General features: G+C 36.2%; 2 protein-coding genes across 3 annotated transcripts; one reads left to right on the top strand and one right to left on the bottom strand.

The window, feature by feature from the left end:
• The first annotated feature begins 40,633 nt into the window (after positions 1–40,633).
• Positions 40,634–62,205, top strand: LOC149846191 (sucrose nonfermenting 4-like protein). Of its 2 annotated transcripts, none has more exons than XM_089996233.1 (14): positions 40,634–40,861; positions 41,083–41,705; positions 43,367–43,454; positions 43,870–44,049; positions 44,283–44,417; positions 44,524–44,583; positions 46,614–46,703; positions 57,112–57,228; positions 59,443–59,587; positions 59,673–59,843; positions 60,033–60,096; positions 60,248–60,317; positions 61,590–61,707; positions 61,776–62,205. In XM_089996233.1, the coding sequence occupies exons 2-14, from the start codon at positions 41,551–41,553 to the stop codon at positions 61,865–61,867; spliced, it is 1,485 nt and encodes a 494-aa protein (XP_089852359.1). In that variant the 5' UTR covers positions 40,634–40,861; positions 41,083–41,550; the 3' UTR covers positions 61,868–62,205. The 2 variants fall into 2 exon arrangements, with proteins under 2 accessions (XP_089852359.1, XP_089852358.1); XM_089996232.1 differs by having other exon boundaries at positions 40,636–40,843.
• Positions 62,206–66,452: 4,247 nt separating this feature from the next.
• On the bottom strand, positions 66,453–106,386 carry LOC149846190 (Zinc finger C-x8-C-x5-C-x3-H type family protein). Its single transcript, XM_089996231.1, has 7 exons — positions 106,041–106,386; positions 105,746–105,897; positions 86,643–86,696; positions 73,509–73,622; positions 72,938–73,225; positions 72,513–72,833; positions 66,453–67,549 (listed from the first exon to the last, which is right to left on the bottom strand). Exons 1-7 carry the CDS (start codon positions 106,132–106,134, stop codon positions 67,169–67,171), a joined length of 1,404 nt encoding a protein of 467 aa, XP_089852357.1. The 5' UTR covers positions 106,135–106,386; the 3' UTR covers positions 66,453–67,168.
• Positions 106,387–119,801: the final 13,415 nt, after the last annotated feature.

The raw sequence follows: 119,801 nt of genomic DNA, 5'->3' as shown, positions 1-119,801 counted from the left end.
ACCTCGGATGGGGCCCTACGACCACCTTGCCTCACATGGCCCACCTCTGAAAGTTACGGACAGGCCCGTGTGCCAGTGGGGTTTGATCCGGGGTCTTCAAATCAACACCTTCACAACCACTCCACTGTTCACGTAGAATTTGTTGGGATTTGTCATTTGCTCCCTTTTATCTCTTTTAATGGCTGCCATTTATGCAAAAATTTGTTGGGTATTTTGATATGGGGAGGGCATTGTGAGGTAAAGAGGCACTTGGATTGAGTTGTGCTCACCATCTTAGTATGTTAGCATGGACCCATCACCACCGTTGATCAGGCCAAAATTAGGGGTAATTGGGAGATGGACGGTAGAGATGGATGAGGTATCAAATCATCTTTATTGACTGCCGTCCATCATCATATCTTTACGAGTCATAATTTGCTCCACTGAATAATTTTGATATTGTGTTGTTAATTGGAGGAATAAGTCAGTCAATTTAGACGTTTGCAGGGAGAGAACCAGGCAGATAAAAGGAGTGAATTTGACCTATATCTTGTGGGGAGGTGACGTGTGTTGGCTGTCGTTCATCTCTAGATGGATGGACAACAAGTATCGCGTTAGGTTTGTCTGTTGTACCTTTCCGTATGATTAGCTACGTCAGCTCTAGAGGGTGTTTGGGCATAAGGTGAAACTTGACCAAGTTCATGAACTCCGAGGGAGTACCATTTGACCCCTTCCTCATCAGACATCCATGCGCCTCGTGCGCCTCATGTTCTTTTCCCGCTTTGGGAGGTTTTACCGGCGCTACAGCGGTGCAGGACCGTCGCTAAAGCCTCCAGAAGCAAAAAAAGAATGTGCACAGTTGATTGCGCTATGATCAACGGCGCACTTTGTGGTCTGACGTGCACCGTTTCATTTTCTGCTATACCATTTTATCATATTTCTACTTAGTGCACCCAAATTAATCAACACCATCGATACAATTGACAAGTAGAAACATAATGATACGGCTTGACTAGACCCACGCATGACTAGGGTGTGCTCGGTTTGCCCATACATTGAGCCCCTAGCTCATTTGACTTTGTACACTTGTTTGACTTTGCATTCCATGCAATTTTTCATGAATTTTATTATAATAAGAACGTAATGGGTTGTTTGGGTCTTAGGATCATGCATACAATGGATCTTAGAACACGATCCAACTCATGGGTTTGAAAAAACTCTTTGGCGTCAAATTTGATTTATAATTGAATAATGAAATGAATCAAAATTTCTCTCTTGGTCACTCTTCTCTTTTAATCTCTTCTCTACTTCTTCTTAGTCTGTTTTTCAAATTCAAGTTAGAGTTGAGCTCTAGGGGGGTGTTTGTGTCATCAATGATATCTCAATTGTAACTTTTATCATACAGAAAATATAGATAAACATGCGGGCAATAGAGAAAAAACATTGCAAAAAATGAACATAATAGCCTATAAAAAAACTCTTAAATTACTAAAAAAATAACCAAAAGAAACAAAGAATGTTCTTTAATCATGTATATAATACAAGATACTCAACATATAATCACACGGACAATCACATGCAAATAATTTAATCAAACAAAAAAACAGAATAGGCTATTGAACATGCAAAAATAACTCAAAAAATATGTAATTATTTTATAAAATAACTAACTCATGCTAATATTTCAAACAAATAATTAATTTAAACTATTGATTCAAAAAAATAACAGGTTTCACCATTAAAGAAGTGCTTACCAAAAAAACACCCTATTTTTTTTATTTTTGTCGATGAATTAACATCGAAATAGTCACTATTCATTATTGTTAGGAGGAAGCACGTTGGAGACCATAAAAAACCCTAGTTTATGCAAAAATGACTATAGAGTGTGATAATCATTTTTATATAAATGAAAAAAAAGTTATATTTAATGCTCGTATAAAAATTTATAAACAAGCATATTCGCAATGACATAATTTGTGAAGTTAGTACCTAATTTGTAGACTTCTTGATCATCATAAGAAGTCCGCATTATATCCTGCGAATTGAATACAATATTTGTGAAGTTATGATGTATTAACATGAGGTTCTCACTATATCTTGTGAATTTTATGTTATTTATGCAAATTTAGTACGCTATTTACGATGTTTTGAGGTTTCAGTTTAACAGAAACACTACAAGAAATAAGACTTTTATTGGGGCTAACGTAGTGCCAATAAAAACCTTATCAATGATATTGTTACTAACGCTAATGCATAGCGCATGTAAATGTCTTTTCTACTAGTGCAAAATAGGGGTGTCAATGGGTCGTGTTTGGTTCGAACCCAAATGGAACCATATCTGGCCCCGATTTTCGGGTATGGTATCGGGTCTAGAGCGGAGTCTAATCGGACCCACCATAAGAGAAATTGTACCCAGACCCGATAAGAACTACATGAACCAGACCCAAGCCATACTCGATAAAATAATATTTGTTATCATTTTTAGATTGAAAATGTGCAAGTCTTAATTAGAACTCAGGTCAGGCATGAGTCTGGTATAAAATTTTACAAACTATACCCGAATTCATGTATTAATTAAACCTTCAGGTCTGGACTCGGGTCTTAATCAGGTCTTCTTATTTATCACCATACCCGGACCCTATAAGGTTTGGTATGGGTCAAATTCGGGTAAACCGACCCATTGACACCCCTACCGCTAAAATAGCACTAGTAAAGAGTTTTTATTGGTGGAATTTTAGTATCAGTTACAGTTTTTACTGACACAAAAATAGTGCTAATAAAAGTGTTTTTATTAGTGCTATTTTAGTATTAATAAAGATATTTTACTGGCATCATTTTTAGCACCAATTACATGTTTTTACGAACACCAAAGTAGAGCCAATAAAAGTGTTTTTATTGGCGCTATTTTAGAGTCATTAAAGGATGTTATTATATTTTTTCATTTATTATATTAATTATAAATATTTTTCTTATATAAACATACATCCATCCATATAGAAGTATACATTCATCCATGTATAAATGTATATTCATTCTTGTATAAGCATACATTCATCTTTGTATAAACATACATTCATGCATGTATAAAAATATATTCATAATTATATAATTATATATTCATACATATATAATCACACATTCATCCCTATAATAAACATGTATTTATACTTGTATAAGCATGCATTCATACTTATATAAACATACATTTATAAAAAGGATTCAACCCTACATAAGCTTACATTCATATACTTATATTTTTCATGTATAAGCATATTCCTGTATAAACATACATTCATATATAAGGTTCAACCATGCATAAGCATACATTCATATACTTATATTTTTTCAATCCTAGCATAAACTCATCCCTATATAAACATACATGCATTCATATATAAACATACATTCATATACATTATTCAACCTTACATAAGCATAGCATTCATATACATTAATCGTTGCCTACATTCAACGATGCATAAACACAATATTCACATACATACAACCCTCAAAACCTCCAACATTCGCATATTCAACCATGCATAAGCATAACTTTTGCATATACAACCATATATATGCACAACAATCACATACATTCAATGTTGCATGACATTAAACACTTCATAAACACAACATTCACATATATTCAACCCTCCATGACTTCAATATTCACATATTCAACCCTATAAAAGACACGTATATGCATACATTCATATACATTTATCTTCCTTCAACCCTCCATAACTCCAATCCTTCATAATTCAAAGTTAACATATTCAACCTTGTAAAAAGCACAATAGTCTTAAAGCATACATTCACATACATCCAACCCTCTATAACTCCATCATGCACATATTCAACCTGTTTTAACTCTAACCCTCCATAAACACAACATTTACATAGATTCATGTAGCCGTAGAGATTTGAACTTAAAAGCTTAGAAGTTTAAGAAAAAATCATGTATATAAACAATGTTAGCTAACAAAACAAAACTTTATTTCAAATATATACAAACTGTTTTAGAGTTTATGAATTATGAAAATAAGAAGCAATCCCAAAACAGGAGGTGCACCATAAGATTTGAATATTACGGTTATAACAACCTACCTTAAGAGCATATAAGGAAATTGATTGATTATTGGCCACCATTCCCAACAATAGCTCATTCACCATGCCGACCTCGGTTCCCAAACCTTTGACTCACACTTGCAGTACATCTATCTTTCCGCAATATGCATTATTTTGATGCAGGAGTTTTGTGCGACTTAGACTTGCACCAAATACTTCTCTATTGGATAACCCCAAGTCAAATATATGTACATGAAAACATTTTGTTTGATCCCAAAACCTGAGATATGAAATTCTTCTGCAATGGGCCATCCACATATTCATCTAACATTGAGACAACTAAGCTAGCTTGACCCCGATCTTAGTATGCAATACAATGTATTAATTCATTAACCGACATATTTTATTTTCATATATAATTCTTTTATGAATAACAATGAATCTTAATAAAGCAAATAAACATTATCATTTGATTTTTTTCCACATTGACAATCCCAAATTTGGCCAGGATCTCATGTGATAGTTCTTATAAAGTTATTTAGGTATTATGTCTCTCGTCCTATGAGTTGGTCATACCTATTAATGATAACTTTATGCTTTTGTCTCGAGTGAAAACCTACGGTAGTTAAAGTACATGTATAGACTATTGTCCTCCTAGCTATTGCATTGAAAACACATTCATTGATAATTTATTAGTTACCATCAACACTATATTGTCAATATGACATAGCAAATACCTGAAGAGTCATTGAGTTTTTCATATTCCTACGTCGATGCATGTGATAATATACGTTTAGGAAGCATCTTTTAAATATTAAACAATAAGTTAACAACATTTATAATACAATAAGCATTCAAACTAAGCATGAATCCATTCATTAAATTGCAAAACCTCTATAATCTAAATCATAGATGACAATAAAAATTCATCATTAGCATGCATTAAATTGCAACAAGTAGAGACTAAAATATAAAACCCCTAAAATCTAAAGCATACATGAAAAAAGAAATCAGATTTAGCATACATTCACTAAGAAAATTGTAAACATGTAAACACCCTAAATTTACACCCTCATCTAATATTTATATATTTTATGTGTCATTGCATGCATTCGGCAGACCATTTCATTGCATTGCATGGCATTGCATGTCATTACATCTCATTTTCGAGATCCAGCACTTCTGTTTTCAAAATATTTAATCCAGATTCGAGTTTTAAAACTTTTCTTTCAAAATCAATTTTAAAACCTGAGTTTTTAATCAACATTCTGTCATTTGCCAACCCCCAGGACCTTATATTTTGAAAAGTTTTCTTAGAAAACAATTTGGATTCATTTTAAACTCAATTTTCAAATGATTTCAATTCTCAGATAAGACGCATTTAGGTGGTGTCGCTTCTGGATTCCTTCATCTATCAAATTTCTCAAAAACTTCAGAGTCCTAGTTGGATCAGGACTCTATCTTTTTATCTTTTTAAAATATTTTTAAAACTCCATTTTGATTCTAAACCAGTTATGATCATATCCATTGTCTATTTCCTCCATTTTGGCCAAAATCTTAGAGTTCTAGTTGGATCATGACTCTTTTTCTAGAGTCACAGTTGGATCAAAACTCTATTTTTTACTACCCTTTTTACCTATTTTTTAGAAAACCTATCAAAATCCTTTATTTTTTGCCAAAATTCTAAAGTCCCAGTCGAATTAGGACTCTTTCTCAGAGTTCTAATCGAATTAGGACTCTATCTTTCATCATTATTCTTACCTGTTTTTAATCAAATCTTTCAAAATCTTGTAAAGAGAAGTTAAAAACTCAGAGTTTTGGTTGAACCAGGACTTTGTTTGAAGAGTCCTAGTTGGATCAGGACTCTGACATTAATTTCAAATTTGAGAGAATCTTTTAAAAATCATTTTATTTATCCTTTTAGGAATCAAAATTGTTATACCTTTATTATAAAATTTCAAAATTCTGAGGTTTTATCTCAGATTCCTGATCGAATCAGGACTCTATCCCAGATTCCTGATTGGATCAGGACTCTATCCAAAGTATGTTTTCGCACTTCATTTTCACTGATTTTCAAAAGTTTTGTTTAAATTTCATCATTTGCTTATCAGAAAACCAAAAAATTTTAGAGTCCTGATAGAATCAGGACTCTTTCTCAAAGTCCTAATCAGATCAGGACTCTGAACCAAAACTTCAATTTTATCATGTTTTTAATTATTTTTCAAAATTCTCTCATTTGTTTTCTCAGAAAATCCAAAAATCTAAGAGTCCTAGTTCAAATGAGACACTGTCCCCAGAGTCTCAGTTGAATCAGAACTTTGTTTTATTTCAATATTTGTCATTATTTTCACTATTTTCACAAGTTCTTTTGTTTGTTTTTCAGAAAATACCAAAAAAATCAAGAGTTTCAGTCTGATCAGGACTCTGTCCCAGAGTCCTAATCCTGTTAGGAGTCTGTTGTAAAGTTTGTTTTTACTTTCTTTTTCATTTATTTTCATTTGTTTTTCAAAAATTAGGTCATTTTCCAGAGTTCAGTTAATTCAGGACTCTATTTCAGAGTTTCGGTTGAGTTAGGACTATAACCCTGACTGTGTTTTCTGGCTCATTTTTTTAGCAGTTCTGATAAAATCTTTCAAAAACTCCTTCATTTGGTTTTTAAAATCTAAAATCTCGGAGTCCTAATTGGTTTAAGACTCTGGCCCAGAGTTCCAGTTCGCTTGGGACTCTATTTTAAAAAACTACGAATTTTAATTATTGATTTTAACCCCTTTTTAAAGTCATTTTCAGTCGATGTTTCAAACTTTCAAAACTTTGATGTGGGCCCCCTCAGTTGGCGCCATATCCAGAGGAGTTCTGACTCAGTCAAGACTTTGTACCATTTCAAAACTTTCAATCTCAAAGTCTACTTTTGAATCTCTTTTGAAAAACCTCTCAGTTTTAAGTTTTAAAATCGTTTTTTAAAAACTCAAGTGGGGCCCACTCGGGGTGGCACCACATTTGAAGAAGTCAAGGTTAAACTAGGGTTAGTCATTGTCCTAGTTAGGTTAGGGGTTTAGAGGAGTCAAAAGCAATTTTAAAAATTCATTTTATTTAAGTTTTAAACCATTGGTTTTTAAATGTTTTAAATTCAAGTTTTAAAAACCAAATGTGGGTCCATAGTAGGTGGTGCCACATTTAGACTTTCTAGGGTTTAATTAGGTGTTAATTAGGGTTTAATTAGAGTTCATTTAGGGTTAGGAAAACACAAAAAATTGTCCTCCCCTGGTGGTTTTAGATAGAGTTTAAAAAAGCCAAAGTTAGGTATTAATTAGTCCTAATTACATGAGTTTTGAAAAACTATAAAAAGGAGTCTTTAGAGGGGCAAAAAGAGGCTATTTTCTCTCTTAATTTTTCGTGGCTTCTCTCTCCTCTACAGCACCTCCACCTTCCTCCATTGCAGCTGCAGCCCCAAGGTGAGTTATTTAATATTATTTCATTATTTTTTATTAGTTTTTTATGATTTTACATTAGATTTCACCATGGAACCCCTTGTATTCATGGATTTAACTATGAATTCAACATCAAGAACCTCAAAGTTCAATTCAAGAAGATGATCTAACCCTATTCCATGTTGTTTTCCATGATTCTAATCCATTAAAATTGTTTATTGCATTATTTTTTATATTCTTAACCAATAAAACATGAGATTTATCCGATTAAATGGATTAAATCCATGGTTTCAAGGGTAAAAGCAATTTCAGTCATGAATTCTCTATGTTTTATTTATTTTTTTAGCATATTAATGTTTATTACACGTGTTTCATCATCAAAATCAATTTTGTTTTGCTGTTTAGATAATTTTTTTTGGTTTTTCATGGTTAAATCATATTTTTTTAGTGTTTCTTAGATTTTTGCATATTTTAATTTCAGATCAGTAGAAAGCATGTTAGTTCATATTGAAATACTCATTAGAAATTACTGATTTTTTTATATGTCATGCATAAATATTTATTAAGTTTCTGTAAAAAAACAGACGTTTTGGGATTTGAAAACCCTGTTAATAAAATACAAAGTCAAATCGGGATTCATGTTGATTAAAATCATTGTTTAAATTCAAGCATAACTTGCAGATGTGTTGTTTTTTTCAACCGATATCTGATTCGAGATCCGTAAAGTGCAGTGACTTAGTGTTGATATAGGCTATTTACTGTAAAATTTTCATAATTTTTTGCCTCGGATTGGTATTTTTCCTTAGTCAGAAACTCGAATCCATCTTTTAAAACTCGTTATGATTTATTAAAACCCTAATTTGACTTGTGTTGATCATAGATCTCAAAACGTAGATCTGATTCATGATTTGTAAAAAGAGAAGTTTATTATTTTTCTGTCTACTATTCAATGTTGAAATTTCAGAAATTTTTGATGAAGACTGTTATTTGTTTCTGTATTTTCAATCAGAAGTACTTGTTTTAACCAATGTTAGATTCGTTATATTTAAGTCCAGATTGCAGGAAGGGTATCTCCCTCATCGGAGATGATTTTTTCGATTTGTAAAGGGGAGATTCTCTATTTTTCTGTCTAGTTTATCTCTGTAAAATTTCAAGAAATTTATATGGTAGATTGACCTCTGATTCGGGTCTGACACTGAAACTGGTCTGTGACCATGGGTAAAAATAGTTTATTTTAGGGTTTTAATGTATTTTTTGAATTGGAATAATGTCAAAAATATATTTTTATGATTTCAATCTGATTTTAGGGTGATGACAAGTGCAGGTGCTAATTTTTATGAATTTTTTAATCCATTTGATGCTTGAATGAATTAAATTGCAAAACAGGGTACCCGTAGGATCCCGAAACACTGATAAAATCATGATTTTCATGATATTTCTTGATTTTCGTGTATAAGTTCATGTTTTTAGGGTTTGTTCATGTTTAAAATCGCATTAGGATGCTTCATGGTCGATTTTATATTTATTTCAATCCTAAATCCAAAGTTTTTATAAAAATTTATTTAAAAAAACCCTCATTTCATGGCCATAGTCTTGCTATCAGGGGCATTTTGGTCATTTGACCTCAATTTAGAAATTCTAAACCCTAATTTCTCGTTTTTAATCATATCATATCATATTCGGTTCAATTTATCCTTATTTGAATTTCAAAACTTGCATTTTACAAAATATCTTTCTGAAAACCCTCGTTTCAAGGACATAGTCTTGCTATCAGGAGTATTTTGGTCATTTGACCATAATTTCAAATTTTCAAATATCATTTTCATATTTATTCTATTTTATTTCTTATTTCATTATATTTATCTCCGAGAATTATGGAAAAAAACTTATATCTAGCAAAATCCAGTAATTTCTAGATATTACTAGATAAATCTAGAAAAGCCAACATATCTTCACTAACAAGTTTTCTAGTTTTGCAGGGATATTGAAGAATTTACTTTCCCTTAATTTTTTTGTATTTAAATTCAATTAGTGATGTAAATTGTAATTAAATTTGGAATAAGAATTTTAATTCTTGCATAGAATAGGATTTGCATTGCATATAGTTTAAACTTTGATATATAACTGCTATGTTTGTCATTCATGCACATATTACAAATCCACCATGGTCTACACGAATGGCACATGCACAAGCTCTTAGAAAGTTGACAAACTCGGTGGAGTTCGTATTTATGACCCTAGTCAGAATACGAATGAGACCCAGATTTGTGATCTTCGTATTAGCCACAATCAGCCTACACTCTTAGGCTAACTTTAAAAATGCACTGCATTTCTCAAAAAATACAAATAGATTTTCTCAATTCTTCAAAGAAATATCTTTCAAATTCATATCCATTCATTCAATTTGCATCATTTTCTTAATTCAAATTCCAATTTTAATTTAGAGAAATCGATTCTCTTAAAATTTTCTAAGTCTTACTCAGAAATTGATTTTCTCAAAACTCTGAGCTTTCAAATGGTATTTTAAGTATTTTTCAAAGTTCAAAATTCGATTTTCCAAGTTATACCTTCAATTTCAAAGTTTGAATTCAAGGAAATCAAATTTTCCAAAGTTGTTTGAAACTCCTCAAAAATCCATTTTCACAAAACACTTGGATTCTTCAGAAATCAATTTTCATTTTCCTCAGAAATATTCTTTCACCATGATTCATGATTTTCAAAGTGACATCTTTTCCAAGTATTTTAAATCTCAGAAGCAAACATCATGTTTTCAAATCTGCATTTTTAAGAAAATTCACAGCACATGCATGATTCTTTGTGCATTTAGGAAATAGAACACGATTTAGACAAGTTGAGCAAAGTTAAGCACACAATTGATCCTTCGTTCAATTACCCCTGGTAAAGGCATGAGGAACGGTTGAACCTAGTATCGACAGGCGAGTTCCATTCTTCGGAATTATCCCATATTTTAAAAACGGAGTTCAAAAAAACTTTTTCAAAGGTTAGTTTGACTTGCAAAAGTAAAATTTTGCGATGATAACAAAACATATGGATTAATATGTAAACTCCTAAAATTTAAAGCATACTTGAAAAAATATATATTCAATATGTATTTACTCAATAAATTATAAAAATATAGACTAAAAAATAAAACCCCTAAAATCTAAGGCATACAAAAAAAAATCAGATTTAGCATATATTCACTAAAAAATTTACAAAATACGAATTATATACCAAAACACTAAAATTTAAAGCATACTTGAATAATATTAGATTTAATATGCATTAATTCAATACAACAACAACTATGCCTTCATCCCAAAACAATTGGGGTCGGCGATATGAACCAAAAAAGAAAATCATTTTGGGTCTTCCACATGAATCCTTCTCCTCCAATCATTTCTATCCAATGTCAGGTCCTCGGTGAGGTTCAAAACATTTATATCCTTTATTATCATCTCCATCCAAGTCTTCCTAGGCCTACCCCAACCTCTTTTAACTAATATATTTTCCCATTTCTTCATCCTTCTAACTGAATCATCATTAGGCCATCGTTGAATACGTCCAAACCACCGTAAACGATTCTCTCTTATCTTATTTTCAATGGGTACAACACCTACCTTCTTACGTATCTCCTCGTTCTGAATCTTATCTTTTATTGTATTTCCACACATCCATTTAAGCATACGCATCTCAGTTACACTCATTTTTTGAATATAATGTCTCTTGGCAACCCAACATTCTATACCATATAGTAAAGTGGGCCTAATAGTCGTCCTATAAAACTTTTCCTTCAACCGCAATGGCATTCTACGATCGCACAACACTTCAGTTGCACTTTTCCATTTCATCCACCCAACCTTTATCCTATGATTTACATCTCCATCAATTCCTCCATACTTTTGAATGATATATCGCAAATATTTGAAACAATCATCCACCAGTATTTCTTGCTCATCAAGCTTCACTACACTCCCATCACTACTTCGTTGCTTACTAAACCGACATTCCATATATTATGTCTTACTCTTACTCAACTTAAAACCTCTTGCTTCCAATGTTTGTCTTCATAATTCTAACTTAGCATTAACCCCAGCTCTAGACTCGTGAATCAAAACAATATGCATTAATTTAATAAATTACAAAAATATGAATAAAATGTAAAACCCCTAAAATCTAATTCATACATGATAAAAAAAAAGGATCTAGCATGCATTCACTAAGAAAATTGTAAAAATATAGATTACAATCTAAACTCTTAAAATTTAAAGCATACATATGAAAAAAAATAGATTTAGCATGCTTTCACTCAATATATTACAAAAAACATTGATTAAAATACAAAACCCTTAAAACCTAAAGTATACTTGAAACCAAAAAATCCAATTTAACATGCATTGACTCAATAAATTATAAATTTGTGAATTATAATTCAAAACTATAATTCAAAACCCCTAAAACCTAAAGTATACTAAAAAAAATAAATTTAGTATGCATTCACTCAATAAATTATAAAATTGATAATTAAAATACAAAACCCTTAAAATATAAATCATATATGAGAAAAAAATTATATTTAACATGCATTTACTCAATAAATTACAATTTTATGAATTATAATCCTAAACCCCTAAAATCTAAAATATGCATAAAAAATCAGATTTAGCATGCATTCACTCAATAAATTATAAAAACAACAATTATAATATAAAACCCTTAAAATTTAAAGTATGCATAAAAAAACAGATTTAACATTCATTCACTCAATAAATTACAAAAATAGCATTTATAATGCAAACCCCCTAAAATCTAAAGTACTAGAAAAAAATAGATTTAGCATGTGTAACACTGGATTTTTTTTTTCAAATAACTTCAAATCTTGTAAATAGTAAATTTCTGTGATAAGTTATTTAGGTCCCAAAAACCTGATCAAAGACATACAAAAGTTGCACACACATGCAAAATATCATTTCATTTTAAATGTGATAAAATTTCACATATCACCACCAAGGGCAATTCATTTACAAAACAAAATTTTAAAAATATACGACAAAAGAGTCTCAGATCCGTCCATGCAGGTTCTCGAGTCTCGTGTGTCTGCCTCCACATGCTTGCCTACTAATGGGCACTTGAAAATCAATAAAAAATAGTAGGGTGAGATAACAATAATCTTCGTAGGTCTTTTCACTCAACATGCCATCAGGTTAGTACATCAATATAAGCAACTAAAACAAAAAAAATCCAGTCGAAAATGAATCAAATGCAAACTCTTGGCTCACCCCTCTAAGGTGGCAAACAACTCTACAGTTCCTGACTGTACAAGGAAAACTCACAAACATGTCAATGAAAATCAACACCCAATACACATGCAACACTCTTCTAAAGGAATGAGTGTATCTTATTTTTTTTGTATTTAATTTATGTTGCATTTACATGACACACACAATTAATGTTTTGGTCCTGTTACATTATCAATGGCACAATTCCTTGACATCACTATATGCTCTTAGGCTACAATGGGGTGTAAATTCAAACAAATACTTTAATGTATTTTAAACTCTAAGAGGATACAAAGTCACGAGCACCAGGACCCAAGCTTGGATGTGTTACATAACACTACAGACAACAAAGGCTCATAATCCATGTAGTGGGGGACGAGTCCTCTTAGACCATATGAGGGGCTTTTCTAGCACACCATCATCTTAGATCCACGTGGTTGTCTCCTGCGCTCCCATGGTGGAAGACATGGCCCTTTAGACCAAATGCAGACCCAAAGAGCTTACTGTCATTTCAAATCTATGGGAGAATATGCAAATTTTGTGTAGCTTCTTTATTAGATTTCATTGATCATGTGGTAAGCAAATTCATAGGGCACTCTCCCTAGTTCAAAATTCATAGCCCACAACCACTCGAATAAAGCCACACTAATAAAGATTTAAAATTTTAATAGTTATATGCATCAATTTCTACTGCTACTCTTGCAGTATAGACAATTGGGAAAACCTTGACATCCTAGGAACTAATGCAACAACAATTACACGGTATGACATGCAAACACTATTAAAAGTCATTTCAGGGTCACACAAATTTATTTCTAGCAAGTTATTTTCAAACCAACATAGATTTACTTAGTTAAATGCCAAACCTCAGGGCCACCAATTCATTATAGATATCCTCCTCAGCTTAGAATCAAACATGCATATATATATATATATGCATATATATATATATATATATATTCGCTTAGTTAAATGCCAAACCTTAAGGCCACCAATTCATTAAAACATCCTTCTCCTATAATTACAATTTCAAAATAAACGGATATGAAATCAAGATACTAATTGACTAAATCATAATAGTTCTAGGTTCGATAAAATGTATAAACAAAATGTCCATAGAAGCTCATATAACTTAAACAAAAATGAACTCAACTCCAAAATTCTCCACGCACCTACTAGAATTTCATTCAATGCAAACCACACATGCTAATACATAATAATTAAAAATTTAGAACTTAGACATGTTGAAATTCATTCAAATCAAACATGCTAAATCACATAAAATTTTCAGGACCTAGACATGTTGGAATTCATTCAACATTAAAACATATTTTTTGTTAAAAGACTAAAACAATTTTTACGTAGTGATTATATTCAAACACTAAAACAATTTTTTTGTTATGATTAAAAAAATCTAACACCAAAACAAATATTTTTGTTATAATTAAAAATCTATCACCAAGACATATTTTTTTGTTATGATTAAAAATCAACTACGAAAACAATTTTTTCCGTTATAACTTAGAAATTTGTTGGGATTTAAAATCAAACCCCAAAACCAATTTGACCTACAACAATATAAAATATGTTGGGGTTCAAAATCAAACCTCAAAACAAATTTTACCCATTGCAAAATAAATCATATTGAGGTTCAAAATCAAACCAACAACAACAACAACAACTACGCCTTCATCCCAAAACAATTGGGGTCAGCCATATGAACCAAAAAAGAAATTCATTTTGGGTCTTCCACATGAATCCTTTTCCTCCAATCATTTCTATCCAACGCCATGTCCTCGGTGAGGTTCAAAGCATTCATATCCTTTCCTATCATCTCCATCCAAGTCTTCCTAGGCCTACCCCGACCTCTTTTAACTAATATATTTTCCCATTTCTCCAACCTTCTAACTGGAGCATCATTAGGCCTTCGCCGAATATGTCCAAACCACCGTAAACGATTCTCTCGCATCTTATTTTCAATGGGTGCAACACCTACCTTCTTACGTATCTCTTCGTTCCGAATCTTATCTTTTATTGTATTTCCACACATCCATCTAAGCATCCGCATCTCAGCTACACTCATTTTTTGAATATGATGTCTCTTGGCAGCCCAACATTCCGTACCATAAAGTAAAGCGGGTCTAATAGTCGTCCTATAAAACTTTCCCTTCAACCGCAATGGCATTCTACGATCGCACAGCACTCCAGTAGCACTTTTCCATTTCATCCACCCAACCTTTATCCTATGATTTACATCTCCATCAATTTCTCCATACTTATGAATGATGGATCCCAAATATTTGAAATAATCATTCACCGGTATATCTTGCTCACCAAGCTTCACTACACTCCCATCACTACTTCGTTGCTTACTAAACCGACATTCCATATATTCAGTCTTACTCTTACTCAACTTAAAACCTCTAGCTTCCAATGTCTGTCTCCATAATTCTAACTTAGCATTAACCCCAGCTCTAGACTCACCAATCAAAACAATATCATCAGCAAACAACATACACCACGGTACATTTTCTTGAATTGATCTCGTAAGCTCATCCATCACTATCGCAAATAGGAAAGGGCTTAAAGCAGATCCTTGATGTAACCCAACCGTTATCGGAAAATTAGTTGTCACCCCTCCACAAGTGCGGACATTGGTTACTACTCCTTCATACATATCTTTAATTATACTAATGTACTTGAGAGAAACACCTTTCTTCATCATTGTCCACCAGAGAACGTCCCTAGGTACTCTATCGTATGCCTTCTCTAAATCAATAAAAACCATATGCAAATCTTTGTTCCTCTCTCTATATCTTTCAATAAGTTGTCTAAGAAGATGTATAGCTTCCATAGTTGATCTTCCAGGCATAAAACCAAATTGATTCTCCGATATCATGACAACCTTCCTCAACCTAGACTCAATCACCCTCTCCCAAAGTTTCATAGTATGACTCATGAGTTTTATACCACGATAGTTTGTGCAATCTTGTATATCACCCTTATTCTTATATAAAGGCACCAAAGTACTCTTCCTCCACTCATTAGACATCTTATTTGTTCGCCAAATCAAGTTAAAAAGATTTGTCAACCATTCTAAACCTCTCTCTCCCAAGCATTTCCAAGCCTCGATAGGTATACCATCTGGGCCAACTGCCCTTATTGATTTCATTTTCTTCAAAGCCTCTGCAATTTCTTTCTTTTGAATCTTGCGCATGAAGTCACGATTTATCTCATGAAAAGGAATGGAGAAGTCTCCAAGATCTGTTGTGATTTCTGTTGTGATTAGAATTCAACTATTGTGACTTTAAAACAAACCACAATGATTACGATTAAGAAAAAAAATGGTTTTCCCCTTGTTGTCCCGTGAAATCAACTACTATCATTAAATCAAGCTATTGAAATTTAAATCAACGGCTGAACTAAATAAAGTTGAAGTTCTAAAAATCAAATAGCTAGTGTAAAATTCATATGCTGGAATAGAAGTTCAATTGTTGTGATTCATCCAACTACAATCATAAAAATCAAATGGTTGGGTTTAAAATGCATTTATTACAGTTTATTCTCAACTGCTGTGAATATAAAAATTCAGTCATCTAAATCAGATAGTTGGGGTATAATTGAATTGCAGTTAAATAAAATCAGTTGCTGCAATAAAGAATATATATATATATAATCAAAACCTAGCATTTTTATATTTTTCTATAAAATCAGTTGCTGCAATAAAGAATATATATATATAATCAAAACCTAGCATTTTTATATTTTTCTAGGTTTTCGAATGTATTTTCTATTATACTAAGTTGTGATTGCAAAACATAAACCTCACATTAAAAAACTGAAATTGAAACTCCCAACTTGCTATTTGCAAGCACAATACAACCTATGCTAGAAAAACATGAATTTCAACTGTAACATAGGTTCTAACCTAGAAATAAAACACTCAACATTCTACCTGCTGAAACAACATCGTCAATGCATACGAAAACTATGAAGAGGCAAATCCCTATGGTAGTTGACTGTTTTCAAGAACCCACATTTTAGCAATAGTCTGAAATAAAAATCAAATTGTAGTTATAAAAATCAAACAGTTATGGTTAAAATCAAAGCCACAACCCAATTTTTTTCTCAAAGCCTTAAATCGTCTGAACATAGTCTTTCAAGATCTACGTAATAGAGGAGCCAAAAACACAGGTATTTGTACAAATATTAAATGTACACGGCCACAACAATTTTTTGCAATCCTTTTCTTGAGATGCATACAGAGAGAAACAGTAAATCCCACCAAGAACTACCCTACACATGCTTTTACTAACCATGGAGGTGGACTTCAAGAACCTACCTCTGCGTATACACCTAAAACACAAAGAGAATCCTGAATCTGAACAACCCTATGCACAATCCCAACTTCCTTCACGAAAATGTTGATCCGCGCGTTGATCACGACTTCGCGTAACCCACGCTCTCCACCTGTGTCCACCGGCTGAAGAGGAGGGAGGAAGAGGATCGTGGGGGAGGATGAGACCTCCCATGGCCAACAGGCAGGTAGAGGGAAAGAGGAACGTGAGGGGGGGGGGGGAATGAGAGAATGAGAGGAAGAAAAGGGGAGAGAGAGAGAGAAGCGTCGTTCGATAGTCGTCCAGCAACTTCTGGCAACTGACGTCCGACGGTGGCAGTTTACCGGTGATCATCATCCGAGAGAGAGAGAGGCTTAGGGTTCACTTAATAAAGTTTAAGTGGCCTTAAGCCACTAGTAAAAATGGTGTTTAGAATATGGGGGCTGGTTGTGTGTGTTTACGCCAGCTGCCCAACCAAAAGACGATAATGCCAAAAAAAAATCCCCCATATGCCCTTCTTTTGCCCATTTTTGCCCTTCTTTTCCAAAATTCTATGTAACTCCCTCTTTACCTAAATTGCCCATCACACAAGAAAAAATGATGCCTTTTCCAAACCCAAATTTTATTGGAACCTCAATCCCAAAACCCAAAATTTCTACAATGACCACCTCAATACTCTATAAAACATTTGATATATATAATTAAAATATTACAAGACTTGCGAAAATTCAAGGGTGTTACAACACACATCCAATAAATTATAAAAAAATAATTTATAATCCAAAACACTTAAAATCTAAAGCATACATAAAAAAAATTAAATTTAGCACACCCTGCGTGAGGATGTCACCAGAAACGAGTGGCGTCAAAATTTTTAACATGGTGGTGGTAGGCGATAAGAGAGAGAGACATGGGGTATCGCCGTTGGTGGTGGTTGGCAGTTGGAAGGGGTGAACACAAAAAGACAGAAAGGATGTTGGAGGGACGCTAGAAGGGGTGAGATCGTGAAAATGCCAAAATAAAGGATTCCAGAGGGGGGGTGTTCTATGGTGGCTAGAGAGGACAGTGGAGGGATGCCAAAGAGATGAGGGATTAGGCATGAGTGAGAGAGAGCCCTCAAAAAAGTGAGATTGGGCAATTTTTTTTTAAATGTAGTAATTTTACTAGCGCACTTTTTATGTAGGCCAGAAAAAAAACTTACTGGGACACTTTTTGTGTGTTAAAATTTTTTTATTATATTGGTGCAATACATCTCACGCCAATATAACTAACTTTTTTACTAACGCTAGCGCCAATGAAAATACTCTTTTATTGGAGGTCCAAGGGGCCAATAAAAGAGTCTTTTTGTTGTTGTGGAGGTTCGCAAAAAAAAAAAAATTTGTTTGAATCCACAAGTGAGAGGGTGTGATACCTGGAGAGCCTAATGATATATCACACAAACTATTGGAGGTCTGTTGTATGAAGGTTAAAATGGTCTTTTTTAATGATAAACATTTGTGATTTTGAATGCCGGGCAAATTTTAAAATTTTGTAGGGTTTTTCAAAAAAATACATCATTTTTGTCGTACGGTACAACCATTTTTTGAAATTGGAATTGCCCTGATTCACCTGAAATGTCAGCCCAATGTAATCGGCAGCACAATGTAATCGGCCGATATGCATCAAATTGGCAGAAATTTGATAGGCTGCAGACCTAAATAAACTATTTGTCAATAATTATAAAATACCAAACAATATTTTTTATTATTATTTTAAATTTATTTTAATGTTTTAACACGTGTCACATTTTGATTGTCATGTTATAATACTTTATTATTTTTGTGCAGACACAGAAAGAGCCGATACAGCTGAATCAGTGGCCCAACGATTCAAGGCAGATACCGATACTGACAACATTGCGTTGGCCTACCGATTCAATAGCCGATACTAATTTGGCAACATTGTTTAAATGGATCCTAACGGTCAAGTGAGACGTGAAAGAGCTCTCCATACCTTTTAATCTTATTCCAACTTGTGGGCCCGGCTGTGTGGTCAGCCATATTATATGTTTAAACATTAAACAAAATTTAATATGGCCATTGAGTCGACTATTAGGGTAATTTTTGATGTGATCAAATGAGTTCTAAAGCACCAACATTTCTAATAGTAATAATTAGTAGCAGAAAAAGGTAAGAGTTAGATGACTTAGTCCAATACGCATTACCGTGGCATGCAACAAATTATACTTTTAGTAGGGCTTCTGGCTCATTAGTTTTGTACCTTCATTAGTAGTTAATATTAGCCCTATATATATATATATATATATATATATATATATATTCAAGTTATCTCAAAAGGAAGTACAAGCTTAAAATACAAGTCTTTCTTAGTAAGGAATTCTCCAGTTTTCTCCTTACTATTCTCATGTTTAATCATAATAGGAAACTCCTCTTTAACATGTTGCGCCACCTCCTTACTATTTTCATGTTTAATCATAATAGGAAACTCCTCTTTATCATGTTGCGCCACCTCCTTTTTTGGACTCTTTACCTATGGTTTCCTTTACTTGATAAAACCCTTTCCTTGCTTGACTTGGACTCCACCACTTCCTACCTCATTAGCAAAACAAGCTGGTTGGCGTTCTCTAGAGGTTTCCATTCATGTCATTGTCTTCTCTAACAACCCTCCTTAAACTCAATGGGGGAGGCACTACATTGAGTTTGTTGTGATGCGCTTTAAAACGATAAGAAATTAAAGGCACTACAAGGATAAGAGTCAATAGCAGCAATTCTTTTTCAGTAGAAAAAAAATATTGCCGCTATGGACAAAGCAATAACAACAAGATTTTTGTCTCCGCTAATTGATAGGTAATAGCAAAGACATAAATATCTCATTGTTATTACTCTAATACAGTCATGAATCTTGTCGCTATTAGCTTTATCAATAACGGTGAGTTGAATATCCCCTGGAATGCATTGCCCCTACATATATCTCGTCGTTAAAGATATATGTATAATGACCAGAAAATCTCGTTGTTATAGATGAAAAATGGTGAGGGTTGGTTCTCACCGTTATAGAGTGATGTCTTTAAAAATGCCTCAACAAGCCCTCTCTCTATATATGTTAGGGGTCGTGTAACCCTTCATGCTCTTAGCATTCGAGACTCTCTCTCCTCTCACCCTCTCAGAATTCTATAACCACCTTTGCTGACCCTCACTCTATGTCCACCACTGTCGTCGGTATCGCCCCTCACTCTTTGGCCACCTCTATTGCGGGGCCTCATTGTCTATCAGCCAAAATCTCTCTTTTTGGCTCTCTTTCTCAATTGAGCTCTCTCTCAGCCATCGGTCTCTTCGGTCACCTCCATCGCACCCCTCTGCCTCTCTAGCCACCTCAATCTCTCACCGATGCCAGACCCTCTTTCTCTGACTACCACCATCGCCTGCATCAGTCCTCTCTCTCTGGCCACCACTGTTGTTGCCCCCTCTCCCTCTTCGTCCACCTCCATCGTAGGCAGGCTCTAGATCAATTAAGTTCTCTCTAACTCTCTCTTTGTGTGATCACAATTTTCGTGTGTTATGATTCCATCTAGATTTTTACTTTTTTGAGCTATTTTGTTATCCTGGTTATTGGTGGATTCATGTGAAATGTGAAAACTAGAGATAGGGATAGGGTTTGGTTGATCCCCTTTCCTCTTGAATTAGGCTTGTAATCAAACTTTATGGATTTTAAGTTGCTAGTATTCAATTAAGGGAATCCAATTCTTTTTTTCAATTTTTTGTTGGTTTGGTTGTTTTTGTTTATCTATTTAAATTTGGTTCTCCAGCTTGATGTTACTTTTTTAGCATTTGTGAGTGAATTCCTTTCGTTGATCATGTTTGTAATCCTTTTTTGTTATATGTATTGGTGATTCTTGGGTTCTTTATTTTTTTACACTCACCTTCCTGCTCATTCACTCATTTTGTGATTACAAATTGCATAACTATACAATTGTGGATTTCAAGTTGTGTTTGGTGTTATCTTCAAAGTTTAAATGATTTTTATGTGATTTCCTAAGTAGCACTTGTCTGTTTGTTTGTTTCTAATTAGGTTTATGCAAGATTTATGAAAATTTCCATGTGATCAGCATATTGAAATTGGAGTTATGTTGTTTTAGTTTTTGTTTTGGCATTATATTGTGTGAATGCATGATAAATCCAAAATTTTGTTTCATCTACGGTTAGGGTTTTAATAATACATGTTTATTTATGCTTTGATTTTTGTTTTTTTATGCAAATATTGTATCATGTATGTGCATGTGAAATATGTTTGTAACAAGATTCTCTTGTTGAATATAGTGGAGTCGTCATCTATGAATATGGATCAATCGTGGATACACATTCACGACAAAAGTTTTGATCCTTATGCATCTGAAATTAATCAATTCCTTGAAGTGTCATGTGCTAATATTGATTTTTCTGGTAGAATGTGATGCCAATGTCAGGACTGCAATAAAGTTTGACTGATCAAACTACACTTGATTGGACGTGGTTCAGTCAAAAATATATTCAGTCCCATGTAAGTGTGACTCAAACCCATGTAGATGCAATGCATATACATCATGATGAGAGTGAAGATACGGCATAAGTTCATGATTGGGTCGAAGAAATGTTAGATGACGTTATTATAAAGAATTATGAAGTCTCGCAAGAGGACATGAGTGTGAATCACAGTCTTATCAAACTTATGATGTGAATGAAATTAAGTTTCATACACAGTCTCGAGGTCAATATTGTAGTACTCAAAATAATGGGGTAATGGTTACGTATGTAGGCGATGTAGGAGAGCCTAATATATACTATTATGATGTTCTAAAAGATATTATCATATTTAAATATATAGGACAAAATTAAGTGTATATATTTAGATGTGATTGGTTTGATAATAGCACATGTATATGGATGAATACTTTATGTGTGTCAACATGTTTCACCCAGCATACCAGAATAATTCTTGTATTTTAGCCTCTCAAGTTATGAAAATATTTTATATTATAGATCCCATAAATAGCGAAATGCATATAGAGCGGAAGATAATTGTAATACCCATAAATTTTTTTATAGTCATTAAATAAATGAATAATAAAAAAATAAAACATTCATAATTTTGTTGATAAATAACCTTAGTTAAATTTTGATGACAAAATTTCTTTAAGGAAAGAATATAAAACCCCAAAAAAAATTAATATTTTCATGAAGAATAAAGGCAAATTTAAGGATAAAATATTATTTGAACTTAAGATGAGATTTAATTATAATTCGAGCATTAATTGGATTTAGAATGAATCTCAGAATGAGAATTTATTTTGAATTAGGTTTTAATTTTTAAATCAGAATTAATCAGGAGTTAAGTTAGACTTAACTATAATTTAATTTGAGTTTCAGTTTAGTCGAGATTCGAATTGAGTGTGCATTTGAATTAGAGTCTCATTGAATTTTGATTTTAATTTTTGAAGTTTAAATGGATCTCGGATATTCTAATTAGATTTAGATTTGATTTGAATCTAAATTAAGATTTACTTGAATGCTATTTTAAGGTTAAATTATACAGTAATTTGAATTACACAAAAAATTGATAACATATCTCCCTATTACATTCAAAAATAAAATTTGTTTATGAGAAATCTATCATACACGGTTTGCATAAAATCTTGAGCATTTCTATTAAAAAAAATTCTCTAGGGGCAGAACCAACCCCCACTCAAGAATATGATAAATCCCTACTTTGTTAACGTATTTTTGGATCCACATAGGGTTTTCATCCTAAAACCCTTCATGCCTCAAATTTGGGCTAATGAGTTATTCCCAATTTGCCCGTATTCGACTATAATGCAATGACATATATATACATGTTTTGCTAAGATTCGAGACGAGAGCCTTTTCTCACATGTATATGTGTGTGTGCACATCTGATTCAGTGTATATACATGCATATGTGTGCCAAGCTTAAATTTATTTTGAACTCCTAAAATTGATTTAATAGAAATCAATTTTTGAGAGGGTTTTCGGTCCAAAAACCGTCTCTACTCTAAATATGATAAATCTAAAACCAAATCCTTACATAAAAGGTTCAGTAAAGGGTATATCTATTTATAATCGGAATAAATATGTGCATACGAGTTATGATCTATGGGTAAAGAATAGAACTCCATACCATTTTTCGAGAAAAATAACTTTGCTCATCAAAAAACGGTTTCTCTACGAGAAGTGTCTCCTCCTGTTCATGTGGTGGTTGTAGCTTGATGCTCAACCACCTCTAACATGTGGTATAATCCTCTTTGTGTTGTGAAAGAGAAAATTCTCAGAGAAGAAGAAGAAGGTAGAAAGAAAAAGAGAAAAGATTTAAAAATAGCCAAATAGGGTGTGAGCCTCTCCTTCTCTTTTATACGCCCTAACCTACTTCAAGGTACTGAGATTTAATCTCAACCATTGAATAATGTTTCCCATTTTCTTTTATTTTTTTCCTTTTCATAGTTTTCTTAAGCATACAAATTTTTTTCTATACAATGTATTGTATTTTTTTTCTACTTAGTTAACCTAGGTTTAGGAACCCATATGATGTACAATTATGTACATCATATAGTCTTATATCATACAAATTGGTCTACAAGGCTAGACTTCTCCCCTTGTATAGCTTTTTTTTTCAAAATTCAAAATAATCACATTGCTTGCTTGGCAAGCAAGTTGACTTGGTCCTCTTTTTTTCTTTTTTTTCTTCCTCCATTTTTTCCATCTCTCTCTCTCTCTCTCTCTCTCTCTTTCTTTGCTATTCAGTCCATCCTAGAACCTTCTAGGATGGGATGGGAGGGTTTCCTTGCGATTTGGTAACTTCTGACTTAACTTCTAAAATTTAATTTTTGGAAACTTTTAAGAAACTTTAAAATTTAAACTGTTAAATTAAAATTTCTCAATTTAAAGTATTGTTGTATTACATCCAAATTTAAAGTATTACATCAAAATTCTATTCAAATTCCAAGTTTAATTCCGACAAAGATTCAAATTCTTGTATAATCCAAACTTAAAATAACATTTAAGTAAAACTTAATTTAGATTCGAATCAAATCTAAATCTAATTAGAATATCCAAGATCCATTTATTTAATCTGAATTAAATCCAAATACGAATTTAAACTTTAGAAATTAAAATCGAAATTCTATGAGATTCCAATTTAAATGCACACTCAATTCGAATCCCGACTAAACTTAAACTCAAACTAAATTCTAGTTAACTCCAACTTAACTCATGATTAATTCTGATTTAAAAATCAAAACCCAATTCAAAATAAATTCACATTCTGATATTCATTCCAAATCCAATTAAAGATCGAATTACAATTAAATCTCATCTTAAGTTCAAATAATATTTTAGCCTTAGATTCGCGTGTATTCCTTATAAAAATATCAAAAATTTATAGGTTTTATATCCTTTTCTCCTTAAATAAATTTTGTCCTCAAAATTTAACTTGGATTATTTATCGACAAAATTTTGGCTATTTTATTTTTTATTATTCATTTCTTTAATAACTGTAAAAAAATTTAAAGGTATTACATGATTCCCCCCAAAAAGGGATTTTGTCCTCAGAATTTAATATCAAATCGTCGAACCCGATAAATTCAAAATATAAATAATCAAACCTGATAAATTCAAAATATAAATAATCATGCTCTTACTATGCAGTATTTCATATTAAACCTTCTATCTTACATAATTAATTTGATATATCAGGATTTACTTTTAATATTTTTCCTAAAGAATTTATTACATCTTAAATAACAAGTTCTGCTCAAGATCACCTAGTCTTGGGAATGTATAACCTCACAGAGTGTCTCCGCCCTAATCGGATTATCTGGTCGGATAATGCACTTCTTCACAGCGATTTACCACCCTAGTCGAATTACCTGGTCTTGGTTAAATACACCCTTACAAATATTTTTTTTGGAACAGTTTCTCAATGGATTTGTTGCCATAGATGTATCAATAGAATTGACCACTCTTTGGGTCGATAGCCATGAACACGGGCATAACCACGTATACATTTTAACATGCATTACATTGTAAGTTACGATTATATGGCAATTCAGCATGTAATCACATATCATCATATCAACAGGGTTTTGCGACCCAATAGCTCCATCATCGAAACTTTTATTGCATGCATTTGTAGCCTCAACTCATGTGGCATTTCAATATTACATAGGGGTATATCATCACACGCATTGACATCATAACATAACCACATCTAACATTGCATTTCATATTATTTAAAATCAACACATTCATAAATTGATTCTCAAAGCTTGCATATTTAATTCATTAAATCAATTATGTCTCATAATTCAAAACATGTGTATTTCATAATATGAAACATCTAAATCTCAAGTCTACATATTTCTTACATACGTCATTTAAGTCATACATACATAATTCATACATGTATCATTGAAACCTTATAGACATACATAAAAACTCATAGACATACATAAAATTTCTATGTTTACATAACCAAAAAATTTCTATTGATGCCCCTATTTACTATATAAGTTCAGAATTTGCACGAATCATAAACATTAAACTTTTAAAGAAAAATTTCATAGTAATACAATAAAAATAAAAATGAACACACTCACCAATTAATGTCAGTCAGTTGGATGAGTTTTGAGCCAAACTTTTTCATCTGCTCTCATACAAAGTTACAACATTCTAAATTTTTATACCAAAAATCATGGATTTTTTTTAATATTTTTAAAAATCACAGTAGAAATTTAAAACTAGATAAAAAGGGTGACTTACAGATCCATCACACACACACGCACACACACACACACACACACACACACACACACACACACACACACACACACACATATATATATATATATATATATATATATATGTGTGTGTGTGTGTGTGTGTGTGTGTGTGTATGTATTCGTATGTATATATATACACAAAGATGTATACAAAACCCTAAAATGAATGTATATATATATTCCTTGTAATTACATAATCCCTAAGTTTTAATTCAAATACATAAAATTAATTGAATTTCACCAACGAGGTTTTAAATGATTTGACAATGAATTGAGCTTTAAGAAATTCTTAAGTCTTTACAGGAGTTTAGAAAGATCATTTTAAATATATATATATATATATATATGTATGTATATATATATATAATAACTCTAAGTGTAATTTTTAATAAAAAAAATCGGATTGGTGGTTTGTTTGGGCTTGACTCAGAGAGCTTGAACCTAGAACCCAGTTGGGCAATGGCCCAATTGTAAATACCACAATGTTTTACAAAGGATTGGTGGTTTTCAAAAATACAATAACTCTAAGTGTAATTTTTAATAAAACAAAAATTAGATTGGTGGTTTGTTTAGGCTCGACTTAGAGAGCTCAAACCTAGAACCCAGCTGGGCGTGTTTGACCAACTAGGCGGTGGGCCAGTTGTAAATACCATAATGTTTTACATAAAATTAATTGAATTTCACCAACGAGATTTTAAATGAATAAACCTCATCATTTTTTAAGATTTGACAATGAATTGAGGTTTAAGAAATTCTTAAGTCTTTACCGGAGTTTAGAAAGATCATTTTCAAACAAAAAATTATAATAACTCTAAGTGTAATTTTTAATAAAACAAAAATCAGACTGGTGGTTTGTTTGGGCTTGACTTAGAGAGCTCGAACTTAGAACCCAGTTGGGCGGTGACTCAGTTGTAAATACCACAAGCTTGAAGATTTAATTCATTAAATCAATTATGTCTCATAATTCAAAACATGTGTATTTCATAATATGAAACATCTAAATCTTAAGTCTACGTATTTTTTACAAACACCATTCAAGTCATACATACATAATTCATACATGTATTATTGAAACCTTATAGACATACATAAAAGCTCATAGACATACATAAATTTTCTATGTTTTACATAACCAAATGTTTTCTATTGATGCCCCTATTTAGCATATAAGTTCAAAATTTCCACGAATCATAAACATTAAACTTTTCAAGAACAATTTCATAGTAATACAATAAAAATAAAAATGAACATACTCACCAATTAATGTCAGTCAGTTGGACGAGTTTTGAGCCAAACTTTTCATCTGCTCTCATACCAAGTTACAACATTCTAAAATTTTATACCAAAAAATATGTTTTTTTTAATATTTTTAAAAATCACAGTAGAAATTCAGAACTGGATAAAAACTCTAGGCGACTTACATATCCATCACATCATTGATATATCAACTTAAAAGTTCAACATCCATTGTAAGACCCATGAACTTTCTGAGAAAAATTTGATACGTGATAGAATTTCAAATATATATTTTTGAGGGCATACATATGTATATATGTATATATATATATATACACACACACACACACACAAAGATGTATATGAAACCCTAAAACGAATGTATATATATATTCCTTGTAATTACACAATACCTAAGTTTTAATTCAAATACATAAAATTAATTGAATTTCACCAACGAGATTTTAAATGATTAAACCTCATCATTTTTCACAATTTGACAATGAATTGAGGTTTAAGAAATTCTTAAGTCTTTATCGGAGTTTAGAAAGATCATTTTAATATATATATATATATATATATATATATATATATATAATAACTCTAAGTGTATTTTTTAATAAAACAAAAATCAGATTGGTGGTTTGTTTGGGCTCGACTTAGAGAGCTTGAACCTAGAACCCAGTTGGACGTGTTTAACCAGTTGGGCGGTGGCCCAGTTGTAAATACCATAATGTTTTACAAAGGAGCAAGAAGCTCATTGGCCATAGGGGCGACAGCCCTATGGCATTTTTGAAAGAAAAGCTAAAAAGCATGTAGGATAGATGCCTATTGGTCATAGGGGGCAGCAACAAAGGGACACCTTTGGAAAAATTTTAAAACCAAGAGGGCATAAAAGACTTTGAGGAATGACATTTTTGAAAAGTTTTTCAAGGATTTCAAATAAGAGAATCCTATAGGGGCGTGGGAGGCATACTTGAGATATTTCAAGTATGTCATTGCCTCGGTGGGTGTGAAACACATCCCAGCCATTATTTTTTTTTTAAATCTAATATCAGCCACACATTTGAAAATGACCTACCTACTTAAGCATTTTAGAGGAAAGAGAAAAAAAAGGGCACTTTTTTCTTTCTTCCTCTCTCTTTCCCTCTCACCCTAGTCGACCGTACAACCTCCATTAGAAGCCCCTTTGTGCTCTTATGTAGGGTTGGGTACCGAAAAGGGACTCCCCTCTACATGTTGAATCAAAGAGATTCCTCTTTCCTTAGATTTTTGAAATAGCAAGGTGAAGAATTCTATAACTTTCATTTTTCATTTTTAAAAAATGCTTTTCTATGTGCAAGCATGAAACCAAATCTCCTCCAATGAACTTTGTGAAACGTATGGTGGATTCGGTGGATTAGGTATGTAAATGGTTGCATATCGGTGTTCTTCTTTTCATTCATTGTAGGTAATGCACATGGTCGACTCACACACACAGTCTCTATTTCGTGTTTTGCACTTCTTTACCATTGTGATTTGACCCACACCACGGCTAGGTGTCCCACAACCTCTCTATGGTTGTGTGGACCCCAAGCACATGGAGTAAAAAACGGTGGAGGGTGGCTGGAATACACCCTCTCAGCCTTGCGTTTTAGGGTTGCCATTTTCGGCACCTTAAAAAAAAAAGAGATACATATGCATATCGGTTTGCCTTTTTCCTTTGTTTCTAGACTTTGGGTTTCTGCTGGGAGACTCGAACCAAGGTTTGAACCATGTGGTTTAGATCTGGTCAGTCTGTCCAGACTAGCAAGCCTCTAGTCTGATTTCATTCGGTTCAGACCAGGGCACATTTGTCGTTTCAGCTTGGGCGACTCCCGCATGGCAGGCGCACCACTCGACTATGCCGAGTTGGGTGCACCAACATGCTGACCCTAGGGCAGCCCAGCACCCAGAGGGCATGCTCAGTTTGGAGGTCTGCCAGTGGGAGCAGACTGCAATCAAGTATTTTAAAAATAAAATAAGAAGAGAGAAAGGTTTTTGTCTTGCGTGGGTTTGACCCAACCCATTTTCCTTTCTTCTAAGTGTGGCTCGGTTTGGGTCTAGCCAAAACGGCCTAGACACGAACTCAGCCAGATGTTAGTCTCTGTTGGGTGCGGACTAGACCCCCTTTTCGATCACCCGTATGTTGGACCCGTGTTGAGGTCCGAGCTCAAGTACCTCTCCCCGATTTTGAAACTGATATATATATATATATATATATATATATACAATGCATACCACACCTCCCTAATGAAACACGTTGCATAGGCTATGTTCATAGCAAATGCTGGTACGATAGCATGTTTTGCAGCCCCGTACCTCATTCAAGTTAGTACCCTAAGTGGGCAGTTATCCAGAAACTTTGTTTGAGACTCCAACTACAAATTTCTCTCGCTTTTGGCAGTGTGGGCATGTTGCGGTTTTCTGAACGCCTAAGGCTTTCGCTGCAGCATGCTCTTTCGTGCAAATCTCCACTGGCTGACATACTTTTGGCAGCACCACGCTGCTACATCGTGGTCCAGAGTGTGGGCTCCTTTGCAGCAACATACTTGCTGTAATTTTTCTGCACATTGACGCTTGTTGACAGCACCTCGTGCACAGCAAATTCCTTGTAGCACTGCGCCTGTTGACAACACTTAGCGGGTTGTGTTTTTTTTTGCACACTTTGAGTACATGGCAGCAAATGGTTTGTTGTGTTTTCCCTATACAAATGGCATGCGTATGGCAGCACATAGCTGCTGCAATTTTCCTACATCATTAGCGCTTTTGGGCAGCACCTTGGCTATCGATATTGTGGCAGTTAGATCACAACTTGGACAATATATACATATGTACATAGTTGCTGCAAATTCTTTGCACTTACGGCATTATTTGGCTGCATTTACAATTCTATTTAAATAGTGTAACTTAAGTCAAATGAAGGTTATTGCAACTTGAATGTGATGTATCGCGCTCCTTTCTAAGCATGGTTTGTATGTTTCTATGTATTTTGTTTTAGCGTGTATTGGCTGAACGGGTGGGCTCGGACCAGCTAGTTAGACCAAGCTAAAGATCTGCTTTGTTGTGGTAGCAACCTAGCACTCCCCGACACAACCACGAGGCTTGCAACCCGTGGTGGTTGAACCTTCTTTTTCTACCCGTTTGGTGTGTTTGGAGACAGCCTGCGCACTTGTGCAATAGATTTGCGCCGCATGGTGGGTGTGGCAGAGCCACACCGAGACCAGCTCCCTCTGTTCAGCCCTTGTTGGGGGTCTGAACCTAGATGGTCCAGGTCTGGACCTAACATGCCATATCTGGGCTTTTCCTGTTGTTTCCATGTCTTGGCAGGGACTGGCCTTGGCAGCCTTATGTTGGCTGCATGCGGTGCAACAAGCTGGTCGTATGCCTACCCTGCTGGTCACTCCCCTTGGTTGCAGATAACAGCATGGTGTGTGTCAGGCATTGGCCTGTAGCAGGGTGCCCCAGTGGGCGTCCCACCCTGCAGTCGGCCATTGCTGTAGTCACTGAGTGGTGCGGCACCTTCTTATCTCCTTGCGAGCTGCGTATGCGAGAGTTAGGTTGGCCTTCCTCCCAGCCACTGTGGCAACACCATGTTTGTTGTCATACCTTGTCGATCTGCAATAGCACACAAAATGGTGTGTTGTGATATGATTCCAAGATCGTATGCAAAAAAAATTATGGTTGTTTATGCAATGAATGTTGTTGCTAAGGTACATTCCACACTTGCACATATTGGCACGATCTTGGTGCGAAACATGTGTGATACGCTTAGTTGGTACAATTCACACTTTGGTATGTTTGAGAAATTATCAAAGTATACTTGATGGAATCAAAATACTTACACAAGCACATGGCTCATGCAAGGGCAGCAGGATGGTGTAAATGGATTAGCAAACTTTTCACAACATACATGACTATGTCATATCACACGTGCACTACTTGACATGGCTGCGAATTTCCTATCATATGCATGATATTCAAGTGTTGTGATGTTTTGCACTATGCTTAATGAAGCATACTATTTGGCATGGTTTTGAATTTTATGTTATGATCATGATATGACATGAAAGTATCAATGTTATAACATGAATGGAAACTTGTCACTCACACATCATGTCACTAAACTCAAATGGATTGATTAAATCATACTTATAGTCAAGTGCTTGTAGTTAAGCCATGAATGTGCAATGTTACTGCTTGCATAAATGTCTCGAATGAACTCTTGTATGTTTTACATCACATGGATGTATCTGCACATTTGACACTTGACTCGTCCCGAATGACAAGAAGACATGAACATCACAATAGGGTTATTACACATGTTTGCAAAATTGGGTACACGTTGAAACTCCATGGTGAGTTGTGTTGAGCGTTGGGCCTATTTTGTGAGTAGAGCTCACTTATATGTGTTGTGTCAAAAACCCCTAAATTATAAATGTGTGATGTCGCCTTCACCGGCAAAGTGTTCATCTTAGCTTTGTTGTGCTAGAGCACGTGATGTACGAGTATGACCTTGTTGTGTTGCCCTACAGAGAACATAAGGTCAGATGGGCTTAAGTACCTCAAAAGGAGGGAATGCTGCTAGATAAGCATAATTAAGATAAATCGCCTGGTTGCACATTCACATAAGTTGAAATAACCAACGCCAATGATATTTCTTGCAGAATGCGAGGTTCCTTCGCATACCTGAAGAGGTAATAAAAACAATGTAACTAAACTAACACGTTAATAGTTGACTTATGAGTTTGATGGTTTCTGTCATCATTAATTGCTTAAATTGCTACTTGCCCAATTGCTTAATTACCTAATTGTTTAATTGCTTAACTGCTTAAGTACACTGAGTTATGGATCTAGATGCATACTTGTCACATGATGATGTCACTCACTGCCTTGTGATAACTCTGTGATTAAAGTTGTGTTTCTCTACTCATAATTATAATTGCTGAAATGTTCACAGTTGCAATTGAATGTTAATTATCAATCGCATAAGAATGCTAATGTTCTTACTGCTTTTCTCTGATCATGTTGCTAAAAATATATCTTCTTTGCTTACTGTTTCTTGTTTATAGTTGCACTAGTTTCATTAGTGCAAATGTTTCTAACTGTTCCATCATGTTAGATTTACTTGTGCTTTTAATTTAAAAAACCATGCTAATTATTGCACATCATGCTATTACTGCTTATGTTTTGCATAATGGATAGTTGTGGATATTATCTCACCAACTCGTAAGAGTACTGACCCCATTTTATGGGGATACAAATGATGATTGCTAGTGGTGCGATCGCGACAGATGCGTTGCAGGAACTTTGGACCCACACTTTGGACATATGCAGTCTTGGCCAATTGGTTTTGGAAAAATCTGATTCAATTCTATAGTGTAGTCTGATCTAATATTGTTTGCATAAAACTAACAAATGTTAACATATTCAAGAAGAAGACATGAGCATTTTTTCTCCCTTAGAATTGGTTCACCACCGACCAGCCAAGGTGAACACCTAGACAGAATTGACTTCAAATCATAGGTGTATGATACTTCAAGGGAGAAAGAGGTGCTCCCATATACCACAGGTCACTGAAGCTTAGAGCAGACCATGATGGCCTCAAGTAAATATTTTAGTAATTCTTTAATACAATTAAGAATTTATTATTGTCATTCATATTAATATTTTTTGCTATAAATTAGCAACTACAAAATCTTCTTAGTGCAAATACGAGAAAAACAAATATGTAGACCACCACAGACAAATCAAGCAATGAAAAGCTTCAGTAACTATCAAGCCTGTGACATAAGGAGTTATGGGCGAGGGCTCTTTGATATTCTATAGGAGCTTTCATGCATCATCAGAGCGTAGTTTATACTCACTCACAACTTGTGGATGAAGGTCTCAAACGATGAGAAAATGATGTTGTGTGAGACAGTTTATGTAAGTATATTGCCTAACTATATATTGATAAACAAATTAATCCATAAAAAACATTGATAATTTAGTGCATGATGAATTTGATTTAGATAAGGATATATTTTAACATCAAGCATGTGTGAAGAGGCAACTTGCACTATCATACTTAAAGGTTAAAAAAGGTTTCCACAAATATTACTAGAAGTTTGGAAACCATGACGTAACATAACAACATCCTCCTAAGGGATGTGACTCTGGAGTGTGAAAACTGATTTGCAAGTTTTTTACTGAAGACTATTGAACTGTAAATATTGGACATATATTTATAAGTAAATAAATGCTAATTTTTTTAGATTTTTATCTACTAATTGATATTACTTTGGTTAACAATGGGCATTGAAGAAAAATTTGATGAATAAAACAAAACAGACGATCCTACATACTAGTGGATCATCTTCATACCTCTAGAGGTACATACGAGGGTAAGTTTCTTATTCTCTAAGTTTATTTTTTATATAGCATAGTGTTAAATATATTTGATTTAATAAATTCTTAATTTATTATTTACAAACAGAAATAGATGGATAGAAAACGATGAGTGTTTTCTACAAAGAAATGCATGCCCATTCAAATCGCAAGACATTTATCTGTAGTAAAACAGAAAACACATTTATAAGTAACTCGTATTCTTTAGTGCCACATTCATTCATTCTATTTTATACATTATCATTGGTTATTGATAACCAATTATTTATGACGTGCAGACGAAGCTACAATATGTGGAAATTGAAAGTTCAACATCTTCTTCATAAGGAGGCCCATCGATAATGCAGCAAGACGTCCTTGCCAAGGTCATCAGGGACTCGTATGAACACATGAGAGGATGAGTGCATTTATCGTTTCATCTAAGCCATCATTCTACAATCAGGTATGAGTTTTGAAGCTATCTTTTCAGCTAAAGGCGATGCAGACGAAGCTTCAACAATTAAGAAAAGAACAAAAGATGAACTGAGAAGAAAGAGAGCGAAAAGGAGCAGAAAGAGAGCGAAAAAAGCATAAAGCGAGCGAGAAAGACAGAAAATGGAATGAGAGAGAAGCAACTAGAAGTTCAAAGAGGAGATGCAGTCCTTCATGGATACACACAAACCAAACCCCCTATGCTAGATCCAATTTTTCTAAAATCTCTTTGTTTAACTATAATTTTTTACATTGCTACAATTTCTAAACTCTTTATTTACTTGTTTGTGATCTAATTGTTTTGATTCTCGTATGATGGTTGCATACATTTTCAGGGCTATGTAGCATCTAAGTAAAAAGGATGCTGCATAACTTTGAAAATGTGTACATCCAAGACTCTAAAACAACTCTACAAGTCCCAACGTTCTTCACATGCGAACACATCTTGTTTCTTAAGAAGATGCTTCTTTCATACTCTGTTGGTTTTCTTTTGTTCAGAAATACTTGCAAAAAGCTGACAATGTGTACCATGACAATAGAATCAATCCATCAACTATTCAATATGATATAAATTAAATTGTACTCATGAAAAATGAATGACGAGTTATCATTATTCTTGAATCATTTCTTATACTTCATGCATTTTATCTTTTTATGTATCTTCTTTTTACAGAATAAGCACTTTATAAAAGAATTGCTACCCTAGTTTTTGACTTTTGCCTTTGAGTTGAAACTCTTTCCAAAGGATTTCTTCTTGAATGAACATTTCTTTTCCCTATGCCTATACTTTGCCTAATGAAAACCATATGAATACTTTGCACCTTCTCACCTTTAAATCTTTATTCCTCTTTCACACACTTAGTCAGTCATTGAAAGAGCACTCATCATTATGTGTATTGTAAAATTTTTTGAAGAGTTCGTATTCAATATGCAGTGAGGTCAAAATTAAATGTACTAGGAAATAGTCAGAAATGATGAGCTTCATGCCATTCAATTGAGATGCAATATTTTTTATTTCTAAAATATGTTGTCAGATTTAACTGTCTCCAAAATATTTCATAGATACCAATTTCAGCATCAGGGTACTAGCCCTAACATTATTAGAATTGACAAATTGAACATCAATGGTTCTAAAAAAAATATTTACTGTCCTGTTGTGCAGAATGACACCTCAAATATTCTTAGCCACTCGAGATTGCAAAAACAACAAGTTAAGCTTATTTAAGCACTCTCACTTTTCATAGACAACCTTATAATCGGTTGCACTTTATTCTATAAGAGCGAGAGGTTCGTCAGTTTTTAAAGCTAAATCTAGGTTTATGTATCCCAACGTGAATAACACAATTTCTTTCCAATAAAAAAAATGATCAATTTAAAATAGGAATATTTTCAGAACCGTCAATGATCATAAACCTGATATTGCAAGAACGAAAGAAAAGACCAAATAAATTCTTATAAAAGATTTATATCGAAAAGATAAGTGTGACACCCTGTATTATTTACCCTCTTCAAAGTAAGCATAGTAGGGTCATTAACATTTCACTTTGGTGAAAACAATAATACTCAGAGTTGCTTTGACTCCTCAATTCTTAAGGAATTGATACATAATTAGTAAAACTATTAGATCATGTTACTAAAGGCAATTCGACATTGTACCTTTGGGTACAAACATGTTTGATAGACTGATGTACACACCTACTATTACACCCTATACGAATTTGAAACGCAATGATCTGTCTTTGGGTAGAATCACTGCTTCGTAAAGTCATACATAATTGCAATACCAAATTTCAATATTAACACAGTCTAAAGAACCCTCAATCAACACAACTCAGATCACTTTGGCAATTGCAAGAGTGAGTTAATCAAGAGCTTTTATCATAAGAATATTCATATTACAAAGCATGCCACAACACATACTTTGAATTCAGTCATAATACCATTCTTAAATATCATGGACAACTAAAAAACAACATAAAATACATATAATATCATGCTAAAATTACCATCCATGTTAAAAATACTATATAAAAGTATAAGAGAAATGACAAAAGCATGCGTTTACAAGTAATGCCCAGGATTGGTCTAAAAATAGCATGAACAGGTCCTTAAAGACCCTGAACTAGTCATTGAAAGCCCTCAACCGATCTCAGAAATCTCTGAACCAGTCTCAAAAACCCCTGAATCGATCCTGAAAATCCTTGAACCAGTCCTTGAAACCCCTAGTCCTGTTCTAAAAACCCTTAAACCGGTCCTGAAAGCCCCGAAATTGATTTCAGAATGCACAAATCGGTTCCTGAATCAGTTTTGTTCCATAAAGGGTTAAGAGGGTCCATTATGGACCTAATCTGACCCATGGATCCAAACCCAGTGCACAAAAAAACCAGGCACCCAGATCGAGTTTTGGATCGACCCATGACACAGTCCAATAATATATTGGGTCCAGGTTTGTGTCCTTAATGGGGCTCGGGCATGTCAGACACAAACCCGATCCACTTGGAACTTTGTAATGGGTCAGGGTCCTGAACCATGTTACATCGGATCGAGGACATACCCGATCCACCTGAAACCAAATATTGGGTATGGGTTCGAGTCCTGGACTGAGTCCAGTTAGGTTGGGAGCAGACCCAGTCCACTCAGAAGCGCCAAAACGGGTTCGGGTCCTACCGAGTTAGGGACAAACTCAGTCCACCAAGAACCCCAAAACTTGTCTCGGTTTAGAACTAGGTTCTACCGATTCAGGCACTGATCTGGTCCACCCGAAACCCCGAGGTCAAGCTCATACCCGATCCACCTAGAAGACTTGAAACGAGTTTGGTTCCAGGACTGTGTTTGACCGAGTCAGGTATTCACTGTAGCTACAATGAAACCTGACCCCCCACCCCCCGGTCATCTATTTTTTTTAAGGGTTATGTGTACCCCCTCCCACTGTCTTTCGCCACCAGCAGTCACCACAGACAGCTGGCCATGGTTGTCATCGACGATGGCCAGCCTTCGGCGGCCAACCACTGTAGGTCATGGCCATCCGCTGATAACTATAGTGGCAAAAAAAAAAAAAAAAACAGAAAACTGGAAAAAATGGGGGTGGGGGGGAGGAATAAATGCCAGTGACATTCTAGCTCCCAATACCCTTGCATGCCGACGATGACCATCGTCATCTTGAATGGTGTCTGATGCTAACCATCAGGCAGTGGATCATCATTCGATTCCTCTGCCTTCTCCACTGACATCCAAAACTGAATGAAAGTTTGACGAGGAAGAAGAGATTGTCGACAGATGCACAACATGGACATCGACGAACCCACAACCATAACAAGCGCAACATAAATGCAGTGTGGGCTCATAAACCAATGTTAGCATAAACTAATGAGAGTGCCACTTACTAGAAGCCGCCATTGTTGATTCAAATGAAACTTCGGTGGAGACAGGTTGTTGGTGTTCTCTTTAACCAATCGATGCCCTCGATGAGCTCAAGCTGTCAAGTCAAGAGGTGAGCAAGACCCTTGAACCCCGGACAATGAGAAACTGATATCACCCATGTAGCTCCCATGTCGACCTACTTATAGTGGGAGATTGGAGGGAGTATCATTATGGATGGTTATCTTGCAATGAAGTTATAAGATCTCTTCTTATTCTCATAATTGTCCGGCCGCCACGTAGTCCCTTGAATAAAATACGAGTCAACATCTTGGTTAGATCCGATCCAAAATATCCAACATGTATTAGCTCAAACAAATATAAAACAATTCAACTTAACAAAAACTGGTCCTATTTGCGCCACTGAATAAAATATCCAACATGTATTGGCTCACTGTTGAGATTCATAGAGTTATCTTTAAACATGCGTGGGATCAGCTTTGATCCATCCACAAAGCCCATAATTTAAAATGTAACAAGAATGAGAGTGAACTGTGACTCCAAAGCATATAGTTATCCAAAGTAAGCTTAATTGAAAGAAGGTGATGGATATATATTACCAACTAAAGGATCCATCACCAGCCCAGACATCATACTAGCACTTTAAGAGCTTGACCAAGAAGATGCGGTGGATGATGACCTGCTTGAGGACCACAAGTCCATTATAGCTTTGATGCCATATCAGAACAAACACATAAACACATGAGACAAAATTTACCCATGGTTTGAACTTTCTCTCTCTCTCTCAATCTTTTGAGAGAGATGAGAGAATGTGTATATTCAAGTTATCTAGAAAGGAGGTACATGCTTGGAATACAAGTCTTTCCTATTAAGGAGTTCTCTTAATTTTTCCTTACTATTTTCATATTTATAAGAAACTCCTACTTAACGTGTTGCACCACTTCTTTTTGGACTATTTCTCTATGGTTTTCTTATCTTGATAAAACCCTTTCCTTGCTTGACTTGGACTCCACATTTCCTGCCTCATTAGGAAAGCAAGCTGGCCAACCTTCTATAGAGGTTTCCATCTTTGAGTCCTTGCCTTCTCTAACAGAGGATATTAAATGCCCCTAGCATTTTTCAATTGATTAAGAAATAAGTTGTTAAACATTGCTTTCTTTGATTAATATTTTTTTTTTAAATAGAGGGGAAGCCCCAATTTAGGTGGTGAAGCTCGAGAGAAATTTTATACCAGACCCAGGCCCGACCTGAGTTTCTATTAAGACCTGCAAATTTTCAATGTAAAAATGATAAAAAATATTATTTTACCGGGTCTGGTTCATGTACTTCTTATTGGGTTCGGGTTTGGTTTCTCTTATAGTAAAGCCCATTAGAGCTGGTCCGTACACAAAAATATGGTCAAAGTCTGGTTCCACCTTGGTCCCAACCAAACCCGACCTGTTGACACCCCTACTCCTCCTACTCTCAAGTGCTTAAAATCTCCCTGCCAACTCTCTTTCCCACTAGGGAGCCTGCTTTGGCCTTAAGGCAATGAATGGATACCTGACTATCCAACTCATGACACTTTTTTTTTGGCAAATCCAACCATGTGGATGTGCTTGGCAAGGTGAATTTCCTATGAATCAACCATTGGATCGTGTATTTTTTAATGAAAAAATATGCTTTTTTGAATGCTTGAATATTTATGAAGATTATGAGCCGTTGATTTTAAAGTCTTAAATAAAATCTAGTTTATCAAAAAAAAAAAGAACAAAAAAAATTATAAAAATCATGATTTACACACTAGTTCTCATGTTTTTGTGATCGAACTCATGGCATCTTCCAACTTAAATGTCTTAAGCTGACTCACCTAGCAAGCTGTGCTGAGCCTGTTGTAGCTTTTGATAAACCTACTTAGTGATGCTAAAGAATATGTTGACTCACCAATGGGCGGCTCTGCTTGTCTGGTAGGAGCAGCTAGTGCACGTCACCTTGTGTTGGGACGTTGCAAGTTCAAATCCCAATGGTATGGTTGTATAACTAGTAGTGGTCTGCCTAACCCTAGCATGCCCTTAAAAAAATAATAATAATATGTAGACTTTGTTGGTCACATCTGATCATTTGTTGCATACATGAGAGGACCCAAATTTATTAGATCCAACCTGGCTAATTTTATTATAGCCATGGGTCGGGTCAGTCCAAATCCAAGACCCATTTAGAAATACAGGTTGCTTGATACAAAAATGACCCAGATCCACATCTACGGACCTGTTATTGTGCCTAAGTCTATCGGTCCATGATAATATGAATCCCAAACCCAAACACGTTTTAAAACTGAAGTGATATACATATGTATCCGTAATCACCCTAAAAACGAATAAATCTATACCCGAATCCATTTGTATTCTACATGCGTATAATATCGCTCGATTTTTTAAATTACCCAACTAAAATTTGTACATCTTTATTAAACACTAGTATCTACACAAATGAACCCTACTCAGACTATTTATATACCCGAACCAAACTATTATGACCCATATATACTGGACCCAACATATACCCTAATCCCATAGCTCACTTTTGTCCACATTAAACAGCTTACCCAGAGTTGAATCCGAAACTGAGTGATTTTTTCATCTGGATTTTGTCCAATTTCCAGATCTGGTTCACAAACAAGATTAGAGGAAACCTGACCTGAATCTGACCCGAACCCGCCCGTGAACCCGGACAAGTGAATAGCGATGTAAACGGGTCAGATTTAGCAATTACCAAGTCTGACCTAATTGGATTAGATATAATCGGATGGGATCAGTTAGCTTAAAACCCGATATTTACATATAAACGTTTTCAGATCTTAGTTGGATTCTAATCCGGACTCTGATGCAAAACTTAATGCTGATTCCGGATCCCATTATCAGTGGGATCTGAATTTGGCTACTGAATCCGATTCCGGAAACGGACGTCCGATGTAATCCGACCCGTTGACATCCCCGCAAGTGAAGGGCGAGCCCTCACCTTGCCAGGGAACATCTGTTAGCCGAGCTGAGCCCACCCCGGCGAGACTGCCCGCACCCACGACGCGCATCGACGCGCCGGAGGCTCGTAGCGATCTGCACCCACTGCCCATAAAACCCTAACCTTCCTGCTCCGAACCCCTGCCCGCTGCCCGCTGCCCCCTCCCTGCCCGCTGCCCGTTCTTCCGAAACCCTATTTATTTCCCTTCCCAGCCCCCTCTTTTCTCTCTCCCAAAAATATTCCTCTTTTTATATATATATTTCTTTTCTCCGCTTCTCGTCTCCTCACATATATATACGTATTTTTCATATTATTTTATGAATCAATTAAATTAAAAATTCGCTCTCTTTCGTGTTCTCCGTCAAGAGTGATCGAGAGTTTCGCGAAGACGACGAGTTTCGATCCTGGAGCGGCGGAGATCTGTCTCTATGAGCGGTAGGCGGAGCATAATCGGTGAATTTCTGCATATTTTTTCTTTTTGGTTTGTTTGATCTGCTTTGAATTTGTGATGGTGTTCGTTTTCCAATCTGGAGTTAGGGTTTCGTTTGGGTCGATTTTAGGGCTTTTTTGGGGGGGCTGTTTGTGGCGATGGGTGGATTGGTTCACTGCGTTGCGTTGGTGAATTGTTGGGTTTACATTTCTTCGCCTGTTTATGGATTTGGATGTTGTTGCAGGGTTTTGATTTTCTCGGCGAATTTGCAAGGGCGGCGAATCCGGGGGGTCTGATCTTGGGAGCTCGTTCTGTGGCTGCTGCAGAATTGTGGGTTGGGGAAGTTCTTTAGGGATTTTATGTGTTGAGTTGGCTATCTTCGATGCAGTGGATGGCGTGAAGTTGGTTTCGATCGTTTCGTTGGTCGGGTCACCGTTTTTTCCCTAGTTTTTCGATGGTTCTGAAGGGAACGGGGGATCATTGAGGGGTCCTCTACCGTAATGTGGAGGATCCCTGTTGACGGAAACAACGCTAATTATCATCCTTCTATGGGCGAGGGCCTGCATTGGAGGAGGGTGATCTACCTTGACGGGCTTCTTGTGGTGTTGGTGAATTCCTTGTTTGGTATTTCTGCCTAGTGTGCTATATTGAGTTTCGAGGAGGTGAAGTTGAAGGCTTCCGATTCTCTGGTTTTGGGTGACAGACGCAGTATATGCAATTTTTTCAGAGGCCCGAGAAGTTGTTCTCTTCTGGGATGGGGGACTCAATGCCGGAAACCAGCAGAGTGGCTGCGGTTTCACCGGTTCCTATGCGATTCGTGTGGCCATATGGTGGCAGGCGTGTTTACCTCACCGGCTCTTTCACAAGGTGAGATCTCTCTTCTTCCTTCTTCTATGTTCTATTCTGCTATTCTACTTTGATGTGCAACATGTGGTTATATACACGTAAAGTAGCAAACATGCCCATTGGTATCCATGTTGTCATGCACTCGCACTCGCCCGAAATATATATCTACTTCCCTTTCTAATCTTAGGTTCAGACATGTCTCGCCTTCTTTTGGGGTGTGAAGCACTGTCAAACCAACAAGCATTAGGTTTCTGTACATATGACTTCACACCAGTCACTAACCCCTATATGTATATTATCATGAATCTTCATTTCGCATTCATTCTTATCTAGAGCTACAACTCTACTCGATTCATAATTTTTCATATGACCTCTCACTGCATCCCTCTAAGAGCCCATTTGTTTCACACACATGATTTTATTTTCTTATGTTACTAAAATCGTGAGAAAAATCATTTCAATATGACTGATTTTTGAGTGATTGTTACATGCTACCTGAGAAAATGGTCCGACCACTGGGTCCACCAAAAAGCAACAGCCATGACACTTGTGAGAAAGCACTGCCCAGGGGGAGACTTAATGTGAATTTCGTAGGAAAGGGTCAGTTAACAGAAAACACAAAGTCCATTGACTATCCCACAATTTTGATAAGTTCTGTTTCACGTGAGAAAACAGGCAGTTTTCATGTGAAAATGGGTCTCTTTCTCATGTTTTACTGTTAAACAAATGTACCCTAAGCCTTCAATGGTCTTCCTCTTCCTACATCCTTCTACTTGCATTATGTAATATACATATATATATGTAATATATATATATATATATATGTAATATATATATATATATATGTAATATATATATATATATATATATATATATATATATATATATATATATATATAGAGAGAGAGAGAGAGAGAGAGTTGTGTGTTGATTAAGATGTGCATCACACTTATTTTCGACAAAGTTGATAACCTTTATTTCACTCAATCTGACCCATAGTGTTTTCAACATGACTTATTCACTTAAGATCACATCTTGGATCATATTTAGAATAAAATCACAATTTATTTGAGTCATAAACATTATGGGCTGTTGATTTTTGAAGTATTTGGATATCCTCCTTATCATATGGTATAAAACCTGTTACTTACTAAACAAGCCACGTGGATCACATCTGTAGTTTTTTTTACTATGTGATCATTTGATTGGATGGTGCAGGGTGGTCACATGTAGGTGCAACATCTACCAATTTTTCAAGTACATACATACATGCATACCTATATATATATATTCTCACAATCTCTATGTATTCTTACATTGTTTATTTTTCAGTTTTGGCTTCAGATTTTCTATGTATCCCAATTCAGTGTGATGTGTTTGTTTGCCTGGTTGCTTGAGTTTATGTAAAGTGACATTTGACCCAGTACCTGTGGACCATGTTGCATTTTCTTGGTAGTTGGTTTTGAACTACTTGGTGCTTTCTGCGTGGTCTGGGTTTCAAATATCCTCTCTCTCTCTCTCTCCTGGGAGTTCCAAATTCATCATAGGACTCTGATCAATGAAATTTGAAAGAGTTTGATGCAACATTTTTTCTAAATTATGCTTGTATGGAAACTGGGAGGTTTTAAGAGCACTAACCCACTTTTGTTAACATACTTAGTGTTCTTGTTTTCCCCTCGTAGGTGGTCTGAGCATATATTGATGTCCCCAATGGAGGGTTGTCCTACTGTATTTCAGGTTATCTGCAGTGTGATGCCTGGATATCATCAGGTCAGTATCCGGTCCTGCATAATGGTATCTTCTGTTTGTAACTTTGTATTCTAGGTGTAATTGGCAGCCTTAATGAAGTTTGAATCTAACTAATTTTCATATGAATGCATTCTAGCACAATTGAGGATGTTTTCTGGCAAATCGAATGCTGTTTACATAAATGTATTGAAATTTTTGTTCTCATAAATAAATAGAAATTCTAGCATTCCCCCTGTAGTGATTGGTTAACATGGTGAGATTTAGGAGCTTGAGCAACTATTTTCCCCTCCAACCTCTCATGCATTAATAGGTGCAATTTTAGTAGCTATCTTTTCCTCTCTCTTTTCCTTCCCCTTCTCTGGGTTAGTTAGTTCCCATTTATCTTATATCTGACACCCTTAGAATGTTTGTGTTTTTTCTATTTTTCTGATTGCAGTATAAATTTTTTGTTGATGGGGAATGGCGTCATGATGAACATCAGCCATGCACTAGTGGGACTTATGGAATAGTGAACACTATCACAATCACCAGGGAACCAGACCCAGTTTTATTGAGCCTGGAGACTCCTGGCTCTAGAGTGAACATGGATGTGGATAACGATAATTTTGATCATGCGGTAAGTTTCTTTTGTTTTTTTATTTGTTAAAATACTGTTTCTTTACACTAATTCCCTGTGCATTCCTGCAGTTGACTGTGTGATTAGTTTGTTTTTGTTCAAAATTCTTCTGAAGATGTAAAGTTCAGTCCATGCTTTGGTTTTCAATTCCCTATGTCGGGCAGTACACTTTCAAATTTACTGGATTGAGCTGTTTTAATTGTCTTTATGATTATTCCTGTGACACCAAATAGGTCACATTGTCAGATGGTGCTCTGCCGGAGCCAATGTTAAGAATGTCAGACACTGATATAAATGTATCACGCCATCGAATATCTGCATTCTTATCCGCTCATACTGCATATGAGTTAATGCCTGAGTCAGGCAAGGTTTGCATTCTTCACCCACCTTTTTTAAGCCAATGTGCTATCCCTTGATATTCATTTTCTTCCCCAATGTTATTCCTGTTTCTGATACAACTAAGGCATTCTTTAGGTGATTGCATTGGATGTTAACCTGCCCGTGAAACAAGCATTTCATATCCTTTATGAACAGGTATGTTCTCATGCCTTACTGCATATGAAAAAAACATCATCCGTCTAACTCAAATATGTAAATCTATAGTTGCTTCAGTCATCCATCCGTTTTACGTAAAGATTGTTTCTGTTCTTTTTTGTTTTTAGCCTGATGAAAAGTGATTAGACATGGTCATAACAGTTTTAACTATGTGAAATAATACAGATAAAAAGATAGTTAAGTAATCAGATAAAAAGAAAGAGGGAAAACTATATTGTTCTTCTGATTATTATGTATTATGATTGCAGATTGAATGAAGGAATGAGTAAATTGTTGATGTACTCTTCTATGATGTCTCCATGAGACACACACATCAAAGATATTCAAACCTGTCATGTTCTTTCTGATCACGGCCAATTTTGCTTGCCTCCAAACAATTTTCAAGGGTTTGGTTAATGTGTCCTATTTGTTCAGTTTTAGAGATTGTTGATCTACCACCAGGCTGCCCTCACCAAGAGTGGTGGCTTTTAGAAGTTGAGAGGGATTCATGGTAACCAAGATTGTTATGGTAAAATGTGGGCTTGCACGCATGTCATAGACATGGGAGTAAAATGCTAAACAGTAAAAGGGTTCAAGCCAAGGTGATTGACAGGTCAAAGATTGCTTAGGCTTGAGCAGTATGGTTATATAGTTTTATTATATAATATACAACTATGACACATAGGTGTGGGTGCATGTGCAGCGATACTGCACTTTAAAAAAACTTGGGTGTGGGGGTGCAGGAAGGGGTATATTATATATATATATATATATATATATATATATATTGGTGGGTCTGAGTTTGAGTTTACTTTGACCAAGGTCTGACCCAGACCTGCGCCAAAATAGGTCCTGGTCTGGTTCAGATCTGGGTTGCTTCGACCCAAGTCTGGATCAGACTGTGGACTGATTCAGACCTGGATCAGTCCAAGCCTGATGTGACCCAGGTATGATCCAGACTCAGGCCTGGGTGTGGCCCAGGTATGATCTATATCCAGGTCTGGGTCTAACCCAGGTATCATTCAGATTTATAACACCTAGTTGCTTGTTTGTGCCAGATGTTATAAGGTCTTATAAAAAATTTGAAGGGAGAGAGAGCATCAGCGTGGGGAAAAGAGGCAGGGGGGGGGGTTGGGAGAAGAAGAAAAAGGGGAGAGGGCGGCGTAAGCAGAGGAGGGCAAGGGCACAAGTCATGCCCTAAATTCCCCCACCCTCTTTTTTGTTTTTTGTTTTACTTTTTAACAAAAAGGTTTGGACAAAAATACACTCAGTCAGAGTTGACCGAGCCCATTTTTTGGACAAAAATAGGCTCAGTGTGGTTGACCGCATCCCCGTTATGTCGCGTGGACGCGGATGCAGCGACCTCTTAGGCGAGTCTATGTTACATAGATATGCAAATACTGTACAAGTAGTAATTATAGAAAATCTATACCATTGATGTCTAACAACGTATGATCTAGATTTGATTTTAATTGCTCATAAAGATTGGGGCATTTTAAATAAATTGTTGTGGAGCTTTTTAGGCATTGATCTTGCAATCTGAGCTTAAAAGCTTAATATTGGGAAAAAGGGTTATTGGTTTTTTTTCGCTAGGTTGAAAAGGAGGAGAAAAGAAAGCATCCAGTAAAAGAGGTGCAATCTCAGTAGGTTGGCATGGTTTGACTGGTTCTTGACCACTTTGTGAGGACAACTGGAAGCTTGTTCTAGCATCCTTCTTGCTTGCCAATCATAAAATTAAGCTACCCAGAAAATTGATGCTCATTTTCCTAAGCCATGTCAGGATGATCAAGAGAACAGAACACAAAATAATAAAGGAAAAATTGGGCTATATTGTTCAGAATGAAAAGGAAAGACACTACACTAGAATCTGTGGTTCTGTAGTCATAATCGGGTGTCACCTATCGTGTGAAGTATTTTTTATATGAGGTTCCTTCCTAGTTTTTGCTTTACTTGTATAATGCTTAATGAATTGCTTTAGTTTCTCTCTCTCTCTCATCTGACCATTAAATTTTTTTAATATAATGTTACAGGGAATTCCAGTAGCTCCTCTTTGGGACTTCTACAGAGGGCAGTTTGTAGGGGTGCTAAGTGCATTAGACTTCATTCTAATTTTAAGAGAAGTGAGCATAGATTTTTTTCTTACTTTCCTTTGTTTGAATCTTTTTCTTTTCTTATGGCTATATTTTGTCCTTTCACTTTGAAAGGGGGATTATTTTACTGGAGTTATTTTAGTCATGGTCTTATCCATTGAGGAGCCTTTACTAGTAATAGGATTTTTGGCATGTTTGGGAATATCCATCAGGAAACCTTGTTATATGTTGCATATTTTGATGGAGATTACGCGCCTCGTGCAAGTGCTTAATATGTTACCAATGTAAAGATATGGCTTGGAACTTGGGTGTGTTGACATGGCCTTATCTGACTCTGTATTTAGAATTATGAATCTTTAGGTATGTCAAACATGTGTGTTTGGGTCAGATATCTGACCAGATCTGTTTAGTTGGGTTTGCTAAAGAAACTTAAATCCAACTGTTTGGGTTGGATTCAGTTTAATATAGTAGATTCTGATCGAATTCAGGTTTGGGTTATCACTCTGATCTGATTGAATTCTTATAATACATATATATATATATGTATATATATAGATAGATGAATATATCAGTCACCAGTATTGTTCTCAGCAAGGTTTTTTGGGGAGTTTTTTTTTTAACTTCTTTTTTCTCAAAAAAAGTTGTGGGAAAATATCAAAGTACTAAATTTAAAAAAATATATAATGATTGACAAAAAGAAACAAAATAATAGGTTTTATAGTATTTTTCTTGAAAAATATACAAAGAAACAATTAGAAAAGTTTTATAATATAAAAGAAAGAAAAAAAGATACTTAAAACATACAACAAAGATGTATTTTTGAAAATATCACGAAAATATTGGCAGACCTTGAAATATCTATATAGAGATATTTTCAAAATATTGACGATATTGGTGACTATATATATATATATATATATTATGTATGTATGTATGCATATATGTTATGTAAACCTCACATTTGGTGTTTGGAGGGTTTCAAATTTATTATACCTGGTGTCAACTTGTTGTAAGGTCAAGAACAAATCAATAACATCTTTACTGCTTGCTGCCATGTTGGAAAGTAATAATAAGAAAAGATGTTATAATATTTATATAAAGAAAAGGGAAGCCACCAACAAGATCCACCACAATGCTAAAGCGAACACAAAAAGCCACAAATGGGCTCACTCACAAAACACACTAAAAAGCCACACATGGCTTTCTCACAAAACCCACACAAGGGGCAAGACATGAAGCTTAAAAATAAATAATATTTTTATTGATAACCTTCATGCAAGAAGCATTACATTTGAGAGGAGTTTCAACCCCTATATATACACAAACATGAGAGGCTCCAAGAGAGTTGTTGGGAATAGAGCCATTGGGACTAGTCAACAAGTGCTGACTAGTTCAAACAAGACCTAAAAAACTAACCTAACAATTCTATCCTAGTTACAAGAAAAATATATTTATATAAATATACATAATATATATAAATATATATATTTACATTTTTTAACACTCCCCTTCAAACTTATGGTACAATAACTGAAAGTTTGTCTAATAAGAAGTGAAAACGGGGAGAAACTAGATGTTTGGTGAAGAAATCTACTAACTGGTATTCTGATGTAACATAAGGCAGATCAATGGTCCCATGTAGATATTCCTCTTGAACGTAGTGACAATCCATTTTGATATGTTTAGTACGCTCATGAAAAGTACAATTGCTGGCAATGTAGATCACACTCTTGTTGTCACAACACATGCAGGAGGCTCATGTCACTTGCGCTTCCATATTAGCCAACAACCTTCTGAGCCAGACTACCTTCATCGTTTTAGTTGTCATGACCCGATATTCACACTCGGTTGATGAAAGCGAAACCTTATGTTGTTTCTTGCATTGCCATGAAATCAAATATTCACCTAAGAAAACACAAAAACCCGTGGTTGAGTATTTGTTATTGGGATCACCTCCTCAATCAACATCAGTATAAGTGATTAAATCTAAAGAAGATGAAGTAGATAGAAAGAGGCCTCGAGAAAGAAAAGTCTTAATATATCAAATAATATGCAAAACGACTCTCATGTGAACAAAAGTGAGAGCGTGTTGAAATTGACTAATTGTGTGTACGTGTGTTATGTTAGGTCTAGTAATTGAAAGGTAAGAGAGTGCCCAAATAAGTTGTTGCTAAGGAGTAGGATCTTCGAGAAGTTCTCCATCATCAATTCGCATCTTGGTGTTGGCAATATCGGGGGTGTCAACTTTCTTATATACCAAACCTGGAGATAATGTCAAAAGCAAATTTAGACTGAGATAATAAATATTTTCTAAGAGTGTAAGCAACTTTGATTCTTAAGAAATATTTTAAGAATCCTAAATCAGTCATTTCAAAATATTTTTTGAGAAGTTTTTTAATATTTTCAACTCCCTGTTTATCTCCCCCGGTGATGTTCGTCCACATAGAGAAGAAGAAGAAGAATACTTACATAAAAAATCTTAACAAATAGTGCAATGTCAATCAAACAAGTTTTAAATCCAATATCAAGCATAACTCTATTAAACCGGTCATACCAAGCCTTTGGGGCTTGTTTAAGTCCATAAATAGCCTTTTCCAAACGAAGAATTTTACCCTTAGGAACACTTATACCTGGTGGTGCCTCTATATAAAACTTCTTCAACTAGGTTTTCATTAAGAAAAATATTTTTAACATTCATTTGAAATATAGGCCATTTTCGAACAGAGGCTAATGCTACTAGAGTTCGAACAATAGTCATTATAATAACTGGAGCAAAGGTTTCCTCGTAATCTATACCATATTCTTGATAATATCCCTTAACAACTAATCCGACTTTATATCTTTCAAGAGTTTCATCACTCTTTGTTTTAATTTTGTATACCCACCTACAACTTATAGGTTTTTTTTTTTGGAATATCTTGAATGGTCCATGTATTAGCCTTTTCTAAAGTTTTTAACTCTATTCTCATGGCTTCTACCCATTCATAATGTTCTTTAGCTTGAGTATAGGTTGAAGGTTCTATATATGAATAGATTAATGCAATAAATGTCTTATATTTTAGAGAAAAAAAATCATAAGATACAAACTTTTCATGTGTTTTTGAAATCCTGGATGACCTTCTAATATAAACTTCAGGTTGTGATCAACATATTTCTCCAGTGCACATGGTTGGTTAATGTCCCTATACTTAGAATATTTAAATAATTTTTGTTCTTATGAAGTTGCTCTTTGGTAATTATATCATCATGACCATTATCAAGATCACATTCATCAATTATCTCAAGACCACTATCCAGATCACATTAATAATCACATTTTTCATGACTTGAACTTAAATCAAATAAAAAGTATACTCATCTATTTCCTTCCCTTTTTCCAAGTCAAAAAAACTTTCTTTTTCTAAGAAGGTCACATTACGTGAAACATGTAATTTTTTATTTTTAAGATCAAAGCACCTGTAGCCTTTTTGGTTATCTGCATAACCCAAGAAGGCAAAAGAAATAGCATGGGGGGAGAGTTTATCATTTTTGTTAGTAAAAACAAAACATTTTCACCCAAAAAATCTTAGTCTAGCATAATTAGGAGATAATTTAAAGAGTTCTTCAATTGGTGTTATATTTTGTAAAGAAGAAGGCATTTTATTGATGAAATACATAGCGGTGACACTTGATTTGTTATTAGTAGAGTTCTGGTCGTTTCTATAATATGTCTGTGTTTTCGTTCTGCGAAACCATTTTGTTGTGTATGAGGGCAAGATCTTTAATGTGTGATACCATGTTAATTTAGATAATCTTTAAATTGCGAAAAATAAAAATATCTTTTTCAAACTTATTTTTGACCAAGTTGTGAAATATTTGAAAATGTAAGAAGACCTCATATTTATGTTTGAGAAAGTAGATCCAAGTATACCTAAAAAATCATCAACAAAAATCACATCGTATGCCTATCCACCATATAACTGGTGTTGACCCTCAAACATCTGAATGTATTAGCTCAAGCGGTCTAGAAGAAAAGAAAGTTCTTTCATGAAATATTTAGCTCTAACACGTAAAATTTTCAGTTACAATTTTTTTATAAATTTGAAAAATATTGAATTTTGGATACATTAGGATGACCAAGTTGCTTGTGCACATCCATTAGAAGAGAATGAGGCATTATATCCATGGTCAGATATTTGTGAAACTGATAAGAGATTTAAATTTAATTTGGGAATGTATCAAACTTTTGGAATGGCAATTTTTTTTGAGTGTTGTAATTTTTTTTCTTCAAAATTCTCCATTCTTTCTATTTCAAGAGATGTACCATCAATTGTAAAAACATTTGACATGCTTGAGTTGTTAAAACCAAAATCAAGAAGCCAAGGACTTGTACCGGGATTGGAGAAGAATGAAACTGCCTCACAAGTTGAGGCTTCATTTGAAGAAGAAGAAGATACTCCTTTGAGAAGTGGTTGGAAAATCTCCATAAGTTGTGCCATTGATACGTGTTCATCATTAGTTTCTTGTGAAGAGCCAAATGAAGCCACTTTCTTTTCCTCCCTTGTTCTAAACTTTGGACAATGAGGCTTAGTGTGCTCGGGTTCATGATAGTTATCACAAATAATTTTTTTCCTGTCATAATCATTGCCTTGTTTCCAATAAGGCTTGTTATCACGCTCATTTCTTTGCTTTCAATGAGGTGGTTTGTAGGGGCACATGTAGTTTTTCGGTTTAGAAACTGACAAAACCGTGTCATCTTCATTTTTCAAAGAGTGTCCCTTTAACTTATTCTCTTCCATACTCAATTCTTTAAAATGTTCAATAATAGAGGGTATTTTTCCTCTACGAAGAAGAGCGGATTTGGTGCTTTCAAACTTCGGCCTCAAGCTATTTATAAATTGATAGAACTATTTCACATCAAGTTGTTTTTGTCGAAACTCTATATCTTCCGTTCAATGCCACTTAGGCTCAAGAATAGATAATTCTTCCCAAAGTTCGGAGAATTCATTCTAGTATTCCATAATACTTTTGTCTTTTTGAGTCATATGTACGAACTTTATTTTGAAGATTACACACATTAGAAATATTCTTAAGAGAGTACATATTCTTAAGGTATTCTCAAGCTTTGTTAGCCCGCTCAAATTTTGCGAGACTAGAGCATTTTTTAATATCAACGCTATTGATTAACCAATACATAATCTTGGCATGCCCCATTCTTTACTCTTTTCACTTTTTTTTCATAAGTGGTTAGAGCCTTAGTCTTCTCTCCATCCGCAAGAGGCACCTTTTTTTCGTTCTCTAGCTTTGTGATGACTAGTTTAGACTCCGGATCAGAACCATCAATTAATCCGCAGAATCCTTTTTCCCATATGTGGTGCTTCATTATTGAAGACTACGTTACTAAATTAGTATCATTGAGTTTTATTGGTACGATGGTGACTTTCTCATTGTCATCCATCCTTACAAAGTAGAGAGAAAGAGAAGAAAAGAAAAAAGAACAAGAGTAGAAGATGAGAAAGGAGAGAGTAGTAGTATGAGCAAACCACCATGAACACACGAGCACTTGAATCATCAAGAATTTCTTTCTCCCACGAACACGAAAAACAAGGCAATACACAATCCTCAAGAGTCAAGGACTCAAGAGTGAACCTTGCTTTGATACCATGTAAAGAAAACGGAAGCCACTATCAAGATCCACCACAATGCTAAAGTGAACACAAAAAGCCACAAATGGGCTCACTCACAAAACACACCAAAAAGCCACACATGGGCTTTCTCATAAAACCCACACAAGGGGCAAGACAAGAAGCTTAAAAATAAATAATATTTTAGTAATAACCTTCATGCAATAAGGATTACATTTGAGATGGGTTTTAACCCCTATATAAACATTAGAGGCTCCAAAAGAGTCGTTGGGAGGGTCCAACGGCTCTCAATAGAGTCGTTGGGCCTCCCAACGACTCTCTTGTTGACTAGTCAACAAGTGTTTGACTAGTTCAAACAAGACCAAAGAAATAACCTAACATTCTAATCTAGTTACAAGAAAAATATATTTATATAAAGATACATTATATATATATATATATTTACAATTTTTAACAATTTATACTAGAAAAGTAGCAAATGAGTTTATACATAACTCAAAGTTGACCAAATCCAACTACAGTTCCAATTTCAGGTCGGATTGGATGTTGCAGTTTCAATCAGAGTCAAATTCAGTTGGAGTGATTTGAACATGAGTCTGGGTCCAAATCCAAATATGTGCATCGGATTTAATCGTACTTGGTATTACCTAAATCCAAAACAAGCCCGACCCCTTTACATCCCTTTTTCACCTTGGTGGACTTGCTGAGTTGCTTGAGCTGGTAGCAACCCTTGAATTACCTGACATCCTCAACTCTAGTTTGATGTCCAAGCTTGGTCCATATGTCACTGGGATACACCATTTTGGTGGTGTAACCCTGGTGACATTACCAGACACTGGCACATACAGATATTATTTCAATGTTTTTGTATAACCTTAATAATATTTTAACTTAAAATGCATTTTATGTATTAAAAATAAAAAAAAACTTTTATTGATTAAAAAATAAAAAAATCTGTGTGCTTGTCCTTTTTCCCATAAGATTTTCAAATTTGTGCTTAGTACTTGCGTTGCATGTTGGGTTGTACTTGTATTTTCATGACATATAATTTAGACACTCACTCATAGTGATAATGATGTTGAAGTTTCTTGTTGACATCTCATAATATATTTTTTGAGAAGCAAAAATTTTATTAGTAGGAAGCACATAAACTAAAGTCAAGTCAGAGATTGTTTTACCAATCTCAGATGAACCATCCAAGATATTCAGGTTGAGGCTGTTTTTCTATTGCACATTCAGTGATATATTATTGAATTTCATGATGAATGGTATTTAACCTGGAGAAATAATCCCTAAAGATTTGACCATCCCTTTCTAACTGAAAAAACCAGCAAGGCTTTTACTCATACAACTCTTGATAGGATGGGCATCTCTAATGCAATGATTTGATCCCAAATAAGTACTTACATGGACTAATCCAAATAGCTCTTGGAAGAAGGAACTGTACCAACGCAGGTGCTTAGTTGACTATTTGGCTATTTGTCACAGCTAGGCATAATACATCAACCAATATTCTGGACCTTTCTTTGTGATGTCATTTTGGGTATGTGTCTTGACTATGGGAATTAGCAACGTGAAAACTTTTGATCTGAAATTACATATACAACAACAACAACAACTACGCCTTCATCCCAAAACAATTGGGGTCAGCGATATGAACCAAAAAAGAAATTCATTTTGGGTCTTCCACATGAATCCTTTTCCTCCAATCATTTCTATCCAACGCCATGTCCTCGGTGAGGTTCAAAGCATTCATATCCTTTCCTATCATCTCCATCCAAGTCTTCCTAGGCCTACCCCTACCTCTTTTAACTAATATATTTTCCCATTTCTCCAACCTTCTAACTGGAGCATCATTAGGCCTTCGCCGAATATGTCCAAACCACCGTAAACGATTCTCTCGCATCTTATTCTCAATGGGTGCAACACCTACCTTCTTACGTATCTCTTCGTTCCGAATCTTATCTTTTATTGTATTTCCACACATCCATCTAAGCATCCGCATCTCAGCTACACTCATTTTTTGAATATGATGTCTCTTGGCAGCCCAACATTCCGTACCATATAGTAAAGCGGGTCTAATAGTCGTCCTATAAAACTTTCCCTTCAACCGCAATGGCATTCTACGATCGCACAACACTCCAGTAGCACTTTTCCATTTCATCCACCCAACCTTTATCCTATGATTTACATCTCCATCAATTTCTCCATACTTTTGAATGATAGATCCCAAATATTTGAAATAATCATTCACCGGTATATCTTGCTCACCAAGCTTCACTACACTCCCATCACTACTTCGTTGCTTACTAAACCGACATTCCATATATTCAGTCTTACTCTTACTCAACTTAAAACCTCTAGCTTCCAATGTCTGTCTCCATAATTCTAACTTAGCATTAACCCCAGCTCTAGACTCATCAATCAAAACAATATCATCAGCAAACAACATACACCACGGTACATTTTCTTGAATTGATCTCGTAAGCTCATCCATCACTATCGCAAATAGGAAAGGGCTTAAAGCAGATCCTTGATGTAACCCAACCGTTATCGGAAAATTGGTTGTCACCCCTCCACAAGTGCGGACATTGGTTACTACTCCTTCATACATATCTTTAATTATACTAATGTACTTGAGAGAAACACCTTTCTTCATCATTGTCCACCAGAGAACGTCCCTAGGTACTCTATCGTATGCCTTCTCTAAATCAATAAAAACCATATGCAAATCTTTGTTCCTCTCTCTATATCTTTCAATAAGTTGTCTAAGAAGATGTATAGCTTCCATAGTTGATCTTCCAGGCATAAAACCAAATTGATTCTCCGATATCATGACAACCTTCCTCAACCTAGACTCAATCACCCTCTCCCAAAGTTTCATAGTATGACTCATGAGTTTTATACCACGATAGTTTGTGCAATCTTGTATATCACCCTTATTCTTATATAAAGGCACCAAAGTACTCTTCCTCCACTCATTAGGCATCTTATTTGTTCGCCAAATCAAGTTAAAAAGATTTGTCAACCATTCTAAACCTTTCTCTCCCAAGCATTTCCAAGCCTCGATAGGTATACCATCTGGGCCAACTGCCCTTCTTGACTTCATTTTCTTCAAAGCCTCTGCAATTTCTTTCTTTTGAATCTTGCGCATGAAGTCACGATTTATCTCATGAAAAGGAATGGAGAAGTCTCCAAGATCTTGAGCATGACTATCATTAAATAGCTTATCAAAATAATCTTTCCATCTCTCCTTAATCTCCTCATCTTTGACTAAAACCCTTTGCGTTTCATCTTTGATACATCTAACCATACCCAAATCCTTCGATTTCCTATCTCTCATCTTTGCAAGCCTATAAATATCCTTCTCGCCTTCTTTGGTATCCAACTTGTCATAAACCTCCTTATATACCTTAGCCCTCGCGTTTCGAACAACTTTTTTAGCTTCCTTCTTTGCTATCATATACTTCTCCAAATTCTCATTATCACGACTCTTACTTAGATTTCTATAACACTCTCTTTTAACCTTAATAGCTAATTTGACATCCTCGTTCCACCATGATGTATCCTTACCTAGTGGTGCACCGCCTTTAGACTCACCCAATACCTCCTTAGCTACTTTTCTCATACCACCCGCTATCTTATTCCACATTGATTCTGAATCCTCCTCGAGACACCAATCAACTTCCTTAACTACCTGCTCTACAAACATTCCTTGTTTAGCTCCTTTCAGTGCCCACCACTTAATTCTAGGATCTATCCTATGTCTATCCCTTTTGCGGCATTGTCTAATTCTAAGATCTAAAATTAAGACTCTATGTTGTGTAGCTACACTTTCTCCTGATCTGAAATTACATATGGTTTCCTTAAAAAGAAATGCCACACCAGGTTCAATCAGGGATTTGCAAAGAGCTTTAAATGACAAATAGGCATGATTTGTTACACCCTCGAACAATTTGACCATCCTCCTTCCTGGCTTCCATTCTGAAGTCCAATAGTTCAATTATCAAAATCACTGTCCTTGGAAGTTTCTTTGAAAGATGACTTCCATCCCTCACTCTGTGACCAACAATTAATTACTTCTTGTTCATGTCTTTCTGAAAGGTACTGGAAACTTCTCAGTCAAAGTATATTAATCGCACCATTTTTGTTTTGAGAATAATTAAGAACTTCTCCTCCCCAATTCAGCCTTTATATCTGCTGTAGCTTCCTTAAGAACAGGAAACCATCCCCTCCTGAACCCGTTTTCCACATGCTTGATATCTCTCAAGTCCAAGACTAACTGCCACCCCATACATGGTCAGTACATAGAGACATCATGACTTTGTTAGGAGGTCCTTATTCATTTGACCTAGTCTTCTGATGCCTTGACCTCCCAAATCAAGCAACTATATAACCTACTTCTAGTTCACCAAACTGCCTCCTCTAGTGTTGTTTAACCACCTTGATAAGAAAGATCTGATGATCTCAGTTATCCCCTTTCTAATTTTTCTTGGGATATTTTCCCTAAAAAAATCTTTGGGATATTGAAAAAAGGTGTCATTTGGATATGAAGGAATACTAGCTATGACATGCTTAATCAGAATGCTTTCAGCTAGCCATTATCGGGTTTTTCTTGGTCACTCTATTGTAAATAGTTTCCTGTTGAGAGTCTTGGGAGCATCATTTGATAAAGTGACTTTCCATGCATTGCAATGCTAGCTTGATGATAGGTGATGAGGGAAGAAATCTATCTAAAGAGTTGTATTACTGCAGTGTCTGAAGTTCATTAGTTGCATTTTGTTAGAATCCTCTCTAATGTTTTTTTAGTGCAGCTTGGAAACCACGGGTCAATATTGACAGAGGAAGAGCTTGAGACTCATACAATATCTGCTTGGAAGGAAGAGAAATTGCATCTCCACAGAAAAAATGTTCGAAGACCACTTGTTTATGTGAGAGTTTCCATCTTTGCATCATATTATATGTTTTTTTCATAAGGGTTATTTCTCTTTCCTTTTGAGATAGTGTTCATTACTGTGGAAGAAGTTAGCAATAAAAATTTTCTCCCTTTGTTGTATCCTTGTTCATTTCTATCTTGGACCACCAAATATATTCTTTCCAATTGTATTTTGTCTTAGCTTGTATGTATGAGTTATGCCAAATTTGCTTCAAGATATTACAATAATCTTCCTCGAATTTGTCTTTTTGAGCCTGCATATTCTTCGGTTTCACCATTGAAAATTTTCTCTTGGCATTGAGTGACTCGTCTACTTCTCTGCAGTTCAGCCCAAAACAGAATTTTAGTTTTGCCATGGATCTCGTTTTTTCTGATTATGTAGCCTTCTCTACTATTTTTTCTTTGTTATGTAGTGGAGTGCACATCTTATAGTCTACTATTGAACTTTAGCATATAATTTAGTTAAACTATTGTTTATCAAGCTAAAGTTAGAAGCTGCCAGCCATAATAAAGATTGGCCTACGAATTTGTTCCTGCCCTGGTAGTATAATCCTTGCAGTTCTGGGGCGTAGAACAGATGTTTTATCAATTAACTATGAAAATGTAATGGAAGAAAGATTTTAGGATTTGGATGGTATGCTCTTGCTTTACTTTATATGAAAATCACATTGGAAATGCCTAGTGTCTTTTAGTTTTGATTTATCTGATGAGTTGAGAACTTGTTTGGATGCTTCCCTTAGTTACTGGAAGTGGTGGGCTTTCCTCACACAGGTAGGTCATGCTTTGATATTCCTGCTTGTTAAATTTCCTGGAAGGTTAATAAAAACTAATCCTTCTCATGAATACCAGCGAGAATGTGGAACTTGGGGATTTGATCTTTTGTGATGTATCTTCCCTGCTTATTGCCTTGAGTTCATATGTATTTGCTCAGATTTGAAGGTAGATATCTTTTTTTCAGGTATACCTGTTATCTGTGATTGTGTTTTTTGTCTTCTTGATATATTCATTTGGAACCTTTTTTTCATTTCATTCCTCTAGTCCTGTGCTTGAACTTGGGTTTGACATTGGTTGTGCTTCTGATATCTGATGGATCTGATTTTTTTTCTTGCCTCTGCATGGTTGCAGAGTCAGTCATATCTTTGGGGAATTAAGATCATTCTTTTGGGTTCAATGTAATCACTACCAAGTGTGACATGGTACATCTTTAAATGCTCGGGAGCTTTGTCTAGGTGTTCCACTCAGGGACTGTCTCTAGCATTATTATATTTGAAGTTTTTTTTCTCCTAGATTTGAGAGATTGGCCTAGTTCTCTCTAGAGGCTATTGATCTTGAGGATCATTTTCTATCTCTTCCGCCTCTTCTGTATTGCACATTGCAGATTCATGTTGTTCAGCTGAGGATTTTAGCATTGTCCGTTGGTAATCTTTATTTTTTTTTGTGCAGATGGCTTCTTTGTGTCCTTTAGCTTGTTCTTGTTCTTTCATTTACTGAACATCTTATCATTAATTAAAATGCTGGAATATACTTTAAAATCTACTCACAATTTCATGGATTTTACATTTATCTAGTTTCATATTGGGTGACTTCCTCTCCTAAAGAAAACTGATTTTTGGGCATTAAAAGTCACCAGTCATTCTAATTAGACTCAGACATGGCTCTATTTGGGCAATTGTCATTCCAATATTCAAATTGGAGATAGGAAACTCTTTTAAGAATAATAGCCTTGCTGAAACATCTGCTACTGAACTGATAGTCACCTGTTTCGGAAATCCTTATCTAGAGTGCACCATTATTTATTGGGATAAGCTGCTATTTATTTCAGACTGCTTTTACTACTTTTCTTTATAATAATTCTGGATTTCCTTGTTTGTTTGCCTATTCTAATTGCACAATATGTTGTATTCTTTTTACTTCTGTGTTTTGAAAAATATGACTTCATTTTTCTTTCATTTTCATGTGTTGGTCTTTTGGTCCTTAGGTTCCTTTCTTCTATGACTTTTTTTTTATTAGTGCAATCTTATTTCTTCTTTGTTTCTTTTTACTGTTCTAGTTATAGTTTTTTTTCCATACGTAGTTATAGCTATTCCGGTATTTTTTTTAGATTGTGCTATGCTCAAGTGCAGATGTTGCTTATTACTCATTTTCTTTTATTTATTGTACTCTTTGTCTTTATATTTCAGTGACCTAAAGAGTAATCGGATATGTGCAGGCCAGTCCTTATGATTCTTTGAAGGATGTAGCATTAAAGATTTTACAGAACAAAGTAGCTACGGTTCCTATAATCCATTCTTCTTCACGCGATGGGTTTTTCCCCCAATTGCTGCATATTGCATCGCTTTCAGGAATTCTGAAATGTAAACTTTGTGTTGTATTTTTGGATTATGATTGAAGGCATTACTGCAATTATGGTTGACATTTACACCATTGAAAAAATTCCAGGTATTTGCAGGCACTTTAGACATTCATCCAGTTCTCTACCAATTCTACAGCAACCTATTTGCACCATGAATTTGGGTTCGTGGGCTCCAATTGGTGGATCAAATGAACGCCATTTAGCCACACTCAAATCAAATGCATCACTAAGTTCTGCACTATCTTTGTTACTCCAAGGTGGGTTCCTTTACTCATTTTTCTAAAGGCGCATGCGAAAACAAACACACTGGTAATTGCAGTTGGGGGATTTCTATTCTTGGCCTTCAGTTCTTAAAAGTTTTAATTATTTGGCCTTAAATTTTTTACTTTTTCTCCTATTTTCAACAACTTGGAAGATTTATGATCATGATCCTTGCCTCTTTGCAGCTGAAGTTAGTTCAATACCTATAGTTGATGATAACAATTCTCTTGTTGATATATATTCTAGAAGGTAAATCTATCTTTCACCATATATGCAACCTCTCATTCCACCTATAAATACTAATTTTACTGGACAGATGATATTAAAGCATTCTATGGATGAACCATCCAATGACCAAAATTCTGCTGTCATCTAGAAATGATGTCTTTTTCCCTGACAGTGATATAACAGCTTTGGCAAAAGATAGAGCTTATGCACAGATTCACCTTGATGAAACAAGTATTCATCAGGTAATTACTATTTGTTTATTTTATTTGTTAATTCATCCATTTCTTTTTCATTTGATGAATTGTTGATGTTCTGTTCTAGATTGCACTCTTATGCCATATCCACACTGCCTGAGCGCACGAGAGGCCTCAAACTGTTAGGCAACCTGAGGGGTCTGTATGGGCGGTTGTCGGTAGTGGCTATGTTGCATAGGTGGTTGCTGCAGAAATTCCAATCTTCGGAGGACTTTTGACTAAGGTTCTTTCTGATGGGAGGACCTTGGGGAGCAGTCCTCTTGAGTATGGGTGAAAGTTCTTTTGTGACGAAAGTACAGTACTGCCATAGGCCAAGCCTGTAAGGCAGCGAGCTTTTTGTCTTGCATTGGCGACTAGTGTGGAGGCATGTTGCTTGGTTGCATCAATCCCTCATAAAGTGCTTGTCCTTGAGGTTTGTCTTGTGTACCTACAAGGGTTGTAATCCTTCTCCAGCTCCAACTCAAAAAAGAAGCCTTTAATTCCTATCAAAATTCTTTTTTGGTCGGGCTCCCAATAGTCATTAAAAAGAAACAACAAGAAAAAAAACCCATCACCTATCAACCTATTATTGCCTATAGTTTTTTCGAACATGTCTGCCTGCATGGCCATTGCAAAGAATATTTATGTGGCCCATCTTTTAAACAAAAGGAGCCATGCAGGCACAGTTCACTTTATTTCCTCTGAATGTTATGTTCTTAATCCCTCCAAAAACTTGAAATGTTTTATATTTTCTGTTTGAATTAGTGGTTACCTCATAACAGCAATAGCATATGGTATAAGCAACAGTCCATTGATTCTGTTAGATCACCTATATCAACTATTGCCTTCTATACTTAGCCTATTATATTTGATGGTCAGCAAGTTCTGCTTCGCTCTTATATGCTCCACTGTTTTCTTTTCTTTACTTGTTTGCTGCTTGTCTTTTCCCTGTTTGGAAGAAACTTGGTCTCTCACCAGACAACCACTTAATTCTTCTGGATCTGCCTTGCTGATGCATCCTCTTCTTGCTTATGTTTCTGTTGAATCCTGAAGAGCTGAGTGGCTTTAAACGAGTAATAATGGGGTAAAGATTCAGAATCTTAATAACACCAGGCCATTTGATGAAGTGTTGCCGTGATTACCGAAATAGTTGTACTTTGGGTATTAGGAAAAGTTAGAGACTTCGCTGAAAAAGCAGTCACGGGCTTGTTTTGAAGCATAGTTTGGTAGTCAGTTATTTTCCATTTTGAAGACTTGGTTAATTTCTGTGGAATTTTCCAGGCATTGCAATTAGGACAAGATGTGAATTCGCCCTACGGCTTCTTTAATGGGCAGAGATGTCAGATGTGTCTTCGGACAGACCCCCTTCAGAAAGTGATGGAGCGCTTGGCTAATCCAGGTAATCATTTGGATAATGGTGAAATTTTGCTTAAAGGCTGAAATCTTAATACCATTTGACTTCCATAGGGGTTCGACGAGTAATCATTGTGGAGGCTGGCAGCAAGCGGGTTGAGGGCATTGTGTCATTGAGCGATGTGTTTAACTTCTTGTTTGGCTAGCTCACATGCTTCACAAAGTGGCTGTTAAGGCATTGCTGGTGTCCCTTGCAATTGAAGAAAACAAAATTCACTTGCCTCTGCTATTTGTGCCAGTGGGGCAGCTTAAATTTCATGGTTGAATATGGATCTCAACATTGTCTTTGATTGGATGGTCCTTGGTTGCAGAGCCTGTTTTATTGGGATGCAGGTTCAACTTGAGGCTGGAAATCAGGGATTTGATATTTGCCTTTTTAAATTATTGATGCTATCATGCTAATTGGCTTCATATTTTATGATCTTGTACTTTGTCACACGATCATGAAATTAAGAAAATTTTCCATTCTTGGATTATTTTCCCACTTATTCTTGATGAAGATGCCACGAGATTTTTTTTGGCATTTATGGGAGAAATTTGACGGTTGATAAACTCATGCCTAGGTTGGTGCATTTTCGGGCTAAAACTTTATTTTCTGCCTTAGGAATTCATAAAAAGGAGGCAGTCGACTGTGGTAACCCAAAAGTTGGGTGGCTTTATAATTTACTCCATATCTATTTCTCATCTTAGTGGTTCACGCAGCCTAGTTGGTGCGAATTTTGCATGTATGGCTCTTGTTCATACACATGCTTCAACTGCAGGGACCTTGTTCTGTGCATCGGTTAGTCCGAGGGTGGATTGCCCGCAATTTTAGAGGTGCCAAATCATTGCGCATCATAGCATGATAATGATTTCTTTGCTTTGGAGGATACGTGGTATACTGAATGAACCTGTTCATGAATGGCATTGCACTAGACTGCTTTCACTGATTGGACACTCTGTCTTGCTGTCTATATCTTGTTTACCTTCCACACAAAGTTGCTTGTATCATGTTCGTCCGTCGTGATTTGTGGCGTGCATAATCCATAGTTCTGATTGGAAGCCCTAACCTGTTTGCTTTTCCAGAAATGTATGTCATTCCTTGGATCCTAGATCAGATTTCATTCATCAAATGCAACCAGTTGAGTGTTTAGTTGTAGCTCAATTGTTTTGCAGCACTCCAAGAGCTCTAGGATTGGGTACATTTCTTTAAGCAATGTAGATTTGTGAATTCAACGATTTTTCATTGTCTGGTTCTTCTGAACTATATGAATCGAAAGCTCTTTTAGGCAACCCAAAGGGGTTAGCATAGTTGGATCTGTCTGTGTCTGTCAGACGGTCCGTTGGGTTCAACTCCTGAGGGCAGTAACCCTTTGCACAAGACAAAGCAAGAGTAGGCCCTAGGCTGGTCTCAAGGTTTCCCTAGGTTAAATATGAATAAAGCTCTTTTACGCTCCGTTTTGGGAACTTCCTGTCTAGGGCAGTTAAGGTTGCAAATATGGAATACCCTTGGTTCGTGGATTTGACAAATCCAGGTGTCTTTTGGGAGAAGTAGTAGGCATTAACTAGGATGCCCTTGGTTCGTGGATTTGACAAATCCATGTGACTTTGGGAGAAGTGGTAGGCATTAACTAGGGTTTGACCACTTCCACTCTCGTCCTTGTTTGGAACGCGGTGTGCACATGAAAAGGTGGGATGGTTGGCAACTCTCCTTAGTTGCCAGGGTGGTCCTTATCCGATCGGTACTCTAATGCTTTCTGATCTATTGGATGATTGTCTTCTTCCTTTCTACCTCGGTTCTTACAGCAATTGATAGAATTCTTGCTCGATTCCTATGGAGTGAAATCTTCACCTCTAATCATCTTCTTCTTATAAACTGGGACAACATTTACAAACCCCTTGAAGAAGGTAGATTGGGAGTTAGGAAGAGCAATGAGAAGAATCTAACATGTCCGGCAAGTGTTGCTTGGAAGGTTATTACGAATCACCTTGAGCCTGCATCATCCATGACAAGTACATCGATGTTGAGTCAATGTAGTCACCAATCAATGGCAATCATGGGTCTCATAGTTGGAAAGGTATTAAAAGAGGTACAGCCTCCATCCTCCAGCATGTCTCATGGAATGTTGAAAATGGAGATAAAGTAGAGTTTTGGCACAACCCATGGACTCCTCAAGGCTCACTTATTCATCTCCTCCCTGCTAACACGGGAAAATTTATGTTGTTAAAGTTAGGGACCAACTTGAGCCGAACAACTTCCCTCGATATCTCTACAAAAAAGTCCTGTCTCCAGGTCCCGTAGACTGTCAAAATAATAGTCAATTCCCAGAAGTGGTTCCCCAATACCATGGACAGTTTGGAGTGGCATCCCAAGCAGGAATTTTCAACAAAGTCAGTTTGGAATGCTATCTGTTGAGAAAAATCAAATATAGCATCTAGTTTGGTCTAAGCATCGTTTCCCACTAGCAGCCATTACTCTTAGGTTGGCCTTTGCTGGGTGCTTTCTTACATAGGATAGACTGCAGAATTATCGGATTACAACTTCCTCAACTCGTGGGAAGCTGTCAGGATGCCTGACAAGAAGGTTCTTCAATGTTGGGTGGTTGTTTACCATGTGGTTATTTGGGCAGTGTAAAAAAATCGCAATTCCCAAATTTTTGGTATAAGGAAGTCGGCAATTCAGCTTCAGAAAGATGATATACGTCTAATCAGGGAACAAGTTCTGCGAGTCCTACAACACTCCAAAGCAAATGTCACAGTCCGGTGGCATCGATTAGAGTACTAGTTTCCACCGGACAAAGACTGATTCTAAGTCTGTGTTCATGGAACGTTTCAGCATCATTGAAATTTTGGGTTTATAATTCGCAACCACAAGGGACATTGTTTGCAGGAAGTTTTTCAATTGATGCTGTCATGAAAGATAAGGAGTGGTGTGGCTGGCCTCAGGTTCTCACCTTACTCAACCCTTCAACGAAAGTGTTGTTGGAATCAAGGAGGGATAATATCGTGGCGTCAACAAACAAATGGCTCAGAGGAAACCAAAGAAATCTAAGAGATCCAAATCCAAGTGAATTGAGTTGGGAGGTATGGTTCTTACTACAAACCAAAGAAAGAATTATGAGCTTGACAAGAACTGAGTTGCAGCACTAGGAAATCTATGAGATTATTTGTAAAATGACCCTGTTGAATCCAGCATTTGCTACAGGAACTTTGGATTATGGATTGATTTCCCCAGAGATCAAGTATTTAATGAATAACATGGTGCCCTCATTGGATAGGTCCATCGAGACGTTGGCCTTGAAAGGTTTGCATTCCAATCCTTGGTTGCACCACTTAGCCAGGGGAATGCATCAAGTTAGCAACATGAGAGATTCAAATTTGACACTCCACATGCTGGTCTTAACTTGATATGTGCACTGCATGCTAATCATTTGTTTTAGAAGGTTTTGATTTGAATATTTGACAGAATCCTAGGATAAATAGGAGTAAAGCACGGAGCTTAACAAGTTTATATTACATTTTGTTGGTTGTAAACTTCGTGGTGAAGTTCATGGTGGCAGACAGCAAAACACCATCACTTTCTTGGCCACCATGACATGATTATTTATTTATGTTTTGGAATTGTTTTTTTTTTTCGCCTCTGCACGACAAAAAGGTGCACTACCTTGGCTACAGCCCGTGTTCTAGATATCTGATCATATAACTCACTTTGTCAATCTTGGATATTACGTAATTTAACAATTTAACACGAGCCTGTCAAGGATTGATATTGTTTGGTCTTATTTCCATCATTCTATTTGATATGGGTATATATGGGTCAGATTATTGAGAGGTTTTATACTATGCGCAATACTAAGCAATGTTACTCCACTTATGGACATGTTGCCCAAGAAACAGAGAGAGAAGATGAATTAAAACAGCAAAAAGAGATCTTTGCAGGGGAATAACACCTAAAAGCCCAAAAGACTGGCCTGGTGTGTGTGTGTATATATTCACTAGAATATGAAAACTAATGTGTGAATCACAATTTTCAAAGATTTTTTGTTCTTTTCTCTTGAATCTACCGTTTGAACTTGATCTACATGCTTTGTTTTATAAGAACTCGCCCATTTTGATACATAAACGAGATTTTTTCAAGACTTTAAAATCAATGCCTCATAATCTTCATAAATATTCAAGCATTCAAAAATCATATTTTTTCATCAAAAATCCACAATCTAATGGTTGATTCCTAGCAAATTCACCATGCCAAGCACATCCACATGGTTAGATTTGCAAAAAAAGTGTTGAAAATGCCCATATTTCAGTTATCATGCTCTAGTGACAATATATATGGGCTAATCTACATTAAACTATGAATTCAACCTTTATGAAAATAACTAAAACACCCTAAAAATAATGACATTTTTTAAAATACAAGATTACTTTTGGCTGAGCAAATCAAGTATAATATCAGAAGGGCTCGATGCAATTATCTGGTTTACTTGAAGTTGGACTACAGTGCTGGTTTGAGATTAGGCCATCACATGCTTTTAAAAAGTGTCAGATATCATGAATCTAAGATCCCCAAATCTTAGATTCACGCTTTCTGAGATTATCATGAATCTGAGATTGAATCAACCAAATCCACTAGAAAATCAGGGTTCTGCGTAGCTATGTATGATGCAGTGCTTGCATGTTAATCTTGCATTTTTCAAAGTAAAAGTAACGGACACAAGATAACTCATAATTATCTACAATTAAACAAAAATAGATGGCGTAAGATATACTATAAATAATACAGTCCTTGACAATGGCTTTCAATTACACAAGCCCTGAATTAAAATATAGGCTTTATACCAAATAACAATTGTTCAATGATGCTTCTCCTTGTAGGGGTGGGCATGAAGGTTTGGCTATCTCTCCGTTCATAACGCCCACTGCAAAAAAAACAGGGGAAAGAAATTCTCCCAAGTCTTTGCAGTCTTAATAAACAACCTAAAATATAACAAAACTGGCAGCCTGTTGAGAAAACACCGGCAAGTCCATACTGAAATACAAAAAGTGACGGCAGCGGTGGAGATATACATGATATAATATACCTGATCTTCATCCTTACAGAAAGATCAGAGCATAATTGTAGTAGAGGGAATCAAGGTTGGCCTTGTGGGGGGATTTGGCTTTATTGGGACAATATTGAGGTAGAAGATTGTTGGGTTGATGTACCTTTTGACAAGGGCTTGTTTATTCAAGATAACAAAAGATTGATTAGGACTAGTATAATATAACACAGGACGATCAGACCTAACCTAGTACCTAGATCAGATAGAACCTAGAGGACCATCAAGAAATAGAGTGGTTTCACTCAGACAAAATATTTATGTATATATAAAGTTTTTGAAGGGAATAGAGCACATACCCGTACCCGGGTTCATAAGTTTGGTCGAGGAGGAAAGTAACATGATTGATGTTGGGGGTTTCACTGGGCTTCAACTAAGAAACTTGCCACCATGATCAGTACTACTGCTTGGAGGAGCAGTACTCTGACTGGGGGCAGTGGAGACCTGTCCACCCTTTGAGAAAACTGAACCACTTGATGTGGTTTCAGATGAAAAGATTCTATGGCTCTCCCTGACTGGAAAAGAATCTTTGATGAATCCGGCCATAGATTCAATCCGGAGCTCCGAAGATGAGGAGGATGGAGCTAGAGTTGCCATAGACGATCCAACAGGATATGGTGCAACAGGCATGTCAGCAAGAGATGATGCAGAGGGGCTGTAACTTATACTTCCCATTGGATGATCAAATTTGCATGTTGGTCCAAACTTACATACTCCATGTTGTGCATAGAATGTACAAGTGGGAGCTCCCTGCAACATCCATAAAACAGGGGTCAGAATGAAAGAGTCAAATTATTACATTGGCAAAGGTGATCAAACTACAAAAACAATTCAGTATGCACTCTCATACAACAATTATGCTTTTGTCCAGTCAGTTCTCCAGGTTTTCCTATAACGGTAATGTTTGGTCACTAACAGAGTTTGATTCCTTCAAGAAACTGTGTCCAGGTCTAGCACCATGTTGATCTAAACAACATTTTGTACAAAAGTTATGAATCTTTGTTTCAAGGTTCAACCATAGGAAAATTCCATTCTTTCACAAACCCATTTGAACAGTGGATAAGACAAACAGCAGGGGAAAGATATAGGCAGAAAAGGCATCAATAATATGGTCTCTGAAATAGAACCTCGAGAAATCTGATGCTCAAGAAGTCAAAGATAGTATTTATCTCTTTTTGTCTCACACAGAGGCAGAGAGAGAGAGAGAGAGTAAACTGCACCAGAAGTGTGTACCAATTATTGATTTGTAAGAATCTTTACCTGGGTACCACTGACTAAATTGGAAAATCACAACCCTGGTATCCAAATCAGCTGCACAAGGAACACTGTCAGTAGGTTGAGGGTAATTAGTTCCTATATATAGGGGCATTATATATTGTTTTCCATTACTGTAATTATTCAAGGGTATTGGTAAGTAATTGAATGAGAAGGGTTATTGTCATGTCCTAATCCTATTCTCTCAATCTCCCTTCTCACCTGATCCTTCCTCCTCATTTCTACATCTCTTCTTCATTTCTTTACTTATTTTATGTACCTAACCAACTAAAACACAAATCTTCAGAAGGTTGACTGCAGAACTCAGTATGATAAAAAGAGCTGTGACAGTTTCACATGACCTTTTTTTCTTTTTCTTTTTTCTTTTTGAGAGGAAGAAAAAGTTTATTTTACTAAAGTAAAAGAAGGATAAAGGTGACTAAGCATCACCAAACAATTATGTGTAATGAAACCGAAAAATGCACAAATGGATGCTTCTTAAGAGCTTACAAACATACGATGATGTGCACAAGCAAAGGACCACTTATGGGTCAATACAAGAATCAAATCCACAAAGCCACTAATGGGGAAGAACACATAAAAATAAAATATATATTGCACGTAAAATGATTGAGACAAGCATAATACAACAAAGGAAAAACACCCCTTTATATAGGCATTAGAAGCCACAAAGAGCCGTTGGCAAGCTCGTAACGGCTCTAATGCTCTTTGACCATAGTACCCCTAAGCTAATACAAAAAAGAAAAAATAAATAAAAGGAAAAAATACAAAGGACTCAAGTGCCCCTAATGGGCACAGCCTAATATAAGCTGAAAAGACCAAATACCCCTAATGGGTATTACCTATTACAATAATATAGAAATATATATATATATACATATTTATATATAGGTATATATCTATGAATATACACCTATATATACACAACTATAACATTATGTTCACAAAGTTTGGGGATAAAAAACAAGGTGGCCCTATCCATGATAAACCAGAGACCGGGGCCACCTAACTGAAGCACATAAAAAAGGATCAGATCGAAGGTGCTAATGGAGAATACAAAGTGAAGAAGAGACTTTCTCTAAACAGCCTATTATTACTCTCCAACTAAACCAGACACTAAGCAGTCATGATCCAACAATTCCACACAAATCACAATCTATTGCTCTAATACACAACTGATGCAGAATATAGGCAGATGGTTCTGCTGCAACAGAACTGGCTAAATCATACGTAGGCAGTGGATAACAGGCTTCAGAGGAATGGTATGATACATCTGCTCCCAAACAGAAAGGGAAGATGAGTCATGAGACTGATCTGTGGACAAGGTAATAGCCTAACACCAAAGTGTTTGTCATGAAAAAATTAAAATTAAAATCATAAGCTTCCCACTGAAAGGAACAATGTGTTCATTCTCAAGCACTTTCCAGGTAGTTCCTTAGCAAAAACATCTCCAGTTTCTATCAATATAAATTACAAATAACCCTCATACTGAAAACTATGTATTCACTTCTAAGCACTTTCCAAGAATCTTTAAGGCCATGTTTGGAAGGAAGAAAAAATATCATAAGAAAAGAAAATTTTACCTATGAGAATTTTTTATATGAGGACTTTTCCAAATGAATTTTTTTTACTTCTTTATGTATAATAAGAAAATTAGGGTTGGAAACTCTCCCTCTATTGGAGGAAGATAGGGAGAAGACAATTGATTAAACCCCCTTTCACCCACCCACCCACACACACACACACACACACACACACAGAGAGGCATGAAGATGGAGGTGCACTGGAGGAAGATGAAGGCAGCAGAGTGGCAGCCAATGATAATGGAATGTTTTGAAGGTGAGGCGTTGCTCTAATGAAAAACGAAAACTTCTGATATGAAAAATTCCTCCACCCCCCTAGGTGAGCAATTTTCCTATAAAAATCCTGAGTTTCTAGAAAAAATTTCCTTTCAGAATTTTTCTCATTTGGAACGGACGGAAAAGTTACCACTTTTTCTTTCCAACTTGCATTTTTCCTACTATTTTCTCGCTTCCAAACATGCCCTAAAATTTCAGATGAGGGAACCTCCATCAGTCCAAGACAGTTCAGAAATTTCTCATATTGGCAGAGTAGCAGGTTGAGAAGTTGAGTCTTCCAAGTTTAGAATAGCATTAAAATCCCCCTGACACACCAGGGGAGAAAAGCAAGCATCTCTAATCCCATGAAGAAATGATATTGGTTACAAGAGCTTTTGATACCACATGAACTCTTCTATGCAGTTGACAGTATTAGTCTTCCTTATGAGCACAAATAAGTCTCAAAATGAATACAATTTGATGAAGAAATATTGGCAGATATAGGCAGTGAATGATGAAATGCATGCTCTGTGTACTTTTCGCACAAGAAGCGTTTAGCAGATCCGATGAGAATGTCGCACAACAGGGATTACTTACAAAGTTACAAAATTCAACATAACACAAATGGAAGTAAAAAAGAAGTGATATACAGCTTGCAAAAGATAATGGTTTTGGTTACAGTTTTATATCCACCTGCAGAACCATCAGATTTCTTGTAAATGAATAAATGGTAAAGTTCAGGAATAGGTGAAGGTGATGCTAACTATGGTGAAGGTGATGCTAACTAGGATTTGCTAATTCAACAAGATGGTCGTGAGAACCCTTCTTTGTGGCACAGCCACACAGCTTTCACCATAATCACATCGATAATTCATTCTTTACAAAAAACCAACCCTCACATGCTCATTCATCGAAAAGAAAACTCTGACATGCCCACATTTTTTTTATGTTAACAATGGTAGTCGCATGGAGCTTGAAAGGATGATGTGAAAGAGATCCAAAGGAACAGTTTCAAATAAATAAAATACTTTCCTCGAGTTAAAAACAGACAAGGAAGTAAACTAATACTTTTAAAAAAAATTATATTGCTGAACGAAACAATCCAAGTCCTTATCAACGAAACTATTGTAAAAAAGGTCGAGAAAAGAAAATAGAGAACACTATATCTGGATCAAGTTAGAACAAGACATAAAAGTATCGCAATGCACTCATTAGTCATACAGATCTGCTTTAAGTTGTAATAAAGCCTTGCCAACTTACCCATCCTGTTATATCTAGTTATGAAGATTTGAAAACTCAAAAGGTGTAACCATCAACACTTATATCATCTATCATTTTCTTTTTGGATGTGGAGTGGATGAAACATGATATATGTTAATATGTTTCAGGATATTGCTCACATATAGAAAGTTTAACTTGAGCAACAAAATCAATTTAAAATTGGATAATCAAGTAGGAATGGAATATCTATTAAGGCCACTTTTTACTGCAAAAAATATGACCCTAGAATTTTATGAACTACATATCCAGAAGGCTACAATGGAACCAAAGTATCAGTACCACTATCTTTTCCAATAAGTCATGCTTTTGATTATAACCAAAAACAATAAAACGTGGTTAAGATAAACCCACCTTGTAAGGGAGTTAATAAAAGATCAGGAATCAGAAGCTCAATTCATTGGAAGAGATACCCACTAGAAGCGCTCTCACCAAATAACTAAGAAAAACGCCAATATTCAAAATTTCGAAAAGCTGCGGACTATTTTCATCAGTACACAACTTGAGTAGGGTGGAACACGTGTAATTTACATGTGGATAATCTTTTGATATAAATTGTAATCACGGGTACTATTGAAAAACTATGAAGATGTCTTTAAATAAGTAATAACAACTCATAACATGATAACAAGAATCATAAGCCGGATGATTCCACTTGACTCATCAGAGGAAAAGCTCTCAATCTTCCTAACCCTAATCATAACATTCTTTCATAAATTTCCAGTCTACTCCACCATGGGCCATTGTTTACAGGCCAGTTGGGTTCACACCTGTTGTAGGCTTTCTCAATTAATTTCTCAGCTACTATGTTTGAGGTCAATAAGAAAAAATGGAAACTGTTAGAACATTTTGAAGAATGATTCTAGATGCAAAATAGAGAACTTAAACACAGCAATACAACTCAAGTTTGAGAAGTTCTTAAGCAAATAAACCCAAAACTGATTTATTATTGTCTCGTCATTATAAAGCTACTGTTAGATCTTCAAATTTTAAGGTAATTCAGATGGAAAGTACCGAGAAAAACCATAAAACTGGCATAAAGTAGAAAGGTAATAATAAGATCATTATGGAAAGATAGCAGAAACTCTGTCATTATTGATATTATTAATAAACACCGCCGCCACCACCACCATCATCATCATTATGATTATCATAATGATCATATCTATATAATCATCAAAATATTTATTACGCATTGTTTTTGTTGCTGTTGCTTCTACCGCAGCCGCTACCATCATCATCATTATTACCACTGCTACTACAACCACCCACCATTACCACTTCTTAAGATATGGGAATAATGAAACATTATGAGAACATACCGGGCGCAGAGGCAAACCCATGGGGCTCAGAACATAGTTTGTTTTTGGAGTAACCCGGTCCCGTGGATGATGATATCTACAGGTGGAGCCAAATTTACAATCCCCTGTTTTCATGTAGAACTGACATTCGGGCTGACCAGGTCTTTCAGGAAAAATATTTTCCCTCTGGCTGCTGCTTGAAGGTCCAGCAACAGAAGATAAGGAAGAAAAGGGTCCTTGATATGCAGCCGCAGAAGAAGATAGCTGATGTGTCAAACCATAGAGTGAGCCTGCTCCAGCAGGATATTGTGTACCAGGAGATGCTAGAGGTGCTATTGATGACTGTTTCACATGTGATACCAATAATCAATGCAAAATACTAGCAGATACAGCCAGCCATCAAAAACCAATTGAATGTTGGAAGATTTGACAGTAATTAGACTTACTTGGTAGCTACTCCAACTTGGAAGTGGAACCACTCCTGGATGTAAAAGTACTGGACTATAAGGCCCTTGAACATATGAACTGGATAAAATTGGTGACGGAGCAACTTGCCAGCTAGTCACTCCTGCTCCATATGGCTGAGGAGAATGAAGTGAAGGAGACTGCACCATTGGATAAAAGGAAGGTGAATTTGGCAGCAAGGTGCCAGATGGTTGTGGATGATGGAATTTACAGGTTATACCAAATTTGCAAAGTCCTGTTTTCATGTAATAATTACACTCTTTTTCACCCTGCAAAACATAGGTTATCTCCAAATAAGCACTTTTAATTTATCCAGATAAGATGAGATACAATGAACTGTTGCAGCTATTTATCCAAATAAGCACTGTTGCAGCTATTGATCAAATTCTGCTAACTAGAAAAGAACATTTTGATGCACATGAAGAATGGTTTAAACTTCAAGGACTACACGAGTAAATGAGAACAAAATGCTAATTAGTTAGCAAGTTTCTCATTGAGATTTATGAGCAAAATTCTCTCAAATACTGCATGAAGAATGATAAGGATTCCAACCGGTCGAAGTGGGTAGCCAAAATCATTTACTGGCACAGTGCTCATTGACCCATATCTTGGATGGTGGTACTTGCAGGTTGCACCATACTTACAAGTCCCAGTCTTCAGAAAATACTGCACAACCATAAGGAGAGTAAGTTTGGCTGCACACAGAAAGGTTCAAAATAAACCATCATATCTCCAACAACAAATTGGTGCACTGATTGCTTAGACAAGGAAAGTGATAGCCAATTTAAGTGGTATATAATGTGATCTCTGAAGTTTCTGAGTGGTTCGTTCACAACATAAGTTCTGCTTGGAAAAAGATATGCCGGGCCTTCAGCGAAATGGTGTAGATTTCATAGAATCAGCAACATAGTTAACGTGTGAGCTTTACAAGTGAAAATTGCTTGCATAGAAGCAGCCAATTCCTGGTTATAACATGGCCTTATCGTCAAACAAGAAGTATGAATTGAAGTTGTGCAAGTTTGACATTCGCACATTAGGGAATAAAGAACATACAAGAGTTCAAGAGATAACAACTAATTATAAACCAACTGTAAAAGCATACGATAGATGTATAAAAACAACAAACAGGTAAAATTAACTCCCACGGATGTGACATATTGCTCTTCAGTTAAGCAAACACAGGGAACCAAAGACAGATGATTAGCTCTCATAGATGTGACAAGAGAGATATTGGAACGTGAAGACCCGGAGATTCAGATCTGGATCCAGTTGGAGTTGGATCCAGCTGAGCCCAGACCCAAATCACGTCAATATGGGTCTTTATATTGTAATCCTTTATGTTGTTTTTATGTTCCCTTTATGTCCCTATTTGTATCATTAGAGATAAAGGCTGGGGGGCAATATTGTAAAATATCAGATCAGTTGTTATTATAAAAGGATACAGCCACACGTTTTCCTCAATAAAGAGAGGAACAATTTACAGAAAATACCTGTCCATCTTCTTCTTCACTTCTTTTTTTTTTCTGCGGTAGATCTAGGATAAAATCGTGAGCCATATTCTAACATGGTATCAGAGCAGGGCCGGTTAATCGGATTTCTTCTAGGTATGTCCCCATCTATGTCACATGGGTGCGGGTGCGGGTACGGGTACGGGTGCGGAGCAATTTCAAAAATTTTGGACACCGGGACACGGCTATATATATGTATATATATTTTTAAAAAAATATATATATATATATAACAATAATAAGACTCGGTCAAAGTTGTGCCCATTAGGGGACACGGCTATATATATATATATATAAAAAGATCGATTTTTTTGTTTTTATACGTCGTTTGCCCTAAAAATGGACAAAAATAGACTCGGTCACAGTTGACCGAGTCCAAAATGTGGATGGACTCAGGCCCGGTGTGTTGACCGAATCCGACACTTGGTTGACCGTGTCTGCCCCGTGTCGGGGCGTGTCGACGCAGGTGCATCGACCTTATAGCCGAGTCCGTGTGACTTAGGTCCCCATAGATCTTGATCTGCCTTTTGGGTAGCCTTTTCCAAATCACTTTCTTTCTATCTCTCAAATCTCTTTTTTTTTCTCTCTCTTTCGATCTCTCCTTTTTCTGAATCTCTGATCTGACGTTAATCAAATCTGATCAGATTGCATCTCTTCTGGATTCTGATTATCAGATCTGATGTTAACTGCATATCTTCTGGATTCTAATTATCAGATCTGATCAGATTCTGGTACCAGATCTGACACAAAGCCTCTTTCCCTATTATTCTTGATATTAGATCTGACCCGATATGAATACTGTAAGTTTCCCTGAGCTTTCTCAATCTATTTTCAAATTTGTCTTCATATCAATCCTCTCTTTTTTTCTGTTATATATATATATATATATAGACCAAGAAATCTCGTCAGATACATATATATTGTTTCCTGTTTGACATATTTTGATATATATTTATCATCTGTTCAAGGCTTCATTTGACAGCAAAGGAATATCCTTTTATACTCTGCCTTACTCGATTTCAAAAAAAAAAGGTGGATCTCGTTTATGCCTTGATATGTGTTCAAAGTAGGCCGTTTGTCTGATTTTTTTCCGCAATATATTCCTTGTTATTGCTTCAATTCTACCCTATTGTTCAAAAATTCACTTGTAATGGATTTGAGTTCTTCTTTCTCTCCAAATCTGTCCTCCAATTTTCTTCCACAGATTGTGTCTGAAAAACTCAATAATTCCAATTTTCTAATTTAGAAAAGGCAAATTAATCACTTTATAAGGAGTCAGGATCTATCGAGGCACTTGGATGGATCTGTTCCGGTTCCACCACAGTTTATTTTGCAGGATAAAAAAGATGAAAAATGACAGATCATTTCTTCATCTGAAATCAGGAATCCAGAGTTTGTCAACTGGATGAAAAGAGATCACGCCCTAGTCGTGTATATTACTTCAACTCTTTCACAGGAAGTTTTAATCGGCATTCCCAGATGATTGTATGGCTATGTAGTTATAGATGTATTTGGCAAGGACTTATTCTCATATATCAGAGTCCAAGGTAATGTTTTTGAAGCGTGAATTTCAAAATTTAAAGAAGGATAGCAACACCTCTATCATGGACTATCTTAATAAGATTAAGAGCACAATCGATCAATTGGCTCTAATCAGATATGAGGTATCTAATAAAGACAAAGTACATCAGACATTAAATGGCTTAGGGCAAGAGTATTGTGTATTTTCTACCACTTTGGAGTGTCTTGAAGCTCTTCTCACTTTTGAACATTTGAGGCCTAAACTACTAAACTATGAGATGTCTCTTAAATATCAGATAGTGTGAGCAGGGGACATGGAGATTCCCAAGATGTTCTTTATACTTGATCCTTCCGTGGGAGAGGCCGCAGATTCCGTGGAAGTAGAGGACATGACAGAAATAGTGCAGCAGGGTGCGAGTTGTTGCCTACTTTGAATATGCCTTTTTTAAACAATCAAGTAGGAAGAGGCATCTATACCTGTTACGTGTACAAGAAACCTGGGCACATAGAAGCGAATTGTTGGTTCAAAGATGATCCCAAGTATAATACTCAGCTGAATGTGGTTCAAAACAAACCAAATGGTGGAAATTCAGGGCAACAACAAAAGACACAATTTAGTGAGACCAGCAATGCCATGTTGGATAAAAATGCATTATTAGTTGTTCTAAATGGTCTAAACCTGAAACAGAATGATCAAGGGATATGGTACATCGATTCTGAGGGAGCCAACCACATCAGTGGTGATATGGGTAAGTTTTCTAACTTAATTTCTTATCATGATAAAAGCAATGTTGTTACCGAAGATGGAACTCATCAGCCCATATCTCACGTTGGTCAAGTCTCTATTCCTATTTCTAGTTTTTCTAATCTCGTCGATAATACAAATCCAAGCGTCTCATTTACCCTTGATTTTGTTTGTGTGAAGGATCTTCTCACGAAGAAGACATTCGCTAAAGGGGAGAGATGCAGGAATATGTATGTCTTCAAGGAAAATCAAGCCAGAAAAAACACCGCCACTAAAGTGCTACCCAAACTGAAGTTGTCGATTTCATCATCTTCTTTCATTTATGTCTCCATTGTCGATGAGTCAAATAAGCCTGAAATATGACATAGTTGTTTAGCTCATTGTAATAAGTTCTTTGTTGAGAAACTTGTTTCTAATCATCTTATTCCTAAGTCCAGTTTATCTCAAAAGTCTAAAGGTTCTTTATGTTCAAGTTGTCAAATATGCAAGGGTCATGTTTTGCCTTTTTCTTCTTCAAGTAATGATGCTTCCAAACCTTTTGAAGTTATCCACTCTGATGTCTAGGCCCTGCACCCAAGAATTCATTGTAAGGTAGTAAATACTATGTCATATTTGTTGATGACTTCACTTGTTATACCTGGATATTCTTTATGAAGCATAAATCAGAAGTATTCAACATATTTTGCAAGTTCCATTTGTTTGTTAAGAATCATTTTTTCAATCTTATTCTTAGTTTTCAATGTGATGGGGGTGGAGAATTTTGTTCAAAGGAAATCATTGACTATTTGAATGATAACGAAATTAATCGTAGAATATCTTGCCCATATACACCTCAACAAAATGGCATTACCGAAAGGAAACACCGTCATATTGTAGAGAGTAGTCTTGCTATGATTCATGCCAGCAATATGCCTATGTTTTTATGGATAGAGGCTTTCCATTCTTCTGTTTTTGTGATAAATAGGCTGCCAATGAAAAGGTTGGAAAATAAATCTTCATTCTATAAGTTGTATGGGAAAAACACAAATTATGATGACTTAAAGGCATGGGGCTGTACGTGCTGAAATGAAATGGGGATCTTCGAAACACGAGCTTAGATTAACAAGAGCAAGTGTCAAGAATGACACTAAACCATAACCCTTGAAAAAGGTATAACTGGAAACAAAATAAAAATAAAAATGTATTCTTTATTGATATGAAAAACCAATTGCTTAAGAAGCATTGGAGTAAAATACAAGAGGGGCTGCACCCCTTTATATACACAGCTGAAAGAGGACTCAATAGAGCGGTTGGGCACAGTCCAACAGCTCTATTAAGAGCTGTTGGACTGTGTCAGTCCAACAGCTCTATTGCTAGTCAAGTCTGGACAGGACTTGACTAGCAACAGTCATTCTAGTTCAAACTGAACTAGATGACATAAAGACAAAAAATAAAAATAAAGGAAAAAAATTACAGAAAAGAAAGAAATGAAAAATGTATTTATATATATATAATAATATAATATTATTATATATACATATATGTACAGTTTTACATTTTAACACTCCCCCTCAAACTTACGGTACAATGAGCGAAAGTTTGTCTAAGAGAAAGTGAAATCGGGGAGCAGCGAGAGGCTTTGTAAAGAAGTCTGCTAACTGATATTCTGAAGTGACATATGGCAGATCAATTATCCCGTGTAGATATTCCTCTCTGACGTAGTGACAATCCATTTCGATGTGTTTGGTGCGTTCGTGGAATGTTCTGTTACTGGCAATGTAGATCGCACTTTTATTGTCACAACACATTTGTGAAGCCTTTGTTGCTTCAACTCCCATGTCAGCAAGCAGTCGTCGGAGCCAAACTACTTCTATGGTCGTGGTTGTCATGGCTCTGTATTCAGCTTCGGTGGATGAGAGAGATACCTTCTGCTGCTTTTTACACCTCCACGAGATTAATGATTCCCCTAAAAACACACAAAATCCAGTGGTTGAGTGTCTGTTATTGGGATCACCTCCCCAATCAGCATCAGTATATGCAATTAAATCAAGAAAAGAGGAGGAAGATAAGAAAAGTCCTCGTGAAAGAGAGGACTTGATGTATCTGATAATACGCATGACTGCTCCCATATGAACAGAAGTAGGAGCATGTTGAAATTGACTTGCTGTATGAACAGCATGTGCTATATCTGGTCTGGTAATGGATAGATAGGAAAGTGCTCCGACAAACTGTCTGTAAGGAGTAGGGTCTGCAAGAAGTTTTCCATCATCAATCTTCATTTTAACATTAACAACTTCTGGAGTGTCGACTTTCTTATCATCAGTAATACCAGACCTAAAAACAATATCAAAAGCAAATTTAGTTTGAGATAATAAATATCCTCTAGGAGAATAAGCAACTTCAATGCCTAAAAAATATCTCAACAAGCCCAAATCAGTCATTTCAAAATGAGATTTAAGAAGTGTTTTGATTGTTTCAACTCCCTGTTTATCGCTTCCGGTGATGATCATATCATCCACATAGAGAAGAAGCACAATGATCCCTGCATCAGAATTCTTAATAAACAAAGCAGTGTCAGTTAAACAGAATTGAAAACCAATATCAATCATAACACGACTAAACCTATCATACCAAGCTTTTGGTGCTTGTTTAAGTCCATAAAGAGCTTTTTCTAAGCGAAGGACTTTACCCTTAGGAATACTTATACCAGAAGGGGGTTCCATATATATTTCTTCAACTAGCTTTCCATTTAAAAAAGCATTTTTGACATCCATTTGAAAAATAGACCATTTTTTGATAGAAGCTAAGGCAATTAAGGTTCGGACAGTAGTCATACGAGCCACCGGAGCAAAGGTTTCTTCATAATCAATCCCATATTCTTGGGCATAACCTTTGGCTACTAAACGAGTTTTATATCTTTCAAGAGTACCATCACTCTTGGTTTTAATTTTATAAACCCATCGACATCCTATAGTTTTCTTCCCTGGAGGAAGATCTTGAATATTCCATGTAGAAGCCTTTTCAAGTGCATCTAATTCAGCTTTCATGGCTTCTATCCATTTGATATCATTTTTTGCTTGAAAATATGTGGATGGTTCTTCATATGAGTGAATTAATGCAATAACTGCCCTATATGTGGGTGAGAAAGACTCGTATGATACAAACTTTCCTGGAGGCCTCGAGATTCGGGTTGATTGTCTAGTTGGAATGTTAGAATATTTCTCAAGTGCACATGGAGGATTAGACTCTTGTCGCCTGGAATATTGAATACTAGTATCTCTATGAACTTCTTCATTTTCAACATTAAGATCAATAATTCTTTGATCATCATCAAAGTTACAGTCAAGGTTATATTCATCAGATGTTGATGTTAGATCTAGCAAAAATGAGTACTCAGTGACGTCTTTTAATTTTCTAAAATCAAAGAAGCTCTCCTTTTCAAGAAAGGAAACATTTCTAGACACATATAGTTTATTATTTTTGAAGTCAAAACATTTATAACCTTTCTGGTTTTCAGCATATCCTAAAAAGGCACAGGAAATCGCACGAGGGGAAAGTTTATCATTTTTGTCAGTAAATATGAAACATTTGCACCCAAATATTCTTAATCTAGAGTAGTCTGGAGAAATGTTCATAAGTTTTTCAATGGGAGTGATATTTTGTAACGAAGAAGATGGCATCCTATTAATGAGATAAGTGGCAGTTAAGGCAGCTTCTTCCCAAAAGTCTTTCGGGACTTCATTTGCTATTAATAAAGTCATAGTGGTTTCTATAATATGGCGATGTTTTCGTTCTGCCAGACCATTTTGTTGAGGTGTATAAGGACAAGATCTTTGATGTGTGATGCCATGCAATTTAAGATAATTTTGAAAATTTGTGGATAAAAACTCTCCCCCTGAATCTGTGCGAAAAATAGTAATATCATTTTGAAACTTGTTTTTAACCATATTATGAAAAGTTTGAAAGTATGAAAATACTTCAGACTTATGTTTGAGAAAGTACATCCACGTATGTCGGGAGAAATCATCGACAAAAATAACATAGTAAACAAATCCTCCTTTAGAAATTACTGGTGCAGGACCCCAAACATCCGAGTGTATTAATTCAAGTGGTCTTGAAGAGAAAAAGGTTCTGTTCTGAAATGGTAATCTTTTCATTTTGCCGAGAATACAATCAAATGATTCAGAGTTACAAAATTTCCCTAGATTTGGAAAATGTTGGATTTTGGCTATATGTGGGTGACCAAGTCTCTTATGCCACAGTTCCAACTCTATTTTTTGAATATTATAATAAAAAGTTTTCTTCGGCATTTCCAAAAAATCCATGTAATAGAGTCCTCCTTCTCTATGGCCTTCCCCAATCAGCTTGCCTGACTGGCGATCCTGTACCCAACAACCATGAGAAGAAAAAGAAATATTACACCCATAATCAGAAATTTGAGATACAGATAAAAGATTTAAATTTAATTTGGGAACATGTCTAATTTCTGGAATAAAATTTTTTTTTGTTTTATAAATTTTTTCAAAATTTCTTATTCCTTCTATTTCAAGAGAAGTCCCATCAGCAGTAAAGACCTTTGATACACTTGTTTTATTTTTAACACATTTGGATAGACTTTGATTATTTGGGGTCATATGAAAAGATGCACCAGAGTCAAGAAGCCAAGAAATTTTACCTAGATCAGAAAAAGATGAGGCTGCTGTGCCGGTTGAAGCTTCAGATGAGGAAGAGGCACCTTTGATGAGAGGCTGAAGAATCTCCATTAGTTGGGCCAGGGAAACTGGTGCATCCTGATCTTTAGGCTCTGATCCAGCAATTGCAGCTCTTTTTTCTCTCAGCTCCTTAAGTTTGGGACATTGTGGCCTGTAGTGTCCCGGTTCATGACAGTGATGACAAATAACTTTCTTCTTATCATAGTCACCATTTTGTCGGTTAAAGTGAGGAGGCCTATATGATCGAACATGATTCTCTGGTCTAGACACGGCTAAAACGGAATCATCTTCAATTTTTAAAGAACCTTTCCGGAGACGATTTTCTTTCATTGTTAACTCTTCAATAGTTTCAACAATAGAAGGAATTTTTCCCCGGTGAAGTAGGGCCGATTTAGTGGTTTCAAATTCCGGCCTTAATCCAGTGATAAACTGGTAAAAATGTTCAGCATCGAGTTGTTTCTGACGAAGCTCGATGTCTTCGGCACAATGCCACTTTGGTTCTAAAAGGGAAAGTTCTTCCCAAAGTTCGAACAACCCATTGTAATATTCATGAATAGTTTTGTCTCCTTGTGTCATCATTCGAACTTTTTCTTGGAGGTTGCACACGTGTGCAATATCTTTAAGGGAATACATATTCTTAAGGTATTCCCATGCCTTATCGGCATGATCAAATTTGGCAAGACTTGAGCATTTTTTAATGTCAACGCTATTGATAAGCCATGACATTATCTTCGCATGAGATATTCTCCATTCTTTCCATTTCTTCTCGTATGAGGCAATAGCCTTGATTTTCTCTTCTTCCGATAGAAGGACCTCTTTATCTCCCTCCTTTTTAGTAAGAGATAGCTTAGGTTCCGAATCGGAACCATCCACAATCCCCCATAAGCCTTTTCCCCATATATGGTGCTTCATGATTGAAGCCCATGTTACATAGTTCGTATCGCTTAGTTTCATAGGCATGATGGTGATTTTATCATTGTCATCCATCGATTACAAGGAGAGAAAGAATAGGGATAGAAGAGAAACAAGAAGGAAAATGAAAAAGAAAGAAAAAAAATAATACAACAAGATGTGAAATCTTCTCCGATGAAGTGATAAAACACTTCTCTTCAAGTGGCGAACACTTTTGCAAACGGGCACGGAAACCGAGGCAGCTTTTCCTCAAGATTTAGTACTTTCGCGGCTCTGATACCATGAAATGAAATGGGGATCTTCGAAACACGAGCTTAGATTAACAAGAGCAAGTGTCAAGAATGACACTAAAGCATAACCCTTAAAAAAGGTATAACTGGAAACAAAATAAAAATAAAAATGTATTCTTTATTGATATGAAAAACCAATTGCTTAAGAAGCATTGGAGTAAAATACAAGAGGGGCTGCACCCCTTTATATACACAGCTGAAAGAGGACTCAATAGAGCTGTTGGGCACAGTCCAACAGCTCTATTAAGAGTTGTTGGACTGTGTCAGTCCAACAGCTCTATTGCTAGTCAAGTTTGGACAGGACTTGACTAGCAACAGTCATTCTAGTTCAAACTGAACTAGATGACATAAAGACAAAAAATAAAAATAAAGGAAAAAAAATTACAGAAAAGAAAGAAATGAAAAATGTATTTATATATATATAATAATATAATATTATTATATATACATATATGTACAGTTTTACATTTTAACACGTGCTATGTGCACATAGACAAGTTTTTGAGGACCAAATTCGATAAAAGAGCTTATGTATGCAGATTTGTTGGGTATGCAGATGATTATAAAGGGTACTACTGTTATGACCCTGTTGAAAGGTGCACCAGAATATCCCGAAATGTGATATTTGATGAGTTGTTATTTCAAGATGTTACTAAAGATAAATCTGTCCAGAATATGCTAGAATCTGCTTCACATGTAGAGTATTATCAGCCATGGCTGAATGCTGAACTTTTTGGTTTTCCCAACCTTGAATAATTCACAGGAATGCACCAAGTCCAACTTGAATGTTGAAGAGATGCATCCTAATGTGCAGGACAACAATCTTAATGATGAACAGCCACCAGCTGATTTTCAAAGGTACAAAGGTGTTGTATATACTAGAAGGCCAAGAGAATCAAGCACAAAATCAGCCTTAGGAGAAAGCCCATATGTTCCAAGTGATATTGTTGAGCCAAAGAAATCAACAAGGATTCGTCATCCAGTTGAAAGATGGGTAAGCTACGACAGTTTCTCTGCATAGCCTCAATTATTTTTTACTAAAATAGTTAAACATGATACTCCAAAATCTTTTGATCATGCAGTCAAAGTTCAAACACAAAAGATGGGTAGAAGCTATGAATGAGGAGATGAAGGCCTTACAAGAGTGTCAAACATGGGATGTAGGAACAAGACCAAATGATAAAAACGTTGTTGGTTCAAAATGTGTGTACAAAATAAAGTATAAGGCTGACGGTACTATAGAAAGATATAAAGTCAGGCTCGTTGCAAAGGGTTATACACATGAACATGGTTTGAACTATGATGAGACCTTTAGTCCCATTGTTAAAATGTGCATCGTTCGATTGATTTTGTCCCTTGTCGTTGACTATAAATGGGCTTTAAATCAGTTAGATGTAAAAAATGCATTTTTACATAGTGATTTTAATGAAGAAATTTATATGGAACAACAAGTGGGTTATGATGTTATGAATCCACGTACTCATGTTTGTAGATTAAAAAGGACTATATATGGATTGAAGCAAGCCTCAAGATCCTAATTTGAAAGTTTCTCTTTAGAAGCCCAGAGACATGGTTTTCATAAATCTTCCTCGGATCATTCATTGTTCATTTTCAAGATGGGATAATTACTCTCCTACTTATGTTGATGACATTATAGTTACAGGGAATTGAAAAAGTCATGTTAAGAACATCAAGCTTCTTTTGTGCATGAGGCTTCACACTAAGGATTTTGGAAAATTGAAATACGTCCTGGGCATTGAGACAGACAGAACAAATGATGGTGACCTTATGCTGACTCAGCATAAATACATCATGGATCTTCTTAGCAAGACAGGTATGAAGAACTGCAAGCCAATATCCACTCCAAGTTTCATACATCAAAGATTGAGTAGTACAAACGGAGAGTTGTACAGAGATTCCCTAAATATAGAAGTTTAGTAGGTATGCTTCAATATCTTACTTTTACTCGTCCTGATCACATATGCAGTTAATCAAGTGTCTCAATTCATGCATGAACCAAAAGTTACTCATATGGAGGCACTAAAATGCATATTAAGGCATTTGAAAGGTACAATGGAAGATGGCTTGGTGTATAAAAGAAGATTGCAAAAAGAAAATATGTTGTCATTATTAGCATTCTCTGATGCTAATTGGGCTGGAGATCCAGATGAAAGATGATCCATTTTTTGTTATTGTGTTTATTGACAGTAATGTGCTATCATGGAGTAGTTGAAAACAAAAAGCAGTTGTCAGGTCGAGCACTGAAGCTGAATATAGAGTTATGGCGGCAGTCACCTCAGAGTTGACATGGATCAGATTTCTACTCATAGAGTTGGAGAAAAATATCTTTAGATTTGTTCTATTTTGCGATAATCAAAGTGCAACCCAAATATCGATAAATCCAGTCCAACACAGCAAAACCAAACATATTGAGATTGATCAGCATTTCATTATACAGAAGATTGAAGAAAAGGAGTTGGAGACTAGATTCATTGGAACTGAAGATCAAATTGCAGATATATTTTACAAAGGGCCTGACGGTTCAGAGATTTTGGTACTTGAAGAACAAGTTGTCCATGGTGAATACCATGTACAACTTGAGAGAGGCTATTGGAATGTGAAGACCCGGAGATTCAGATCTGGATCCAGCTGAGCCCAGACCCAAATCACATCAATATGGGTCTTTATATTGTAATCATTTATGTTGTTTTTATGTTTCCTTTATGTCCCTATTTGTATCATTTTAGAGATAAAGGCTGGGGGCAATATTGTAAAATATCAAATCAGTTGTTATTATAAAAGGCCACACGTTTTCCTCAAGTAAGAGAGGAACCTTTTACAGAAAATACCTGTCCATCTTCTTCTCTTCTTTTTTTTATTTTGCAATAGACCTGGGATAAAATCGTGAGCCATATTCTAACAAGAGTGAATCTAATGCCAAATAAACTACTGGAAGCTATAAGTAGAAGATTTGACAATGAATTATCTCACTACTCAGAACAAACTAAGATTTAATACATGTTTGATCCATCTCAGAAGTCAAAGATATTGTTAGTTGTCCATACCACGTTAATATGAACTGCACATATCGCTAATTCTTTCAAAGTACTTTATAATTCAAGGAAAATTCTAGGGATGTAGTGATAGTGCATTAATTAAATTATTCAAATCAACATTCTACTCACAAAAGCTAGATTTGGGAAAGACTACATTATCAGGTTCTATCTTTTATGTCACAAAAATAAGGGGATCACTTATAAATGTGCAGTTCTGTATGTTGGCTGTTTCCTGTGGTGGCCAGAAAAGGGCATTTCGTGAGGTATGAAATGCAAATTAAAGTGAACCCACACCTTCTAATTCCATCCTTTACAACCAAGTCCATCAGACCATCTCCCAAAGAAAACCAAAAAATAAGAAAGAAAAAATATATAATATCATGGTAGGATAACAGTCAAGAGAGGTCCTAGAAAAGTACTTCAAAAGTTTTTTGTTTCCCCAGGCTCTTTCAAGGCATGGTATGGCAAGAAGAGGGGGCAGTTCCCTCCTGTCTGGAAAGAACCACGAACAACTTTCCAAGGCTCTTATTGAAGAGGAGGCCATCCAGCGAGATGCTGGTTGCAACCAATATGCTGGTTGTATGCATGTTAAATGTCTGGCATTTCATGTTTTTCACACAATCTGATGGATCCTCAGATAAACCAAATGGATGAATTACCAGATGTGCAAAGTTTTTATCAGAAAAACTCAACTGAGGATGACATTGGGAATTTCTGGTAAAACAATCATAATGATATGCCACTAAGGTCAAGGACTCAGCAAATGATGCAGACTTCAGTGAGATTAGGTATGTTTCTGTATGAGTTACTCTTTGTGTGCCTAAAAGAACCTTTGGTTGAATAAAAAATGTACAATGAAAAGTGCTATGCAGAGAGCAACACACGAGGCTTCTTTTGATGTTCACATATACCAAAAACGGGATGGGGGGCAACATAAATTAAAGAATACATGGAAGGATGTACCTGGCAGACAGGCTCACCCACTCTTTCTGGGTACTCCCCTAAAACTGCAACCTGCTGCAATATAACACAATTCACAAAATCAATATCACTTAAGATTATTTGTAAACATATTTAACAATATATGGAATTAAGATAACACATTGTCGACGAAAGGCAGCTGCAAAGGACACCCCTAGAACAAAAAACCAGGGAAGATGAAAAATCCCAAGTGATGCACTTACCAAGTGCCGAACAACCAAAGAATCATCCTTTAGCTAACACACCAAACTCACCCAGTCAATACAAACATACAACTATAAATATAAATGTTCCAATTGAAAGCTGAGAAATCGATCTGACTTCTTCTAAAAATGAGTGCAATGCCTACTAACAAAATCCAATATCCCTCACATAACAGCAACTATAGATCACGATGCATAACACATACACACACACATCTCAATCCGATGCCCGAAAAGGGAACATCATGCAAACTTCCAACAAAGATCTAAAGCTCCCCTTCAATAATCTCAAATTCATTGTTATAGCTGCACAAAGGCCAAGCACAATTACAATGCCCAAAAATGGATACAACTCCAACATGATATTCTAGAACCAAAATGTCTTGGAACTTCTGCTTAACTTAGTGGGTCAAGCAACTGAGTTTGAACCAGGTACGCTCGGAGGCACACGTATACACACACTATCTTTCAAGCGATAGTTGCCTCACTTAGGATCAAGTCCTCAGTACAATGGGTACTCGTGCAACTATGCTCTCAGGATACAACCAAGTTTTCACCTGTTCGTGAAAAACAAGTTCACACCCTGCACTGGGTGAAACCAATAACCTCGACATGAATCACCTTGATAGGAAGATCTAGGTTCGAATTGGGTATGGATCCTAAGTTTGAATATGAATATAGATTCAAACTGTAACTGGGTATAGATCTAAACATTACCCGAATTTAAATAGCAACTGGATCGAGATCTTAGTACTAGATCGGAACATCAACTGGGTCTGGATCCAAATAACAACTGGATCTGGATCCAAATAGCAATTGGATTTGAATCTGAATAGCAATTGCATCTGGATCCAAATAAAAATTGGATCTGAATCCAAATAGCAACTGAATCTAGATCTGAATAACAATTAGATCTGAATTGTTATCGGATCTGGATCTCAAAAAAGATCCGAACTTGAAACTCCAAAACAAAAGAGAAGAGAGAGAGAAAGAGCATAGCTCATGAGAGAGAACTCGAGAGAGAGTGGAGAGAAGAAAGCAGAGGATGATAAAAATGAGAGAAGGTTGGGGTTTATATAGGCCCCAGCCCCCTAGCCACAATAAAGGTCATAAATGGCTTTTAAGAAGCCAAAACATCCAGCCATTATCGGCCATGTCTAACCAAACGGCTAGCCATGAATGCCCAAATGGCTAGCCCAAGAAGGCACCAAAATTGGATAGAAACAACCCTAAAAAGTCCAAGATCGGCCTTGATAGAGTCAAAAGTCAACAATCAATGGAGTTGGGTGGCTATGGACCGTTTAGACTATTAAAGCCCCATGCAAAACGTTAGGGCAAGGTCCAAACGAATCCGGGTAAGATCTAGAAATATTCAAATAGGTTTAATGCAAAGTCAATGACAATTTTAAGGCATGATCAAAGATCGGTTTTAGACTTCGGGATTAAATAAAAGACCAAACCTAAGCCCAAAACCCAAGGTCCAAGGTCCAAGGTCTAAATCCAAATCCAAAGTCAAAGTCAAAGTCAAAGGTCAAGAGTCAAGAGTCAAGAGTCAAGAGTCAAGAGTCAAGAGTCAAGAGTCAAGAGTCAAGAGTCAAGATCCAAAGTCCAAGGTCCAAAAATAAAGTGATACACAAGCCCCAAATCTAATGCCCTTGAGGACCTTGTACTTTAAGGCACCACCCCTCTATATAAGGACAAAGGTTACCCAAAATCCTTCAACGTAGGACTAAGCTTTTGTAGAGAACCCATTACCCACAAACTTAGAAAAAAATGAACAAATAAAAGAAAAACCTATGAACAGTTTTGAGTCAAAATCCAACAATCCCCCCACGTGTATCAAAACTATAGAAAAGGACTAGAGAGGTTGTTCATGAAGATTCAATGCATAAGTGAAGGTACATTTTGGATTTAAACACTCACGTTAGTGTTACTTAGATTTAGTCAGTCTGGGTTCTCAGAATCTCAATATCGTTAGCTTTGAATTAAGAATCTTAATCGACCTTCCAGACATCGTAACACACACTTTCACTTCAGTTGGTCATAGCTTGTCTACCTATATATACAGTACATTAAGGGTCTTGTGTTGTATCTCAGTTTCATGAGTTCTCTAGAGATAAAGTCAAAGTCTCATAGAAGGCGACCCCCACCTTCACACTCGCATAGGTAAGTTCATCAAGGGTGTAAGCCTGTTTGAAACACCACAGTGATAAAGCCTATGGATCTTATTAAGAATTCAATTCAAACTCAACTTTTGTACACAGGTTTCGAGTACTTGACATCAGAAATGAAAAAATTATTAAGTGCTCAATCTAATCACTCAGAGACTTGTTCTTCCCATTGAACTAGTCGACATGGTTTGACCCTTCATCAGGCTTATAATCATAATGATTGTATTTTCTCAATGTAGTGGGATTGAGTTAATGCATAATCATTCTCATGTCTAATCAAATTAATATCAAGTATAACATCAGCTAAACTCATGTCTTTCCTGTCGAATTTAGATGAAAGAAAGTTTTTTGTTATTATTTATGCATTCTACATTATTATTTATTACTTATGATTAGCATATCATCCATATAGAGACAAATTAGAGACAAATAATTATAACAATATTATTTTTTACTTTGCTATATATGCATTTATCAAAGTCATAAATTTTAAAACCATATGAAATGATTACTTCCTCAAAATTCTCATGTCACTGTTTAGTTAATTGTTTTAAACCATACAGTTTGCAAACTTTTTTTCTTGACCTGGTGTTATGTAACCTTTTGATTGTTCCATATAAATTTCTTCTTATAAGACATTCAAAAAAGCAGTTTTGACATCCATTTGACTAATTTCAAAATTGTAAATTGATGCCAAAGCAACCATAGTTCTAATAAATGTAATTCTTCATAAAGGAGTATACGTGTCAAAATAATCAAGTCTGGGTTTTTGTTTGGAACTTTTAGCTACAAGTCTAGCTTTAAATTTTTCAATAGAGCCATCAGTTCAAAGTTTCCTTTTAAAAATTCATTTACATCCCAAAGGTTTAAAACCAGAGAATAAATCAACCAAAATTCAAGTTTTATTTTTATGATAGAATATAATTCACTCTCTATAGCTTATTTCCAAAAAAGAGTATCAGGAGAGGTAATAGCTGTGAAAATATCTCAAAAAATGAGATAAAGTGTGCGATAAGCACACCACCACCAATGTGCACAAATGCACAAGAACACTTAGAACAAATGTACACAAAGGTACAATAAAGAAACTCAAATGCACAAAGGCATACAAAATATAAAGAATTTTATTGAGAAGAATGGAGAACAAAAGCTCCAAGAAGTGAAGTTTACAAAGGGGGAACTCCCCTATTTATAAGAGGGAAAAGGAGCCTTGGAGGGGCTCCACTAGCTGTTGGAGCCCCTCCAACGGTTAGAATTCTAACCGTTGGAGAGGCTCAACAGCTAGTGTTGAGCCCTCCAAGGTTGACTTTGAGTCAACAAAGAAATAAAGAAAAAAAGACAAAAAAGGGAAAAGAAAAGAAGAAAAGAAGAAAAGTAAAAAAAGCAAAAAGAATTACAGCATATTCATAATTATGAATATGCGCAAGATGGAGAGAAATGACTAAAATACCCTTTCAGGTTTTACAAGAAAAAAGAAACATATATATTTACATATATATAAAGAGAGATACATATACATATATACGTGATGTATATATGTATATGTATCTCTCTTTATATATACATATATATATATATATGTAAATATTTACATAAAGATAGATACATTTTAACACCCTCCCTCAAACTTAGGGCACAATGACCGAAAGTTTGCTAAGGAGAAAGTTGAATCTTGGAGAGAAAAGCACCTTGGTGAAGAAATCTGCCAACTGATATTCTGACGTCACATAAGGAAGATCGATGACTTTTTGTAGATATGCCTCACGGACATAATGACAGTCCATCTCAATATGCTTTGTCCGCTCATGAAACGTGTGGTTCTTGGCAATATAGATTGCACTCTTATTATCACAACATAACTTTGTGGGTTCTTGAATTGGAATCCCCATGTCTTGCAGCAACTGATGAATCCAGACAATCTCCATAGTTGTAGACGCCATGGCTCGATATTCTGCTTCGGTGGATGATAGAGACACCTTCTGTTGTTTCTTACATCTCCATGAAATCAGGGATTCACCTAAAAAAATGCAAAAGCCTGTAGTGGAGTGACGATTATTTGGGTTACCTCCCCAATCAGAGTCAGTATAGGCAATCAAATTTAACTCAGAAGATGAGGAAAGGAAAACTCCCTTGTTTAAAGTTCCCTTTATGTATCTGACAACTCGGAGAACGGCACTCATATGAACCGATGTAGAAGCATGCTGAAATTGGCTTTCAGTATGCACGACATGAGAGATGTCTGATCTTGTGATGCTAAGATACATTAGAGATCCCACAAGTTGCCGGTAGGGGGTAGGATCCTCCAAAGGTTTCCCATCATCGATCTTCATTTTTTATCCCACAATTTCTGGGGTCTCACAGATTTTATCATCAGTAATACTTGATCTGTCAAGAATCTCACAGGCAAGTTTAGTTTGAGACAAAAAATAGCCTCTATGAGAGTAGCCTCTATGAGAGTAGTTTCTTACATCTCCATTGATTTTAATAGATGCAATGGTGATCAAACACCTTACAGTAACCATTCGTGCAACAGGAGCAAAGGTTTCTTCGTAATCGATGCCGTATTCTTGACTATATCCTTTTGCGACAAGACGAGCTTTATATCTTTCGAGAGTGCCATCACTCTTGGTTTTGACTTTAAAAACCCATCTACATCCTATTGTTTTCTTTCCTTCTGGAAGACATTGAAAAACCCACGTTTTGGCTTTGTTGAGGGCTCTAAGTTCGTTGTCCATGGCATCCCTCCATTCTATCATTTCCTTAGCTTCTTTAAAATTTCTAGGTTCTTGATATGAGTGAATGGCACTAAGACATGCCCTATGCTTTGGAGAAAAAGACTCATAGGATATAAATCTAGAAGGATTTTTCCTAGATCTTTCAGTTCTTCGAGAGTTGTTGGAAGATTCACTAAGATCGCTATATTTCTCTATTGCACTTCTAAAAGTGTTTTTATCTCTATGAGTATAGGTAATTGGTTCATTTATCATTTCTTCTTCATCATGAATGGTTTGAGGAATACTTTCACTTATATCCTCATTCTCATTTAATTCATCATCGCTAAAAAAATCTTCATTTCTAGATAATAGTTCAAACAAAAAAGAATAATCGGCATTATCTTCATGGGTTTTGTGTTCTTCAAAACCACTTATGTTTTCTAAAAAGGTTACATTTCTTGAAACATATAGTTTATCATTCTTAATATCATAACACCTAAAACCTTTTTGGGTTTCCGAATATCCTAAAAACGCACAAGGAATAGCTTTGGGAGATAATTTATCATTCTTATCGGTGAGAACAAAACATTTACAACCAAAAATTCTTAACCTATTGTAATCGGGTTCTTTTTTATACAAGATTTTATACGGAGATATTTGATTCAAGTTTTTGGATGGAAGTCGGTTGATGAGATAAATCGATGCAAGAGCCGCTTCGGCCCAAAATCTTTTTGGAATTTTTTGAGAAATTAGCAAAGTTCTTATAGTTTCAATTATGTGTCTATGTTTTCGTTCGGCCAACCCATTTTGTTGGGGAGTTTTGGGACAAGACCTTTGATGAACAATCCCATTATTTTCAATATAACTTTTGAAATCATTTGAGAGATATTCTCCCCCGGAATCGGTTCTAAGAATTTGTAATTTACTATTGAATTGATTTTGTATTAACTTGTGAAAAACCTTAAAAGTAGAGAAAAACTCATGTTTATGTTTGAGGAAGTATATCCAACTATACCTTGAGAAATCATCCACATAAATAACATAATACGAAAATCCTCTCTTAGACACAACGGGTGCCGGTCCCCAAACATCCGAATGCACAATTTCGAAAGGCTTAGTTGAAAACATAGTTCTTTGTCCAAAAGGTAAGCTTCTCATTTTACCAAGAATACAATCATTACAATTGAAATTGTCTTTACATAAGGTTTTAGCAAAATGTAAATACGAAAGCTTGACAATATTTGGATGCCCAAGGCGTTTATGCCAAACATTTATATCCTTATGTTGGGCAACATTACAAAAAGAGGTTTTTGGAATTTGAAGAAATTTCATGAGATAAAGATCTCCCTTCCTAGAGCCTTCCCCAATCAACTTCCCGGACCGACGATCCTGTATCCAACATTTATTTGATGAGAATTTGATATCACACCCATGATCCGATAGTTGAGAGACGGAAAGCAAATTTAAATTTAGTTTTGGTATAAATCTAACTTTAGGAATAGAAAAACCTTGTCTTTCAAAATCACTAATTCCTTTTATTTCAAGAGAAGCCCCATCCGCGGTAGAGACAAAAGAAGGTGACAAATTTTTTGAGTATTTAGAAAGTGCAAAAACATTTGGAGTCATATGAAAGGATGCACCCGAGTCTAAGAGCCAAAGAGTCATACCGGGAGGAGAGAAGGTGGTCATAGCGGCTCCGGAAACAGATCCCTTGAGGAGTGGTTGAAGAGCTTCCATGATTTGATTGAGAGCCAAAGTAGCATGGTTGGAAGTTGATGGACCTTCCTCCTTGGTAGATTGAAAAGTAGTAGACATAGCCACCATCTTCTTCCATTTAGGGCATACCGGTTTAATGTGACCTGGTTCTTTGCAAAAATGGCATATGATCTTACTATAATCTCTTCTTCCATAATGCCCATCATTTTTTCTTCCTCCTTGATTTTTGTTAAAATGAGGGGGTTTATAGGTTTTAACATTATTCCCCGGTCTTGAGACGGCATAAGCACCCTCATCCTCATCTTTAGAGAGAACGGCCAACACACTTAGATTGGTTTTATTCATTCTCATTCTAGTTTCTTCTCCACTTAATTTGGTAAGCACATCTTCCAATGGAAGAGAAGAGAAAGAAGACAAAAGAAAGGATCTAGTTTGTTCAAACTCGGGTCTAAGCCCATTTAAAAAGTTAAAGAAATGATCCTCTTCTAATTGTTTGGCTCTCAATTCAATAGCCTCACCACTCCATTTAGGTTCTTGGAGGGCAAGTCCATCCCAAATAGTGGATAACTCGGCGAAATACTCTCTAACGGACATTTCTCCTTGTTGAAGGGTTAAAGCCTTCTTTTGGAGATAGTATTTATGGGACAAATCTCTTAAAGTATACATTCTTTCAATATATTCCCATACTTGATATGCCTTTTTGAACTTTAGAATGTTGGCATTAATTTTGGTCTCAACCGAAGAGAAGAACCATGAGAGTATTTTGTAATTTTTCATTTCCCATTCTTCATGCTTCTTATTGTAATCTTCAAAAGTCTTTTCTCTTTCTTCTCCCTCAAGAACCTTGATCTCCCCTCTCTCAAGGGTAGTAATTTTTGGTTCGGGTTCGGGAATAGTTCCTTGAACATATCCCCAAAGACCCTTTCCTTTTATATGGGCCTCCATATTCCCGGCCCATACATGATAATTCGTTCCATTCAATTTGAAGCCAAGAGAGAAGTGAGAATCCTTTTCGCCCATTAGAGATGATACAAAGAGAAATAAATGCGTACCACAATGCGAAATGAGTCACTTCTTGATGTAGGAAGCTTCTAAAATATAGGATGAAGAGCCGAATCTTCACTCCAACCACCACAACTTAATGGCACGCTTTACGAGGTACTCCAACGAAGAGAAAAAAAGCACGATCTTCTTTTCCTTTAAGCCTAGCTCTGATACCATGTGAAAATATCTCAAAAAATGAGATAAAGTGTGCAATAAGCACAACACCACCAACGTGCACAAATGCACAAGAACACTTAGAACGAATGTACACAAAGGTACAATAAAGAAACTCAAATGCACAAAGGCATACAAAATATAAAGAATTTTATTGAGAAGAATGAGAACAAAAGCTCCAAGAAGTGAAGTTTACAAAGGGGGAACTCCCCTATTTATAAGAGGGAAAAGGAGCCTTGGAGGGGCTCCACTAGCTGTTGGAGCCCCTCCAACGGTTAGAATTCTAACCGTTGGAGAGGCTCAACAGCTAGTGTTGAGCCCTCCAAGGTTGACTTTGAGTCAACAAAGAAATAAAGAAAAAAAGACAAAAAAGGGAAAAGAAAAAAGAAAAGAAGAAAAGTAAAAAAAGCAAAAAGAATTACAGCATATTCATAATTATGAATATGCGCAAGATGGAGAGAAATGACTAAAATACCCTTCCGGGTTTTACAAGAAAAAAGAAACATATATATTTACATATATATATATATATAGATAGATACATATACATATATACGTGATGTATATATGTATATGTATCTCTCTTTATATATATATATATATATATATATATATATATATGTAAATATTTACATAAAGAGAGATACATTTTAACAATAGCTTGTGGAAAAAATAGGTTTTTTTTAATTTAAAAAATGACCAAAATCTTTTGGTTTTCTGGATCTTTTACTCTTTTGAAATTCAAGATTTTCAAACTCACAAATTATTTTTCTTGGATTATTTATAATAATTTTTGGAGCTTTAAGTGAATTTAAAGTTAAATCTTCTCTGAATTCAGCTTGGATAGATTCTAAAAACACTTTGGTTTTAATATCCATAAATTTATACACCTTACTATTTTGAAAATATCCAATGAAAACACATATGGTTTTTGGACCTAGTTTGGTTAGTTTTTGTTTAATAAGCTTTACATAAGCAATACAAACCCAAACTTTTAAATCATTTAAAATTGGTTTTCTACCTTTTCAAAATTCACAAGGTATAGTATTAGACTTAGAATATGGAACTCTATTTAAGATATGATATGAACTAAGTAGTAACACATCACCCCATAGATTATAATTTATACCATAACTAATAAGTATTGAATTAACCATATCAATCTGAGTCCTATTTTTATGTTCAGCTACACCATTATGTTGAGAAGTATCTATGTATTCCATGAATCTCACAAAAATCAATAACATTTGAAAGATATTCACCACCTTTATATGATCTAAAAAACTTTATTTTGCAATTATGAAAGTTTTCAACCTCAGCATTGAAAATCTTAAATTTTTCAAATGATTCATCTTTTGTTTTCATGCGACAGACGTAAGCATATTTTGTGAACTCATCAATAAAAGTTATAAAATAATTGTTACCCCCACGAGTTAAAGTATTTTTCAAATCACATACATCCCTGTGTATTGAATCTAATAACTTAGAAGTTCTTTCAACACTCTGAAATAGTTTTTTCGCAAATTTTGTTTGAATACAAACATCACATTTTTTAAGATATTCAGTTTTGCATTTAAGAATAAGTCCTAAGTTACTTATGCTTCGCAAAGACTTGTAATTAACATGTCCTAATCTAGCACGTCACAAATCATGAGTCAAGCATATAAACAGAAGAACAATCAACTTTATTACTCATATTGAGTTTGAACAACCCATTGATGGAGTAGCCTTTGCCTACAAACTTGTGGTTCTTCAACAGTATAATATTGTTGAATTCCAATACAACTTTGAAATCATGAGTTGCAAGTAGATAGGTAAATACAAGATTTTTCGTGATGGTAGGTACGTGATACATATTTTAGAGGGTTAAACATTTCCCGAAAGTGAAATGAAGTCTCACACTCCCTTTTCCATGAACCTTAGCTTCATGCCTATCACCCATATAAATCATATGGTCTTCTCCCATAGTTTTGTATGTTTTGAACATACTTTTATCATTGCATGAGTGGATCGTTGATCCAAAATTCACGTATCACCCTTTATCCGAATTAATCATGAATATCTCACTAACTACAACCACCAGGTAGTCATCGGGTTTACTAGCTTTATTGCCTTGAAATTTTTTCCTATGATAGCATTCTCTCGCATAGTGAACCGGTTTTCCACAAGTATAGCAGAAAACAGTCTATCTTTTTAGCATCGAATTTAGATTTCTTGTTCTTGTTTTTAAGTCCGAGATTGAACTTTGGTTTGCATTCAACGATGTGTACCATAGCACGAACTTCTTTTACGCCATCTTTCTTATCTCGAGATCGAGCTTCCTCCACAATTCTAAGATGTTGAAAAAATTGTTCTAAGGTAAGCTTTTCATTCTTATGTTTTAATTCATTTCGATAATCTTTCTAAGATGGGGGCAATCTACCAATGATTGCAGTCACTTGGAATGATTCATCAAGGTTCATACCCTCAGACTTCATCTGATTAGCCAAGTTTTGCATCTCATAAACTTGAGGTAGCAGTGGCTTATCATCGAAGAATTTGAAATTCATATACTTATTAACCAAAAACTTATGATTTTCTGCATCCTCCGTTTTATACTTGATTTCAAGGGCTTCCCACAACTTCTTTACAATGTTGACCTCTGAGTAAAGGTCAAACAGGGTGTTAAAAAGAGAATTCAGTATGTGTATGCGACACACGAAGTCATCTTGCTCCCACTTTCGTCTCTTGCGATTTCAGTAATGGTTTTGTTCTCTCGTTCTTAAGGACAGTCCTCCACGAGCACTACACCACATTTACAATCGTGAGGAAAATAAGTATCTTTTGTTGCCATCGTTTGAAATTGGTAATAACGAACTGGGGCAACTGGGGCAGCTCCTAGTTTTCAACTTTTACAGTCGCCATTTTCAAAACTATCGCTTGAAAATTGTTGGAACTTCTACTTAACTTAGTGGCTCTAGCAACTGAGCTTGAACCAGATACACTCGAAGGCATGCATATACACGCACTATCTTTAAAGCGATAGTTGCCCCACTTAGGATCAAGTCCTTGGTGCAATGGGTACTCGTGCAACTATGCTCCCAGGATATAATTGAGTTTTTGCTTGCTCGTGAAAAACCGGTATATGCCCTGCACTAGGTGAGACCAATAACCTCGACATGAACCACCTTGAATAACCTCGTAACTAGGATAGGAAGATCTAGGTTCGAATTGGGTATGGATCCTGTATTTGAATATGGATATGAATCCAAAATGTAAGTGGGTATGGATCTAAATAGTACCCGGATTTGAATAGCAACTGAATCTGAATCTTAGTAATGGATCTGAACATCAATTGGGTCTCGATACCAACTAGATCTAGAACTGAATAGCAACTAGAACTGGATCCAGGATCTAGATCTGAATAACAACTGGATTCGAACTGCTAGCGGATCTGGATCTCAAAAAAGATCCGAACTTGAAATTCCAAAACAAAAGAGAAGAGAGAGAGAGCTCATAGGAGAGGAGAACTCAAGAGAGATGGGAGATAAGAGAGTTGAGGATAATAGAAATGGAAGAGGGTCAGGGTTTATATAGGCCCTAGCCCCCCCACCCCCCCCCCCCACCCCACCACCACCACCCCGCCACAATAGAGGCTATAAATGGCTTTTAAGATGCCAAAACGTCTAGCCATTATGGGTCATTGTTGGCCAAACGGCTAGCCATGAATGCCCAAATGGCTAGCCCCAAGAAGGGCACCAAAACTGTGTTAAAATATATGTAATACCTATTTATATATATATATATATATATATATATATATATATATATATATATATATATATAAATATAGTTCTCATTCACTACCCGATAAGGGGTAGTTTTGTAATCTCGCCCAATAGGGGCATTTTAGACTTTTTCCTTTTCTTCTTTTTTTCCTTTTTCTTTTTCTATTTTTTCCTTTTTCTTTTTTTGCCTTTTTTATTTCTTTTTGTGCATTTAATGCACAGCCATTGGGGGCCCCAACAAAGAGTCGTTGGGCCCCCAACGGTCACAATTGTGACCGTTGGGAGCCCAACGACTCCTTGTTGGGACTCCCAATGGTCCCTCTCTCTTGCTTTTCTCTAACTCTCCCTCACTCCTCTCTTGCCTATAAATAAGTGGGGTCTCCCCCTTTGTAAGGTGTGGCTTCTTCAAGCCCTTTTGTGCATTTATAAGATTTTATGCTTTCTAGCCATTATTGGCTTTTGTGTATGTCCTCTTTTGGACTTGTTCTTTGATTTCTATGTGTGAATGTCCATTGTAGGACATACATTTCTTTTCCGCATATTTCATTACATGGTATCAGAGCCTTGGTTGTGCTCTTGATTCATATTGCTAGTTGTCTTGTTTTATCTCTCTTTGTTTGTCCTCCATTCTTGATTATATAATGGAAGGAGAACAAAAGATTGATCTCTCCTTCAAGCTCAATGGTACTAACTACATGATGTGGGCCGCCGCCATGGAGAACAACCTCAAAGGTAAAAAGCTTTGGGGATACGTTATGGGCACCATTAGGGAACCTCAACTTCAACTTACGAAAATTGATGGTGATCAAGAAAAAGCTCTAGAAGGAAATGCTCGCATGAAAGCTATTGAAGATCACCAATCCAAGGTAGAAGATTGGGAAAGTAAGCATGCAAAAATTCTTGCATGGTTCATGAACAACGTGGAGTTAAAGATTTGCGCCAACATTGCTAAATTCCGCCTAGCAAATGAAGCATGGTTCTTTATGAAAGGTATGTATACCCAAAAAGACCTTGCTCGTCAATTCTTCATCCAAGAAAAAATTCGTACCATTAAGCAAGGTGAAATGAGTGTAAGAGATTACTATAGCACTCTTGGCCCTTTGTGGGATGAGCTATCCCTTCTTGAACCCAAATGGGTATCAAGTGAAGATGTTGAAATGAGGAGAGAACAAATGGAGAAAGAACACTTTTTCCAATTTTTACATGGGCTTAGGCCCGAATATGAACAAGTTAGGTCCTCCCTCCTTCATAGATCCAAACCACTTCCATTGGAAGATGCCATAGCCGAAATATGCCAAGAAGAAACACGTCTTGGCATGATTAAAGGAGGAGATGAAGTTCTTGCCGTGTCTAAACCCGGCAATCATATGAAAGCATATAAGCCTCCACACTTTGGGAGGCAAAATAACTATAATGGCAATTATAGGAAAGCCATTTGCCATCATTGTCAAGAACCGGGTCATATAAGACCTAATTGTCCAAAGATAAATGAACCTCCAAAAGGTAAAGTTGCTATTGTTGAAGAAATCCCACAAAAGAAGGAGGAGACAATGAAAGGGAAAGAGTCCTTCTCCCTTGCTCAACTATCCGAAGCACTACAAATTCTACTCAAGTCGCCATCAACTTCGGGAGCCGCCATTGCCTCTTCTTCTCCTCCAGGTACGCCTTCTTGGATCCTTGACTCTGGAGCATCTTTTCATATGACCCCTATTGAAAATGGACTATCCAATGTATGTAGAAACTCCAAAAATTCCTTTGTTTCCACCGCCGATGGTACCTCTTTACAAGTTAAAAGTTTTGGAACCTTAGATTTTTCAAAAGATTTTTTTGTGCCAAATGTAAGAGTAGTACCTCAACTTAATTTAAATCTTTTATCGGTCTCCCAAATATGTGATCATGGATGTGAAATCTCCTTCTCAACCAAGGATTGTTCTATACAGGATCTCCAGTCCGGGAAGCGGATTGGGCAAGGCCATAGGAGGGGAGATCTCTACTACATGACCCACTTGAAACTTCCTACTAACTCATTTTGTAATCATGTCCAAGATAAAAATATAGAAACTTGGCATCAAAGACTTGGACATCCAAGCTTCTCAAAAATGTACTTCTTTCCCTTTGGAAAGAAACTTTGTAATGAGAAACATTTTGTTTGCAAGAGTTGTATTTTTGGAAAAATGAAATTCACCTCATTTCCAAAAAGAACATTTGTGTCAAAAAGACCCTTTGAATTAGTTCATTCGGATGTTTGGGGTCCTTCTCCGGTCATATCAAAAGGAGGATACTCATATTATGTTACTTTCATTGATGATTTCACTCGATATGTGTGGATCTATTTTCTCAATTTAAAATCCGAAGTTTTTAACTTCTTTAAAAAATTTCATATGATTGTCAAAAATCAATTTTCAACTAATATCTCCATTCTTCGATCCAACTCCGGTGGAGAATATCTATCAAATGAATTTCAAGAATATTTGGAAACCAATGGAATTTGTCATCAAAGGTCATGTCCTAGGACTCCCCAACAAAACGGTCTAGCCGAAAGAAAGCATAGACACATCTTGGAAACCACTAGGACTCTTCTTATTTCCAAAGAAATTCCAAAATGCTATTGGACCGAAGCCGCCTTAACCTCCACTTATTTGATAAATAGAATGATATCCTCATCCCTACAAAATATATCTCCATATGAAAAACTTTTTGAAAGAACACCCGATTTTAATAGATTAAGAATTTTTGGGTGTAAATGCTTTGTCCTTACACATAAAAGAGATAAGTTATCTCCCAAGGCTATCGAATGTGTGTTCTTAGGATACGGAGAAAATTAAAAGGGTTTTAGGTGCTTCGATCCCAAAAGCAACAAACTATATGTATCAAAAGATGTTACATTTTTAGAAAATGAGAACTGTTTTGAGAAACATAAAGATATTGATGAAAACGAATATGCTTTCTTATTTGATCTTCTCTCTCAAGAAGATGTGATTCCTCACGAAGAGGATGTTCCTAATGATTTAGAGGATACTCCTCTTAGTAATGTTGAAAATGCAAGTAATGATGTTGAAAATAGGTCCATTCAAACCTATGCTAGGCGTGGTCAAGAAACTCCTATTAGCGCTTTAGAAAAATATTCTCAAAATTCCAACATAGAAGAAACCTCTTTAAGGAGATCTAGCCGGATCTCCAATCCTCCTAATAGGTTTGTTTCCTATGAGTCCCTAACACCTAAATATAGGGCATGCCTAATTGCATTACACTCTTATCATGAACCGTCACACTATAATGAAGCCAAAAACATTCCTCAATGGGTTGAAGCCATGAAACTTGAACTTAGTGCCCTTGAAAAGGCTAAAACTTGGGAAATAACCTCATTACCCACTGGAAAGAAGTCTATTGGATGTAGATGGGTCTTCAAAATCAAAACTAAAAGTGATGGGTCATTAGAACGTTATAAAGCTAGGTTGGTAGCCAAAGGATATGCTCAAGAGTACGGAATAGACTATGAAGAAACCTTTGCTCCCGTAGCTAGAATGACTAGTGTTAGGACTCTTATTGCGGTTGCATCCGTTAAAAAATGGCCTATCTATCAATTGGATGTTAAGAACGCATTTCTTAATGGCGAACTAAGTGAAGAGGTCTATATGGATCCTCCACCAGGAGTATCCATTGGTGAAAACAAAATTCTTAAACTAAAAAAGGCACTATATGGGTTAAAACAAGCTCTGAAAGCTTGGCATGACAGATTTAGTACTGTAATGACTAGCTTAAATTTTCGTTCATGTTATACTGACACTGCGTTATTTGTGAAAAGTGCAGGGTCCTCTGTAGTTATTCTACTACTATATGTTGATGATATGATCATCACTGGAAGTGATGAGCAAGGAATCCATGATATTAAGAAAATTTTAAAAGAAAATTTTGACATGTCTGACCTTGGTTTTTTAAGATATTTTCTAGGTATTGAAGTTGCATATTCACCTCGAGGGTACATCCTCTCTCAGATGAAACTTGCTGCTGACATCTGTGCCAAGTCTGGAATTTCGGATGATAAGAAGGCAGAAACCCCTGAGGTTATCAATGCAAAGCTGAGACTGGAAGATGGGACACTTCTTGAGAATCCTACTCCCTACCGTCAACTCGTTGGGTCTCTGACATACTTATCCATCACTCGGCCAGACATAGCTCATGCAGTTCACTCCGTCAGTCAGTTTCAACATGCACCTACAACTGTGCACATGAGTGCAGTCTTAAGAATTGTCAGATATATTAAAAACACCATAACTAAGGGAGTTTTTCTTTCCTCTTCATCATCCCTTGATTTAATTGCTTATACAGATGTTGATTGGGGAGGAAATCCCAATGATAGAGTCTCAACCACTGGTTTTTGTGTTTTCCTAGGTGACTATGATTTCTTGGAGATGCAAGAAGCAGCATAAAGTATCATTGTCCTCAACTGAAGCGGAATATCGTGCAATGGCCACTACAACCATGGAGCTTGTGTGGCTTAGAAGTCTCCTCTGTGATATGGGCATCGTCATCTCAATTCCTTCGAAGATGTGTTGCGATAACAAGAGTGCTATCTATATTGCCAGCAACCACACCTTCCATGAGCGTACTAAACACATTGAGATGGATTGCCACTATGTTCGAGATGAATACCTAAAAGGAACCATAGCATTGCCCTATGTCACATCCGAGTACCAGTTGGCGGACTTTTTCACCAAAGCTCTTGCTGCTCCTCGTTTCATGTTTCTTCTCAACAAGCTTTCCGTTGTATCCCCGTAAAGCTTGAGGGAGGGTGTTAAAATATATGTAATACCTATATTTATATATATATATATAGTTCTCATTCACTACCCGATAAGGGGTAGTTTTGTAATCTCGCCCAATAGGGGCATTTTAGACTTTTTCCTTTTCTTCTTTTTTTCCTTTTTCTTTTTCTATTTTTTCCTTTTTCTTTTTTTGCCTTTTTTATTTCTTTTTGTGCATTTAATGCACAGCCATTGGGGGCCCCAACAAAGAGTCGTTGGGCCCCCAACGGTCACAATTGTGACCGTTGGGAGCCCAACGACTCCTTGTTGGGACTCCCAATGGTCCCTCTCTCTTGCTTTTCTCTAACTCTCCCTCACTCCTCTCTTGCCTATAAATAAGTGGGGTCTCCCCCTTTGTAAGGTGTGGCTTCTTCAAGCCCTTTTGTGCATTTATAAGATTTTATGCTTTCTAGCCATTATTGGCTTTTGTGTATGTCCTCTTTTGGACTTGTTCTTTGATTTCTATGTGTGAATGTCCATTGTAGGACATACATTTCTTTTCCGCATATTTCATTACAAACTGGACAAAAAACTGAGTCAAAAGTCAACAATCAACGGGGTTGGGTGGCTATGGGTTGTTTAGACTATTAAAGCCCCATACAAAACGTTAGGGCAAGGTCCAAACAGATCCGAATAAAATCTAGAAAGATCCAAATAGGTTTAATGCAAAGTCAATGACAGATTTAAGGACTGGTCAAAGGTCAGTTTTAGACTTGGAGATTAAATTCGTCTCAAGTATTAAAAAGAAATCAAAGCCCAAGATCCAAGTCCAAAGTCCAAAGTCAAAGGTCAAGAGTAGAGGTGGGCATCGGGTCAGCTCGGCCCAGCCCAGCTTGAACTACTAAAGGACCGAGTCGGACCAATCGAACAACAATAAGTAAAGAGCTTTGAATCTCATTAGCTTTAGAATTTGAATCAAATCAATTGGATGTCTTGGATGTCGCACACAAATCATAGATCAATCCAAACAAATTCAACAAACTGTCAAAGATCCATGTCCAAAGTCCAAAGTCCAGAGTTAAGAGTAGGGGTGGGCATCAGGTCGGACCGGACTGACCTACTAATGGACTGAGCCGGCTTGATCAACGGCCCGACCCATTTACTAACGGGCTCGGGTTCAAAGAGAAGCTCGTGGGCCGGCCCATTATCCCAATGGGCCAATGTGAAGTGAGTCGGGTCCAACCAGATCCAGTCTAAACCCATTTGAAGGTTTTTTTTAATAAAATTAATACAATAATTCTTAGAATACAAAAAAATGAATTAAATGAAAAAAACTAAAATTAATAACCAATAATAGTTGCCCATCTTAAATTCAACAAAAAATGAATTAAATATAATAGTTAATTTATAAAAAATTATATTATTAAAAAAATTAATCAATAACTCAGGCCGGCCCGGTAGCCTGCAGGCCGAGCCCGACTCGACCCACTTATATAACGGGTCGGGTTTTAACCCAATACCTAACGGGCCCGACCCACTTATATAACGAGTTGGGTTTCAGCCCGGTACTTAACAGGCTCGGGATTAATGGCCAAAACCTGGCCCATGATGGTCCGAGTCGGCTTGACGCCATCGAGCTGCTAGGCCGGTTGCCCACCCCTAGTCAAGAGACAAGAGTTGAGTCGAGTTGTGAGTCATGAGTTGCGAGTCGAGATCAAGATCAAGAATAAAGTGATACACAAGCCCAAGATCTAATGTCCTTAAGGGCCTTTCCCTTTAAGGCATCACTCCTCTATATAAGGACAAGAGGTTTCCCAAAATCCTTCAATATAAGACTAAACTTTTATAGAAAACATATTACCCACAAACTAAGAAAAAATGGAAAAATAGAGAGAACTTAAAGAACAATTTTGAGCCAAAATCCAACAAAATGGATGTTCATCTCACCATGAAAAGGACCAAAACTAAACAGAAACGGCCCTGAAAGGTCCAAGATCGACCTTGACTGAGTTAAAAGTCAACAGTCAATGAGGTTGGACAGCTATGGACTGTTTAGACTTTAGACTATTAAAGCCCCATGAAAAAAGTTAGGGCAAGGTCCCAAAGGATCTAGGTAAAATCAAGAAAGACTGTTTTAGGCATGGAGATTAAATTTGTCCCAAAGATCCAAGTCCAAAGTCAAAGGTCAAGAGTCCATATCAGATCAAAGTGATGCACATACCCAAGATCTAATGCCTTGAGGGCCTTGCCCTTTAGGAAAACTTAGAAACAGTTTTGAGCCAAAATCAAACAAAATAGATGCTCCATCTCACCATGAAAAGCAACTGAGATAAAAGAAACATGCACCCAATCCCACAATCGAACAACAATAAGAAGACAACGAACTGAACAATTTGAATCTCATTAGCTTTAGAATTTGAATCGAATCAATTGGATGTCTTGGATGTCTCACACAAATCATAGATCAATCCAAACAAATTCAACAAACTGCACTGTTCGATCCAAATTAAGAAACCCAACTGAGCAAATGCAAGAAAAGCAAGTAAGATACCAGATTCCGGTGGCGGGGATGATTGAACCGGCAGCTCCCGCCGTACCCACAGAACCCCGTCCGCATATAGAATGCGCAATCAGGCTCCCCCGGCCGCTCCGGAAACGATTCCCTACCGCCGTCTCCGTCAAGTCCCAGCTGCCATATGGGTTCTACAATGCGAACGACACAAACCCATCAGCCATCCGATTCATCAGACCCCATTCCCCAATTCCCCCAAAATCCCACCTGAAAAAATCCCCAATTCCGGCGATTCTGCAACCGGAATTCATCAATGCAAGAGCAAAAACCTCACCTTCGAGCCCGATCTCGGCATTCGGGGGGTTCCACTCTAGGGCAGGATCAGTAGGAGACCCCTCCATTGTAGGGATCCTACCATAGAACTCCATTGACAAGACGACCTCTCCCGGGTATCCCCCACCGTCCCCCGCGTGAAAAGAGAAGAAGGTAGAGTGGGGGGAGGGAAGGGGGGACTATCGGCTTCTAGAACGTTCTGGAAGGTCGGAGGGAGGCCCTATATGAAGGAGAGGTGGAGGAAGCACAGACGTGAACCCTCTCACTCTCGCTTCTCTGCTTCGAGCCCTCTCTCTCTCTCTCTCTCTCCAAAGTTTGATCTTTTCAATCAATTTCTCTCTCTCTTCAAAGTTTTTCATCTTTTCTCTCTCTTTATCTCTCTCTCCTGTTATACCCCCGCCAAAAGATAGTTAATTTTAACTTAATTGGTGATAAGGATTAAATATTTCATGTTTTTTTTTCCAAATATTGTGTTAAAAGCAATGTTGTCAGTACAGGTATCGGCCCTCAATCATTTGGCCACCGATTCAGCTGTATGGTAATACTCGAGTAAATCATTCTGTATCGGCCAGAAAATAATAAAAAATATTACATGTCAACCATGTTAAAACTATTGAAATAATATTTAAAGTTTAATTTATAGTGTTTTTATATTTATTAAAATTTACCCGATTCTGGGGTGAACCGTGTCGATTTTCTGCCCGATAGATATCGATAACATTGATTTAAAAAAAATGTGTTAAATTTTCCCAGAATAGCTCTGTTCATCTGCTCAAATGACTTGTGAATTTTACCAAGTTGACCGAACGTCACGAGCTCAAAACCCATAAAGAACATCATTTATCCCAAGGTCAAAGCTAAGTATACACCCCCCCAATAGAAGAAAAGACATCAAAAGTTTTACTAATTGGAGGCCTACCAATGTGCGGTCTAGAGGGTTTTTCCTTGACCTATTAAAAAAAAAACTATGTTGTATTTCATAAAATTTAATTGTTGTGTTAGATTTTGGCGACTTGGGAAGCTCACCAAGTTGATGGGACGTCACGAATTCAAAACCCAACTGGGTATACACTTTTGGACATTGGATCTCAAGGATTTTACCAACTAGAGGCCTACTAATATGTGGTCAGTGATGGAATGTTTTGTCTTGGCCTATCCAAAAATAGAAATACAGTGTTTTTTTTAATATTTACTGTGCTGAATATTGAAGCAATTTGGTTTGAGTTACTTGGGTGCACTTACCTTTGATGGGACCCGGGCTTCATGTTAGTTGTTAAATTGCTGTAAGGGACTTAGCTTTTTGGTGTGGTCCTTTGTAGCTTCTTTTTTTTTTCATGTTGAAGGGATTGGTAGGTGTGGCTTTGATTGTGGCCAACATGAGACCAACAAATATTAATCTAAGGCATATTATGCCTATTGAAGAGTTTTAACCAATGTTCTCAGTACCCTGAATTGTTGGGCCCACCCATTCAGCGGTATCTGCCATACCATTACTCAACTTCTGTATCAACCAAAAAATAATCGAAGATTATAATGTATCAATCATAATGTGCCAAGTGTTAAAATCATTAAAATAATATTTAAAAAGTATTTTTTACAATTATTAAAAAATGAACGATGGTGTAGATGAGGATATACAAATGATTTGGATGAAATGACATAAATTAGTGATGCAATTGGGTATTACATGTTCACGAAGATGGATAGTGTGACGGTTTTCCTCTAAGTATTCTAAAAAATATGAAATTAGTATTTGGTACATTTTTTTTTTTATGATGAGGAACCCTAGTTGAGAACCGGGTCACATAATGGGTTCGTTCCCCTTGCAAGGTAAACCTCAGGTGAGGTCACCGACAGTAAGCTCTTATGGAGCCCACCATTTAAAGGCACTCGGTGGGGTCGAACCTATGACAAAGGAGTCCGCACCTTTTTCCCAAACCTTCTGCCACTTGGGTGGGCACGTGTAATTTTGTAGGAATCTTAGTGCGATTTTTTGCTTTGATGGATTTGTTGCTACTTGGTACTATATTCTTGGTGGGACTTCACTGCGACCTTTTTTTAACCCCCCCCCCCCCCCCTATGATGTAAAGTGCTTCATAGCCAAATAACTTAATCCTAGTATTAGGCTCTAAAACAAAATTAAGTATATTGGACTTGAAAAATAAATGAAACATACATTTATTCAAAATATTCACATAGATTTTTTATGAGAAAAGAAACATATTAACTCATTGTTCTTATTCTTGTCACGCCAAGGGTGGAGCCACATTTGGGCTAAGATGAGCACATGCCCAAAAATCCCAAATATCCCCCCCGTAGTTCGGGTGGGGGTGGGCAGGGCAGAGCAATGCATATCCAGGTCAACTTCATTAATTAGATTATTTAAGATCCATGCTATTTAGTTTGTATATTGTAATATTTGAATTATTTTGTAATAGATCTTAGATTCAATATCCAAGTTTTATCATATGAGGATAAGTTTTATCCTTTAGAGGATTATCAAATTAGGGAGTCTAATAAGATTAGAATTCTTTACCTGTACATATAAGATATGTAACGCCCCAATTATTTGACTTGAAAATTTTAGAATAATTTTTCTTTAAATCACACCAAAATATTTGATTAAACATTCGGTCAAATAATAAGCGAGTTACAAGGAATAATAGAGGTTATTCATGCCACATTCAATATCATATCAATAAATTAAATGTCAAATCATTATTACAAAAATGATAATAACAAATAATAATGTTTATCAAAGATCCGCAGGACTACAAATATTGAATCTCATAGCTCTACTCATAACGATGCCCACAATATGCTTTGTGTATCTCATTCACTTCCTGAAAAAACAAGAAATGTGGAGGGGTTATACTATAACCAGTTTGAGTAAGAAACATTATATCATTGTATATATGCATAGTGATATGTGTCCAGGTAAACATACAACTATCATAATATAAATATACAATTTTACGTATTTCATACGAGTCACATCAACAGTTTCCAATATTCATTTGAAACCCAAGTATCACCATCTCAATACTAAAAGACATGTAACAATACAGGTTAAAATTAAAGATTTAAGTTTGTTTTATTAACTCGCTCTGTGGGTATGCACAGGCTAAATGTCGTAGCAGACCGATACCACCTGGGGGGTCATTAAGATTTTATCAAGTGACCCGAGTGACTAGCCGTACGTATACCCAAAGAGGACGGTCTATGACCGAGAGATTACTCTCAAATGTCAATAAGTAGAAATATGATGCATATTGTAAACTTTTGCAAAATACTTGAACTTACTACCTATGACACATTGGCAGTCCTGATTCCCTAACTATGAGGATTGTTAACCAGGTGAGACGTCTCGCTCTCACAAACACAAATAATGTCCTATAGAGTTTGTATCGTCTACTTCTCTAAGTAGACAATGAGTTTGGTAACATACATCGTCTTTCAAGTATACCCATAACCTAGATAATCCAATAACAGATGTCGTTTTTCATGTATACCAAGAAATCTCAAATTTTAGTTAAGAGTGTTTACATTGGTTTGTATATTATTTTGGTTCATATCATAATATCTTGTAAAGATATCGTAATTTCATCCCACACTCGGGTGGTATTAAGTGTAAACATATCTGACATAGTGCAAGTAAACACTCAGACAACTATCCACAAACAACAAGCTCATGTTCGCCTAACACCTTTCATTATATGTCAAGTCACTTTGACAAATCGCATGCACATGACAGTGCCATATTTCTTATAGAATTCACCAGAGCTCCTGTAGCTCCATACAGTTTCGACGAATTCCCACACGTGTTTTTGAGCTTTAGAAATACACAGCATCCTCTTTTAGGGTACCACTGCTTTTAAACTGGACACTAATTTGTATTCGAATTGTGAACACCTCTTGTGTATTATCATAATTTGAGGTGCGATTTTATAACTTATCCAATTTAGTTCCTTCAACAACAATACCTTGATATAGATAACTATATATATCAATTTTTCACACATATGTATTTGAGATTGTGCTATTCGTGGATCGGCTTCATAGACCTCTTTCGGTCCATTCCTAAACCTAACCTGAATGGGTGTCAGTTTGTCCAATATAGCAAATTTCATTGTTTTACGTATCTATCATTTTTTTTTTAAATTTAAATTGGAGTTGCTACTGACCCCATTAAAATAGCATGAGTTGTTATCCGGTCTGTAGCACCCAGTCAACATGTTGTCACAAGATTTATTACCATTTAAGAGACAAGATGGGGCAGAGGCAAATCCCTACTATTCAGTTCTACAACACCCAGCCTATATGTTAAGTATTTTTTTTTTCTTGAGATAAGGTAGGCTCCGGCAAAACCCTGTTGGTCAAGTCTACAACGCCCAACACCAACTGCAAATTCATGTTCCAAAAGCGGGTTGGGCTGCGGCAGAATCCAACAGTTCGGGTGTGCAACTCACTGCCATAACGTGTTGATGTATTATTTATTTATTTTAGGCAGTTTGGGCTGCAGCAGAACCCTGTCCTTCGGGTCTGCAACACCCAACACAAATTTTTTTTAACACACATGAACCCATAAGCCAAATTGCATGTATAACTGCATATATTTTTTTTCTTTTACTAAACCGTGAATCAAAACATCTCATAGCTATACTTTTTTTGTTGACAGACCTACACAATGAATCAAAATATCACAATTGTATGTTTTTTTTTACAGATCTGAATTGTGAATCCATGTGTATCATCACCATATATATATATAGATATTGACAAATCTAAACAATGAATCAAAACTTATTATAGTTATATTTTTTGACAGATCTAAACAGTGAATCAAAAACATATCATAGCAATATTTTTATGACAGCTAAAAAGTGAATCAAAACATATCATAGCTATATTTTTTTTATGACATAGCTAAACAGTAAATCAAAACATATCATAGCTATATTTTTTTATGACATAGCTAAACAGTGAATCAAAACATATCATAGTTATATTTTTATGACATAGCTTAACAATGAATCAAAACATATCATAGTTGAACCGTGAGTCAATATGTATCATCACTATATATTTTTGACATATCTAACTAGTGAATCAAAACATATCATGACTATACATTCTTTGACAGATCTGAACCGCGAATCAATATGTATCATCACTATATATTTTCTCGACAGATCTAAATAGTGAATCAAAACATATCATGGTTATACATTTTTTTTTTGACAAATTTGAACTATGAATCAATATGTATCATCACTATATATTTTCTTGACAGATCTAAATAGTGTATCAAAACATATCACAGCCATACAAAATTTTTTTGATAGATTTGAACCATGAATCCATATGTATCATCACTCTCTCTCTCTCTCTCTCTCTATATATATATATATATATATATATATATATATATATATATTGACAGATCTATATAGTGAATCAAAACATATCACGGCTATACAATTTTTGACAGCTCTGAACCATGAATCCATATGTATTATCACTATATATTCTTTTTTTTTGACAGATCTATATAGTGAATCAAAACATATCACTGCTATACAAATTTTGACAGATCTAAACCGTGAATCACTAAGTATCACACATATATCTAATCCCACGGTTGAGTATATGTATGATTATACATATATCCGAAAAATAGATGTCTAAGTGTATCACGCATCCCTAAGAAAGCATATAAAAAACAAAATACCCCTACCTCTTCCGACGAGTCAAATCACCAAACACTCTCGAGTTATATGGCTAGATCTAGGTTCGTAGTCCTTCCTCCGATCGTTCTTTCGTCCAGCACCTCCACTACGGGTGATAGCACACCAAGAAGAAGATAGAAGGGAAAAAGGGAAGAGAGGAAGAGAGGAAGAGAGAGAGAAATCGAAGGGAATGAGAGAGATTGTGATCCATCAACAAAAGTTGTGTATCTTGTATTATGAAAACTTCCAATTTTTTTCCCTTCTTATTTCCTTTGATTCTTTGCCATAAATAAAAAATTCTTGAAATCATCCCTCCTCATTCTTCATTCATGCCCCTTCCATCCTTTCCTCATTTTGTTTTCTCATTATTATTTCAAATCTTACATTTTCTTCCAGCTACGCACACAAGGCAACCACCTTAACTCTATCAAAAAAATAGTGAAAGTGGAAGAAGGGAAATCTAGCATCCTAAATTAATTTTTGAACCTTCCCATTCTTCTTAAGTTCTATCTTAAAGCCTGTAGGGAAAATCATGTGTTAAGTGAAGATTTTTCTTCATGTTTTTAAAACCAAGATTTTGAATTTCAAAACCCTAATTGTGTTTTTCAATTTGGAATTCTTGATTAATCTTTATCTTCCTCAAAGAAAAAGATGTGTAGTCTTTAAATTTAATCAAGGTTTTGTCAAAAAATTTTATAGTACACCACAACAAAACCCGTGTGTGTGGTGGGATTTAAACTCAGGTCACTTTCCAAATAGTCAACGGACCTCTCCGCAACACTATTGTTCTTTTCGTTGTAATTAGAGTCTATTAATTTATGTATATAGATATAGGAGTTATAGTCTTTTTGTCAAAAAGGAAGTGTAGCACCTTCTTACCAAAATTGTGTGTGTGGTGGGATTTAAACTCACGTCACCTCCCAAAGCAGCAATGAACCTCTTCACTTTTCGTTGCAATTAAGTCTACATTAATTTATTTATATACATATGGGTGTTCTAACATATGTTTGACTTGGGTTGGATCACTGAATACTATGAATTTATAAAGCTCCCCAATTGGCTTTCGGATCTTGATTGGGGTCATACAATATTTAGATCCATTAAAATTTCAATTGAATTCCAGTTGGGTTTTAGATCTATATGGGATCCAAATCGATTTGCTATATATGGACCCAACTACTGGTTCCATATGATATTGTTCGAATCCAAGATCCATTTGGACCCAATGCATTCAAATAATATCACATTATCGTATTTATTCAAAAGAAAATTCACTTTTATTTATTTCAATAATTGTCACAATTTACAGGTTTTACAAGATAGATCTAGGATTAGAGTCAGTCAAAATTTAAGAATTCAAATTTGAGATTTATTTTAGCATTTTCAATTATTTGACTTATCATGTGTTAATTTCTTGCACTTTCTAGCAATTTCTCATCTTTTTCATTTTTTTCTAGATATAATCGTAGCTATTAGAATTTCTCATAAATCAGACCCTCTTGGTTTACATTAATTGGTATTAGAGGAAGGATCACCGCCCTCATTCCGTTTAAGGAAAGTTGTTGTTGGTTTCTCCAGTTTCGAAGCATTTATTTCCAGAAGCAACAAATGACAGGAACACGTATAGAGTTGTTAAGGCAAGAACACGAGAAACTAAGAATGAAAGTGTAGCAAACATCTCTAGAGATGAAAAAGTTGATTACAGAACCCGAATCAACCGGCTCCACCTTAGAAGAAGATCATGAATGACATAAGTGATAAGGGATGGCAAGATCCTGAATCAACGAGCTCCATGCACCTTCAACCACCATTTATTCGTGTTGCCCATCTCATCGGACTGCTGGTGTCATCATACCCTCCTTGCGATGTATGCATCGTGGGAGACCGCATGGACAACATTAATCTTGGTGGCCTTGACGAAGCATTCAATGACCATGTTGAGGAGAGGGTGACCGAGATCAAAGAACCCTCCCTTGTCAAAACTCTGGAGCTCGTCCAGGAGTGATCGAGTTTCATTGCTGCTCATCCTTCCTTTTTTTTTAGCAAGGCAGATCCCACCCTTCGATTGAACACCACCCGACAAGTACATGCCAGACAAGACTGACCCACAGGCGGAGGGTACCCAACCCTCCACTTCCTTCTATTTTTTGGCCTGCAGGTTTCACCCACCGACGATCTGTTGGACAACGAGGTTGCGTCAGACGGGGCAGGTCGGCGGGGGCAACCCCCACTGACGATGAACCCTGCTCCACTCTCCGCTCCCTGATCTTGCCATGTCCCTCTTTTTTCTTCTCTCTCATCCTTGCCCTCAGTTCATCCTCTACTGCCGCTGGGGCCCTACCTACCACCACCGACAACGTTGTTGTGCCCTGTGCAACCGACAAGGGGAGGGAAGAAAGGGAAGGTCAAGTTCCTCCCTCCCCCTTCTTCTGTTCATTTTCTGGCGAGGCCAGCCGGGGGCAACCTACCAACTATTAGAATTTCGATAAGTATTCGTTGACGCCCTTTGGCCGGAGACACTCCTAGCTGCCGGCCATCGTGGCCCAGGGAGAGCCACCGTTAATGGTTAAGTCGGGGTTTCCAAACCCTAACCATCCACCTCCTATCTTCCATTATCGTGAGAGGCATGATGCCCCTACCAGACTTGTTCAACGACGAACTAGTTCAGATTATTCTCATGGATTTTGCCCCTCCTCAACTGCCTTCAAGAAGTGGTTCATCTGTTCAAAACCGGTTTCACAACCCAGTTAATCCTTTTAACCTTACTATAGACCTAGATCTAACCCAAAACCTGCTTAACCCGATTCAATTTGACCCAAAGTCTTATATAAAACTCATTTAGACTAGTCTAAACAAATCTTAGTACACTATTTATAAACCCTCCCGGATTAAACCCAAACCATCTCTAAAACTAACCCACCTTCAATGCCTATCCTATCAATTTAACCATTAACCTGCCATAACTCACTTGGATTCGATTGGTTCTAGCTGGACTCAAGTGCACCTTAAGATGGATCTTTTTGGTTTAACTCTTGTTCTATATGAGGATCCACTTGGTTACATGTTACGGTAGCCATTGGATGAATGGTTCATTAGTTTGCACTTGTTTGAAGATTATTTATATCGGATCTCATCAATGCTAGCAGATCTGTGCCTTTTAGAGGTTCCAATGGTCCATCATTTCTTACAACTAGAATGAAATTGGAAGAAGCCTAAGCGAGATCAAGACTTGAGGGCCAACCTTCTCCAATCAGAAGCAAATGATGCAAGAGTAGAGCGATGCATATCTGGGTCCACTTCATTAATTGAATCATTTAAGGTACATGATATTTAGTTTGCATATTTTAATATTTGAATTATTTTGTAATGGATCTTAGATCCAATATCCAGGTTTCATCATATGAGAATATCCTTTAGAGGATTATCAGTTTAGGGAGTTTAGCTTTTTCTATATATAATCGTAGTTGTTACAATTTTTCGTAAATCAAGCCCTACGAATTACATCAAATGCCCAACCTGACCATTTGAAAGGTCGAGTCAATGTGGGCACCACTTATACTTTTTTTACTGCCCCTCCCCTTTTGATCTTGACTCCTCACTCTCTCTTTCTCACAAAAGTTTCATTGTCATATTTCTTAAGAAATCAGGTTGTATATGACAAAGGTATTTGAATATAATATTTTAGTTTTTTTTTATATTTTTTGCATACTTTTTTTTTCTTATTATGCATATATGGCCACCCTAATTTAGATTCCTGTCGTCCAAGGAAAATACATCCTTACCCTCCTTCCCGTCTCCCAAAAATAGCTTACTGCATATTAGGGGTGGCAATCGGGTCGGGTTGGCGGGTTGGCGGGTCAGCATACCTCAACCCGAACCTGACCCGTTTAATAAACGGCTAACCTGACACGACCCGCCAACCCATTTAATAAATGGGTTGGGTCGGGTAAACAGGTTTTCAGGTTCGCGGTTCGGGTTGGCGGGTTGACGGATCGGGTAGGCGGGTTGACCCACCCGCCTAACCCGTTTATTAAACGGGTCAGCCAGGTTGGTGGGTTGGCATACCCCCAACCCGAACCCGACCTGTTTAATAAACGGGTTACGCGGGTCGACCCGTTTATTAAACGGGTTGGCTTAAGCCCAACCCGAACCCGCCTAAGAGGCGGGTGGGGTTGGCGGGTCGTGTCAGAAATTGCCACCCCTACTGCATATTGACAGGTCTCAAGTTGGTTAAACGCTGGAGGTCTCCTTGCCTACCGAAAATTCAGCTAGCTTCTACCTTGCACGTTACATCTTACAACTACCAACCGCAATCTTTATGTTAATTATATGCCAACGATCAATCACATTCTAGAGCCTATACTGCCACAAATATTGGCATTGTTGTCTCCCCCAACAGCATCTGTTACTAACAAAAATGTCAGCAAGCATATGTAAATGAGTACTTCTCAGTGCCTAGCTTACCCTTATTGATACGAGAGCAGATCAGGTGATCTGTCAAATCACTTTAAGAAAGTGATTTGACATCTTCACCTTCCATTTTCGCAGATCACTTGATCTGCTCTAAGTTGATACGAGTAAAATTGGATCTTGTCACTTGTAAGTTGTGATATTGCTTTACAATCTTGTTCCAATAAAGTTTTCCATGTGTGCATGTTTGTGTGATGTACCCAACCAACCAAAACTTCTTACAAATTCATTGGGGAATATTGATGTTGTACCTCCAATGGGGGCTTTGTTTGTCTGGTAGGAGCAGCTAGTGCACCTTTTGTTTGCCAAAACAGGAGACAGACCCAGCAGGCAGAATGAATTATCTCATAAGGGGGCAGTAGTTACAATGTAACTAGACTGAAACAGGAGGGCCAAGTGTTTTGCCAACTTGCAACCCATACTTGAAGACACCCATTGAGTTTCAACATCCATCAATATGCAATAGTTAAGGGCTTCCAATTCCAAGTTTAGTTAAGCCTTTTAATGGAGCGGTGAAAGTGATTATGAAACAGATCATTGAGCGGAGCACCGTAGATCAGGTGAAAGCAACGATTTTAAAGGACGAAATCTCAGAATGGTTGTGTAAAGATCCATGATTAATGCGATCTTACGAAGATTTAGAGCTAGGCTGTCTCTTAAGGACTGGAGCCTAGCACTTCGCCTAGCGTAGGACATGGAGCTACAATTCTTCTTCTATGAAGCCTACAACTGCTACGCGAGCCGTCGGTGACGACTCTTCTATGAAGGGAGTGCTGTCAATGTCATCATTGCCTTCGTCATTTCATTCCCAATTCGAGTGAGACCATAGTCTCGACCTGCGTGTCCTACAGGTCGAGACTATGGTCTAGTCAATCTCAAAGATCGTATCGACCCTCAAACCAGATATGGATGACCACGGTCCCGACCTTACCAGTACCATTACCGGAGCTTTACTAATCAATGAACCGAACCCCCAAAACCCACTTCTTTTCAACCAAAGTAAAAAAATAAATAAATTCTTAGTGCCAAAGATCCATCATGACTGGAAGGAAAGAGTGTGGTTGACTTCATCCAAGTGAGCGAAACTCGGAGTGAGGTTAACTCCATTATAACTAACTATTTCTATAGTTCATTAGTAACCAAGTCAATGTTATGATGGATGCCACTAGGAGAGAAAGCAAGCTTCCACGAGCAAAACTTCTCTCACTTTGCAAAGAAGTTTCATATTACATTATGATGACCTGGTCGAGAGAGTACGATACATCCGTGTAAAGGATTGAGTGGGATCATTGAGGTTGGTTATAGCAAGGCCTAGCCTGAAGTGAATGACTTACAAAAGGTAAAAGCCATAACTTGGCAACCACTAATGATCTTTCAATTTGTGGTGGGATGTTATAAGTTCAAATCCCAATGATATTGTTATAACTGGGAAAGGAAAGTATGATTGTCTGGTAGGAGAAACTAGTGTACGTCACCTTGTGTTGGAATGTTACAAGTTCAAATCCCAATGGTATCGTAGTATAATGGTAGGGTGTGCCTAACCTCAACTTGCCTTTCAAACAAAAAATATTCATGTTTAATAGTCGCACCTAAGACATAGCATGTACCAGGCATATATATACCAGTCCATGTTACAAAGACACCATTTTGGGTGCATCACACACTGACATTACATTATTTTAATTATTTTATATTTTTAATAAAAATGAATAGTTAAAAATATTTTAACATTGATTAAAAACCAAATAAGATCACATCGTGTCCGAATTCCTGAAAACTTTTCTAACTTCCCAGTCAAACTGGTGTCACGTTTCCTTTTATCGGCATACCTTTGTAATAGGTAACTGTATGACAGATCAAACGCAGCGTCCATTATCTTTGAGAAGAAACTGCACAAGAGCAAACATGCATAAGATTACTGCTTCATATATATATATGAGAAATGAACATATTAGGCCCCATTTCTTGTTTTGCCCCATAGGTTTTAAGTGTTTTGTGATAGATCTGAATCATTATATGTGTTTAGCGTGCTCAATTTAGTGGGAATCGATTCTTCGATCATGTTTTTCGATGAAAAAACATGGTTTTCTGAACTAAGAAAAACTGGTATATTCAGAGCCATTGATTTTGGATCACCGATAAATCCCCGTCCACTGGTTAGGAAATATCTTGAGGTCTTTCCCGACCAGCTTTGACTTTGCAGCAAGTAATGCCCCTGGTAGGTTTCGAACTGTGGTTGTCCCATGTCAAGTGACAAATCACAATTCAGGCAAGATGAACTGATTTCACTTAAGCACAGTTTTAGATAAGTGTTGTATCTAAAGCGCTGCTATTTCTCCTTTTCTCTCATATTTCGTATAGTTATTATTTTTTACTTTTTATTTACTCATTTATAAGAGAAACGAGAAAATATATTTTCATGATCGACTTATAAGCAAGCACTCCAAATATTTTAATTTATCTTGAAATGTCGGTACTGCATTGTTGAAGCGCGGCGACTCCCCGGAGGCAAGGAGTAAGCCCACAAAGTTTTATGCTGCCGGGATAGCGATCACAAGTACAACAGGCAAAGCCAACACGGCTAGGTCTCTGATCTGGTCGGTGATTTTTTGGGGTAAATATAAAAAAAAAGTCCGTCAAGATATCTACGTACACTTAGGATAGGGATGCAAATGGATGCGATCAAGGATGGAGGTTTTGCAATTTTTGGCTATTATCATGGGAAGCACAGAAGTGGGTGTCAGAATGCCCGTGTCTGAGACTTAAGAGTCGGACCTCCCCCGTTCTGACCCTTGCATCCCATAAATATGGGACAAAACACATGGGGCAAGATGCATTTTCCCCGCTCCCCATGTGTCCAGTGTTTGCATGGCAGATTGGTGTAGAAACACAAACTAGACAGATTCCAATTGGTTATTCTACCTATCTTCCAATACTTGGGTTGTTTAAATTTGTCCTTTTAACTATTTCAGGAGTTATTGTGGTAAAAATTATTGGAAATTGGATTCCAAATTGGTACTAATCCAAAAGCCACAAAGCTTAATCCACCAAACTTAAGTTAACACAATCTCACTACAGGGATAAGATGTAAGGTATTATTGTTTTCTAAATTCACAAGATTGCATAAAATCACAAAAATTGGTTAATGCAGACTATTAATGCAAAAATAATGATTTTTTTGAAATCCACAAAATCTACACATAAAATGCTAAAAACATATATTAATTAAAACAAAAAAGCAATTAAAATTTGCAAAAAAAAGAGGACAAAAGAAATCCAAATATGAAAGGATACTAGGTGAATCTAGACATTTTTTAAGTAGTTCCATCCTCATCTTCTCTTGTGCTAGTAAAGCACTCCATGTAATTATAGCTTGGTCCAAAATGCACCCCTGGATCATATATTATATACAAAATTACCCTACATCTCAAATCGCGGGTTGGGTTATTTATCAGACAAATTGAGGATCCACTTAGGGGTCATAGGAGGGGGTCCAAAAAGGATATGATCTATGAGGTAGAGACATTACTGAGTTACAAATATGGATTTTGGTATGGGACCAT

The sequence above is a fragment of the Nuphar pumila genome, chromosome 2, assembly GCF_984573655.1.
Source record: "Nuphar pumila chromosome 2, dmNupPumi1.hap1.1, whole genome shotgun sequence".
NCBI lineage: Eukaryota > Viridiplantae > Streptophyta > Magnoliopsida > Nymphaeales > Nymphaeaceae > Nuphar > Nuphar pumila.
This window is presented reverse-complemented; position numbering and strand designations above follow the sequence as displayed.

Coding starts and splice junctions, on each gene's coding strand:
- LOC149846190 (XM_089996231.1), bottom strand. CDS start 106,134: ATGGAGTTCTATGGTAGGATCCCTACAATGGAGGGGTCTCCTACTGAT. Junction 73,226..73,508: donor TTGGCTACCCACTTCGACCG/GTTGGAATCCTT, acceptor TATGTTTTGCAG/GGTGAAAAAGAGTGTAATTA. Junction 67,550..72,512: donor TGGGTTTGCCTCTGCGCCCG/GTATGTTCTCAT, acceptor TGGATGTTGCAG/GGAGCTCCCACTTGTACATT.
- LOC149846191 (XM_089996233.1), top strand. CDS start 41,551: ATGCAATTTTTTCAGAGGCCCGAGAAGTTGTTCTCTTCTGGGATGGGG. Junction 43,455..43,869: donor TGATGCCTGGATATCATCAG/GTCAGTATCCGG, acceptor TTCTGATTGCAG/TATAAATTTTTTGTTGATGG. Junction 44,584..46,613: donor TTCATATCCTTTATGAACAG/GTATGTTCTCAT, acceptor ATAATGTTACAG/GGAATTCCAGTAGCTCCTCT.